Genomic DNA, 143,813 nt, shown 5'->3' on the forward strand with positions numbered 1-143,813 from the left:
AGTCAGATCCACTGAGAACTTCGGAGTAGACATGGTTAGGATTGTGCTGTACTAGTCTCTTGACCCTGAAAAGTGTTATCTGATACCTGAAGGGTGTGTTTTCCACCCTATCCTTGTGATTGTAATCGGTTTCACCTGGTTTTAGTTTTTAATTGTTGCACTCTGCCCAGGGACCTACAGGTGAATGATGTATAGTAAATGCAATGAGGATTATGGAAACCAGGCAGCAATTTAACATTTTTGCAAAGGCCAATGGATTCATACTGGTGTCTTTGGACAAACGTATAAAGAAGGATAGCAAGAAGAAGTGTGCATGCACACGAAAGCTCATACAAATAACAAACTTAGTTGGTCTCTAAGGTGCTACTGGAAGGAATTTTTTTTTAATATTTTGTTTCAAGGATAACAATGTTAGATCTGAAATGTAGAGATAAACACACATCTTTTTATGTTTCAATTCTACAACACCATCCCTCCCCCCCATGTCCATTTACAGGAACAGAGTATGCAAATATTCAAATGCAGCATGCCTCTAAATACAAGATGCTGCAGAGCAAAATCAGAAGAGGTGTCTTGCCTTCCATGTCCTGGTGGACTTCCCAGGTGCATCTAGCTGGTTATTGTGGGAAAGGAGCAGCTGAGCTAGATGGGTCTGTGGTCAGATTCAGCAGGGCTCATCTCCTGTTCCTATCTCAGAATGTCAGTTTAGCATGATATAAACTTCATTAATACATTTTTAATGCCATCAATTCAGTTGGCATTAAAAAATAAATCAGTGTACTCAGGGTTGTGGGCCCAAGCTTGTGGTACTCTCCACCACCTGAAATTAGACAAGCACTCTCCTTGCTGAACATCAGGTGCATGACTAAGGTTTCATTGTTCCAAGATGCATGCTAAGGTAATGTCTGGTTTTATATAAGAACCAAACCACTTGAAGCCAGTCTTACAGATGAAGCCCTTGCAAAATGACTGGGGGAATAATGCTTACATGTTTATGAGTTTTCAAAGGAAGCAAGTTATCAATGTGAGGGGGCAGACCCCCTGCAGGAGCGCTACGCCATGTAGCTGGCGCTATTAAGGGAATGTTCTTGCTTGCAAGCTTCAGTCAAAACAGACAGCAGGTAATGTGGTAGAAGTACCTCCATGCAGAGTACAAGAATATCCAGCCAAAGGCTGGCTCTGCTGGAAACCCTCATCCCATCTGGCTTATTGGGTGTAAGGATTTCTCTCCCCTCGCAATCCTGTGGGTTTGTGCAGTCACTAACTTGCGGTGGCACACTCTGTAGAGATGTGCATTGATTTTCACAGTGAAATAAATGAGCTCTCTTCATTTTTATAATGAAAACGGAAAGGGAAGAAAACAAATTGCAAAGTGTGGAAATGGGTGTGTGAAATCCATTTAGGGCAAGCATCCCCAAACTCAGCCCTCCAGGTGTTTTTGGACTATCATTCCCATCATCCCCAACTACTGGTCTTGTTAGCTAGGGATGATGGGAGTTGTCATCCCAAAACATCTGGAGGACAGAGTTTGAGGATGCCTGACTTAGGGCTTCCCCACTGCCCATTCATTTTCAAGGTGCTTTGTACTGGCTACATAGCCTGAAATGTGATGTATATGTGCATCTCTCTGGGGCATAGAGCGTGTGTGAAATCAAGTAAGATAAACTGTAAAGCTCTACCTTGTATGTTGATAACCCTTATGCTATGTCTGTACTGGGCGCTTTTAAAAATTGGCTGGTTCCTCATCTAGCCTTGGCCACCCTGATGTGCTTCAGATGTTTTGAATTACAGTGGTACCTCAGGTTACATACGCTTCAGGTTACAGACTCCGCTAACCCAGAAATAGTGCTTCAGGCTAAGAACTTTGCTTCAAGATGAGAACAGAAATTGTGCAGCGGCGGCGCAGCAGCAGCAGGAGGCCCGATTAGCTAAAGTGGTGCTTCAGGTTAAGAACAGTTTCAGGTTAAGGACGGACCTCTGGAACGAATTAAGTACTTAACCCGAGGTACCACTGTACAACCCCATCAGAAGCTGCTAGCACAGTTTAAGCCACGGGCAGGCAAACTAAGGCCCGGGGACCAAATCTGGCCCAACTGCCTTCTAAATCCGGCCCACGGACGGTCCGGGAATCAGCGTGTTTTTACATGAGTAGAATGAGTCCTTTTATTTAAAATGCATCTCTGGGTTATTTGTGGGGCATAGGAATTCATTCTCCCCCTCCCCCAAAAAATATAGTCCGGCCCACCACAAGGTCTGAGGGACAGTGGACCACCCCCCTGCTGAAAAAGTTTGCTGACCCCTGTCTAAACTATCTGAAATGTGCAGGTCTGATACTGTTTGTATATATGAACAAAGGCAAATCCTATGCCATTTAAGTGGGGATCACCAAAAGGTTGCAGTCTGCCGAAGATTGGATGGATCTCCCATTGAAATCAATGCAGAGAAAGAAACAAGAATAACCATCAAGAAACAAAAGGAATGCAATTAATATAAATGGAAAATGTAACTTAATATGGAATTAAATGGGAAAACAATGCCCCCCGCCCCGTATAAGCCAGATCCTATAGATGTGATGGAACATGGGGGAAATATATAAACACATTGAAGTCTATAGACAACTTGTTGCCGTTGAGCTGCTTGTTGGACATCAATCCCAGCATATATGGGCAATGGTCAGGTATAATGGGAGTTACAGTTCAGCAACTTCAGAAAGGCAACAGGTTCCCATCACAAAACTAAATGGTATACAGAACCAGCTGAAGTATGCACCTGCTATACTGCAATAACCATTTCCAAAGGGGTTATGTTTAATAAGTACCATAATAGCGTATCTCTGTCTCATTTTCTGCACAGGAAACAGATTTGCAGTAACTACTCAAGCACAAACTACATTGAGATATTACTGTATATTGTAGAATCAGGGTGCTAGAACCTTGAATAGCTAAAGAACTGCTACAAGGACAAAACAGAAATGTCTCTAGAAAGAAGCTGCCATTGGTAATGCATAGACTGGTGTACAGTATTTATCCCAACAGAAATATCCCTTTTTTTAGTCTTCAAGTTCAAGTCTGCTGTATACAAGTCACTTAAAAAGGCACAGTTTTGTTTACAATACATGTGAAAAAACAGTTTAAGCAAAGTTATTGAATCACAATTCAGTACAGCACAAGGCCCCCACTTTTACAAGTTAATACATTTTTTTAAAAAAACCCCACACACTATATAAAAAGTCATACCTACTCACAAAACACATAGCATTAGAAAAGCAAAAAAATTCTAACAGTCCAAGACTTCCAGGCACATTATAGAACTAGTAACATAAATATGCAAGACAATTAAGAGTCAAACATAATGATGTAATGCAATCATTCCTTTCCCAACTGTATTATTTCCAATATTAAGAACCAAAAAGCACATATATTTGTGCAACAAGCTTGTGTGTCTACCTCAAAAAAAGATAAGCTTCCATCACTAGAAAGTTATCCAGTAAAATAATGGTAAGGAATATTTGTATATCTCAACTAGAAAGCCTAACTTCAAACGTTTGCTAACATACACAAATAAGGTGGGCAAGGTAATCTTCATTTTAATATTCCTATAAACAGGAAGGAGAATGGTTTCTGGAGACAAAAGATCAAAGCTAAGAACCTACACAGAGCTATTTGCTAATACTTTATTTCAGTTAGGCAAACCTCTAAACAAGTGTACCTAGGACCACAGTCAAACACTGAAGCGTTCCTGAGTTTATAAATATATCTGTGGTGTTTGTCCATGAAACCAAGAGAAGCTTAACAGTATTGGGTAACCACTGAAATAAGGTAAAACATTTGTGTAACTTAAAAAAATGAACAACTGGCTGAAATTCAGGATATCCTAGTATGGAAGTAAACAGAAAAATGGCTCTGAGGAACTCTAGATGTCAAGCATTAGACTCAAAATATTAATTTGTAGACAGATGAAGACTACCACCACATATTTCTTAAAACTTCTAAGTTATTTGGACTAACTGGTCAAATTAAACCACTTTATAATAGAATGGTTGCTGTTTTTTAACTCGTTAAAAATATATATTAGTTAAGCTGGTAGTATTTCAAGTGAAGGCGAGTATTGGTCAAGTGATCATCTGTCTCTATACTTATATTTTATAGCCTGAGACACTGGAAATGTTTGTCACTGTCTTTTGGGTCTAGAAGGTCCAACATACCACAATGACCCTCACTTGCATGCCTGCTTCAGGCTCTGCTCTGTGGAGGAAGCCGGCTAAACCACACTGAGCAATGGAGGTTAAGCAGAAGTTGATGGGAGGAAGTCAGGTCACACAAGATTCTTCTCCTGCCCCATAGACAATTCGCTCGTCATTCAGAGTTCAACACCATACAGTCTATCACATTTTAATAATCGTGTTCAAATGTTAACATCAAGGGTGGGGGACCTGTGGCCCTCCAGAAGTTGCTAACCTGCAACTCCCATCAGTCCCAGCGAGGTTGGTCAACAGCCAAGAATGATGGGAGGTGTGGCCAAGCAACATCTGGCAGGTCAAAGGTTAGCCACACCCACTAGGTTAAGAGGATATACAGTATACACAGATCGTTGCAAGTGTATGGCTGACCCTGAGTAGTTCTGTAACTGCATTTGGACTACAAAGTGATGTGTCGCCTGCTCTGCCTTGGTTAAAAAGGCCAATATAAAAACAAACCCATCCATCCATCCGTCCGTCATAAAAAGTTTCTAGAAAGTCATGTACAAAAACGAAAAGAGCAAACCCCCAGTCACACAAACACTATTGTACTGATATGTTTCCGAGCCATGAATAAAATGTAGTAAAGTCATTCTGTGAGGCGCACACGGCTACAACAATGTGGTTTACAACCTAAATGTAACACTTAGTGATTGTGTAGAAATAACTGTTGCTCAGCCTAAGATTGATCTCGCCTTCATTGCCTACACATGAAAAATACAAACAGCAAGTCAACCGATAATATTTTTTTGAAGGAGGAAAAAACAACAACGCAAGATGCCCTCAGTAATTATACTGACGCTGGCAAGGCTGGTGAACAAACAATCCGTTGTTCTTGAGTTGCCGAGAGTAGCAATCCCTGGTGAGGTTTTGGCGACGGAGGCAGTTTCTGTTCAGATATTGTCTTTTGTTGTGTTCTTTTATCCACTGGGAAGGACGAAAACTCTTGGTCTGTTCGAGAAAGGTTGAGTGAGCAGTGATTGCTGCAAAATAGCATCGGATGTGTTGACCCCTTTCACTTTGGGCTTCTGATCTAGAATTCAAAGGAGAGAGAGGTTATGGCACAACCACTGATGGTCTGCATGTCAAGACGCTCTGGTGACAGCGACACAAGTCAGTGTGTGCTTGTGGTTGGCACAAAGGTAGCTCTTTGTCATGTGGTAAAGATCTGGTCCTGTGGGTTTAAGAATCCTGTTTAGGGGCAGCATCAAGGGTGGGCATGGCTGGGCAGCTGTCATGCCCCAGTGTGTGTCTCTCGGAGGGTGGTCTCTGCTGATCTCTGGCCCTGCTACTGCGCCTGAGAGCAAGGAGAAGAGACCTCTACATATGCCTTTGCCTTCTCTCCTCGGGAAGGTGCTATGGATTGGGTCCAGAGGGAGAGGCAAATGAAAAGGCCCAGGGGACCTAACATGGAGCCCCCTTCAGAGGTTGCTGGATGACATCTCTCATCTATCGCAGCCTGCATAGCCAATGGTCAGGGAGGGCGGGAGATTTTTAGAAGAAAAGTTGTGATGGTGGATTGGCACTACAAAATGTTTAAAACAAATACACCCTTCCAATATCCTATCCTATCGTATCCTATCGTATCCTATCCTATCCTATCCTATCCTAGTACTGTACATAAAAGAATACAGTTAAACGAATCTTGTTTATATTTTTGGCAGTATTCAGCAAATGAAGTGGGAAATACTTAAGTGTGAGGTGGTCTGTTGCTGCTGGAATTACTGAAGCCTTTGTTGCTTCTATGATATACAGTGGTACCTCGGGTTACAGACACTTCAGGTTACATACACTTCAGGTTACAGACTCCGCTAACCCAGAAATAGTACCTCAGGTTTAGAACTTTGCTTCAGGATGAGAACAGAAATTGTGCTCCGGCGGCGCGGCAGCAGCAGGAGGCCCCATTAGCTAAAGTGGTGATTCAGGATAAGAACAGTTTCAAGTTAAGAACGGACCTCCAGAAGAATTAAGTATCTAACCGGAGGTACCACTGTATTTAATAAAATCACACCATGTTAAATATCTTTTTTGTTATGCCTTTATGTAAACACATGAACTTTGGATTAACTATTCAGATAGGGTCCAGTTCACGGTTCTATCCTACCAATATTCTAAAGTGGAATTTTCCAAATATTTCCAGCATCTTGTAAAAATTAACGAGCTGCTAATAGAATAAAACTGATTAGATCCTTATTCTTGCAGTCCGTATTTTGCCCATCCAAAAGATTTACTAGTGCAAGCTCCCTAGGGTGGATGGGAGATGAAATCCTACAATATATGGAGGACCCTGCACCCTGTTTCTGCTTTAGGCAAAGGGCTTCCACAGATTAATGTTCGCTATTGAGCTCAATGTATGTGAACCCCCTTTGGGCTAGTGCTGGATGCATGTGGCCTGAATGCATTTGATGGTGGACTCCATTATGTGAAGATGTGCTCTTGAGATAGATGGGAAGAAGTATTTTTTGTGTGTGCCTGCAAATGGATGGATAGATGGATGGATGGAAGAATTTATGTATGCATATATGGTCTGGAAGGGAGGGATGTGTGGTCTGAGCGTGCTTGTTAAAGAGAGGGGGACATGCATTGTGTATATGTGTGTCTGTGAAAGGTAGACAAAGTTAAGGAGAGGAAGGCAGGAGAAGAAATGGGGCTCATTCAATTACATTAGAACATTGTAGTAGAAGCATTCATGACGGGGGGGTGAGTAGGAAGGAGGGTGTACCATAAGGAGAAGAGAGGAAAATCCTTGCATGTACCAAGGATAAAAAAATCACGGGGGGAGAGGATGGGCATATACCAAATGGGAAATTTGGTTGGGGAGGGAGTAGTGTCACAAATACAGAGAAATAGTAGAAATGTACCAGTGGGAAGAATCGGGGGTGAGGGGAAGAGAAATAAGAGAAGGAAAATGGAGCATACTAAGGAGATTAGTCATGGGATGATGTGCGGAGTGTTCTGCACATGTTTGAAAAGCTTCTTTTGCACACAGGGAGTTTTGCTAGGTGTCTTGGGCTCACCCCACCACCAACGGAGGATAACTTTTCATACGTCTGATGAAGTTGACTGTATTCCAAAATGTGCTAATTTTAAAGGAATATTTTCTCCCTAGTGAACATTATTTGATGTTCTGTACAAATCAAGGAGCAAATATCTTACCTAGGATTGCTTACATCACGAGGCTCTGTCTCCTCCTCCTCCTCTTCTTCTTCTTCCTCCTCCTCCTCCTCATCACCACCACAGCTCGTCTTGTTGAGGCTGTGGCGGGTATTATGGACTGCATATACAGACATGCTGGGATGCTCGATCAGAAGGTTCTCCAAGGGGCTGGTTTCCACTTTGAGAGCGGTCAGGCCACCCGCAGTGAAACACGGAGGTGGCGTAATGAACCAGCTCTCCTCCATGGGGCACGAGTCAAACTGGATAAAGCAAGATTCACTGGCATCAGCCAAACATTCCAAGGAAGGAGGCACACAAGAGCAGACAGGTGAATTGTCCACAGGCGATGCTTTATGGATATCATCATCTTCTTCTTCTTCTTCTTCCTCCTCCTCCACCTCCTCCTCTTCAATCATTGAGAAGTTAGTACAGGTGTCTATTGGGAGTTACAACAGCCATTGAGATAGATGGGCGAGGTTGATTGACGCAGCCAGAGTTCAGATGGTTTACAGTAGGTGCAAAGAATATGTTCCCCCCTCAAGATATTGTTGGACTACAACTCTGCAAGCATTAGCCGTTCTGGCCGCATCTGAGAGTTGGAATTCAAGAATATCCAGAGAGCCATAGGTTCCCCAGTCTTAGTTTGCAAGGAACAAAATATCCACAATTTTATACCACTAATGGATGCTTGGAAGACCTTTTAGGTAACAAGTGTCTAATAAATGAAATAATCGGTTGTACTCACCTATGATTATTGTTGCCAGTGCAATTTTTTTTAGTAGTACTATGGAATATTTTCCCTTCCTCCCCCCCCACATGCCCCCTAAATGTGTCCTGGGGTTTTTCCCAACCTCTGGAGCAGATTTGGGGATGGCGTGAACATTCATGGGGGCAAAATCCCACTAATTCCTGCTAGCACAAGAATAGGGGCACTAGTGCAATAGGCAGTGTAAAAACACAGGAATGACAAAATCTGTTCAGATCTTTACATGGGATGATGATTCTCCTTCCATGGTAGAGCAGGGCATAAATGCCCACTCCTCCTCTATAGGGATAAGGATAAGGATTTTGCGTGGGGGTTCCAATCCCAGCCCCAATGCATAAGCATGCATTGCCCTGTTACACCCACCATGCTCTTCTTCTGGGTCCAAAAGGACCTGCATGTTGGTGATAGCATGTCAACTGGTCATCAGCCATTTTACGCTAAGGTAAGCATCTGAACCAACCCACAGATCCTTCCAGAGGGTGGGGGTGGCTTACAGTCTACAATAGTTGAACAAGTTGGGGCAAGGGAAGGGGGAAGAGAGGAGAGATCAACCATTTATAATTACTGAGTTGTGGAAATTTGTTGGCAGTATGGAACTTGGCCCAGGAAAATGCCTTGTGATGAGGGCAAAATATTTTCCCAGCTTGAACAAGCTTTTTTATGCCTTTTTTCCCCTTACACAATTTCATGTTTAACTAAAATAAAATAAAACCCCTTTGTAAACAGAAAATAAAACTTGCTTCCTGATGCAGAAATTATAGTGAAACGGAGATCTTACCGATAAAATCCACCAGAATCCACTCCTCCTCTTCTTTCTCGCTGAACTCTGGCTCTTGCCTGGGCAAATTATTGATTTCTCCCACGAACATATTATTCAGCCTCTGGAACATTACTAAGGCAATAACAAGACTCTGGCTGGAACGTCTTCGTATGCAAGAGTTAAGGTACAGGTTCACAATGTACTAGCCAAGGGCACAGGTAGAAGATTAAAGTGCACAAATACTTTTATCTGCTTAGGCACAGAACACGGGGAGGCATGGCTTTCTTTGTAAACGGTTGCTACAAAATCCTGCAAAAAAGAGAAGAAGAAAAAGTCTTAATGCTACATGCACACACAGAAAACATATACTGTTCAGGGGTTATTCCACACATCACATGGCAGCGACCCATATTTGTCACTGAGCCATGTGGAGCTGCAGGCACCATTATCAAGTAGATTCAATGGCACAATAAAAGGGCAGTTTCAAATTTCTATAGAGGGGAGCTGGTTCCAATGGTGTCTTCAAGTACAAAACAACCAGTGGCTTTTCAAAAGCATTACAGTGGTACCTCGGGTTACATACGCTTCAGGTTACAGACTCCACTAACCCAGAAATAGTGCTTCAGGTTAAGAACTTTGCTTCAGGATGAGAACAGAATTCATGCTGCGGCGGCAGCAGAAGGAGGCCCCATTAGCTAAAGTGGTGCTTCAGGTTAAGAACAGTTTCAGGTTAAGTACGGACTTCTGGAATGAATTAAGTACTTAACCCGAGGTACCACTGTAGTTCCATTTTTTAAAAAAGAGAAAACAATACCACTATAGAAAATCTGAGATAATTGCAGGGCAATTAAGATTCCTCATCTCTCTCATCTTTATACTTGCCCATATAGGTGAAACCAGGCTCACGGGGTAATCAGCTCTGCCCATTGAACCATCATATTGTGCTTGCCATCCCCACTGCTCCATAGGTTCCCCCCCTTCCCAGTCCTGCCTGGAGCTGCCAGGATTTGAACCCGGGACATTCTGCATAAATCATGTGCTCTATCACCAAATTAGAATGCTTTCCTTCTCTCTAGTCTCCAACAGTAGTTAGTTTCCTGGAAGCGCTAGGGCTTAAGGTTGTATCTAAAGAACAGCCCGCGTTCTGGAACTCCTGGTTCTTAATCCAAATATTTTCTTCTGAGATGTTTCAACTCAGCTGCAAGGACAAACTTATCAGCCTCCTTCTCATCTCTTATTAAGTGTTCTAGGGATAAATTTTACAGAAATGAAAGTCCATCAGTTCTATAGTACCACATTCACCGTTTCAAAGATCAGCAATATCACTGTTTCCAGCAGGGGGCTCAGAAGCGCAGGTTTTAAGTTAAAAGTAGCATTCCCCCCCCCCTCACTTATCAGGATAGCATTCTGCAGCGAGATTCCAGTTGCACAGGTAGGGAGTCTCATTAGCTTATGGAAATTGTCTTAATGCTAATAATATTGAGACACTGAGAGAGTTCTTGTTTGAGGACATGCGGCAGCCAGATAACGTGAAAGTAATGGCATATTATACAGTTTACATAATCTCAGTAGGCCTGATCTATGTTTCCCAAACTTACTGTAAATGGGCAGTATTAAAATGCTGAGGGAAAACCAAGTAAGAAACACACACAAAGACTGGTAGAAAGCAGAGCAATGGAACAAAGTCCAGGACAGGCTTCTCTAAGGAGGTCTGATCCCTACCCTCTTAAGCCACCCCAATATTTCCCAATCCGCACCGTCCTGTACACAGCATTATCTGATTCCCTATATTAATTTTCATAGCTCCAGTGCTGGGGGCTCTTTTTCTTCAGGGCTTTTGCTACTTAGGAATTCTTTCTCAGATACACCTTGATGCACCCGGTGCGGGGGGAGAGAAGAGAATCACCCCCCATGTTCTAGGCATTTGGGTAAGCTGCCTGGAATTTCCCCCCAGATCTACCTTAAATGATACTTGCGCCTCTTCTCACTACCCCTTGCTTAAATCTACTTCTCCCCAAAGTCACAGGCTGGAGCAGGGGTTGGCAAACTTTTTCAGCAGGGGCCGGTCCACTGTCCCTCAGACCTTGTGGGGGGCCGGACTAGATTTTGAAAAAAAGAATGAACAAATTCCTATGCCCCACAAATAACCCAGAGATGCATTTTAAATAAAAGCACACATTCTACTCGTGTAAAAACACCAGGCAGGCCCCACAAATAACCCAGAGATGCATTTTAAATAAAAGGACACATTCTACTCATGTAAAAACTTGTGGATTCCTGGACCATCCGCGGGCCGGATTTAGAAGGTGATTGGGCCAGACTGGCCCCCCAGGCCTTAGTTTGCCTACCCATGGGCTAGAGTGACTTTTTTTGGCAGGAGAACAATAGATTAAAAGGTACCAACAGAACACCCAGTTAACTCCTCCACCTTTTCCCCATAAGCCCTTCAGTTTTTAACTCTGCAGCCACCCCACTGTCCAAAAGCAAAAGCCTTTCAGAGAGATTCTCAGACATGAGTGGGCAGATTCAGATCACCCATCAGGCCTGTGCTCAGGCTGGCAGATTCTCCAGGGTCTCTCAGGGAGGGGGCACTGTCTTGAGTGGGTTATTTAGTGTAAAGCATTGTTTGCCCTTCACCCGATAGGCCCAGGGCAGAAATATGCACATTCTAAATAAAAATGAAACAGTACTATTAAAACAGCATAAAACCAAATATGCAGCCGCAACATTAATTCAGATGTGCAGTACACCTCAACCCTCCACCAAAGACTGGGCAAAGAGGTATATCTGTGCCTACTGCCAAAATGATACCAGTCTCAAGGCAGTGAGATGCATCATTGCAAAGACCTCATTGCAAAGCCAAGCTCATTCAAAGCTGTGCAGCAGGCAGCTGCCAACAGGTAAATCATTTGATAAAATATTTTTTTGCACCATTCAGGACTTTTCTTCTTGTTGATTTTCACTGCTTTCAAAGGCAGCTCCATGAAAACTGAAAACAGGTTGCAAAAGCTTGAACAATGGCTGGCTCCCTCTAATCCAATCAGCACAACTTTGGTCTGATCGACATATAGAAGAGAATGAAGTTAACAGAAGAGACTGTGATATATCAGGCTGCCATTAGAGGGTGCCATCTTTTTTTTTTTTTTAAAAAAAGTACTGTATTTGTATTTGCATTTGCATTGGTTTTTGTTACCACTGAGACAGAAACAGACACCAATTAAGGGGAGACACAGATATGTTGAAAGACAGGAAAAAGATGGCCATGAAGAATGGACTGCAAATCAAATGATATTTACAATAAACATAGTGAAGGATTAAAAAAAAATGATTCCTGCCCTGTGTGCAGTTTGAAGTGGTATTGTTAATTTTACCATGGAAGAATTCTGCTACCACATTCCACTATATGGGTGGGCAAAAGTCTTAAAGAGAACTTAGAAGTTTGAAACTGCCTACCGTAAGAGCTGAAAAGCAATCATGCAAGCATTCTCCACCCACCCACCCAAAACCATCTCCAAAAGCCCTCGGAAGCCTATCAGAATGCTCAGAGGTTGCATCAGACAAATGCTCGGAGGTTGCATCAAATGTGAAATGTTCTTGCAAAGCAAAACAAATGCAAGTCCAGAACAGTTTGCCAAAGACTAGAGCCTTCTGTGGAAAAATAAATACTTGTGAAATTTTAAAACACGCAGGGGGGGATAACAACTAACTTCCTTGCCCCACAAAGCATCAGGAACTCCTATTGGAAAGTTGCACAGCAGAATGCCCACTATACTCAATTGAGAGGAGCCATGAAGTCTGTGATCAGCAGCTGCATGCAAAAGCAGAAGGTCCCAGCTTTGTTCTGGTGGCATCTCCAGGTAAAGCTGGAAAAGATCTCCATCTAAAAACCCTGGGGAGCTGCTGCCAATCAGTGCAGACACTGGGTGGACCAATGGGCAGGGGTCTCAAACTGCGGTCAATGAACCAGAGCTTCATCCAGGTTGTCCACAGTGTGGATCTGTGGTTGTGCCCATACTGTATTGATTTTTATTGCTGCTTTTACATTTTATTGCATTGCAATCTGAATTCTGTAAATCGTAATACCATACAAAGCAATTAAACTGCAATTAAGAATAATAAGTCTACCACGAAACATCACAATTACTACAGGCAGAGAAATCTTGAGTGGTCTGCCAGTTTTCAAGTGATCTATGGCAGTGTGTGTGCGTAAAATTTGGGAAGCACTGCCAAAGGCAACTTCCTAACTGTAGTTACATAAAGAGTGACTTACACAACTGCTTATCCATGTGTGTGTGTCATAGGAACCAACTCCTAGGAGCTGAGGTCCCTTTGGGGGCCCCATAAAATATTTGAGGGGGTCAGGGCCCCCAAGTTGATAGGCACTGTCATTCAAATGGTGTGTGCGAGCCACATCTTGTGATCAATTATATAGGGCAGGGCTTACCTGCCTCCCCAATATTTTATTTAAGTTAGCACCCCTTGGGGGGATTGTGCGTGTTTACCAGAGCACATAGCTTGCTCTTGTCTGTTCATGTCTATTGGGCTTCAGGATGGGGCCTCGGCAGGAATGACGCCTCGGGGTGCCGACCCGGATTGCCCCCCTCTCCCCTCCCTTGGCGGCCGTGAGTCACCAGTTCCTGGTTTGTTTTGATCGCGCAAGTTGCCTCTTCCCCGGGCGGCGCCGCCTGGCTGCTCCGGCGAGGTTAGTCACACACCTGAACCCGACTCAACTTCGGAGTCCAAGATCCGCCCCGACGGGAAGAGACGGAAGCCTTACACCAAGGGAAGGGCGGTCTCTCGGCACTGTCAACAAAACAGGATATGCGGGAGGCGGGGGGAAAGCAACCCGATCCCTTTCCAGCCCCCTTGGGCGGATCAGGCAACCCCAGCTCCTCCTCGGCCTCAGTCCCCCCACTCCCTCTCCAGGGGGCGGGCAAGGACAGAGACAAAAGGGAGGGGGAGTTGCTCCAACCGCAAGGCCGGGTAGACAGCGGGGAGAGGAAGCGGAGGGCATCCACAAGGCGCGTGGATCGGCTGCACTGCCTGGGCAGTTGGCTTGGAAAGGACATCTCCAAGGCCGGAGAGCTCTCTGTCCACGCCCCACGGCCCTGGCCGCAGGACGACCTTCACCCCCGCCCTTTAGGGGGAAAAGGGAGGTCCCCTGCTCTCCGCCCGCCCAGATCGGCGCCGGACTCCACCCTGCGCCTCCCTCGCCAGCAGTTTGAAACTCCGCTCCGGAGACGGAGCGCGCAGGGCAGGCGGGCAAACGCTCGCGCACTTCTCCTCGGCTACATAAAGTTTGTCCGCGCCGGATTATTATTCCGCAGTATCGCGCGCGGAACGGTGCCGGGATCCACGCGCGCGCCCGCAATTGATATTGAAAAGGGGATCCCGAGCCCCGATCCTACAGATCTGGCGATAGTAAGGTTGAAGGATGCGATCCTATGCGAGCTCGCATCGGGGTAAAATCACTTGGCACTGAGCACTCACAGGAGCCGTTTGCAGTATTTGAAATATAAAGTCGCACCGAAATCGGTGGGGCTCTCCTTTCAAGTTAGTATGTTAGGGATAGTGTTGTATTTATTTATTTTTAACTACTAATTTATATTTAACGGGCTATGGGCTGCACTGCTAGATCTCACGAAAATAAGAGTTAATTCCGCGAATTTTAATAAAACAACCCCACCACCATCACCAAACGAAAACACCCCTTAAGGTACTCGAGAGGACAAGTTGTAAGACGCTTTTTCTTTTCTGATTTTTTTAACGATCTCAGCCTCAGATGAAACCCGCAGCAGTTTCATTAACCAGGAAGTAGGAACAACTGAATTTTGCGGGGCTCGCTTCCAGGGAAGCGGCTTCGCTGGCTGCGAGGCTGGCTGGCAAAACTACGCCACAAGTGGTTTGTGAGCAGCCCAGTCGGAAGGCGCTGCCGAGCGACGGACAAAGCCGGGAGGAGGATCGCGCAGTAATTTACCTTTAAGGAAGTAGGGGGGGGGGAGGAAGAGAAGAGAAGACTTTGAGAGTTAGTTCTCCCTGCATGAACTCCGGTGTTATTCGGCCCCTCCCCGCATCTCTGCATACTTTGCAGAGGGACGAGACGGACCCTTCCCAGAAAGCGGAACGCAGGAAAGGGCCAGTGGGTAAGCGATTCTGCTCAGCAGCCAGATATATAAATATACTAAACTTTGAGATGGTGGGAATCCCCCTTGCCCAGTTCTTAAAATAGACCAGATTTCCTTTTCTCTCCCTCCCCCCCCCCGGCTGCATCCAAACGGAACGCGCACCCAACGCCAAGAATATCGCGCCTAAGGTCACTTGTGGCCAGAAAACACCCACACGCACCCAGTACAAAGGACGCCCGCAGCCCTTCACTCACCGTCCGCAAAGCAGCCGGGCAAATCCGGAGCCTGGACGGCGGCGGAGTGAGGTAGATGGCGGGGAAGCTGCTCCTGCGGGCGCCCCGAGCCCTGTTGCACCGGCCAGTCTGCGCTCCCCGCAGAGCCTTTTGTTGTTATAGAATCCGGCGAACAGCTGATCGGCAGCGCCCGCCCCCTCGCCCCGCCCCGCCCGCCTCTTTTGCCTCGACGTTCCCACCCCGCGGCGCGCTGCTAGCAGGGGGCGCGCGAAGGAAGGGAAAGGGGGAGGGCCGCACAGCCGCGCCTGCACCAATTGGGAGCCCCGCGGTGCTCCGGGACGCGCCGGGACAGGCTGTCACTAACGCACGTGACGCGGCTCTGCGAGCTGCGGAGCCAGACGAGGCGGCCTGCAGCGTCCGGGATAGCGAGCCCGGGCAACAAAAGGAAGGCAGGGAGAAGGAGAAGCAGAGAATAGGAGAGCTGGGGAAGGAAGAGGAGGAGAAGGGGTGCGCGGAACGAAATGTGGAGAGGGGTGGGGGGAGGGAGAGGCATGGCCCAAGTGGAAAAATACAAGAGAAGTTGGGCAAGGTGCGGGGAAAGAGCCTGGAAATGCACAGCCCTCGTTTATTGCTACCCTCTTGTCCTCAGAAGAATACCCAGTTCCCACCCTGGTGACGGGGGAACATGAAGGGAGTCGAGGAGACGTCATTCTGACCAAAGTGCCAGACCACTTTGGAAAGTCCCCTGCACGCAAGTGTCTCCACACAATTTTTCCAGCTGTCTTGACCAAGAGAGAGAGAGGGCATGCTAGGGGCATGCTCAGTTTGGAAGTGAGCAAGGTCTTGAAGGATTGGGCACACACACTTACACCCAGGCATCCTAATTATTCAGGGCCTGATGTTAAGTATGTTTTTCTACAAGCCACTTGCAGCAATACCCAGTGGCGTAGCGTGGGGGGTGCAGGAGGGGCCGGCCGCACCGGGCGCAACATCTGGGGGTTAGGGTTAGGGGGCACAAATCCACGGGTTAGGGGGCGCAAATTACTTGTCTTGCCCCGGGTGCTGACAACCCACGCTACGCCATTGGCAATACCACAGTATGTTTTGATGCCAGGGGCTGAAAATCCAGTGGTTAAAAATAATGGAGTAGGAGTTATTTGGGTGCCCATTAATGAGACCCCCCAGAACTGTCAGCTAAGGCTGGCCCTGAATCTCTTGGCAAACCCTTGCGAAAGGAGTTCTGTAGTGCTAAATCAAAAGCCTGCATTTCCTTCGTGCATGTGTCCTAAATGTGTACACTGGCTGGTGTGGCCCACCATCTCACTCCCGCAGGGATAACACTGTTAGTATTTGAAAGCTCTCTATAACCCAAGAGGGTTGTGGCCAAGGAATGAAACTTATTCATGTCTGTTTCGTTCTGGTTTGGGTTCAGCTGTGACTTAAGGTCTTTCACTTTGGTTCATGCCAACCAAGTTTCTCACACTGGGACTCTGCTGGCCTAAATGGCAAGCTTTTTGTAAAACAACTAACTCCCTCTCAAGTGTATGCTAGTATATAAAAGTGGGGACCTGCAGTAATAGGTTGCAGTGTATTTCCAACTCCTCTAGCAGGAATACTCCTTTTCAGGGCTCTAACTGGTGTGGAACAGGAGCCTTGTAGTCCTGTTTGTGATTTGCAGGGAAGGTGAAGATTAAAGTGGGGGGGGGGGAGAGAAGGGAAAATTACCTTGAAGTATATTCAGAATTAAAAGGAGGCAATTTGAAGATGGGGAATACGATTGGGTAGGAGAGCTATATTTGTGATGCAACAACTTGCAGATGTGATGAGAAAATAAAATAATACTACTTGATACATGTTATTTTGATGCAGTAGGTTTTTTTTGTTTGTTGTTTAAATGTAGAGAAATATTACTGTGTAAGTAGAGTCCACCAAGCAACGTCTGCAGAAGTCCAGTTGACAAGAAAGCAAATGGCAACTTGGGCAGGAGAAAATTATTGTGCTTTGCAGCCAAAGTCTGCAGGGAAGAAAGAGAAAGCAAGAAAGGGGTCATATAAGGACACTCAATATAGGTTTTTGCTTCCTCTTTTATAAAAAAGTGGAAAGTTAAGGGCAATCTTTCTAAAGTTAGTTTCCTGGTTTGCTTTCATGGTGTTTATATATCCTTTGTTCATCCCACAGTTTTTGATGCATTTTCCAATCACTTTTGAAACCACAGAAGAGTGTGTTTATTAAAAAAAATTAAAAAGTGGGTTCTCTCTGTAGCACTAAGTACCACATCCCATCAGTGCAAGGATTTCTGCTTGTGCAGTGGAATGCCTTCCCTCCCTTCTCCCTGCACACCCTTAAATCTGTACTGGGTTTCTCCCCAACCTTTCAGAGCAGATGGGGGGGGGGGAGTACGTGGGGAAAGGAGGGGGGAAGGTTCATTGTGCAAGCAGAGATCCTTGCACTGCCAGAACTCAGTAGTATATTGTCCAGTGGATTTGTTGCAGTTGAGTGAGGGAGTGCTTCAGTCCACTTTAATTTCACAAACCTAGTGCTCTGGTATGTGCTTAACTCTCTGTTGCAGAATATTGGTGGTCTGGTGAGCCCCTCGGATAGATGCCCATGTAATAGCGTCTAAGTCTCCAGCTCTTGTGCTGCTAAGCCTCTTGTCCAGGAAGAGAGAGAACCATGAAGAGACATGTCTGAGATAAGGAGGTTATTCCAGCAGAACAAAGGCAATGATGTGATTTGTGGCTTTTCAGTTTGCATTATATGTGGCTGGTGCAGATGTGGAAATTCATCCCACATCTGCAAAACAACAACATCCAAAGCATGCAAAATCTAGAGCAGCTCCAAAAGGGAATATTTGGGCCCAAACATAACTGCTACCTTTTTTTTCCTCTTCAGGAAACCTTGCATGTTTTATCTGACTGGCCAGAGAAACAGGTTTGGTGGGTCCTGTGAGCTGATGTAGTGACTTAATTAGACCAAATTGCATCTAATCAATCTGTGAACTCCTCCCTGTTCCCTGTGAGCTGTTGTTATACAGTAGAGAGGATGCAGGGCTTAGGAGACATCACACCAAATCCTTGGTTAGCCAAAACCTTGGTTACCCTGAGTGGTAAACCGCCAGGTTTCAGCTCCTCCTACCTCACAGGGGTGCTGTGAGGATAAATATTACAGAACAACTTTTGCAAATAGGTCAGATAACCTGCCGCCCCTGGTCTCTGAGCTGCCTCCCCACCCCAAAGAAAGGTGCCTTCTCACACTGCTCCACGGGGGTCTGGGAAGAGGATTTCCCAGGCTTACTGGGCCAACAGAAACTGGCCAAAGGTGAACATGAGGCCAACACCTTACCTTGGGAGACAGCAGCAGGCGCTGCGGGCCTGCAAGGTGGAAAGACTCTCAGTTTCCAGGCAGGCCTTGAACACAGCAAGCACAAGAAAGGCCAGCACAGCGCCTGCCTGACTCCAAGGCCGCCTCAGCTCCTGGCAACCAGCACCCTCTGGCCAGCCCCAGAGGCTACATTCGCCTGTGGAGCTTGTAGCCAGGGCTGCTGCAGCAAACAGCTGTGCAAGCCTTTGGGAGGCAGAGACACATCAGAGGGAGGGAGGGAATGAAAGAGGGACAGAGGTCAGTGTTGCCTGTGGCACCCCGACCATAATTCAAGGCACCCAGGGTGCCATGGCACACTGGTTGAAAACCACTGTCATAGTAGATGGGCAACCTAATTCTATGCATGCTAAAGGTAAAGGTAAAGGGACCCCTGACCATTAGGTCCACTCATGACCGACTCGGGTTGCAGTGCTCATCTCGCTTTATTGGCCGAGGGAGCCGGCGTACAGCTTCCGGGTCATGTGGCCAGCATGACTAAGCGGCTTCTGGCGAATCAGAGCAGCGCACGGAAACGCCGTTTACCTTCCCGCCAGATTGGTACTATTTATCTACTTACACTTTGACGTGCTTTCGAACTGCTAGGTTGGCAGGAGCAGGGACCGAGCAACGGGAACTCACCCCGTCGCGGGGATTCGAACCGCCGACCTTCTGATCGGAAAGTCCTAGGCTACTCAGACACAAATCAAACTGAATTCAATGGGATATACTCCCAAGTAAGTATTATAGGACAATGCAGCCTTTACTCAGCTGTACAAGCAGTAGTAACTGCTACATCACTTAAGGCTGAATCTCCGTTTCTATTCCAATGTTGTAACAGTGTTCTCTTAACTTTACCTGGTGTCACAGTGACCTACTTGAATGCTAAACTGGAAAATCTTTTTTGAGTACTATTGAAGAAGACTGGAACAAATATAGGACAAAGCATTTAGGAGGTGGCTTTGCAGTTTTGCTGGTAGGAACAAACTAAGATTAAACACCACATTTTAAAAGACAGCTCAGTTTAAGAAATGACCTGACCTGGAAACTTGAGATTTTGCTTTCAGGTCTCTTTGCTCCAGAGCTGCAGTTCTTTCTCCGTATTTGCCTCTGCTATCAACTATCTATACATACATTTATTTCTTGTTTTATTTCATGTTAACACAATGTAAATAAGTGGACGATACTTAACATTGATTGATAAGAGTGTTTATTTTTACTTTTTTTGTTTGTCCTTTTTCTTTCTTCTTTTTCTTTTGCTATATGCCTTTTGTTTTCTGTGGAAAATTTCAATAAAAAGCAAATAAAATATTTCTTCTTTTATTGTATGTCAGGAAATTAGAACCCTTTCCAGTCCCTTTGTTAATAACAGGAGATCATTGACATTGGCTTCAACCATGTTGGCATCCGTCTGTCTCAGGAGACAACAGAGTGCACGTCCAGAGGTGAAGTCAAAGAGCTGCATCATCAGCACTGAAGTGACCTCCCTGGGACGCAAGCCTGGGCAGTGTGTATGGAGGTCCTGGGCTGCCCAGACAATAAGACCCCCCCCCTTGGCCTCACTGATGTGGTCCAGAGGAAAGCAGAGCAATGCATTTGACACCAGCTTGGCCACAGGAGTTGCTGAAAGAAGGTGTACAAGGTGCCACCCAGCTGCCTTAAGGGACTCCACTCCGCTCTTACGGTGGCAATATTAGCAGCCTCTCGACTCACAAGTCTTAGATTCCCAGACGGGTATGAGTCTCAAAATGCAATCCAGGAGACATTTAGCCAGTGTGCATAGTGAGACACACTAGCAGGTACCCCCAAGCAGGCCAGTATTATACATCTAAAGCACATTACTTTCCCCCAGGACTAAACTGTTGGGGCCTAGATTGTTAAGGGTGCTGACATTTGTAGCTCTGTAAACTACAGTTTCCAGGATTCTTTGGCGGAACCCATGTGGTTTCAATGTATGGGTTGTATACCATCTTATACCCTGCGTGTGTGTATCTCTACAGTCTGCTCCAATACAGTGGTGCCCCGCAAGACGAATGCCTCGCAAGACGGAAAACCCGCTAGACGAATGCCTCGCAAGACGGAAAACCCGCTAGACGAAAGGGTTTTCTGTTTTTGAGCTGCTTCGCAAGACGATTTTCCCTATGGGCTTGCTTTGCTCCCCCCCTTTTTCTAAGCTAGTAATCCGCTAAGCCTTTAATAGCCGCTAAGCCTTTAATAGCCGCTAAACCGCTAATAGCGCTAATCCGCTAAGCCGCTAATAGGGTTGCTTCGCAAGACGAAAAAACCGCTAGACGAAGAGACTCGCGGAATGGATTAATTTCGTCTTGCGAGGCACCACTGTCTGTGCATTCTCCAGTTCCTTTCTTCCTGCCTATTTGGGGATGATTACCCTTGAAAAACCAGGGCTGACACACTGATAGTGCGCAATCTCTGGACAACACCACCAGCATCCCCACTTAAAAACCCCCAACAACCTTGGAAGACATGCAAATAAGTGATGACATCCACACCACAAAAATAAAAAAAGCAACTCTGCTCTTGACCACACCTGTCCTTGTCAAAAGAATGCAAAGTAGTTTGCTGTTGATGCAGAAGTAGGCTAGAACGCACAAAGGGAGTGGTCTGAAGTTCAATGAAACATAATAATAAAACAGCAGCTAGCAGAAGGGCAGCATTTTTGGAACGCAGTAAGTGGCCTTATACAAGAGCAGAGTACTTATCCATCTAGCCCAGTATTGTCTGGGCAACTGCTCTTGGGCTGTCTCGGGTTACAGGACTTTCCCATAACCTGCTACCTGATCCTTTGAACTGAAGACACCAGGATAAGACACAGAACCTTCCAAGCACGTGCTCTACAACAGAGATAGGCTCCTCCTCCTTATTTAAAAATATGCATACTACAGGAAATGGTGCGGGGAAAGGGAAAGGAGAGTTCCACAGCATCACATTACTCATTGCAAAGTTTTAATAGCTGCCTAAGAGCAAGAGGCCAAGGCGCTTACCTAAGTTCAGTCAGGAGCTCATTCCCTACTACTGTACATGGACTGCTCCAACAGGGCACACTGTTTAACATGCATTTGTGGTGTTCACTATGTGGTTCTGCTGCCTCTGTGACACAGGAGCTGGTGGTGGCACATGGCCTGCTTCTCTAAGAAGGTGACAATGGCTTGTGCTGTCTGCTCAGCATGGTGCTGCTGTGGCAGCTACCCATAGATATGGACATTGTTGGGACTGGCAGGGGGTGAGCCAGAGGAGACAGTGCGGAGACAGTGCCTCTCTGGCACTGCCCCATAGGTCCATATTGCTGTGGAGATCTTTGGGCTGTGATGCTACTTGCCCCAGTTCTCCCCTGTGGACCATCATGCTGTTTGCGTACTCTGGCCTCAGGCCCATCCAGTACACATGCCACCAGCTGACACCCCCCCCCCAGGCAACACAGAAATCTCTCCTACTGCTTTCTGTCACCTTGGCCTTATGCCCCTACTGTGCCCCACTGCCTAGGTCTGCTCCAGTACCTACTGCTGAGCATGCCCCACATGGCCTGAGTTCTGTCCCACCCTGTGTCCCCCACCCCTTGGCCTCCCACCAGTATTGTGGTTGCAATATCCAGAGAGCATTATTATGGCTGGCAAGTAAAGCAGTTTCCTGGATAAAGCCCAGCCTTCCCAATGTTCCAGCCTTCTGGCTAGTGCAGGTGTAACAGGTAGGTTCACATACAATTCCTCATATTTATGGGCACAAACTGCTGGATAATATTTTCTGATGCTGCTGTCAGCTTTGTCCTTCTAAAGGCAGCATGTTTATCCAAGTCATACAGAAGACACTCTCTATTGGCACATCCTCACTGTGGACATGAATCAGCAGTCCAGACATCTATTTCTCTCTCATTTCATCATATACGTATTGGGAAATAAAGGAGATAATGATCTGAGCTTTCCACTGTGTACATTACATTAAGTTTTTGGCTACAGGGGTATTTGCATATTGCCCTTTAAGTGTGGTAGATTAGACAATTACCAAGGAGTCTACTTGGAAACCAGGATGTCTGGATTTAGTGCAGTTAAACATTTCCTGTGTAATTGTAGCAGGTTGATGCCCCAACTTGCTCAGGAGAAAGGGGACAGTCACCATTACCCAGCTTGATCTGGGCATAGAGGGGATCCAATTCCAATATTGTGGCTTCCTTTCCGTTAAAAGTGGCCATGTGAACAGAATGTGATGTCACTGACATGCAGAGTTTGCTGGAGCTCTTAATCCACAGATTGTAATGATCCGTCCCATTTTTAGCAGGATTACTTCAGCAGACCTCTGGTGCCAATGTTCGAATCATTAGAAATTACCTCAGCAGGCCCTCACTGGGAAAATGTCCAGTGAGACTTAATGGATGACTCAAGAGGGTAAACGGCGCTCTGAGGAACCAGTATGTCCATCAGAATGCAATTGCCTCAGAAAAGTGGTTGTCAGCCTGTGTGCCAATAAATAAATGGTATGTGTCTCCTCAAGGTTAACTAGAGCCAGTCCTACCATTAGGCAAAATGAGGCAGCCATCTTAGACAGCAGATGCTAGGGGCTGGCAGCAGTAATTCCTCATGGGTAAATGGGGTGCCCCCTCCCCAAAAAGAAGGGTGGAACAAAGCATGCTCAAACCCATAGAATATGCAGTACAGATATTGACCTCTGGCTCCACCTCAGTGATTTGGGTTTGGGGGGGCCATATAGGTAGAGAAAACAGGCAGCACGCTAGTGTGGATTATATATGCTCTACCTATTGATCTAGAATAAAATATTATTTTAAGCCCAATTTTGTGCAACTTGACCTGGAAGGGAAAACACACCGTTTCCTACTTGACTTTAGGCAGCAAAATATATTGTAGCCATGCTGAGATAAAAGTGTTTTAGGTCTCTCAGCATGTATCATTTCAAGGTTCTCATTTGAAAATGCCCCATACAGACTCCATGTGTAAATTTGTAATCTCTGAGAGAAGGCGAGAGAAAAACCTGCAACATGTCTGGACATGACTTTTGATGGTGAGAAGGTGGGGCTTTAGAATTCTGCATCTCTTTGACCCCTTTCCAGGATAAACAGAAGCAAACTGAATTATGATAAAGCAAGAAAAATGCAGATGTATTTAATTTGTGTAATATATAAAGACTGCCCAGCTGTGTGTCATTCCCTGATGCAAAATGGGCACAGATTTTGTTCTAAAGTACAGAGACTATTGAGGCTCACGTGAATCCTTATCAAGTCATATTCAAAGAGGCAAAGAGGGGAAGAAGGCATGGCAGAAGCCATTCTGCCCAAGATGGCTGCCTGAAGGTGGATTTTATGACCATACACAATAAGTTGGACTGTTGGTCCAGCAAGCTTAGTGTCATCCACACAGACTGGCAGCAGATCAGCAGTGTTTCAGAGTTTTTCCTACGCTTAATGGAAAATGTCAGGGGTTGAACCTTGGACTTTTTGCATACAAAGGATATACTCTGCCACTGAACTACACCCCTTGTAGCCAATGCCTTTTCTGATCAACTTAAGTTAATATGTGATGACGGAAACCAACATTACTGAGACAGGGAATTTTGCCCTGGCAGACAGGAGTGGATCTATTTTATTTTATGTCTGGCTGGTGTTACTTGATTTCCAGCTGCTGCATAGTAGTTAAGGTCTGCACTATGTCTGGTATTTCAGGGAATGCACCTGGGGAGGTCACAACTTGTACTTCTGGAATGACAAGATCAACTCTCTCTTGTCTGTCTGTCAAAATTTGCCAGTACAGAAGGTGGTTTTTTTGGTCAAACCAAAAATAACTGTTCTGTCCAAACTGAAAATCTATGTAATGCAAAGTTGTGTAGTGGAAAATTTTGAGCTGCCTGCTGGGGCTCGTCATTTCAGCCTTCATAGCCACAATCCCAAGGAAAGTATAAAATGCAGGTAGCTGGGTCCATCAACCCTATCCCAAAAGAGCAGCAGTACATAACATAATGCTAAATCTATAAGGGCTGGCATGACTTCAATCCTGATGCATAGTTTCATATGAACGTAAGACAAGCCAGCTAGATGAGGCCAATAGTCCATCTAGGCCAGCATCCTGTTCTCACAGTGGCTGATCAGATGCCCGAAGGAAGCCCACAAGCAGGACATATGTGCAACAGCACTCTGCCCACCAGAGATACCCAGCAGTGGAGGTAGAACATAGCTATCATGACTAGTAGCCATTTCCTGGGAATACACTCAATTGCATTCAGTGGAGCTTTCTTTTGGCTGCATGCATTTGTCTTGTAAACCACAGTTTTAACAAGGTAGGTGAAATGCAACCCTTGGCTTTATCTTAAGAAATATTCTAAAATTAATGAATGCTAAAATGTTGAGGTTTTAGAAAAAAAGGGGGATTACAGCTGTAAAAGATTAAGTAAAAGAAAAGAACAAGGGAAAATTTGATAAAATTAAGGGGGAGGATTTGCTGAAAAAAAATTGGAAATTAGGATGCAGAAAGGGGAGGTACGGGGAAGTCGGTGAAGTAAGGTTTAAGAAAAAAGGATTTGAAATTATACATGTTTGTTTATGTGTTTGTTTGTTTGTTTGTATTGTGTATTGTCTGTGTTTATAAAAATTGTGAAAAACCAATAATTTTTTTTTAAAAAAGAAGAAATGCAATCCTTGGCTTTTCATTAGATACACAAATAAGTGTTACCATTTAAACTGTGAGCATTAAGGAGGATCTACACCCCCCCAGGCACTTGATTATTTTTCTTAGGCTGCTTGATTGTCACTATTTTTCAGACAGAATGCAATTTCATACCAGCAGATTCAGCTCACACAGTTAAAGTGGGCTTGATGCTTTTTGTGCAACAAGCTTGCTTCCAACCCCCCCCCCCCATATTTCTATTTTTTGCAATATGGAAAGTGATGGGAAAATGCACTGGAAATGGTGGGTAATAATAACAATAATAATTTATTATTTGTACCCCGCCCATCTGGCTGGGTTTCCCCAGCCACTCTGGGCAGCTTCCACAGAGACCAAAAATACACTAAAATGTCACACATTAAAAACTTCCCTGAAGTTTAACAATTGCTTGTGATGTAAATTCCCCACAAATAAATCAGAACAATTGTTCAATAAACAGTTGGACTTCACATAACCTCCCCACAAACTTTGCGCAAACAAATCAGGATGAACGCTCAATAAACAGGTTATCTGGAAGTGACCTTATTCTCAGACTTTCTCCATGCAATTAAAGCAAAACCTGAATGCCTCATTCACTTGTCAGAGCAAGGAGAGTCTATAGATTAACCTGGCACTCCAGCCGATGACATCACCACTCCTTGCTCTAAAAACATCTGAGAGCCACACTCCTCTGCATTCCCTCCCACTATAACCGCTATAACCACTAATGCAGTGAAACTGCGTACTGTACTGTATACGCTTGTGCATCTTGGACATGAATTTGTTCAAGGAATCCGTACTTCTGTACAAGTTCTAGAAGAGCCACATTCCGAGAACTGGAGCCAGCCATAAGATTTTCCTTCTCTGCCTTGAAACCTCTGCAGCTTATATTGAGGTAGCCTTTGGAATTCTGAACAGCCCCATGATTCGGTCAAGAAAGAAATGCATTTACAGAAGGGCACTCTTGACTGTATGGAATATTTGACAATATCTGAGTGCAACCAAATAATAGCAGGTCAATTGGACTGGCATGCTGACCCTAGACGGCTTCCAATCCATTCATTGTCTACGATTGATCTGGGAATGACTTATGGCCCACTACAGTGGAGCTGTCAAGTCTAATAAGCGAGCAAAGCAATCTGACTGCACTGCTGAAGACAAATGGTTTGCACCTATAAATCTCTAGTAGGCAGGCTGTCATTCAAGTTTTTACTGGAGATAATAATGGAACTAAGGTTTGAACCTATAATGCACCAGGGTTATTTTCCATGCCTTTAGTAGGAATCAATACATTGTGACAGAAGCATTTTGCAATTGAAGTCTTGCAGGGTGCTCTGCCACAAATCCTTCCTGGACAGCAGAGGCAGCTGTGCTTAATGCTAGTTTAGCCAGAGAATTCACATAAGCTGAAATAATGCAAAAAGCATTGTGATTTTCCCTGGACTACACAGAATTTCAGCACTCATGAAATTTTCATACACTAAGTTTGGATTCTATTCCCCTAACTGGTCTTAATGTTGACAAAAATGTATCACCTATTGGACCAGTTCCAGCATTGCGCAGGCCCCATGTAAAGTGCTCTCTGGTGGGCCCCATATTACACTGGGCTTATCTGACAGTGGCAACAACAGCAGTACAGTGGTACCTCAGGTTAAGTACTAAATTTGTTCCGGAGGTCCGTTCTTAACCTGAAACTGTTCTTAACCTGAAGCACCACTTTAGCTAATGGGGCCTCCTGCTGCCGCTGCGCCACCAGAGCATGATTTCTGTTCTCATCCTAAAGCAAAGTTCTTAACCTGAAGCACTATTTCTGGGTTAGCGGAGTCTGTAACCTGAAGCATATGTACTCCAAACTGGGGCAGAGGGCTATGAGTTGCTGTTTGAATTTCCCACAATGCCCAGGAACATCAGTAATGCTATTGCAGGGAACTTAAAATAGAGTCTAGCCAACTCAGCAGTGTGAAATGGGGAGCCCTGAGGCAGGCAGGCGTCAGCTCTGGTGGGGCCTGCTACTTTAGGATGGCAGGTGCCCACATCAGGCCTGCATCTATTTTTCTTCTTCATTAACAGAATTCACATGTGGAGCAAACAAAGCTTCTTTGTGTCTCAAGTGAAACATACGTGAATGAAAACAACCACCACATTAGAGTCAGTATTTAGATTTAGATTTAGATTTAGATAAATTTATTGTCATTGTCCGTATATACACAGTATACACAACAACGAAAATCAAACACCCACCCAAAGACCGGGTTCACATATACATTTGCACGTATCTCCGAACTCTCATCCTATTTAGACATAATCTATAAAACATAACATAATCCAGAATATAGCATGACCTATTAAAAACATAACATAACCTAAAACCTATCTCATTCCTTCCACTCCCTACTTACTAAACCTTGCAACTGGCCCTGAGATCATTATTTAGTGCAATCAGAGCTCTTGGATAGAAACTATTCAGAAGGCGTGTGGTTCGTGTTTTCATTGTCCTATATCTTCTGCCCGAAGGCAATAGTTCAAAGAAGTTGTGAGCAGGGTGGGTGGGATCTCTCAGAATATTATGTGACTTCTTCAAGATGCGAGACGTGAAGATCTCATCCAGGGTTGGTAGTCGGAGCCCAATAACGTTCTGGGCAATTTTAATTGTTCGCTGTAAAGCTTTTTTATCCGTTTCAGAGCTGCTCCCATACCACGATAATATACTATAGGTTAGGACACTCTCGATGGTACTATGATAATAGGACAGGAGTAGGTGCTGGGATAGATTCAGTCCCCTGAGCATTCTCAGGAAATACAACCTCCCCTGCACCTTCCTCACAACCATATTAACATTTGCAGTCCATGAGAGGTCCTCCGAGATATAAATGCCCAGGTATTTAAAACTACCAACCCTCTCCAGTATGTTATGGTTGGCTCCCTACTTTCTAGTTTCTTCACCCACCCTTTAGTTTCTACTGTTCATTGGGTAAGTTGTCAAGTTTATTAAACAGATCACTCCACTTTCAGAGAGATAAATTCCAGGGCTCCTTAATAGTTCAGGGAATTTCCATGCAAGCACATTCCACAGCTGGGAGGAGAGAGAGCTGGGCTAGAGAGAGAGAGAGAGCTATCACTGCAAGGAAGGGTACCTTACATGACCACTTTGTGAGTAACTGTACTATCACACCGCTCTTTGCATGCTGCTTTTCAAAACCAAAAAAAGCCAAAGCAGCTCACAGTCAAGAGGTTACATATGAAAAATATCAGAAAACACCGTCAAAATCCTGTTATTAAAATTGCACGTTAAAGAAATTAAAAATCTGAAACTGTCACATACTGGGGTTGTGGTTAGAGTGCTGGACTAGGATGAGGGAGATCTGGGTTCAAATCCCCCATTCAGCCACGTACTTAGAGCCAGGCACTCTCTCTCATCTTAAGCTCCCCTACAGGGTTGTTGGGAGGTTAACATGTGGACAATGTACACCACATTGAGATCCCTGGAGGAAAGGTAGGATATATACAGTGGTGCCCTGCAAGACGAAATTAATTCGTTCCGCGAGTTTTGTCGTCTTGCAATTTTTTTCGTCTTGCGAAGCACGGTGTCGGGAAAGTTTTGGAAAAGCTTCAAATATCACCAAAGTCTTCAAAAACCTCAAAAAAGGCTACCACACCGCGTGCTATGAGTTGCTCCTCGAAGTCAAGTCGCAACTGTATTAACGGTTTTAAGAAAAAGGAAACAAACTCGCAAGACGTTTCTGTCTTGCGAAGCAAGCCCATAGGGAAAATCGTCTTGCGAAGCAGCTCAAAAAACCAAAAACCCTTTCGTCTAGCGAGTTTTCCGTCTTGCGAGGCATTCGTCTTGCGAGGTACCACTGTAAATGTAATAAATAACACAATCAAATCTCAAAAGTGACCCCATTCCCCACTTTCTCCATCACATCAGATCCGTCACACAAATTGGCCTCCAAATCTCCAGCTGTTCTCTGGCCTCAGCTTATAGCAGGAGAGGGTGTGTGTGTGTGTGAGAGAGAGAGAGAGACAGAGACAGAGAGAGAGAGAGAGAGAGAGAGAGAGAGAAACAGACAGACAGACAGACAGACAGACAGATAGACAATCCCCCCTCAGCCCTGTTCTGTTCAGATGCTCACCCCTGTTAGGCGTGGAGTAAAATAGCTGTTCCCAGAGTCACTGCTCAGATGGGAGGGCCAACTCCTCCCAGTTTCTTGCAATGGTCTCCACTAACACAGGCTAGCAGCAACTGGCAAGCCGCTTAGGCACAAACAGGAGGTGCCAAACACTAACAAAAGGTGGTTGGTTGCAATAGAGTTCCTCAGTCAACCCTGCTCCCCACTGCCTAAAATGAGCCAAGAAACTCATATGTCTACTGGTTCAATCAGTTTGGTCTAACTCACTCTAAATAATAACTGAGCATACAGACTCCAGTTGCCGAATGTACCTTAATATGAATGCTTTTGCGATATTGCTCATGTGGATACCAAACACTATTTCCGTGAAATGTGTTTGATATATTTACAGCTGTTTTTCTTTTACCTATACAGTGGTACCTCGGGTTACATACGCTTCAGGTTACACACTCTGCTAACCCAGAAATATTACCTCTGGTTAAGAACTTTGCTTCAGGATGAGAAGAGAAATCGTGCTCCGGTGGCACAGCAGCAGCAGGAGGCCCCATTAGCTAAAGTGGTGCTTCAGGTTAAGAACAGCTTCAGGTTAAGAACGGACCTCCGGAACAAATTAAGTACTTAACCCGAGGTACCACTGTATATTATTGATTGGTTTACGGTTCTTGTGAGCTGCCTTGTGCATCGGTTGGAAAAGTGGCTTATAAATTAACTTGATGATGCTTGGTGACTTCTTAATTCATGTTACTTAAGTTGCCCTTCAGACAAAAACATGTTTGAATTATTTTCTATACAGATGGCTTCCATGCAAGAGCAAAGTAATGTCTGAACAAATCCAAAATCCTCCTGTGGATTCATTCTCTGCATTTATATGCATTCTAAAAACGGGTGAGGGGGAGAAGAAAAGTAGATATGGTCCAAGAGGATTTGAAGACTTTTTAGCTTGGGTGCCCAGAATAAACACTGACAAATTGAAATGGCGGCGTGGCCAGAAAACTCTTATTGTGGATACTAAAAGTTGTGTATGCACAGGTGGGAGTTTCTATTTAGATCCAGCTGTTTCCCCCACACCCAGCCAAGCAGACAAACCACATTTTCGACTTGCATGTTTAAAACAGTTTGCAGTGTTCCAAATCTAAACCAAGATAACCAGCTGCTTAAAGGATTAATTTTTTTCCTGCTGCTGCATCTCTTTTGTGCACAACTGATGTGTTTACAAGTTGACTACAACAGACTTTTAACATTTTGATAAAACAGTTGTTGTTGTTTTAAAAAAAGCAGCAACAATAACCCACAAAATTCTAATCACAGGCTTATGTGCAGTGGGCATGGATCAGTTTCATCCAGAATGGTAGTTCATAGTACACACATTGTAGGCTATTCTTAACACATGCACGTTGTGGCCTTGTTACAAAGAAAGGTAAAAAGTTTGGGATCATAATTTACCATGACGAAAACACAGACTATTCACTGTACATGCTAGGACTGTTGCAAACCCCAGAGATTTCAGTCTTGCACTGCCAACTTCTCTGGATGTGAGGCTACAAAATATCATGCTTTTCCCACACAAAAGAGGTTGCAGAAAAATTCTGTATTTTTTGAGATAGGCCAGAATACATTTTGGGAATGGTGAAGCTTTCCCGTCTTTTCTGGTTCCATAGATGTCCTATATGTTCTTTCTGTAAACTGCTTTGAGGTAGTTTTTTTAAAAAAACAATCATGCAGTAAATTTTATAAAAAATTTTTTTTAAAAAAACACTGAATACCAAATAGTTTTGGCAGATTCCCAGTCAGATTGGGAAATAGTCATTGTATACACACACTCATATAAACATAGCACAGGGAGGCTGATGGGATTTTCTTTTCCTGTGCAGCCCAAGTCAGTGAACTGGAATAAACAATCATTGACAGCCTTGAGTCTCTTTCTTGAACACATGCATTGTGGTGGAAGATTTTTAGAAAACCTTTTTTTGGAAAGAAGTTTCTCTCTACGTGCATATTTTAGGCTTGCAGTCCGTTGTGCTCAATGATGCTTACTTTTGAGTAGATATATATATATATAGTTGCACTGTTAACACATTTTAAAGAAATGTTGTGAAGATTTTTTTGTTTTTGTTTTTGGAAGATCATTTTGGAATGATTTTTGGGAAGATCATTCAGGTTGAACCTACAGAAAAGTAAATAAACACTATTCCTCCTGGATATACTCACAACCTATACTTTGTCTGTTCCAGATGCCAGGATGAAAAGATCCAGCTGCCAATGGTAAGATTCACATTACTCCAGGTGCCTCCAGACCACCGAGGTTTCATTGGTGCTTTAATACTGTATTTATGGTCCTATTTAGCAGTATCTTTTATGATTTTGCTGCTATCATCATGTGAACCACCATTATAATTTCTAAACTGAACTGTGGTACAGTATGTATATTTATAAATCATATTAAAATGTATTTTTAATAGGTTGGGGGCAATCCAGATGATACCCGTTGGTTCTTTCCAGCACTATGATCCTGTGAATGTTAGAATCTACACGAGGAAACCTGGTGAACCAGTCCGACTAGATCCTTTGTTAAGCTAACCAGTTAAGTCCTTCCATTTGCATGTCCAAAGAGGTAGCCCTGTTGCCATAGAGACAAATGGATAGGTCTTTTCCCACTTCACCTGGCTGGTCATCGTAGGCAAGAGAACAATAAGCCAAGGGACTGCATTGCTGCTTCACTGTGATGCCATCTCTCCTCCCTAGGAGAGTTCATTCATTTATTCAAGATTTGGCTGTTGGGGCAAAGAAGGAATAGGAAACTTCCTTTCCATAAACTTCCTTAAGTACACTTATTATAGCACTGAAGCCAGTGTACTTCAGGAAAATGACCTTTATCTTATTGTGCAGGTAAGTTGACTGTGTAGTGCCCTTAAATGCTCAAAATGTCCTACAGGGCTCTCTGAATGGATTTATATACTTTACTGTTTCCCAAACTTGAGTCTCTAGCTGTTTTTGGACTACAGTTCCCAAGATCCCTCACTACTGGTCCTGCTAGCTAGGGATGATGGGAGTTGGAGTTCAAAAACTGACGGGAGACCCAAGTTTGGGAAACACGGGACATGAAAGCACTATTATCTGATTTGGCAGCAAACATATTTATAGTCAGCAAATCTTTTCAAAATGCTTGGTCTCCCTTTGTCCACTTTAATATGAACTATAATATGGACTCATAAATGTATGTCATTTTAAAAGGTAAAGGTAAAGGTACCCCTGCCCATACGGGCCAGTCATATCCGACTCTGGGGTTGCGTGCTCATCTCACTTAAGAGGCCGGGGGCCAGCGCTGTCCAGAGACACTTCCGGGTCACGTGGCCAGCGTGATGAAGCTGCAACTGGCGAGCCTGCACCAGCGCAGCACACAGAAACGCCGTTTACCTTCCCGCTAGAAAGCGGTACCTATTTATCTACTTGCACTTTAGGGGTGCTTTCGAACTGCTAGGTGGGCAGGAGCTGGGACCGAAAGACGGGAGCTCACCCCGCCACGGGGATTCGAACCGCCGACCATGCGATCGGCAAGCCCTAGGCGCTGAGGTTTTACCCACAGCGCCACCTGCGTCCCGTATGTCATTTTACCTTACATTAAAGCAGGGAAGGGAGGGGAGCTGTGGCTCTTTAGATGTTGTTGGAGCTCCACTTTCCACCAGTCTCAGCCAGTAGTCAGGGATGACCAGAATTGTAGCTCAGCATCTTCATGGCCACAGGTTCCCCACCACACACACACACACACACACACACACACACACATATGTGTGTGTGTGTGTGTGTGTGTGTGTGTGTGTGTGTCTTTTTGCATTGACAAAAACACACCTGTTTAATTTCTTTGTGTCAAGCTACTGTTAAAGGCACAGGGCTTTAACAGTTGGCAACCTTATACAAGTTATGCGGAATCACTGCACTGCCTGTTTGCATAAGAGCTCAAATAATGCCTTTAGGGCCTGATGCAGTGGCCATAAAAATCAATGGCAGGAACATCTCAGAATGTCTTTTTCTGAAAATAGCCTTACCTTAACATGAAATCTGGCCTACAGTTAAGGAGAGTTGAGGGTGGAGAAACAAGTAGGTGGAGTCTTTCTGGACAATGGATATAAATCTTTCCCCATCGTTTCCTGTTGAATTTCTGCCAATATATTTGTGCTCTCATCAACATTGCTTTGTGTTTCATCACACTGTTTGTTACGTACATTTAAGGTTTAATGGTCACAATCCCTCCTCTTTGAATTTCATTTCCTACGGACCTCACTGCTTCTCTATTTCCCTCTCCCCCCCAAATATGTGTGTGTGTGTGTGTGTGTGTGTGTGTGTGCGCGCGCACACACACACACACACACACACACACTCACACCTGTCAACTTAGAATAACACCATGCATTTGATGAAGTGGACTCTAGTCTACAAAAGCTTATGCCGTAACACATTTGTCACTCTTTAAGGTGACATTGGATTTTTTGCTGGGTTTTGCTTTTTACGCAGTTAAAGACTCTTTTCTTCTTTATTTTTTTAATGGAAGCATTAACCATGATCCATTTTCAATTGTCCATTAAGCAGTGCCTCCTGACTGTGAAACAATTAACCTTTATTCGAGGCGGACACAGCTGTGTGTGGAATCTGCTTCTCCGTTCCATTGGACACCTGTTTCCATTACATTTATTACCATCCCTGCAGAGTTGCAACAACTAGATTGCTGTGGACAGAACTTCTCTGATTCCCATAAAGGCAACATTAACAGAGGCAAGCTGGCCAGGAAGACAAGCAGCTTATTCTGCTAAAGATTGTACATACATTCCTGTTGGCTGAGGAGCAGACAGCTGTTTTATGGTTTTAAAGGACTGGTATCACCCCGCCTGATCTGTTTTGCTTCACCCTCACACAACCCAACATCCACACCTGTATGAGTTTATTTTGTATTTCCAATATTTTCTAGAATCTTCTCTCCAGCTCATATAAAGGACTTGCCCTTGGCCAGAGTTGGAAACTGAAAGGGGGAAGGGGGATCACTGTGTGTTGTCTAATCCATGGGTAGGCAAACTAAGGCCCAGGGGCCGGATCCAGCCCAATTGCCTTATAAATCCGGCCCGCTGATGGTCCAGGAATCAGCATGTTTTTACATTAGTAGAATGTGTCCTTTTATTTCAAATGCACCTCTGGGTTATTTGTGGGGCCTGCGTGGTGTTTTAACATGAGTAGAATGTGTGCTTTTATCTAAAAGGCATCGCTGGGTTATTTGTGGGGCATAGGAATTCATTCATTCCCCCCAAAAAAAATATAGCTCTGAGGGACAGTGGACTGGCCCCCTGCTGAAAAAGTTTGCTGACTCCTGGTCTAATCCAAGTACAGGAAGCAAAGAGAAACACTTGACTTCTGGACATAGGCGCCAACTTGCGCCAAAGATTGAGGGGCCAGGTGACATCACACATGCATCATATGGCGTCACATGGCATTTTGGAAGGAGCCAGGGGACGAAGCCAAAAGCGGTGGCCATTGGCTCCTTTTCTCTCATGCTCAGCAGTCTTCCATGGCAGAAGAAGCAGCAGCTGGTCACTGAAGCGGTGCTTGGCCTCCTCCACCCCCTGACAGTAGGGGACATTGGGAGGCAGCCCAATAAGCCTGCCTGGAGCAAGTCTATGGGAGGGACATTTATTCTTCCAGAAGTGCCACTGATGGGATGTGCCCACAGTGTGGAAGAGACCTGTGTGTTCCTTCCCTGTTTCCCTGTTCCACTGACATCCCATCCTTTATTCTGTCCTGCTTTAGGCATTCTGCCACTATGACAGCATAGAATTTTGCATTCTGATGTTGTATTTGCTTATTCAGTTCAAAAAAATTCTTTCATAAAATTTATACACCTGAAAGCAGTTTACAAAAGATAAAATCAGTAAGGTCAATTAAAAAATACAACCCTACTTTAAAACATACAATCATTAAAATACCAAAACATTGGTAGCAGCGCACCCACCAAATCCTATTGTCCCTTAGCCAGCACATCACCAGTACACAACTGCTGTTACGCTATGATCCTGTGCACTTACCTGAGAGTAAGCTTGTTCATCAATCATTAGTAGTACAACTGCTGGGTTGCAGTGTTGTTTTATGCTTACGGCACTCTGGTAGCTTCAGCAGAAGAGAGGCCAATAAACGCTTTAAAGAAATAAAACAGAAAGACATTTAATAAGCAAAGGCTCCCTGCAAAAGAAGGAAAGGCCATTTTTAATATTTTCTTTTTCATTCATTAGTATAGCGACACACCAGGTCTATACACACAGAGAGAGACTTTACCTTTAACCCCCCTGGTTAAAACTGGTCCTCAGCCAAAGTTTTAGTGGGCTGATCCAACAATTAAAACTGGCAGTTTTACTTCCAGGGATTTTAGCAAACACCAGTACTGTAGCTGTGGCAAAATCAGGAATGCATTGTTAAGGCAGAAGTGACAGCTTGGGAAAGGTGTTAGGCAAAATGCTCTTCAGCCTCAAGCCTTCCCTTGTGGCTTAATTTAAAGCATTAGCAGTGAAACCTGAAAAAGTGAAAGCAGCAAATATTAAATTGTAAATACCAGGCAGACTGTGGTGTAAGCAGATGTAATTGCCAGACTCGGCAAGGACAGCAAACATCGTCCCGCTATCAGAACAAACTCAGCTGTTAATGGGGCTGCCAGGTCAAAATACACCACAGTATCTGAAATGGAGGGCCTGTGTATAGACTTTGCATGAACGTATTGTACTTGAGCTGGAACAAAGATACCGTTTTCTAGATCTCTGAGTAATAAACAGAAGGTGATGTACACATGCAGCTTCTATGGGTAAAGTAGAACACAAGTTCTATGTAAAGAATCAGAGTTAATGCAAAGCTATAAAGTCCACAGAAGACATTATTAAAAATAACACAGATTGTCATCATCTGAAATTTAAAAAAAAAAATTAAAAAAATACAGTATTACTTTTCCCCTTCCCTTTTCGTTTTTAGTCTGAGAATTCACCAGTTAGTTATAGTAAGAAGAGAGAGAATAGAAAGAAAAATAAAATGAAACATAAAATTAACCTGACTTGCTGCCAACACCCATAGCCCCAACTTCACTCTAAAAATAATGAAAGGTGGGGGAAACCAGGAAGGCTCATCTCACAGAAATGGCTGTGAATAGTACATGTACAGTTTGTTCCATCACTTTATTTCCAAGAGGACTAGACCTACTTTAAAAAGGGGGGGAGCTCAGAGTCTGGGGGTCCAGCTGACTGAAGGCTTGCAGTACATCCATACAGTCTGTGTACCCACTTCTCAGTGGTCCTACTTCATAGACCCAGGTTCAAATCATGTGCATGGCCAGGGGGGCAGCTGCCCCCCTAAATCAATAAAAATAAAAGCCAATACAAATATGAGGCTCTGCCCCCCCCCAACAAAAGCCTACCCCACCAACAAAAATCCTAGCTACATCCATGGTTCAAATCCCTACTTTATTCCTTTATTTCAATATTTATAGGCCACCTTTCAGGGCAAGGCAAAGCAGCTGACACCATAATACAATAATAAAATACAACTTCACACTTCAATAAAAATAAGCAGTTAAAGCAGCACGTGTTGGCATTACAAATTCTGAAACGGTTTCAAAACCGCTGCACAACAAATCCTTCAAGCAAACAATGCAACCTGAAATGATGAGACTTCTAAAACTCATTTAAAAGCCTGGATGGATGGGGCCTGCCTCAACCTGTATTTTTCCTCCAACTGCTTACCCATTTGTAGCATGGAAGAAAAGTTAAGGCAAGAGTGACATGTTCTGGTTGGCTGGGCAGCCTGATTTGGAGCCGTTTCATTAAAGGTTTTGCACAAGTAAATAGCGACATGGTAGGTTGCATTGCAAATAAAAGATAAGCAATATTGTCTGACTAGCACTTGCACTTGATATTGATCCTGAAATGCGTTTCAGTATCTTATACAGTATATGAAAACAAAGCATCTTTCTTCATGCTGAAGGTATTGGGTTTCATTCTGGAAGGGCACCAGTAGAGTTTCCCCAGGACAATCAAGATGAAAGCAAAAATATATCCACAGCTATCCATTTTTTAATGCTGTATTCCAGGGGCAATAGCAGACAGGTTGGCAGCAGTGTTGGTGGAAGAAAATTACCAAATGGCTAGGGTCCTGGGCTCCCTCAGGTTTCACATGTACACAGGACATGTACACAGGACGGCCATACTTAATACAATATTTCACTCACATTTGTGACTTTAAGGATGCTGAGAGTTGTTAGGAGACCCAATTCCCCTCACAGAGCTACAGTTCCCAGAATTCCTTGGGAAGAGGGACTGATTGTTGAACCACTTTGTGAGGGGAAAAGGAGAGGCTAAAAACCCCCACATAAAATAATACCACGTTTTCTCTTTCTGGAGCTTTTGATACTAATTTCAATTCCATGGGAACAATACTGATTTCCTAAAACCCCCATTTAAAAAAAAAAAGTTGAGATCACTAGAAAAGCATATACTGTATCCTGGAACATTATGATTTACACTTGCATTCATTCTCCCTCTCCATCATTTTGGCAGGTGTTAAAAATTATTATGAACTCCTTAATGAGGGTTCATCCTTGTTACAACATGTACAAAGTGCCTAGCTTCTGAAGAGGAGCTTTACAAAAAAAAAGACACAATGCCTTTACATATGATAATGTCTATTATTTTGAGAAGGGTGAAGAGCATTCTGCCTTTCTCCCCCATTACTATAGCAACAGACATCTGTGAGTAATAGCTCTTTTAACTGTGTCAATTAGGCTTACATAAGAGTATTTTAATGACAAAAAGCCTGTGCAAAGTGCAGTCTAAGGTCTGGCAGAAAGAAAACTTCACACTCCAAGTGTTAAAAAAAACCTAAAAAAAACCCTTGCCCCAACTTCCATGTGCAATAATTGCCATGTTCTGCATTCGTTAGCTACGGTTCACTGACGTGTTGTAGCTTTCCGTTGAAATCTGGAAGTCCGTTTGCTTCTCAGGCTCCGGGAGTGCACACTCTGTTAGGTGTCTTCTATAAAAAGACAACAGTATTAGGGGGTGGGGAGGAGAGATGGCAGGCATGCCATGCCAGGTGGCTGTGCTATGCCAGGACTATTACCACCATAACATAAACTCTCTTCAGGAGTTAGGACTCCCCACAGAAGTAGCATCATGTGGAGGAGAGCTGGGGTGAGTTGTGCCAAGAAGCTCTGCCTCCCTATGCCACCCCACATGAGCTGGAGGGCAAAAGTGTGAGCAAGGGAGCCTCCTCTACTTGTATAGAGGCCTACAACACAATTTAAAGTCCTGGAAGGCCATAGCTCTCTTGGTAGGCCATGTTGTAAACAAAAATCTGCCCTTTTCCCCCCTTATGGGGTATCCAAGAGACCATATAGAGTCCTTACGTAGGTTCCCTATTGGCAGGAGAAAATAACAGAGGCCAACCAGAGAATATTGAGAAGCAAAGCAGCTAGTAAGCCTGATCTTTATTGATCTGTTGCAACAGGGTGCTCCCCTCACACACAGGAAAGGAGGAAGAACCCAGAACAATGGGACGCAAGGCCTTATATAGACATTTTAAATTCCCTGCCCTGGAGCTCAAGACCACCCCTCCATACATCATACATACATCACAGAAGGGGTGTAACCTAAGACCACCCCCCCAGATACATCATACCTACATCACAGAAAAGGCGGTCTACAGGTTACCTGTTTAATGGTCACTTGATTGGATTGCCTGGGGAGCCTGGCCAGCCTTTTGTAATGATAAATACTTAGTTCCTGAGCCAGGTCACAGGCTCCCACCCTAGTCATATCTTAAATGTGCCCTTAAGACAGGATTTGTGAAGGAAAAAGACAATGGGGAGGTTTCCCACTTTGACCTTGCAGAGAAATAATTGAGGTCAATTTGTTCAGGACTTTTTTTCTGTGGGGTTTTCAGACATGTGGTTTATATATTTATGTATGTGTTTGCTTGGTACATTTATGAACATTTATTACATATCTAAGACCTTAAAATTCTTATCACAGCCACAAAGATCAATGTGCTAGCTCTATTCCCCACAACCTCCAAATTGTCATTTTCATCACCATCATGAGAACAAGCTGTATGAGGGCCAGTGGTCCATTTAGTCCAGCATCCTGTTCTGACAGTGGCCAGTTGCCGATGGAAAGCCCAAAAGCAGCTAGCTCCTGAGAACAACAGCACTTGCAATTCCCAGCAATTGCCGTTCATACACATACTGCCTCCGATAGCGGAGACAGAACTTAACCACTGTGGCTAGCGGCCATTGATAGCCAAATCCTCCAAGAATCTGTCTAATCCTCTTTTATTTTTTTAAATTAAATTTGTATACCGCCCTCCCTCTGCAGATCTCAGGGCAGATAGCAACGTAAATTTACAATATAAAAACCACAAAATACATAGAACAACAACAAACCCCAATAACCCCGCCCCCTCCCACAGCACATTTTTCATTTTATTTAATAAATGAAGCCATCCACGTAGGTGGCCATCATTGCCTCCTGTGGGAATGAGTTCCACAGTTTAACTATACATTCCATAAGTTGGAGGGCACCTATCTGAAATGGTCAGCTGCCCCTGTATCAGTGGAGACTCCCCATGTGTTTCAGCATCTTGATTTTCCAGGACATGTAAAAAAACAAAACAAAGGCCTATAAGAAAGCAAAGCTGGTCCGAAAGAAAGAAAGAAAGAAAGAAAGAAAGAAAGAAAGAAGACAATGAGTGCTTGCTCATTACTTCATGGCATTTCAATTGGTCATAATAAACGTATTGCTCAACTGTGGAAAATGTCAACTGGTGTGGTGATGGCATGTTCATCGCTGCACACACATGCCACACGTTTACTTAACATGACGGGAGAATGCCTGGGATTTTACTGCTGCCAATTACCCAGAACTGAACAGGAAAGCTGGTTTGAAATGAAAATCAGGCTTGCTCTTTCTGCCTGTTTATCATCAATGGACAGTAAAGCCTTTCACACTTTGTGTGTGCTTCTCCCTTGCTCATGCTATGTCCATGTATGATCATGGCTGCATACATAACATTGGTGTTTTTTTCTGGGGGTACGCATACCCCCTAAACATTTTGTGAATCTAAGTTTGGCCTCATTGTGGGGCAGTATTTCAATATGAGTAGGAAAATGAGAGTACCCCTAAACATTTTTTTTAGAAATAAAGCACTGCATAACATATATTTAAAGGACATACCCACCCACCCCCCAAATTCCTGGGGACTGTAGTTTACCCCTCACAGAGCTACAATTCCTAGCACCTTTAACTAAAGTTCCCAGGATCCTTTGAGAGGAAGGAAATGTGCTTCAAATGTACAGTTGTGTAAGCAGCCCGCAGCCATGATCATTTTACAGCTCTGCTTGCATGGTTGAAACTAGTCTTCATTTACAAGCTTCTCATAAACAGGCAGGCTTCCAAAACAATACGTACAAGCTTCAACCACGCATATCTTGTGTGAGACGCTGCATTGTTTTTACCAAAATATAATTTACCTTTGAAGAATGTCAGACATCAAATTATTGTTTTATGATTGATATATTATATCGTGCTCGAATACCAAAGGATTTAGTTTTAGTTGTTTCAGTTGTTTGGATTACAGTACTTTTTTTTTCTAGATAGAACATCCTGGAACAAAAAGGTCTGTTAACCTTTTAAAGGACTACTGACTCATACTTTTACAGTACATAACAGCTGTATAACCACAATGCTTTGTAACAACACTCTTCGTCCCTGAGGAAATTAAAGTACATCATAGACTAACATATTAATCTGAGAAGTGATATTTAACTGGAATGCTACTGTCTCATCTTGTTTTAACAAAACTAATAGCTTTATTAGGGAGCTGAAGACAATTTAAACCAGAAAGAGGAATGTAGCTGAGGTAAAATATAACTTCCGGGTGCAAGTTTGTTTTGCATTCAGATTCACTGAGATGTCTTCAGAACAATATTATTATTATAACAACATTTATAATATAACAACTTCTTTTTTGAACCTTTTCCAGCTCTACAATATCCTTTTAGAGGTGAGGCAGAACTTTATTTATTTGAAGTATTTACGTATGTTATTAACAATACTAGGGACGTGGGTGGCGCTGTGGGTTAAACCACTGTGCCGTTTGGGCTTGCCGCTTGAAAGGTCGCGGTTCGAATCCCTGTGATGGGGTGAGCTCTTGTTGTTTGGTCCCAGCTCCTGCCAACCTAGCAGTTTGAAAGCGCACAGGGCAAGTAGATAAATAGGTACCACTCTGGCAGGAAGGTAAATGGAGTTTCCGTGTGCTGCTCTGGTTTTGCCAGAAGCGGCTTAGTCATGCTGGCCACATGACCTGGAAAAACTGTCTGCAGAAGCGGACAAACGCCGGCTCCCTTGGCCTTTAAAGCGAGATGAACGCCACAATTGCAGAGTCGTACACGACTGGACTTAATTGTCAGGGGTCCCTTTACCTTTACCTATTAACAATACTAAGCAGTGTACATAAAATTACAAAAAAATTCAAACAATTCAAACAATAAAGGCCAGTAAAAATGCATCATAAAGCCGGAAGCTACCTTAAAATGCCTGCTGAAATAAGAAAATATTGGTCACACACCCAAAGTTTAGCAAGGAGGGTGTCTGTCTAATCTCAACTGGGAGGATGTTCTAGTAGTTACAAGCGGTGCTCCTGAGCCATGAGGTATCACCAAGAGAGACGGTACACAGTATTCCAAGTGCATACCATGGATTTTTATGCTGGCATTATGATTTTGACTGTTTCGTTTTCAATATTTTTCCTAATGATCCCTAGCATGCCAATCTGTCTCTTTCACAGCTGCCAACTACAACCCCAAGCTCTTGTTCCAGGCCCCATTAGTGTGTATGTCAAGTTATCAGATTTTTTTTTGTCCCAATATGCATCAGTTTGCACTTTCTTACACAGTCTGGGAAGATCCTTTTGGGGTTATCTGCAATCCTTTTCTGTTTTAGCCACCCTAAACAATCTGGTATCATAAGCAGAGTTGGCTTCCTCACGGCTCACACCAAATCCCCGTAAATTAACGAACTTCTTAGCAGAATGCTAGTATTACTGACAGAGGAGTCAGCCTCATACACAGTGCAAATACTGCTTAGGTTACTGCAACAGCACACTGCAAGCAACATTATACAGCCTGACTTTAGCTGAGAGGAAGAAAGAAATGGGAAGACTGAGAAGAAGTTGCTTAGCTTGGACAGAGAAACAAGCAAGCTTTAAACAACTGGCAAGATGCCTTATAGCACCTCCTCTGTTGGAGCAGACTAATCACACTTTCAGTAGTTAATGCATGGATCCAATTCCCATGTTCTCATTAGTCTGACATGTTTTCTTACTAGCCTGCTGAGTAGCTAGTAGCCAGCATTTTAATGTTCCTCTGCAACCAGGATGGAAATACAAATAGCCAAATGTGGCCTTCTTCCAAGTAGCAGAAAGGAAGGATGAAGAGATCCATGCTCCACTGGACTGTATAGTTGGCCCATGGTTACTAGGCAAGTTTTTTAATTCAAGGCTGCAAATCCTATACACATTTCCTGAGGCTACATCTCCCCAGGCTCAAATGGGACTTACTTCTGTGTAGACATGTGCAGGAGAGCAGTGTCAAGACAGCTAGTTCAGTTTTCTGGCCTTCTCATCAGGGTACCCTGAAAAGCATCTGAAGAACCCCATCGTTCCTAGGAAAAACAGTTTGAAAAACAATGCCATAGAAATTAAAAGCTAGGTTTCACTGAGTAAGGGTTAATGGTTTTATCTTTACCTTTGTCTATACAATGTTTGTGTTTGGCTCAGAAATCATCCTGTTAAAAATGAAGTGTCTGGTAGCACCTTAAAAAAGAATGCGTTTATTAGATAATACCAATTCAAGGTGATTCAATAGCTGAAGGAGTGCCTCTTCCAATCTTCTTCTATGGCGACCAATAATAGCAAAGTAAGATTGTCTTCCATGAACATGGTCTTAACAGTGAGTCCGTAAGTGACTGTAGGGGACCAATTCTGGATCCACATGTCCTTCCACAGTGGGGACATAGGTTTCCAGGCAGGAGCTGATCACGGTGAGGGTTTGTCAAACATGACTTTCTCTTAGCTCTTTTCTCCTTTTCACCCTGAGTTTATGCTTTTTCCAAGTCCATGACACCTTTGGTAAAGGCTGCTCTCTGACTGGAACGCTCGCAGGCCAGTGTTTCCTAGTTATCAGTGCTTATGTTACATTTTTAAAGATTTGCTTTCAGAGCATTTTTAAACCTCTTTTGTTATCCACTGGTATTTCGCTTTCCACTCCTGAGTTGGGAATAGAGTAGTTGTTTTGGAAGATATAGACCTGCAAGGATGACCCTGCTAGCAGTTCTGACCCTATGCGAAGTTTTGTGAGAGGGCCTTTTCTGTGGTGGCCCCCAAATTGCGGAATGCCCTCCCATCTGAGGCATATTTGGCTTCATCATTGTATATAATCAGTATCAGGTCATAGAACTGTAGAGCTGGAAGGGAACACAAGGCTCACCTAGTCCAACTCCCTGCAATGCAGGAATCCTTTGGCCAGTGTGGGGTTCGAACCCATAACCCTGAGATTAAGAGTGCCATGCTCTACTGACTGAGGTATCCAGGTCAAGATGCACCTTTCCACACAGGATTTTGGGTGTCGACAAAATTTTACACTGAGCTGTATATAACCGGCTTGGGGCCTCACGATGGAAGTGCAAGCTATAAATTGTGGCACAAGCTTTTGTGGAGTCTTACTGTGTAACTGTCCAAACTTAATAACCTCTGTTGGGGGCTCTGCAATACCAAAATAATATCAAACTGGTTTCAGTTGGTTGCCAATGGGGGAGGATCAAGCGAGGGGGTGGGGGGACAACGAAACAAAAGGGGCAGAGGAGTTGCTTGGCTTAATGTTTCCAATTCAAGCATTGACCTATATTGACCTGCTTCCTGGGCCTAAAAGCACACTTTCCCATTCTGGTGAAAAAAGATTTACTTCCCCGTGGCTTTTAATCGTCAATCTCCCAGCAGACCTCTGTTTTTTCCTTTAAGGCGTTCAATAATTTGTCTGTTTCAGCAGCACCCACGGAGTCGCCATAAATCACTGTTTACTTAAATGCTTTCTTCCCCCCACTGGGATGTCTAAGGGTGTTTTGTCATCAGTGCATTTAGGTTATCGAGCCTCCCCTCCCCACCCTTGCGCACAGTTTGGAGGGCCATTCACAATGCTCACTCAGCAGAGCATAATGCTTGGGATCTCATACTAGTATTTTTTTAACAATGCTGAGAAAGGCTTTAAAAACACCAGTTAGTAGAAGTCTATGTTAGGTGGAGAAGGGAGAAGGGAGGGGGGAGAGTGGGTGGGTGGATTAAGTTTCGGATATGAAAAAGAAGGTTCAGTAAGTACCAGGACTGCAGTGCTGAATAAAGAATCTGCTAGAATATTCTCAATAACTGTGTACATTTCCTGCTGCAACATTTTCACACACCCGTCTACTCGAAAGTAAATTCCATCGAGTTCCCAATAACTGGCTTTAGGATTGCAGTGCTAGGCTGTGCCTATATCACAATTTATTCTAGTTCTAGTGTACTCTTACTACTGGTGTTCACGTGACATTAGCCACAATCCATATGTATCCTGTAGTTTCTTGAAAAACACCGCTATTCAGTGCATGTTCCTTTCCATCTGATTTAAAAACATAAGCTGTGGTTAAGCTGAGGTGTGTACATTTGAGACACCTGTAGCGTGTGTGCAGATGACAACAATATGCACAGACGACTGCTTCACTGAATAGTTTTGGGCGCTTGCATGGGGAAATCAAATGACATAATGTGCATTGGGTGAAGACATCCCTGCCCCCTCTCCTGTGTGACTTCAAAGGCAACGTGGGCGAAACGCCCTTGCTACATTTTAATCAGCTAATGCGCACTTAGCCTTAGTTGACTTAAAAAGTGCCCTTAAGGAATCACATTAATAAAAGCTAAAATTTGTAGCCTGTATCGTTTATCTGAATTAAACAAATATGCGTGTATGTGCTTAATTAATCTCTTTCAGTGAGTGGTGCACAAGGCTTTGGAAATCGTGATTGAGCCCCCTCGTCCCAGCTTGCAGCGAACTCCCTCACCTAGCTTTTGAAAGGATACTTATAAACATAAGTAAAGTCCTGCACAATCAGATGAAAGACCTGTCTCATCCAGTTGCTTCTTACAGTGAGCAGCCAGATGGCTCTGGAAAGCCCACAAGCAGGACCTGAGACCAATAGCCCTCATCCGCTGTTGCTCTCCAGCAACTGGTATGCAAAGACAGAATCACAGGACTGTAGACTTGAAAGGGACCAAGAGGGTCAAGCTAGTCCAACCCCCTGCAATGCAGGAATCTTTTGCCCAACAGGGGCTCAAACCCACGACTCTGAGTTGAAGAGTCTCATGCTCTACCGACTGAGCAATCGCCATATAGTCACCATGGACAGGAAGTAGCCTTTGATCGTCTGATCTGCCCTGAATATTGTCCAATCCCCTTTTAAAGCCATCTAAATTGGTAGCAAATCCCGTAGTTGAACCATGAAGTGTGCGAAGATGCTTTACCTTTGGTCAATCCTGAATCTCACACAATTCAGCTTCATCAGATGACATCATCTGGGAGAAAGACACCTCTCTACCCACTTTGGGGAATGGCCGTGGTTCACTGGTAGAGCATCTTTTTTGCATACAAAAGATGCCAGGCTCAATTCCTTGGTATCCCCAGATAGGGCTGGAAGATAACCCTGTTTGAAATCCTGCGGAGCCACTGCCAGTCAGAGCTGACAATACTAAAAAAGGTAAAGGTAAAGGACCCCTGGACAGCTGAGTCCAGTCAAAAGCGACTATGGGGTGCGGTGCTCATCTCGCTTCAGGCCGAGGGAGCCGGCGTTTGTCCACAGACAGCTTTTCGGCTCATGTGGCCAACATGACTAAACATCCACTGGTGCATGGAGGACCGTGATGAGTGCCAGAGCGCACGGAAGCGCCGTTTGCGTTCCCGCCGCAGGGGTACCTATTTATCTACTTGCACCAGTATGCTTTTGAACTGCAAGGTTGGCAGAAGCTGGGACAGAGCAATGGAAACTCACCACCATCAAGGAGATTCAAACCACCAACATTCCGATCGGCAAGCCCAAGAGGCTCAGCGGTTTAGACTACAGAGCCACCTGCGTCCCTTTGACAATACTGAGCTAGATGGACTAATAGTCTGGCTCAGCATAAGGCAGCTTCCAATGTTCACTTTCCCCTTACTATGCATAATTTTATACACCTCTACCATGTCACCCCTTACTCACCCTTTTCCTAATCTAAAACGCCACGTACCCTTTCCTGGTAAGGGAGATGTTTCAGCCTCATGATCACTATGGCAGGCCTTTCCTGCTCCATCTCCATCTCCAAAATATTGCTATAGGCTGGGTGGCTAGCCTGGATGTCATATTTGGGGTTGCATATACAGTATTGTGGTTTTATATTTATAAGATGGGTTTCTGCAGAAGCAGACTACAGTACTACACTGGTAAATCCAGTCTCTGTGTCCCTAGCCAAGATTGTTAAGCATCTCTTTACAAGACTAAACAGTTCAGGGCTAAATGGGGCAGGATTTCAGCCCTCCCTTGGCTGGAGGTCATGTCACTGGCAAGTGAAAGAGGACATCTGGGGTCAGTACTGTCTTGGACTGCCCTGGGAAGAGTCCCTGCCTGGACTTTCTCTCCATGCTTCATCGAAAGATATGACTTTGGGACCAGCTTGGAAACCTAGTAGGAGAGCAAGATCTGTGCTAATGCTGGGGACCATTGCTTCTTATGCTCAGTCTGAATATGTGTCTAAGTAAAACTTGTGTCACAAAGACACCACCCTCTCCAGTGACCTTCATTCTAAGGAAACTGAACCTTTAATATGAGCTGGCGTCCTTGAAATCTCTCACTGCTTCGAGATTAGGAGGCACCTAAAAAAATTGCTTCTGAGATGCAACAACCAGAACTATACACAGTATTCCAAGTGTGATCATGCCATAAATTTATATACAGTTATTAAGATTGTGGTAAGTTTTATATTTTGATCTCCTTACTAATGATTCCTGGCATGGCATTTCCCTTTTTCACATTGCCTGTTGATAGGAATTTTGAGGTCTTAGATATATGTTGAATGTTCATAAGTGTACCAACCAAGCAAGTACATAGATCAGAACAGGAAGACCGACCTGAAATCATTTTGATTCCTAAACTGAGCAAATGTTTTCTCTGCAAGGTCAAAGTGGGAAACCTCCCCATTGTCTCTTTCCTCACAAATCCTGTCTTAAGGGCACATTTAAGATATGAATAGGGTGTGAGCCTGTGACCTGGCCCAGGAACTAAGTATTTATCATTACAAAAGACTGGTCAGGCTCCCCAGGTAATCCAATCAAGTGACCATTAAACAGGTAACCTGGCAGAAGGAGGTAAACAAAGCACTCAGATTTCCTGTAGACCGCCCTTTCTGTGATGTAGGTATGAGGTATGTAGGGGTGGGTCTTGGGTTACACCCCTTCTGTGATGTATGTATGATGTATAGAGGGGTGGTCTTGAGCTCCAGGGCAGGGAATTTAAAATGTCTATATAAGGCAAGGCTGTATATTGTCTCCCTGCTTATTTAACTTATATGCAGAATTCATCATGAGAAAGGCTGGGCTGGATGAATCCCAAGCCAGAATTAAGATCGCTGGAAGAAATATCAACAACCTCAGATATGCAGATGACACAACCTTGATGGCAGAAAGTGAGAAAGAATTAAAGAACCTTTTAATGAGGGCGAAAGAGGAGAGCACAAAATATGGTCTGAAGCTCAACATCAAAAAAACGAAGATCATGGCCACTGGGCCCATCACTTCCTGGCAAATAGAAGGGGAAGAAATGGAGGCAGTGAGAGATTTTACTTTTTTGGGCTCCATGATCACTGCAGATGGTGACAGCAGTCACGAAATTAAAAGACGCCTGCTCCTTGGGAGAAAGGCGATGGCAAACCTAGACAACATCTTAAAAAGCAGAGACATCACCTTGCCAACAACGGTCTGTATAGTAAAAGCCATGGTTTTCCCAGTAGTGATGTATGGAAGTGAGAGCTGGACCATAAAGAAGGCTGATTGCCGAAGAATTTATGCTTTTGAATTATGGTGCTGGAGGAGACTCTTGAGTGTCCCATGGACTGCAATAAGATCAAATGCATCCATTCTTAAGGAAATCAGCCCTGAGTGCTCACTGGAAGGACAGATCGTGAAGCTGAGGCTCCAATACTTTGGCCACCTCATGAGAAGAGAAAAGACCCTGATGTTGGGAAAGATTGAGGGCACAAGAAGAAGGGGACGACAGAGGATGAGATGGTTAGACAGTGTTCTGGAAGCTACAAACATGAGTCTGACCATACTGCAGGAGGCAGTGGAAGACAGGAGTGCCTGGCGTGCTCTGGTCCATGGGGTCACGAAGAGTCGGACACGACTAAACGACTAAACAACAACAACATATAAGGCCTTGTGCGCCATTGTTCTGGGTTCCTCCTCCTTTCCTGTGTGTGAGGGGAGCACCCTGTTGCAACAGATCAATAAAGATCAGGCTTACTAGCTGCTTTGCTTCTCAATATTCTCTGGTTGGCCTCTGTTATTTTCTCCTACTAATAGGGAACCTACATAAGGACTCTATATGGGTTCTTGGATACCCCACAAGGGAAAAAGGGCAGAATTTGTTTACAACACCTGGCATAACTTTTTTCAAGCTAGCCACCATTACCCCAAGATCACTTTCCTGATCAGTCACTGCTGACACTCCACCAGTGATTATGTGTATTTATGGATTTCTGCTCCACTCTCCATCACTTTACACCTGCATAAATCCTTTGGAGTTCTTTACAATCCCCATTTTTTTACCAAATTGTTTGGTGTCATCAACAGCAAACCTGGCCTCATTGCTCAACCCTAAGCCTCAGTCATTCATGAACTAGTTAAAAACCTCTGTGCTGTTTCCAGACTGTCACTATTTTGTAGGTGAGGTTCAATCATTTACCAGCAAATTTACACTGTGCAGTTCAGGTAAATTTGACTCTCTTGTGCAAGAACCACTGCATTCAGCTAACAAATGACACTTTCTGAAATAACACAATACAGTATACTGTTTTGTTGCGCTTTGCAAAACTGCACTGATATATCTTTGTCTAAACAGGACTTTTAAGCTGGAATCCTACAGACACCTGGGGGGAAAGTTCCAGTGAACCTAACAATGCTGACTTGCAAAGGATTGTTCTGTTTTGGTATACACAGCCCTTCCTGTAGAAGCACATAGCCTTGCTTACTTTTCCCTGTTGGAAGAGTTTGTGTTGTTTGGCTAGATCACCTGCAAATATTTATGCAAAACTTTTATAATACATGATACCAGGTGCAAGATAAGCAAGCATTAACAGTATTAACAATGAATACATTTGCATCAAACACAGGCAGAATGACTCTTATCTCATTAGAACCTGTGTAAATGCCACTCATGTGCTCTCTTTAATTCCATCTGCTGTTTATGCCATGTCACCCCAGGCAACAAGAGGGAACAAAACAGCATATCCTTCACTTGCTGCACTCCTGTGGAGAGTGACAGGAAGAAAAATAATGTTAGAAGTCAGATTTATTCATTTATTTTTTAAAAAAACCTCCCCCAAAATGTTTTCATGTGATTCCCATTAGTTGAGGCTGTCACAACAATTAACATTATAGCCATGATTCTCTAACTTTCTCAATTTGCAGAGCACCTGGATAGAATAGTGCTCTCTGCAAAACACCAAAAATATTCTTTAATGCCATCTTTCATACTAGGAACAATGTTAATAGTAGATAATATGATGTCATATTATATTATGGTCATATTATTATATATTAAGATATTGTATGTGGGGAAAATGAGATTTGGGGGAAAAATAAATCTAGCCATTAGCTATTTTTTCTGCTGATTGGGAAAAGCCAACCTCTGCCTGATTTTACTGGTGAAACACCTCAGTGTTCTGTGGGAGCAGAATTTGGGAAACAGTGTGGGATAAAAGAACTTCTCACATCACAATATGTCAGTAAAACATCTCTGCCCTGCCCTCCTGCAGGGTTGTGTCATCCACAGGATGTTTCCCTCAAACAACACCTGTCTCAATGTTTCCCCCCTGTAAATTCTGGTTTACTCCTCTTCCCACGGCCCCTACTTCCTCTATGCTTATACAGTGGTACCTTGGGTTACATACGCTTCAGGTTACATACACTTCAGGTTACAGACTCTGCTAACCCAGAAATATTACATCGGGTTAAGAACTTTGCTTCAGGATGAGAACAGAAATCGTGCAGCGGCAGCAGCAGGAGGCCCCATTAGCTAAAGTGGTGCTTCAGGTTAAGAACAGTTTCAGGTTAAGAACGGACCTCCAGAACGAATTAAGTACTTAACCCGAGGTACCACTGTAATTATTTTCCAGCATTGTTCATATTTCCAGCACGGCCCTGAATGCAGTCTTATTTTATATTCCTAAGATTTGCACAAAACCAGAAAATTGTACAAACAAAGTGCATTAAAAATGTCTGCACCAGCAATTTGAAAAAAAATATTATGTGCTAAAAATTTACAATCGCTAGGAACATAGTCTTGTATTCTTTTGATCCCTTTAATTTTCACAACACTAGAAAAATGCACAATTTTTTTTTACAGTTGCCTGACTATGTGCTTTTGCACACTTCCTGGGTGGGTTTAAAAAACAAAAAACTCAAAGTATGCAAGCAGCTATCCACACTCACATACGCTGCCAGTAGTAATACAACATAACAAAATCAACAAATTAGAAGGCAGAGACAAATACAAAAGAGAAGTATCAGTGGCTCCTCATATACAGGTTCAAATAGGTGCAGGTGAGGACTACTCTGGTCTAATTCTGTGGAGGGTAAATGAATTAACAGCTCAACAATGCTTTAATGTGGACAAGCCCACACACAATCTCAGGTGGTACGGAGTTCATTTTAGGCGCCAGGAAAATATATATATATATATTGTTCTCCCAGGCCTTAATATCTTTTAAATATGTCATCCATGTCACCTGAGGCAGTAGGCAGAATAATTCATTTTATTCTAGTCTCTGCAGAAGAAGGGCAATTTGGGCGTTTCTTAGCTTTTGCAGCTGGACTGAGTTTTCCAGGACTGGTTGCTAAGGTTTGCATTTGTGTCTGGCTACGTGGGATTTTATGGCCGGATTTTATTGTTATATTATTGCCAGGTTGGCTTTTATTGATTTATGGTTTTATGGAGATGTTGCATGGTTTGTTTTAATTTTGTCTGTTTTACTGTGTAGGTCAGGTAGAGAATATTTTCCATGAGGCAACTTATAAGTTGAATACATAAAATAAAATGATGAAGCTTTAAGCTGGAAGAAGTGCTAGCGCAGTCTTCTCAAACCTGGGACCCTTCAGATGGTTTGGACTACAGCTCCACGAGGCCCAGCCAGCATGCTCAAAACATCCGGAGGGCACCAAGTTGGAGAAGGCTGTGCTAAGATATCTGAAAGGGGATGTTTGATTTGAGGTGTCTCAAGGCTTAAATTGAGGTGCACTTTATTTTTATGCATTAGCTTGGGGCCAACATACATTAAATCTAACATGAATCTTTCGACTGTGTTCTGATGGCAGGAATGAACGATTTGGTTGGGTTTGGTCCAAAATTTACTTTGGGCAGTAGTACGTAAATGTCATTCCTTTATCCATGCTGCTCATACACCTTTGCAATATAGCACACATGCCATCCATTGGAATAATTGTTTTCTGGAGCACTGCTGGGAAGTCTTATATCACCCCCTGTGATGTGTGTGGGCAGTTAATATACTTAGAATAAACTGACAGGAACATTCTGTGACATGCAGGAAGCAGCAACTGATGACAAGAGGAATGTTATGCCACTATTATCATTTTACAGCCCTTCTCAATTTATTGAAATAAGGTGAATTTAGGAATAGTTTTACTTTAATATAAAGAAAAATAATTCAGTGTCCATCCTTTGTTTAATAGTGCAGCCCCTATGCATGTCTACACAGGAGTGGAGTATGTCCCATTGAATTCAGTGGAGCTAACTTCCAAAAGACATGCAAAGGATTGCAATGTCTGATGTGTGCATGTTAAATGTAACGTGGAAAATTTAGTATGGAACATGGAAAATAAGATCAGGAGTTCTTAGCAAGCACATTGGCAACTGGATACATTCGGAGATTAGCTAAATTCAGTAGGGAGTTGGGAGAATGCTAACATCTGATTCCACTGCGGATGAGTAGCTCCTGTCTCTGAGAAACTGGTCAGCTGCCAACCCTGGAAGGGGCAGGTTTGCAGTCTAGGGGTGCTTCTGAATCCAGCTCTGTCACTGGAGGCTCAAATAGTGCCTTTGACCAACTGTGGCTGGTTCGACAGCTTACAGCCATTCCTGGGCCAGGAAAACCTTGCCGCACTAGTTCATGCGTTGGTTACTGGATTACTGCAATGAGCTCTATGTGGGGCTTCCCTTGTACTTGATCCGGAAGCTGCAATTGGAACTGACTGCCACAGGACAACCGCTGACAGGAATGAGGCCTTGTCAGTGTATAACACCCATGCTCAGAGATCTGATCTGTTTGCCAATTTGCTACTGGGCCAGGTTCAAGGTGTAACTATTAGTATATAAAGCTCTTAACAACTTGGGACCAGTTTACCCATGCGATAACAATCCTATATGCACCCACACAACTGCAGCAATTGGCAGAACCGGCACTCCTACAGCTGCCACATAATACCTGTTCCACATTTGTAAGAACTTGATCGTTTAATGCACCTGTGACGCAGAATGTGGGACACCCGGTGGGACGCAGGTGGCACTGTGGCCTAAACCACTGAGCCTCTTGGGCTTGCCGATCAGGAGGTCAGCGGTTCAAATCCCTGTGACAGGGTGAGCTCCTGTTGTTCTGCCCCAGCTCCTGCCAACATAGCAGTTCGAAAGCATGCCAGTGCAAGTAGATAAATAGGTACCGCTCCGGTGGGAAGGTAAATGGCGTTTCCATGCACTCTGGCTTCCGTCACGGTGTCCCACTGCACCAGAAGGGGTTTAGTCATGCTGGCCACATGACCCGGAAAGCTGTCTGTGGACAAACGCCGGCTCCCTCGGCCTCAAAGCTAGATGAGTGCCGCACCCCATAGTCGCCTTTGACTGGACTTAACCATGCAGGGGTCCTTTACCTTTACCCTAATGCAGCTGTGCCTACACTTTGGAACTCCCTGCCTATTGAGATCAAACAGGAGTCTCTTCATTGTACTCTTTTAGGCACCTGCTAAAACATTCCTGTTTAGACAAGCCTACCCAGACCCTTAGAAAGTTGAGGTGATTTTAACCTGCTTTTGCATTTTAACTTCTGCATATTTTAAAGTATAACTGTAAGTTTATCTCGATGGTATTGTTTTATCTTTTTGTAAACCACTTTGAGGCTGGTTTCTTTTTTTAACAGTCAAACGGCGCATAAATTTTATGAAATCAACAGAAATGTGACGCCAATCCTTTAGCAGCGCAATCCTATGTTTTGCATGTCTACTCAGAGGTAAGCCCACTGAGTTCAGCGCTCGCAGGTGGGTAGCCTACGGCTGCCACTCTAGATGCATTTACCTGGAATAAGTCCCGTGGGACACAGCACGACAGGAATTAACCTTTGCGGAGTCATGCACAAGAACGCACTGCAGCTTTTCGCGAGGTGGAGGCGGTGGTAGGAATCCGGCCCTTTAAGTACGTAAAGCAGCGAAGGGCGGGACTTAGTCTGGAGAACAGGAGGGGGCGGAGCTGCCCAGCGGAGTGTCGGATTGGTCGGCGCGAGGAGAAGGCCCGGGAGAATCCCGCTCTGATTGACAGGCGGGGCGGGGCCTGAGCAGAATGGCGGCGGCCGTGGCTGCAGTCGCGGCGGCGGCTCTGGGCCGAGGGCTGCGCCCGTCTCCCTCCGCCTGGCAGCTCCGAGGTCCGCTCGCAGGCCGCAGCCGGCTGCTCTGCCCCGCCGCCTGCGGAGGGGGCGCGCCGGCTGTGGCCGCTGCCTCTCACCAGTCGGGGGCAGGGGAAGGCGAGCGCTACTGCATGGAGCTGCTGCGGTGAGTCGCTGCAAAGAGCTTTTCCCCGCCCAGATTCCTCCTACTCGCGGCTCGGATTATTTTTGAGACGCTGCGATGATATGTTGGTGCATGTGTGCTGTTGGTGCATATGATATGTGCAGCGCATTCGGCGCGGCTCGGTGGCCCCGGGAGGGTTTTCGACCTTGGGCTGCGATCGTGTGAAAAGAGGGAGACCCGTGTACATTCCCTCCTTGGGGGTCACCTCTAGTGGAGCACATGGTGTCTACCCCTCCAACCCACCCCAATTTTATCCAGCCTGGTGCCTTCCGGATGTGCTGGCTGGGCCTGGTGGGAGTTAATGTTTATTTTCTATTTTTTCTCTCCCAGGAGCGAAAGGTGGGGGAACATGGTTCTGTCCGCTTCTCCTTTAATCTTCACAACGATTCTGAGAGCCAGTGGCAGGCTCAAGGTCACCCAGCCAGCTTCATGGCAGAGGGGGGATTTGAACCCTGGGCTTCTCCGGGTCGTAGTCTGACACTCTAACCATTAGGCCACACTGTCTGCCCGCCTAAGCTGTGTTAACCTTCCAGTTGGATTAGGCCAACGAATGCACTTTATGCAGGCCTCCTTTTTAAAAGCAGCCAAGAAGCTGTAGCTGGTACAGAATCCTGTCTCTGCCCATGCATTGTGTTGGACAGCAATATGGGGGATCATGTTATGCTCACCTTCGAAAGCAATGTGCTGGCTGTTAGTGAGCTGTTGGGCCCAGTTCAGGGTCAACATCTGGAGGGCAGCAGGTTGGCGATGGCTGCCTTGGAACAACTTTGTGAGTTGGGTTAGCCTGGCAGCTGCTGCTGACTGGCCCAAGCTCACTTACTGAGCTCCATGGCTAAGTGGAGATCTGAAACTGGGTTTCCCCCGTACTTGTATGACACCATAATCCTTACTCCAGAAGTCATTTAATAAAGTTTGTTGCTCTGTGAGGAGCCTTATCAGAAGCTCTTTGCTCTCTGGTGGATCCTGCATCTGAACTAACCTACCAGACAGTGAGATTGATAGAGAAGGGGAGTATCTCAGTGGTAGAGCCATCTGCCTTGCATGCAGAAGGTCCCGAATTCAATCCACAGCGTCTCCAGGTAGGGCTGCAAGACCCTGGAACGAAATCCTGACTCAGAAAGAAACAGCTTCCTATGTTCTTATGAACAAAGGCAGGCACAGCTTTTCTCTAGAATCAAAGTTTTCAAAACACGTACAGCAGAATGAGATTGCAAAAGGCTGGCTTGAGGCTGGCTGATTTAGGGTGAAGCAAGTTGCTACTTACGTAATTGATTGTTATAGTAGTTTTACTCCCTGGGGGAGGTGTTTGTGGAATTTTCCAGCTTGGCTGCCAAAATTACTTGGGCAGCCTTGGATTATTCACCTTGACTTTGGGGTCTAGTGGCCTTGAGCCATTTTGCTGTTCTGTCTCATGTTGCGAAAGTCAGGAGGCTTCAGTGCTGAAGTGGTAGAATGAACTGCCATCACTCCATACTGCAGGTAGAGGAATTGTATATGACAGGCATGTCCAGCTCCCAAGAGACTGTGATCTACTCCCAGTATAAAAAAACTGGCAGTGATCTACCCGTTGTCATTGGAGGAAGGAGGAGCGTGCGTGGGGTGGATGGATTGCCCAGAATTGTTTTTTTTAGGAGGGAAATGCCCAGAATTATTGAGCTTTTGGGGGCGAGGATTGCACAGAGTTTTTTTTAGCTTCCCCCCATAACTTTTTGTACACAATAAGGATCCTGTAATCTACCAGGATCAGCTGGGGATCTACCAGTAGATCACGATCTGCTGGTTGGAGATCCCTGGTATATGACCTCTGCTGCTGCTGTTGCTGCTTTTTAGTGGTTCTCTACAACTAGAAAACCAGTATTGCTAGTTCAGTGGTGCATGATGTGCTTTCAAGTGATTCCCCAAACCATGATGGAAATAATTATGGAGTGAGAGGAAAATGCCCAATCCTGTCACACCGCTGATTTTTTATAGTATTGGGAACCCCTGACGTTGCATAGCACTGCAGCCCAGAGTTAAGCATTCGTAGTGTAAAAGTCTACTACTAGTGTGCACTGCTCCTTTTATAGAGCACAAGAGGTTCCTGCCCTATGGAACTTCCAGTCTGAAAACTGATACAGGGGAGACAGAAAAGGGAGAAGGAAGCAGAGGTAACTGGGAGAAGAATGTTTTTTCAATGCTGAAAGAGCAGGAGCAAAGGTTTTCGGCAGCATTATATTGGGATAGGACTGTACAGTGGTGCCTCGCAAGACGAAATTAATTCGTTCCGCAAGTCTCTTCGTCTTGCGGTTTTTTTGTCTTGCGATGCACGGTTTCCCATAGGAATGCATTGAAAATCAATTAATGCGTTCCTAGGGAAACCGCCTTCAGACCAGGTCCGGGGACAGTCTGTCCCCGGACCTCTTCTGAAGGCTGGGGGGGGGGACAAGGGCTTTTCTTCTCACCCCCAGCATTTTAAAAAACCCTGGGACAGCGGAGGACTTCTCCGCTGTTCGGGCGATCTTAAAATGCTGGCGGGCGGCATTTTAAAATCGCCCCGGACAGCGGAGGACTTCTCCGCTGTCCAGGGCGATTTAAAAGCCCCTGGGAAGGCAGGCGGGGGGGACAAAGACTTTCGCCCCCCGCCCGCCTTCAGAAGGTGTTCCCACCCCCCCGCCCGGCTTCGCAGCAGCGCTACGAAGCCCGGCGGCTGGGGCAGGTCCTCCCGCCCCCCCACCCCGCTTCGGAGCAGCGTTCCGAAGCGGGGTGGCTGGGGCAGGTGTTCCCACCCCCCGCCCGGCTTCGGAGCACGGGGAGATCGCTTCTCCCCACCGCCCCTTGCTTCAAAAGAGGTCCAGAGGCAGCGGGAAGCGCTCCCGCTGCCCCCGGACCTCTTTTGAAGCAAGGCGCGGTGGGGAGAAGCGATCTCCCCGCCGCCCCTTGCTTCAAAAGAGAAGACCCGCTGTCCCCGGGGCAAGCTTCGTTTTGCGAAGCAAGCCCATAGGGAAATTTGTCTTGCGAGGCAACTCGAAAACGAAAAAACCTTTCGTTTTGCGAGTTTTTCATCTTGCGAGGCGTTCGTCTTGCGGGGTACCACTGTATTGAGATACTGTAAGAACAAAGAGTTTCTGCTGGCCCCTGGACTGAAAGGGAAGCCAGTCTAGGGATTGAAAGAGGAGCATATGTTTTTCGTGCAAAAGCTCCCAGGTCCAATTCCCAGCATCTCCAGGTAGGGTTGAAATAGACTCCTCCTTGAAACCGTGGAATGCTGCTGCTGGTCAGTGTAGTCAATAATAAGTTAAATGGACCAGTAGTCTCCTTTGGTATAAAACCTCTTCCCTGTATTCCCAAGGGTTGAGTGAATGGTAGTATTCTAGGCCGGAGTGGTCGGATGAGGAATATAACTGCAAACATCTCCATGGGTTCTAAGTTTAAACCACAAATTCTCCCACAGGGGGTTTGTTTGCTAATGTATGTGTGGGTGGCCTTGACAGGAAGAGTGCTTGAAATTGCATCATGCATTCCCTGAACTGGGGACAGTTTGTATTTACTCCACTTTTGTTTAAATGAGCTTGTGACAGAACATAATGCTTTTATCTATTTTTGTTTTCCTCTCTAGGAAACGTGACTATGAAGGGTTCCTCTGTTCGTTACTGTTGCCTGCAGAGTGCCGTCGCTCTGCTTTTGCTCTGAGGGCCTTCAATGTAGAACTAGCCCAGGCAGGTATTAAATGATACATTAGTAAAATGTTGAATCCTTTTTTTAAAAAGTGACATTTAAATTTGCCTTTTTTCCAGTTCCATGTTACATTGATCTGTTCAGTGAACTTTCCATAATGTACCCCACATCTCTTTGAGTGGCTGCAGCAAGAGTAGCCTACATGATGTCACCCAGATGTTGTGGACCACAATTCCCATTGGCCATTCTGACTGCGAGTCGGAGTTCACAACATCTGGACGGCACCATGTTGACTGTCCCTTTGTAATGTCTAAAATCTTTGTTTTGTGCAGTGCTGATAGCCAGCTTGATTGTACGGTGAATAAATGTAGCAGGTGGCACTCAAGGAATTGGGTATATGCAAAGAAAGAAATGTTGGCTTGATTATTTTAAGATCAATAAATTGCAGCATTATTCACTACCAACATAACGTTGCTGCTGTTCCAGATTAAAGAATCCGTAACTCAGAAGACAATCGGCTTGATGAGAATACAGTTTTGGAGGCAGGCTGTGGAAGACATGTATCATGACAACCCACCACAACAACCAGTTGCCGTAGAGCTGTGGAAGGTAAGAAGTATATATGTGTACTACAATTCACATGTGTTCGCCATTCTTTTAATCTCTTGGGACATGCTGTTGGCAAACCAGCCATGTTTGGTTTTTTTAAAAAAAATATTTATTGAGGTTTTTTAAAATAATACAGTTAAAAAAGAAAAAAAGAAAAAAGAAAAATACAAAATAAAGACAGTTTAAGAAAAAGACACATATTTTCTGTCACTTATTTTCCTTTAACTTATTTCCAGGACCTCCTCATACCTCCCTCCTTTGTATCCCACTTCAAATTATTGGTTCAGCAAATCCTTACCATTAAATTTTAACCCATTTATAACCCTTTTTTCATATTCTCTTAAAGCATTACAGCTGGAAACCCCTTAATTACTATCCAACATCATTCTATCCTTCATTAATTTTACAATATTTCTGTAGATAGTCTTTAAATTTCTTCCAATCTTCTTCCACCGACTCTTCTCCCTGGTCTCGGATTCTGCCGGTCATTTCTGCCAATTCCATGTAGTCCATCACCTTCATCTGCCATTCTGGCAAACCAGCCATTTTTGATGCACTTGGTCTAAGCAGTTTGAATTCAAGGTGATGCAGATGTTTTAAAGAGGAAATACAAGCACAGCTGTGGTTTGCCTCTGAGTGGGAATTTTGGTATTTCCTTGCATTGGAAAGTCATGGGAAGATTAGGCCAGGCATTATAACTGACCTGTCAAGCTCAGCATTCTTCAGTCAGATACCCTGGGCCTGCTTTATTTCAAGCATCTAAATCAAGGGCAGTGAACCACTGGCCCACAAGCCATATCCAGGCCCACCAAGCCAATGGTGGCATTGGCAGTGCTGAATGAAGTCCCCCACCTCACGCCTACCTTCCGTCATTGAGAGCCCTGGGAAACAGCAAGGAATCATTTGCCGCAGGTTGGGGTGCAATTTCTTCTTTCTGGAGCCCTTCAATCTGCTCTCGATGGCAGCAGGTAGAGGAGAGGTGCTTTGTTCAGGGCCAAAATGGTAAATTGGGTCAGGGGCTGGTGGGTAATTCCATGGGGCTTAGCAGGATGGTTTAAAACCTTTCCACCCAGCCCAGGGCTGTGATGTGAAGTAAAATGCTACTACCACCACCACCACACCACCCGTTCCTCTGCTGCTCAGTGAATGCTCTGTTTGGTGTGTGTCTGCTTTGATGTGTGCTTGCATGTGTGAGAGTGCGGTGTGGCCACACTCGCTGCTAGCATCTGCCCCAGAGGGGTTGCAATGGGACAATGATGTTATCAGGCCGAAAAAAGTTAGATACCCCAATTTAGGAAATCTGCAGAGTGCTTCATCTGGTTTAAGCAAAGTAGATTAAAAGTTAAGCAGCTCTCCACGAAATCACCTGCTGATCTTGAGGGGAAATAGCCAAGGAGACAATGTGAATGCATTGCTGTGCTCCATTCTGTTATGAATCAACTCAGGTAGGCACACTTCTGTTGATGTCTAGATGCTCGCAAATCCACTCATCAGTGGTGAATGTCATTGGTGAGCAGAATGCCCTTCCCAAAGGCTGGCTTAGTTTCCCCCCCCAATGTGATTCCCAGAAATTTCAGAGGAACAGCAAAAAAACTGCCTTCTGCCAAGCCAGACCATTGTAACACCATAAAGGTAAAGGTAAAGGTACCCCTGCCCGTACGGGCCAGTCGTGTCCGACTCTAGGGTTGTGCGCTCATCTCACTTAAGAGGCCGGGAGCCGGCGCTGTCCGAAGACACTTCCAGGTCACGTGGCCAGCGTGACGAAGCTGCTCTTGCGAGCCAGCACCAGCGCAGCACACGGAAACGCCGTTTACCTTCCCGCTATAAAGCGGTCCCTATTTATCTACTTGCACTTAGGGGTGCTTTCGAACTGCTAGGTGGGCAGGAGCTGGGACCGAAAGACGGGAGCTCACCCCGCCGCGGGGATTCGAACCGCCGACCATACGATCGGCAAGTCCTAGGCACTGAGGTTTTACCCACAGCGCCACCCTCTGTCACCATAGTGACAGCAATTCATGAGGGTCTTCAGACAGAAATCTTTCCCAGTCCTACCTGGGGATACCAGGATACCTAGGGCCCTGTTGCCTGTGGTTTGCCATAGAGCTATGGCTTTTGCAACCAAATTACAAAACATAGATGTGAATGTATTCCATTGAAATCAATGTGACCTCCACCTAGTGCATTTCAGGAGTAGATTAAGGCTGTATTTCTAAGCATTCTTTATTGACAGTCACCCAGTTGTTGTTGTTTTTAAAGAAGATGAAACTTGCTTCCTAGTAAACTATTTTAGATGTCAATATACAGTGTTTTAAATCCAATGTTGTGCTAGAAATCAATTACTATATAAGCTGGCCGTATTGCTTTTTAAATGTATGTAATGGTATTAAAGTCAAGAATAATAGAAGAATAATCAAATCTGTAAGAGTGATCAAATCTTCAGTGTAGAATGCTTTTATTGGCTAGATATTCAAGTTTCCATACTATTTTGCGGGTAAAGGCAGATGTGGTGTGAAAAAAGATGTTGTATTGTGTCCCTCAACTACAAGGTGAGCTTGGCTCCACAACTGAAATGGCACATATATCTCAGCAAATCAGGCGTTAGTCTTGGGTTTCCCGCAATGCTTCTGGCAGACTTCCTGTCTTTTAGTGTGAATGCTTATCTGTCTGTCCATTAATCTTGATTTTATTTTTAAGTACACCCTTTTGTTTAAAGGGGTGCAAAGGGTCAGTTGTTCATATGAGGAGGGTTTGGCCAATCAGCAGAGTACTCTTGAAAAGTATAAAAGTGTTTCTTCCCTGCTTCCCAGCAAAGGTTGACCCTGGAGAGGAATGTGGATTAATTTTCAGAGAAGGCATTTCCAGAGCAACCACTCCCCCCCCCACCTCTTATTTATCTGTTTATTAAATTTATATATTGCCTGTCATCAGAAGATCTCAGGGCTGTTTGCAAGATAAAAACAAGGTAAAGGCACAAATAAATAGTCAAAACAGAAGCAACAGAACAGTAACCCCAAAGGCCTGGTTGAAGAGGGACACCCCCTCCCTAATTAAACCCCTTCCCTTTCTCTAAAGATCTCCGGTACATAAGTATCCCTCCCCTTTTATGCAGACAAGAACCATATGAGGTAGTAGATTGGGCTGAGATACCCAAACTTATGGATACAGTGGTACCTCAGGTTAAGTACTTAATTTGTTCCAGAAGTCCGTTCTTAACCTGAAACTGTTCTTAACCTGAAGCACCACTTTAGCTAATGGGGCCTCCTGCTGCTGCTGCGCCGCCAGAGCACAATTTCTGTTCTCATCCTGAAGCAAAGTTCTTAACCTGAAGCACTATTTCTGGGTTAGCAGAGTCTGTAACCTGAAGCGTATGTAACCTGAAGCGTATTTAACCTGAGGTACCACAGTATGCAGAAATGGCAAAACTTACCGGAAGAATAAGAAATCAAGATAACAAACTTTTTATAAAAGACTGGAAATGGTTTATTGAATATTTACAGATAATTTTTTAAACATAAAAACACTGGCAGGATTACTGTTATAACCTGCAGTTACATAAGGGTATATATTTAAAGAAGATAAATAAATGAGTAAGAAAAGTTAATTTGGATTATTTGCATTATTTGGATAGAAGATATTAAAAAATAAATTTAAGGAACCACAGAAATAGGGGGAAGGAAGGCAAGTTTTAAAATGTCAAAATGATTCTAAAATCATTGAAATGTACCGGTATATATCTGAAAAATATAAATAATGGTTTTTGGTGTTGTTTTTTGAAAAAATACATTAGGCTGAGAGACGGTGAGTGGCCCATGGTCATGGCCGAGTAGGGACTCAAACCTGGATCTTTCTTGTTCTAATCCAACACTCTAACCACTATACCAGGCTGCTGCATGTGCCATCCCGCCGTGTATTAGTGTACACGTTTCAACAGATGGCAGAGTGCTTATTGTTCTCTCCAGTCCTTGGTGTCTCCCTCCAGGAAGGGACGTGAATAATTTTGCCAAGTTCCTTTTCAGTGGCTTCCTCGTGAGCTTGGCTCTTGTTCCCTGATTCCCTTTCCAAGTCCAGTACAGCTTGTTTACTATACTTTTCTTTTTTCTTTTTTTGCTATGGACTTGTCCAGACTTGTTTTTCTGAGTGCCCCTTATAGATGAGTCATAACTTTATTCTTTTGTGAGTCAGAGAGGGAAGAGAGTCTCTCGGAAGAGTGGTGTTATTCAAGCAATTAACATTTCTTCTGCTGCTGCACAGATTGCGCACCATATTTTTGCTACTCGGCATGTGTTATTGATAAGAATTTTATTGTTTAGTCAAAGTATTTACTGTGCAGTGGGGCCAATTCTTCCTCCAAGCTGGTTGGCGTACCAGACCTCATACACTTCTAAATTGGGTGTAATTCGCGTTTTTCTGGCACATACATGATTTTTAAAAAATAAAAACAATCTATCTGCTTGCCAGTCTTTATTGTGTCATTCCCAGCATTTATTTTCAAGATTTATACTTAGCCTTTTGATCAAATCATCTCCAAGGCATCTTAAAGCAGATTATAATAATACAGCACATAGCAAATTAACTTGCCTTCTAGTGATGGGGTTGTAAAGAGAAACGTGGAGGGGACAGGATACCCTTTCTGCAACTCCCTGGGATTCCTGATTTTCATATGCAACTTGCGGTGAGCCCAAGATAAATGGTTTCTCTCCCTACCCCCAAGTCTGTTTTTTATTTATAAAAGTATCTACTTCCCTCCTTTGCTGGGCATCGCTCATCCAAGGTGGCTTACAATATTAACTACAGAATAAAATAACATCCGTGGGTGATACCCAGCTAAGCAGTTCTGCTAGTGCAAGCAGTTTTCACTACACAGCAGAACTTCCTCTCCCAGCACACCCCCTGAATATGTTTGGGGGTTCGTTCAACCCTCCGGAGCAGATTTAGGGGATGCCATAAAACTATGCAGGATGCGGGTGGCGCTGTGGTCTAAACCACTGAGCCTAGGGCTTGCCGATCGGAAGGTTGGTGGTTCGAATCCCCTCAATGGGGTGAACTCCTGTTGCTCGGTCCCAGCTCCTGCCAACCTAGCAGTTCAAAAGCACGTCAAAGTGCAAGTAGATAAATAGATAAAGGTATTACCCAGCGGGAAGGTAAACGGCGTTTCCGTGTGCTGCTCTGGTTTTGCCAGAAGCGGCTTAGTCATGCTGGCCACATGACCCAGAAAAACTGTCTGTGGGCAGTTGCCAGCGCCCTCGGCCAGTAAAGCGAGATGAGTGCCTCAACCTTACAGTCGTGTGCGACTGACTGGACTTAACTGTCAGGGATCCTTTACCTTTACCTTTTACTCCATAAAATTAAGCTCCAATGGCCACAGCGTAAACAATGATTTTAAAACGTCTTAAAATATATGCCAGTTAAAACAAATAGAAACAACATAACATGACAGCAGTATTATGTTAGAGTCTATCTTCTTTCACAGAGGTGAACATGGATGCTCATAGCATGTGTCTCTTTAATGTCTTAGTTGGCATTCACCAGCAGTTTGTGGTGCAATAATCAATACTTCTGATATTTATCTCTTATTGTCATAATTGATAGTTCACTCAGGTGCTATCACTGATGAGCAAGAGAGTTGTTTCAGCCCATGCTTTCACTCTCCATTCTTTCTCTAAATTAGCTTGGATCTTAATGTTAAAATCCCAACTTAAACTACGCATCTGGCAGAAAACCTGATGAGTTCAAGATGTCTCTCTGGAGTAAATAGGATTATGGGGGAAGGTTTGGCTTTTTCTTCTTTTTTTAAAGAAACAATCCTTTATTTAGTGGCTGATTTATATGATATGATGATGGAAAGGGAACTTTATATAAATCAGTAGTTTTAAGACACATGAGAACAAAACAACATGCAAATAAAATATGACCTTCTAATAAAAGCTGGTATTGTCAATATTGCTCTTTCCCCATGTGCTCTTTGTTCTGACCTAACTATATTCTGGTTTGGCTTTTCCTTGTTCTCAAATAATTACATTGTGTTCCATCATTTCCAGGCAATCAAGAGGCAAAAGTTAACCAAAAGGTGGCTTATGAAGATTATTGATGAAAGGGTAAGGTTTTTCCCCATTTAAAATGTTCATCTATGTGAGCTTTTCTTCTACTTGATTCTCTGCCCAGAAAGCCTGTGGGAAACAAAATACCCCCCTCCATATAGGAATAAAGTTTTCATACAGGATTTTTCATTATACTATGAGCATATTTACACTTGAGTTACAGTCACTGCGTTGTATCCAGCGCTGCTTTTCCACTTGTGCAATGGAACATCCCTTCCCCACACCTCACATCCTCCAAATTTGCTCTGGAGCTCTGGTTCCCAATGTGTGGCACACGCCCCACAGGGGGGCAATTTGATTTTTAAGGGGGGCAATTTGGAAGCTTGTTTAGACCAAGCTAATGTCCTTTTAGGCTTCCTCCACGTGAATAGGAGTTCATTTTTTGAATAATAAAAATTATATGTCATGGGGAGAGCACCAGGATTTTGGAGATGCTTAGGTGGGGCATGGCCAAAAAAAGGTTGGGAACCACTGCTCTAGAGGGTTGGGAGAAGTCCTGTTGTGCAATTGGAACTCTGTTAGGCAACACTGGATACAACCCATTATTTCCCCCCCTCCCCCGGGAGCCCTAAACTGCAGTGAGAGCTATGGTTAGTTTCAAATTAAGCCAGCCTCAAACCATGGCTGTGTTCATACATAACGACAAGCCAAACTTCTTGGCGTATTGTGATGTTTATTGGGAATGAGCAGCACGCTGGGTGCACACTGCCTGTTTGCTCCTGTTCTGCTTCTCTCCTGTAATGAACAGGATAAAACGAACCAGGAAGCCTTGACTTCCCATTTCGTCTGAAGCAGGGATTGTGGTTTGTTGCTCTCTATTTGCTATTTTTCTGTGATGAGAGTTTGCTTTGATACCAGCAATTCATTCAATCAACTTAGCCCCGTGTTAGGAGACAGGTTTTGCTTTCTGTTTTCAAACTCCTAGGAAAAAAATATGGATGATAGAGCCTATCGGGATATCGGTGAGCTTGAAGCATATGCTGAAAACACCCAAAGCGCTATCCTTTATCTGACGTTGGAAATGCTTGGTAAGCGCCTCTTTAGTTACCTTGTCTGTCAATAGCCTTTTATCAATGGGTGCAGAATCCTGGGGACTGTAGCTTACAAGTCCCAGCACCCTAACAAACTACAGTTCCCAGCATTCTCTGGGGCAAGCCATGTGCTTTAGATATATGGTGCGGATATAAGGCTTGTGAGGCATTTCAGCATTGTTTGAAAAATTGGCTTATATATAGACTTGGTGTTGACGCTTGCAATTTCACACAGCACTATAATCACAACAGTTGCAGTTAGCACGAGAGAAATATGGTACAGCGAATTCAGCCTCTGCTTTTGGAGCCACCTCACTCATAATTTTTCAGTTGTCTCGTAGGCACTCATATTTCTCATTGCTTACACAGAGAACCCAATTCCTGCTGTTTTGTGTAGAAAAAAATTAGCAAAGGAAGGGGTTGAGCTCTTGGCTTATGAGCCTACCATTGTCCTAGGCATTGCCCAGTACAGTGGTAAATCAAGCATTGGGTTAAAACGTTTAGTCTTTACTATCAGGTCTTAAGGGCAGTCTTTGGAGACTAGCCCTAGTATTTACTATCAATACAAAATGAGATTCTTTCTTTGTGTTGAAAATATTCTAATATTAATGCTGAAATGAGATTTGCCCATCTGACTCAGTATTGTCTATTCCAGGGTTTCCCAAATTTGAGTCTCCAGCTGTTGTTGAACTACAACTCCTGTCATCCCTGGCTAGCAGGACCAGTGGTCAAGGATGATGGGAGGTGCTCCAACAACAGCTGGAGACCCAAGTTTCTATTCTGATGGGCAGCAGCTGTCCAGGGCCTTGGGCAAAGGCCTCTCCCATCATCTGCCATCTGATCTTTTTAGTCTGAGCTACCAGAAATTAATCCTGGGACCTCCTGCATACAAAGCATGTGATCTGTCCCCAAGCCGTGCTACTTTGCCAGTAGTGGGATTGCACGCCACCTTGGTAAACACAATTTTCCAAACCTGCATTTGCTTAGATCTTGCAAAGGGTGCATCCTTTGTATGGCAGAATTGCTGGGTGAGGGAACAGCTGAACATTGCTCCCCACTGAACTTCCTAATAAATGATCCCCAGCTCCCACTAAACAAACGTAGAATGGGAAACCTTGTGTTTGCCCTATAACGTGCAGTTCTGTCCTCGGACAGCTACTGTTTTAAAATTGCTTGTGGCTTGAGTTGTGCTTTGCAGCTAATCGTGTGTAAGTCCCCACTGGGTGAGGTGGAATACAGAATCACAAAATGGTAGAGTTTTAAGGGATCCCGGGGGTCATCTGGTCCAACCGCCTGCAATGCAGGAATCTCAACCTGTGGTCTCTCATCCTGGTTCAAACCATATTGGACCCTGCTTAGCTTTGCAACTGGGCTGAATGTGCATGCCTTCCAGTAGCTCTGCTCAGGATTTCATTCACAGGGTGGTTTTGATCTTCTGTTTCTGCAAGGACAGGTGTGAAGGACCTACATGCCGACCACGCTGCCAGTCACATCGGGAAAGCGCAAGGCATTGTAACCTGCTTAAGAGCCACTCCCTTCAATGCCAGCAGAGGGAAGGTGTTTCTGCCCATGGACATATGTATGCTGGTAAGGCGATACAGCTGGGATCCAAACTCATAGCAGTAATCACAACTGCATTTCCCCCCTCCAGACTCTAACAGTAGGGCTTCTTGAATTTTTCAGCTTTCACATTCCAACAATGAGAGGTGTTAGAAAGTTTGTAACATCACTTGGGAATCCAAAATATATTTTGGTTACATTAATATAATTCAGTTTTGCTTGGTAAATAAAATGCACATAAAATTGCATTAAAAATAATTAAAAATGATTGCCAAGTACTTGCAGTTATAGTAATAATAATAAAAAAAATTATTTATACCCCGCCCTCCCCAACCGAGACCGGGCTCAGGGCGGCTAGCATCAGGTATAAAAACAATTGATTAAAATACAACTTAAAAACAGGATTAAAATACAACTTAAAATGCAGCCTCATTTCAGTGGAAGTATAGATTAATATTATTTTTTGTTTCTATATTATATTTTACATTACCTGCCACTTTCAGAAGATAAAATTAATTTTTTTTGGCTTTCTGAGAGCAGTTTATTTGCTTCTTAATCAAACATAGACTTAACACACTAAATGCTGTCCAGTCACAAAGATAATAGATTTGAATTCCCGACAACCAAAAGCATATTTTTAAGACCCCTCACTGAAGAAATTTGCAAAAATTAAGTTTCACCCTTAAGATGACATGTGCTACTGTAACAGCGTCTATATTTGATCAGGGCATTCCTGTATCACTCCTTTCTTGAAAGGGCTTCTCTCAGGCATGTGGCTCGACTCTGTTCTGATAATGAGCAGGAAATAACTGAAAGCCCTTTTACCTAATCTTTGGAACAAATTGCTTCTTGATACGTTGCTGATTCCTGTGGAGTGCAGTGTTACCTGTTGAGAGGGAAGAAATTCTGTGTGGAATAGGTAGTACTCCCTCCAGCAATGGGAAGCTGCTTTATACTGAGTCAGGCCAATGGTCCATCTAGTTTGATATTGCCTACACTGACTGGCAGCGACTCTCCAGAGTTATGGACGGGTATCCCCAAGCCCTACCTAGGCCAGAAGCTGAAACTGGATCCTTCCACATGGGAATCAAATACTCTACTCCTAAGCTATAACCTGTTCCCATAATTGAACCTCTCTACCAACGTACCTATTCTTGAGGAGCTTACAACCTAAAATTTGACACAGGAAAACTACAGAGGAAGGGAAAGCAGGGGGAAACAGGGTGGCAATATGTGCCACTTTCAGTTAAATATGTGGTTTGGCTTGCCTAGTAAAATGGTGTGTACTGTGGCACCATTCACATAACAAGAAACTACCTTGGAGATATTGACATTTTCAAAAGGGAGGGTCTGTGGCTTGGCCTTTGAAAAACAGGGAGTCCACAGCAATGGGGAACCACTGGCCTAGTACAATGAAGAGCCCACAGTTGCCTGCAGTTCCCACCCCCTAGTTTGCTAAAAGGCCATGGAGGAAGGGGAGCTGCTGTCTCTGCAGTCCAGCCAGGAATGTGGGCTGGTAGCCTCTTAGTAGGCTAGATTTCAAAGCGACTTGTACCCAAAGGGCTTGTGGAAGAGAGATGGATCATGCACCCTACCCTGCCAGTTTCCATGCTGGCCATGCAGGAGGGATAGAATAGTCTGTCCCTTCTCTGTCAACCCACTCACTTGCCTGAATGGAATTCCTTAGTTTCCTGCAGCAGCCAGGTGCTTTGTTAAATACACAACTGGCCTCCGTCACAGTGAGACACGGGGTAACAGGAAGCCTCTCTTGTAACTTACACTTGAGGGTGGGGAGGTTTGGCTTGTTTCTTGGAGTGACTGGCTCATGTTTATTATTAATAATAATTCAATTTATATCCCACCCTTCTTCCCAAACAGCCCAAACACACCACTGAAACAGTACCATTAAAAATGTTCCAAGAACAGTTTTAAAACAATCACATTCTCTCAGCCAGCGGCTGTCAGGAACCATGCCTTTCAGCCATCAGATACCTGAGTAAATGAATATGTTTTTAAATTCCCCCTGAAAGTCAACAATGGGTAAGACAGATGGGCCTCACCAGGGTAGGCAATGCCGCAAGTGAGGAACCACTACAGTGGTACCTTGGGTTACAGATGCTTCAGGTTACAGACTCCGCTAACCCAGAAATAGTACCTCGGGTTAAGAACTTTGCTTCAGGATGAGAACAGAAATCGCGCAGCAACGGTGCGGTGCGGTGGCAGCAGGAGGCCCCATTAGCTAAAGTGGTACCTCGGGTTAAGAACAGTTTCAGGTTAAGAACGGACCTCCGGAACAAATTAAGTTCTTAACCTCAGGTACCACTGTACTGAGAAGTTCCTGTCATGGGACAACAGCAGCAGGGCAACCCCAGAAGGCCTCACCTGTTGATCCAAGATGGTTAATACTGGGGAAGGCACTCTGTTCCCAAGCTGTTTAGGGTGTTATATGTTAGTGCTAATGCTTTGAATTGGGCCCACTAGGCCAGGGATGTCCAATCGGTCGACCATGATCGACTGGTTGATCCCCGGGAGGTTTGAGTCGATCGTGGTCAATCGCAGGCTCTTTTTCCTTTTCGGGGGAAAAAGAGGATCTGGCCCTGCCCCCCCCCCATCCTCGATTCACACCTGATGCTAGATGGAGTTTTCACTGTGAGGCTGTTTGCTTCCTGATCAATATTTTGGTGAGCAACTTTTCCCTTTTTCCTCCTAAAAGCTCAACATTTTAGACCTGCCCCTCTAAAAAAAGGTCAGCAACTTTGACCTGAACCCCCCAAAAAGCGGCAGATCACTGCCAGGATTTTTTCTGTGAGTAAATCGCAGTCTTTTGGAAGTTGGACGTCCCTGCACTAGGCCACACAGCCATCAGGCTGCCCCACTTCCTCTGTCAAATGCCCCCTCTCTTTAAACAATGGTGGCTGACTAGTGCCTTGAAGCATTTATTTATCCTTTGCTGTTTTTGCCTGACCAGAAGCAGGTAGAATGATATTTCTGTACAGGGTATGCAAAGCCTAGGGATGTTTCATGAGGGAGGAAGAATATGGGATCATGTGCTGACATGATGTGATTTAAAGTGCCAAATTAAAAATGATAATTGTGCTGCAATTGTGTAGGCTGGCCATTCCTAATTTATTTACCAGAAATGTTTCTAACTTGTGATGTTTTCTCCTCCTCACCCCCTTCCTGGTGTATTAGCATGGTGTTTCGCAAGAGGATTTCATCAGGCGTAATCAGGAGAAGAAAATGAGGGATGTAATATATGACATTGCCAGTCAGGCACACGTACATCTGGAGCACGTGAGTTTCTGCCCTTTTCCCTGATATCTCTGTAAGAATATTATTGTAAACAATGACTGTGCAAAACAATTCCTCCCTTTAGACTTTCGTAGCATCCAGCATTTTGATGGTCGACGGTATAGCCTTTGGTTGTTGGTGGCTCCCACCCTGTTTGCCTAGGATGGGACTGGAAAATGAGCTTTGAATGTGATCAGAAGTCTTATATGAATATTTTATGATATTCTATATTTTATGATAGGGCGCCATGGAAATATTTTCATAAATAAATGTTCATGCTTTTAAAAAAGTGTGATGGAATCCACACACATATAAAAACGCTCTGAAAAACTGCTTTTCTCGTTGAATTTGGCGTAGCTCACTGTCGCCATCTAGGGTCACATTTGTATATTGCACTTTACAGCACATTTTAAATGTTTTATTTGCATCCGTATAGCTGAGTCCCAGTGTTTAAGTGAGCCACTTCCATCTGAAGAAAAAACAGCCTTCGAGCCCCAATTCAGAGTATTCAAGTAACCTGGGGGAAATAGTCCCCTCCCTGACTGCTGTTTGTTCCCAGAGGTGCTGTTTTGCTGGAAACAACCCCTTTAGGGGCAAATAGCAGTTGGGTTGGGGGTGTGTGGCTCAAGAGATTTTTGATGGATGGCTTTGTTCCAGATCAGGGCCCCCATGGATGCTTTCCCTTCAAAATTATAAATGCCCAGTATAATTACATGTTTTTAAAAGCACGAGCAAGACGGCCTGTAACTTGGCCCCTGCAGAAGTGACATCTGCTCAGATACTTTTCCCGGGGATGCCTCCGAAAACCTCCTTCTGCTAGCAGCTGGTGCTGTCTTGCAGTTCAGCCCAGGTGGTCTCCCTGATTAGTGCTGTCACTTTCAGGTTTTGTGAAGCCAAAGGAAAGAGGCATGGGCTTTCTCGAGCCCCTCTTGGTGCCTGCGCTGTCATTAACACTCGATATAACGAGTGGCAAACTGAGCGAGGCAAAACACAGCAAAAGGGAAGGAGCAGCATAGCCCAAACCACGAGGCCCATTTCTTTTTGTTCTGCGGTCTCTGCTTGTCCTGTTTGACAGTAATGCGATGCGCTGTGGACAGGGCCTTTTGTTGAAGAATCAGCTGGCACTTTTGTTGGATGCCCCCGTCTCCACTTGCAAGCTGCTCTGCTGCCGATTCCGCAGTTGGACGAAGGCTCTTTTCTCAGCAAACCATTAAATAAATTGGCATCCTCTCTCGTCCCAGCCCTGTTCCCCACCCACCAACACAGACAAAGGCGATAGCTAGGTATAATCCATAATACATAAAGGATATTTATTAATTCTGTTGGGAATGGATGAAAAAAATGATTTACAGTGAGTGAGCTTTGAAGGGTCAGTTCATGTTTCTGGTAACACAGGCAAGATTGGACTGTATTTTCAGGGAATATACTGAGCTGTAACCGGGATGAAATTATTGACTGTTGTAAATGCAAATTGAACTAAATTGATGGGTGCCAGCAAAGCTTGATGAAAGTTGCTGTTCTAGTGAATCTTCATTTATGGCCAGCAGAGGGCAAAATGAACCTTCTGTCTAAGATGATTTGGATTTTCTTTCAGTTTGATGTCCTCAGAATTGCAGACTTAACCCTGGGAAATGTTGTAACTCCTGTTAGCATCCTGATTTAGTTCTGTGTGTCTCTTGATTGATTAACACCCATCTATGTTTGCAAAGTGAAATAATGTGCTCTCTGCCAGACCTTCAAATTCAGTTAACTACCATACTTTTCTGTGTACAGTGGTACCTCGGGTTAAGAACTTAATTCGTTCTGGAGGTCTGTTCTTAACCTGAAACTGTTCTTAACCTGAGGTATCACTTTAGCTAATGGGGCTTCCTGCTGCCGCCGCGTCGCTGGTTTGCAATTTCTGTTCCTGAGGTAAAGTTCTTAACCCGAGGTACTATTTCTGGGTTAGCAGAGTCTGGAACCTGAAATGTCGGTAACCTGAAGCATCTGTAACCCGAGATACCACTGTATAACACGCCCCGTGTATTTTTGGAGGGCAGAGTTGTTGAGCATTTTTTAGGGGGAAATCATTCACCTGCCAGACCGACAATGCTGCTCGCGAGCATCGACAAAGCAACCTATCCTCCGTCCTAATGCCGAAAAAGCAGCAAAAGGCCCACTCATTTGACACAGCAACAGCCAATCAACAACAGCCCTTGCAGCAGCCACCAATAACAATCTCCAACTCGCAGCAGCAGCCAATCCCACAGCCCCACAATGCACTACCCATGTATAAGACGACCCCTAATTTTGAACATGATTTTTGATTAAAAAACATAGTCTTATACATGGAAAAGTATGGTATTAATTTCATTTGATCTCTTTACACTAGTTTTTCCTCAAAAAATATATTTAAAAAATGGGGTGGGGGGGGGAGGCCAAAGCAGTTAACAATACTTTATCCCAAACAAATATAACAATATTGGAAATGGCAAATTGACTAGGGATGCTTGAGCAGTTTGATTTCTGTGAATTCCTTGGGGCTCGGACGTAGTCTTTTTGATGGCGCTTTATCAATGACAGTAATGATTGGCCGTCTTTTAGCTTTGACATGTTAAATATTCCTGTTGTTGGAGAACTTGGCCTATAAAGGGATTCTTAGAAACCAATCAAGTCATTGCTATTTGATATTAAGATTTTGTTTAAGGGATTGGTGGAAATATATATATATGCACTTGCAATCCAAATGACACTGAAATATTTACTACAGCCATGCAAATAATCTATGGTGTCCATTGCTCTGCCAGTTGCTTCCCACTCTTTCTTGTTGTTTGTTGCATATCTTGTTGCCTGTAGCATATCCTTCCTGCCCACACACCACAACCTAGTCATTCATGCTTCTTCAGCTGCCTGGACAGCTGAAATAGTCTTCTTCTGTGTTCCAGCACAGAAATAGCAATGCAGTGCTGTGAAGCCTCTGTATGCTCTCCTGTCCAGCATCCATTGGAGCATGGGAGAGAGCATGCAGTATTATGGCTATGCTCTTTTGCCCTGACATTTGGCTGCTTCTGTCAGTCTTGCAAGATGGGCACTTAAGGAGAAAATGCCGTGCTCTTTTCAGCTTGGCCTAGTGGGTGTGTTGGAGTTGGTTACTTACCTGAGCCACTGAGTTGGGGGCAAATGGTACCTCTGTCTTATTGCATTACTTAATGTGCTCGTCTTACACCTGGGTTGCAGCTGATGTGTGAAACATATACTTGTTTTGGTTGTAAACCTTCAAGGCAACTCCAAATAAAGCAAAAGTGTTTGGTGGTTGGTCCTCAGTTAGAGCTTGAGAGTACAGTAGTACCTCTAGCTAAATACGCTTCAGGTTACATACGCTTCAGGTTACATACACTTCAGGTTACATGCGCTTCAGGTTAAAGACTCCGCTAACTCAGAAATAGTGCTTCAGGTTAAGAACTTTGCTTCAGGATGAGAACACTGAGTTGGGGGCTCCGGCGGCGCGGCAGCAGCAGGAGGCCCCATTAGCTAAAGTGGTGCTTCAGGTTAAGAACAGTTTCAGGTTAAGAACGGACCTCCGGAACGAATTAAGTACTTAACCTGAGGTACCACTGTAGTGCAGTTCTTGGTCATGTTTTTTTGTGATGACCATTGCATTAATACAATATAAAACTTCCTTTTACATCCAGCAACAGTTAAGACTGTGAGTCAACAACTTTGATCATGCATGGATCAGACATTGGTCTGTTTCATTGTTCAAAGCTTGGATTGTCACCACAGCACTAATAGAAATAAACTGTTGTTGTTAGATGAGCGGGATGTAGCTCAGAGCATCCGCTTTGCATACAGGAGGTCCCAGGTTCAGTTCCTGATATTCCCAGCTACTGCTGTGAAGGACCCCTGCCTGAAATAATAAAAAAAATATTATCTATATGCTGCCCATCTGACTGGGATGCCTCAGCCATTCTGGGCAGCTTCCTGCAAAAATTTAAAATACATTAAAAACTTCCCTTTACAGGGCTGCCTTCTGATGTCTTCTAAAAGTCGTATTGTTGTTTATCTGACATCTGATGGGAGTGTGTTCCACAGGGTGGGCGCCACTACCAAGAAGGCCCTCTGCCTGGTTCCCTGTAACCTCACCTCTCGCCATCAGAAGGCCCTAGGCGCTGGACCTCAGTGTCTGGGCTGAAAGCCTGGAGAACTGTTTTCAGTGTAAACAATACTGAGCTCGATGTTCTAATGGTGTGCAACAACTTCCTGTGTTTCTATAGTGATGGCATAGCCCAGAGAAGAGGGAAAATCTACAGGATCATGTTTCTGGCAGTCAAAAGGTTACAGAGAGTGTAAAGAAGCACAGTTAGATTTTGCAGGGACTGTGGCGTGTTTTCCCAGGTCTGCTGTTACATTTTGATGTACATGATAAACCTGATTGTGCGTGGCATGACAGTGCCCAGTTCATGAAAAATCTTGCGGTATGCTCAGTATTTTGAATTGCCTCTTGAAATCTAACGTGCTTTTTCTGTCTGTCTGCAGGCTAGGTCCTTCAGGAAGAATGTTCCTGTTAAAGCATTTCCTGCCTTTCTCTATACCGTAAGTGGGGCTACTGCATTTTTACCCCCTTGAAAATAGCTTGGATCAGCAATGGGCAATATGGATCTCTCCCTGAATACTTCAAGAAAGGGTGGGCTGCTGCTTGTAATCTGGGTGGCTCTGTTCCCTCCCAAGTGTTCCCAAGGCGTTCTTTGAAATTCAGAGCTCCTGTTTCTTAGATGCACATAGGAGTTTGATGTGTTCTGCAGTGCTGCTTCTGATAGCGTCATTCTCTCCATAGCCAATGCTCGGGCTGTGGGTGCTGTTGGTTTTGTAACAAGAATGGCACCACTTTTGCACAAGAGGGAGGAAACCACAGGCTTTGTGTATCCCAGAGTTTGCAAAAGTACAAAATCTCTTTGGGGTGTGGGGAAACTAAAGAAGGCGGAACGGAGACAAAAAAAATCCCCATGAAGACTGAGCATACTCAGTGGATGCCCAGCAAAACATATTGGGTAGGACAGAAAACCAGGAGGGGTGGTGGAGGAAGAAAAGTATTTGGTTCTGATCACTATGTGGGTGGCACTGTGGGTTAAACCACAGAGCCTAGGAGTTGCCGATCAGAAGGTTGGCAGTTCGAATTCCTGCGACGGGGTGAGCTCCCATTGCCTGGTCCCTGCTCCTGCCAACCTAGCAGTTCGAAAGCACGTCAAAGTGCAAGTAGATAAATAGCTCCGGCGGGAAGGTAAATGCCGTTTCCGTGTGCTGCTCTGGTTCGCCAGAAGTGGCTTAGTCATGCTGGCCACATGACCCGGAAGCTGTATGCCGGCTCCCTCGGCCAGTAAAGCAAGATGAGCGCTGCAACCCCAGAGTCAGTCACGACTGGACCTAATGGTCAGGGGTCCCTTTACCTTTACCTTTTACTGATCACTATAAATGGACATTTAATCTGTTGCTGCTGTTAATCTCTTGTCCTTTCACTTTAGTAATAATAATAATAATAATAATAATAATAATAATATCCCTTTCTTTTCCAGGCTGCTCTTGAGGATTATTTGAATAAAATACAGAAAGTTGACTTTGATATATTTCATCCAAGTTTGCACAGGAAGAGCACTTTACTACCTTTGCATTTGTATATTAGATCCTGGAAAAAAACATATTAAAGTGTATTCGCCATGAGATCCGAGTCTTTCTGATTATTGAGTTTTAGCCTCACTCACCTTGCAGGTTGCTCCAAGTGACATACATAATGGTTTTTCACCCTCTTCTCTTTCCCTGCCCACTGTTAACGCGCACAACAACCATGTTAGGAGAGTTAGACTGATCTTGTATCACAGAGTAAACTTATTGGCTAAACCAGGATTTGAACCCAAGTCTCCCCATTGATGTCCATCACTCTTCACTGCACCACACTGGCTGGGCTTCTGATCGCTGGCAGGGGAGCAAATTCCTAGGGCTCTTTTCCCTGGCATATGTGCTGCTTTTGTTGAACACCCTGGCTAGCTATTTGTTTATTTAAATCGTGTCTTGCCTTTCCTTTTGTGGCTAGCAACAGATAAAAACAAAATCACAAAAATGACAAAAAACAAGATTTTAAAAAGGAGACAACTTCTGGAGAAGCTGCCAAAACGTTGGGATGTACCACTTATGTGCATTGGACCTGTCCTGAGGTAGCTGCTTTCACAGACAGGGCATTTGGAAGTAATGCAAAACGTTCCAATCAGACAGTGGATAAAAGTCCCCCAAATGGGATTGCTAAATTTATTTAATAGTGAAAACAAATATCTTAAAAGTAAACCCTTAATTGAGCATTTGCTGATGGCTGTGCAACCATCTGTCAGAAGGTTGTTAAAGAGGAGGACAAGAGGGGAGCCTTCTCAAACATTTTACTTGAACAATATGTCGGTCACATTCTTCAATTGACTCTTAACAGCCACATTATGCCTTTTAACTGTTTCCTCAGTGCAAACAATGCAAGAGTTCATGAGCACTGATAGTCATATGACTCCTCTTTAAAGACGTTACTCTTGACATCTACGGGGTTTGTTCTTCTGAGTGTTACAGCAATATATAATCTCTTATTTTTCTCTACCCAGGGTGTGTCTGCTGAGTATGGCTTACATGTATGTAGAAACCAGAGCTAAATGAGTGCTTGGATATTCATATATGACTAACCTAATGCGATCTTCCTAATGGTGAAACAATGTTTTGCATCATTCTTTGCAATGTAACAGTACAGAAGTAAGGAAAGTACTTTTGGATGTAAATGCCTAGGTATTTGTTGGCGTAAGGGTGGAAGAATGAAACACTGCAACATCACATTTTCTAACCGTGTTGTCCTTTGCATAGGCAGTGTGAGTCACAATGCTGAAGTTCCAGTCCTGCAATTTGATTCACTAGTCTTAATTAGAAGTTGGGGTGATATTTTTTAGAAACCAAAATAATCTCAATAAAACACCATTGGCAGCCACTGGTCAAGATAATTGTGTCATAGTAACCTGGTTTGCTTGACAAAGTAAGCCAAACAAATGGAAATAAATATTTATTTTTTTGAAAGCCCTCTGGCTTATTGGGACTGCATGAATCTTTGGGCTCCCGGAGAGGGGCTCACAGATGCATGTCTCTTTTATTCTAATGCCATGCTGAGCTAAGACAGGGTTTGACTTAGCTTGCTGTCCAAATCCAGGCTTGTGGTTAAGCTCTGTCCTCACTAACCATGAGCTGAAGCCAAGGGGAGGGGGAAAACTTGCTCTCCTGGTTCAGGAGTAAAAAAAAGACTGGGAAAAGGAACAAAGCAGCTGTGAGCTCCTCTCTAGCAGCTTGCATGTGGCCTACTATGTTGAGCGAACCAGGCCAATATGCCTCTAACTTGTATTGCAGTGTTTGGGAATCTCCACTGCCTTGTGCATCAGCTTGAACATATCCATTCATTTAAAAAAGTTACCCTGCTGTTTGCAACTCCCAGGTGGTCTTAATATAGGAAGCTGCCTGATACTGAATCAAACCATTGGTCCTTCTAGCGAAGAGCTTGAGGCAGGAGTCTCTCCCGAGTCTACATGGAGATGCCAGGGACCTTTCGCATGCCAAGCATGTGTTCTGCCAATTAAGCACATCCCTCTCCAATCCAGGCATTCACCAGAGCCAGGCCTGCAGAGCTTTGCCACCTGTTCCATCATGTGTGTTTAGGCCAAACTTCTTCAGAAGTTGTGGGATTCCAAGTCCCACCAGCTCTGGCCAGAATAGCAAATGGTTCAAGCAAGGTATTGGGAATTGTAGTTCAACAACTTCTGGCACACCACAGGCTCGCCAGCACTTGACTACACCATAACCTGGCCCATGGTCCATATGTTATTTACAAAAATATATAAGGAAAGTAATTTCTTTCTTTCTCCTAAATGGGCTGGAAGCTTCCTGGGACCAAGCGCACTTGCTCCTGCAGCAAGGCTGCCCCTTCTTCATATGTAAGCTACCCATAGTGATTTGAAGGTAGTGTCACAATAGGAGGGGTGGAGGGAAGAATTGGTGCCCTTGCATCTTGCAAATGAGCAGTAGTACACAGTTTGTAGCAAAGCCCCAGATGCACAAAATATCTCAGTTCTGTATAACACAATTCACCCAGTCATCTATCTGTTTCTCCACGTTACTTCTTTGTAGCTATCGTTGAGTTGTTGAATGAAATTCTGCATGTAATCCCCCTCTCGCCTCCCCCCCCCCCACTTTAATCAGGATTAATCCCCACAGCTGCTTTGTTGTGTAACAGCATCCAGTGCTTTTAGTGAACAACGTGCCACATAATGAATTTGTCTAAGCGGAAGATCCTACTGCAGTTTCAATCAGAGGGCCTATTGCACTGAAGGAAACTTGGAAAATCCCAAAATAACAACTTAATGTGAAGGCCATTACAAGCTGCGCTTTGCGGACCAGTGCTTTAATGCATTGTTGCATAATGATTTGTATCTCATTGAAATGGCTAATTGCAGGAGATATTTGACTGCTTATTCTACGTTGTTTGGAATGTGCTAATCCTGGTCGATTTGAGAGGAAGAGCTTTCCTGACATTATGGAATAGCGAGGGCCTCAGCTGGATTGGTTTCCCACTCTTCAAGTGTCTATAGTGAAAAGAAAAGAAATGTACACTTGCAGTGCGATCCTATGCATATTTATTGTACTCATTTATTTGGGAGCAAGTTTCTTTGAACTCAGTGGGATGTACAGCAGTATCCCCTGTGCATCCTCTAGGCAAGTCTCACTGGGGCTCATAGGTGCATAGGGATGTGTTTCTTTCATGTGGCACACCGCTAGTTTGAAAGAGGATGTATTCTGAAGGATGCCATTGACACCCTGCCCTCAAGCCATGTGTGCATTTGGTCTCCCTGAAGGACTGTTTTTTAATGTTGTTGATCTCTTCAATATCATTAACAATATTGCCAGCAGAAGCAAGTACTTCCGTAGCTGTTATTTTAACTTCAGAACTGTTTAAAACTTTTTTGGCTGGTCTACGTTGTTGAACTTTTTATTATTATTTAAGTATAGTTGTTGTTTTTGTCCAAAATCGCTTTCAAAATGCTTTTAGATGAGAAAACGCATTGGGCTAGAAATTAACCCTGTATCATTTTCTTTCCCCCTAATGCAGGCTCACAAATAGGTGGGTCATATTATAATCCTTGCAGATTGGTTGGGTAAAGGTAAAGGACCCCTGACAGTTAAGTCCAGTCGCGAACGACTCTGGGGTTGCGGCGCTCATCTCGCTTTACTGGCTGAGGAAGCCGGCATTTGTCTGCAGACAGCTTCCGGGTCATGTGACCAGCATGACTAAGCCATTTCTGGTGAAACCAGAGCAGCGCACAGAAACACCGCTTTCCTTCCTGCTGGAGTGGTACCTATTTATCTACTTGCACTTTGATATGCTTTCGAACTGCTAGGTTGGCAGGAGCTGGGACCCAGCAACGGGAGCTCACCCCGTTACGGGGATTTGAACCGCCAACCTTCTGAATGGCAAGCCCTAGGCTCAGTGGTTTAACCCACAGCGCCACCCGCGTCCCTTAGATTGGTTGGGATTGTAGCCTAAATATTAAAATTCCTTCAAAAGATGACATCAGTGCATGTTACAGGTCTACTGGTAGCTAAATCTGGAAAGGTGTTCCATAGAGGTTTTTTTAAAATACTCCAAACAGGAAACTACAGGTGTCCAAATGTTTTGACTGCACCAGGTATGATTTAGGCCCCTTCACTTTGCTTTCAGTATGCTCTTCCTGCTGGCTTGGGAAGTGGTGTACACATGACTATTAGCCACAATCCATGCCTATCTTGTTTCTAATGAAATACTCTTTCCCTCAAAACCAACATTGTTCCAAATTGAGAAAAGGAATGACCTACCTGCATTCTAAACTTGTAATGTGTACACAGCTTGCAAAACACAAGCTGGCATGCATTTTATTGGTGTAGAGTGAGAATTTTACAGAACAGCAAATGAAGCATTTAGATTACACTCCTACTCAGTGTAACAATAACCTTCAACCTTTCTCTTACAATGTGGAGATCTAGTTTTTAACCCAGAAGTGGAACATGGGCTCCATCTTATCCCCCCCCCCCCCCATATATGCTCACCCTTCCTTGTGGTTCGCTACCACTGTTTTCATGGTAGAGGCCAAAACACAGTAGCAATAGTAAAGCGTGTTGTATGCATGCAGGAAAAGTTTCTTCACTGGCATCTCTAGTTAACAAAAAAATCTGAAAGACCTGTACCACAGACTGTGTGGTACACTAGAATCATAGAATCATAGAGTTGGAAGAGACCACAAGGGCCATCGAGTCCAACCCCCTGCCAAGCAGGAAACACCATCAGAGCACTCCTGACATATGGTTGTCAAGCCTCTGCTTAAAGACCTCCAAAGAAGGAGACTCCACCACACTCCTTGGCAGCAAATTCCACTGTCGAACAGCTCTTACTGTCAGGAAGTTCTTCCTCATGTTTAGGTGGAATCTTCTTTCTTGTAGTTTGGCTCCATTGCTCCGTGTCCGCTTCTCTGGAGCAGCAGAAAACAACCTTTCTCCCTCCTCTATGTGACATCCTTTTATATATTTGAACATGGCTATCATATCACCCCTTAACCTCCTCTTCTCCAGGCTAAACATGCCCAGCTCCCTTAGCCGTTCCTCATAAGGCATTGTTTCCAGGCCTTTGACCATTTTGGTTGCCCTCCTCTGGACACGTTCCAGTTTGTCAGTGTCCTTCTTGAACTGTGGTGCCCAGAACTGGACACAGTACTAAGTCAGACACTAAGTACATATTAGAGATAGCAAAGTGTCTGAGATGTATAAGGTAGCTTTTTAGACTTTTGCTTGTCCTTCTGTTAAACTTTAACAACTTTTAACAAGGCAATGATGTGATGGGTGTTGTGCTACTGGTGTAACACAGCTGAGATCAAGTTGAGACCGAGCGGCTGTTCAAAACCCACCAGTGACCAATGCTGGGAGAGATAAGTCTGATGAATTACTAGCATGCTGTGCTGGTCATCAGGGAGGCAGCTTTGACTGTCTTTGATAAAGCATGGGGTAGTTATTTTATTGGAGAGGCAAATGTCCAAGATGCTGGGTGCAAGTTTTTCAGTGATGCAGGCCTCTTCCTCTTCCATTTGTGCTCCAAGCAAAAATAAAAAGTATGATATGGCCAGCCTGCTTTTTAAAATCACGGGGGGGGGGGGGGGTAGGAAATTTAACCAGGGGCAATGATAAGTGGATGCTGCCCTTCCAGTTACTGTACATGATCACTCATAAATGAAGCATAACAAATTGCAACAGGGCAAGGTGGTGAGAAAATTAAGCCAGGAAGTATGCACTTACTTTTAGAAAAGGCTCGGCCTTACTGGGATAGCATTGGGCTGTGCATGTGAAATCAAATACGTTGCTTTGACAGCTGATGCCTGACAGCTAATTTTGTATAACTCAAAAGCCCACTTCCAACATTGTGGAAACACTAGCTGATGCAAGAGAATAATCGTATCACTTGTTCTGTGAAACTACACACACCGACTACCTCACTCGGGAACAATGTGAGCTGCAAACCAACAATACAGTGGTACCTCGGGTTAAGTACTTAATTCGTTCCAGAGGTCCGTTCTTAACCTGAAACTGTTCTTAACCTGAAGCACCACTTTAGCTAATGGGGCCTCCTGCTGCTGCTGCGCCGCCCGAGCACGATTTCTGTTCTTATCCTGGAGCAAAGTTCTTAACCCGAGGTACTATTTCTGGGTTAGCGGAGTCTGTAACCTGAAGTGTATGTAACCTGAAGCGTATGTAACCCGAGGTACCACTGTATCTGGAGGGCCAGAGGCTAGATGCTGCTGCTTTAGCCAATACTGAGCTGCAAGCACAAACAGCCTGACTGTAGAATTGCAGCTCTCTGTGTGCTCCGACCCTCCACAAAACTAGCTTGGCTTGAGAAATAAATGGTGGAAGGTATGTGGATCCTATATAATACTGAGGGAAAGCAGACAAAACATTCCAGTGCTAATGGAGAACATTTAGCACGTGTGTAAAATCCAGCTATAGGAAGATATGTAGCTGCAAAAGACAAAAGGATGTCATCTGTTGTGATGTCAGGAAGCAAATGTGGTGTGGTAAGCAGAGGAGAGGGAGAGAGAGAATGCTGAGAAATAAGTAAACAGGATGTAAGCAGTTACAACAGCTTGCAATCACCATGTGCAATTATATGGTCATAGAGGTCATATGGTAATATGCTAAAACCCAATAGCGTACTCAGGCATTGCCTCTCATTTTGCATACAGTATGCTGGGGGGGGGGGGGAGAGGAAATGCCACGACAATCTTATCATATTCAACAACAGAGCTGTGAGATTGGAAGGTGTGCTGCTCTACCCGTAAATAAAACATTCTGCTTCTTTTCTGAGAGTGATGTATAGAACTCCCATTAGATTAGATTGCATTGTAGGCAGCATGTGACAGGTGAGGATGTACCTCCTTAGTTCATTCATTAACTCATCAGCCCCTTCTGTTGGAGTGAGTCAGCCTGCCCACTTCACTTCCTCTGGCAACGCTGTCATCGTTCATCTCTTTCCCCCCCCGGAGCCACATATGTAAAAGCCTCTGTGCTTTCTCTGCTAGCAGTGTTTAATTAAAACATGCATTTGGAAAGTAAAAACATTTGATTATCTTCAGCACAATACTATCCTTTTCTTAAAAAATATATACCGTATTTTTCGCTCTATAGGATGCACCCAACCATAAGAAGCACCTAGTTTTAGAGGGGGAGAACAAGGAAAAAAAACCTATCCCTCTCTGCGCAGCGCCCCTTCAGGGAAGCGGCAGGAGAAACTGAGCCCCTGCCATTTCTCTTCCCGCTTCGCTGAAGGGGCACTGCGTGAGAGGGAAAGCTGCACAGCTCCTCTCCAGCGAAGCCAAGCCAGGAGAGCAAGAGGGATCAGTGCGCAATGATCCCTCTTGCTCTCCTGGCTTCAGCGAAAGGTTGGTGCACTCCAACCCCTCTCACTCTCCAGGCTTCAGGGATAGCTGCCTGAAGCCTCCCAAGCATGGCGGGAGCGCTCTCACTGCGCTTCGGAGGCTTTGTGTTGCTTTTGCTGAAGCCATGGAGCCTGCATTCGCTCCATAAGACGCACACACATTTCCCCTTAATTTTTGGAGGGGAAAAAGTGTGTCTTATAAAGCGAAAAATACGGTGTATTATGGTTTTGATCTTCATTACAGTCATCATAGTATAATAATATGCTCAACCATCCATCTTCATTCAGCTGAGTCTGTCATCCTTCAACAAGCATGTGAGGAATGCAAGAATACAGGGGTAGGGGAGTAATTAAGACATAATTGCTCATTTTCTAGTGACTAAAAGATGCCAATGCTACTTGGCATATTTGTTTACAGAACCAGTCAAGACAATTCATACTGTTAAAAGGGCTCCATTCTCAGATTTAAATGTCTGGCTGCTTCCCTGGAAACATAATTCAAGACGTTTCCTCAACAGATGTTCTCTGTGCTAAAACTTAGGTAAATATGCTTTTGTATATCTTATGTCCCACTGCACAATTTAACAAAAGCACAATTTCGGCTGCATGCATCTGAAGAAAAAGACAAATATGTTTCTGAACCAGCTAAATTGTTCGGTGTTGTGTGCCTTACACTAGGGATGGAGAACATGTGGTCCTCCAGATGTTGTAGGTCTACTCTTATATTGGGGGAGTCCATGCCATCAATGGCATGGAAGATCTTTGGTTCAGTACAGTACAGTAGCTCACAAACTGTTGTCTTGTTGCCTGTTGCAGGAGAGAGGACAGGTATTTTTCTCAGACTGGGCCTCTGGATTTTGAAATGAGAGGGAAGGATGGATAAATGGCCACTATTCAAGCTATGCTAGAATGGCCTATAGTGTGAATAATATACAGAGTTAGATACATACAGTGATAAGTTCTTTGGAGCTCATCAGTTGCAGCGACACAAAGCGAAGTTTATTTTTCAAATTCACGTTTCAAAGAAAGCTTTGCTTTTATATCTCATTCTTGCCGTTTGAAGTTGTTTTCCATGGGGTTAGGTGCATCTATGCTGAGCTTTCCATAGCCCTTTGTACAGGTTGGATTAAGTTTTTTAATGCTTGGGGTTTTCCTTTTAACTTCTCTGAACGGCTTGTGATTTTTTTTTCTGGGCTTTGGCCTACAGGCAGCTTTGAATAAGTTTAATTTTTATGTTGCTTTCCCCTTCTCCTTACTTAATTTATTCCCTGTAAAGATTTCACCCCTCTATTTTTAAATATTCTCATTTCCACTGAATTTTTTTTTCTTGGGTCTTATATTGGGCTGATTTATACAAAATTTCACATGGGGATCAACCTGTCTTCCTTAACCTTTATTTCTATCTGCTATGCAGCGTGCAGTGTATAAACCTTAACTAGAAGGTTGTTGGAGTTTAGGTGGGTTCGTGGCTAGAGTGCATTGAATTTTAATCATGCATGCTGCAATCTTACATAAACGCTACTTTACCTGATTGCTTCACATTTTCTCCCGCAATCACTGTGTTCCAATTTTTGCCTCTTGTATACACAGCTTCTTATATTTTCTTTTATCCCAAAATTAATTCATGTAAAGTGTTATTTTGATTTTCCTTTGACATTATTTGTGGACTATGCTTACATCCTTCACATACTAAATTGCATTCACCGGTCTTCTGTTGCTAACTGAAATCCATTTAGACAGTTTATCTTTGTACATAACTCCCTTGTTTACTAGGGCAAATTATGAACTTCACATTCAAACTCCCAACTCCCATTACCCCTGATTACTGACCATACTGGCTGTGGTAGCTGGAGTCCACAACATCTGACAGGGCAGAGTTTCCCTTTTAATCTTAGTCTATCCTGTCTGGATGCAGATCTGAGGTAGGTGTATGGGAGTTATCACCACGCCAATCCCGAGATGTAAATTAGGCTAAAAGATTGGGATTGGCACAAGGCTATCTGGTGAACTGTATGAACCAAGGAATGGGATTTCCTCAATCTGTCTGTCTTTCATGAAGGGGGGAAATCATACAAGCAACGAGGCAGTGTGCATAGAATGTATAGCCTACCATAATGAGCATTTTAGCTATACTACAATTGGAAAAACCAATATATGGAGAATATGTCAGCATAGGAAACGAGTGCATCCTGTGTACAGTCTCATATTACACACATACATTTACATACATTTGTTTTTAGATTTACACTCACATGTGGGTTGCATCTTATTCATATCAAAGTACTTTCCCTGTAAGATTTTTTTTTGGGTTTTTTGGTGCACCTTTAGACAAATGCCAGCAGTTGGAAGTATGGACGTTTGAGAAGCTTATACTAATTGGATTGTTCTAAATTCAGACCTGTTTGTCTTTCCTTCTTCTAACCAAACACCATATGTGTGCCTGCTGAACATATTCTTCCTGAGAGACTATGCTCATTTTTCTTGGATGTTATGAAAATATTTCTAAGGAAACAGAAGGCATACAGAATCAGTTACCCACCACACTCTTTTCGCCAATAATTTCCCCTTCTGTCCAAAGGCCCTTTATATCGTTATCAGTGATGGGCAACCTGTGGCTTTGCAGATGTGGGTGGAATCCAAGTCCTATCAGCCTCAACCAGCATGGCCATTGGTCAGGGTTGAGGACCAGGGCAGGAGATACATTAGCTGAAGCCTTCTCACAGATTTAGAGCATTGAAATACATTAGGAGCAGTAACATGTATGGGCGAGGAAGTTCTACTGACAATGTTATTGATATAGGCTGAGTTTGGAAATGTGACATAAATTGTTGATTGGGATAATTCGTGTGACTTCTTGAGCTCATTTCTGAGATAGTTCCTTGTTCCAGCAAATGAGCAAGTCAGTTGTGCTTGCAAACACAATTTCTGGCACAAATAGTAGATGTAAGTACATTGGACCTTGGCCACAGTCCCAAGTCCCTTGCATACACAAGGGCTCGCTGTTCTCTCCCTTGAAGGGAAGCAGTCTGTGTGAAATGCAGCAGCAGTTCTCTATGAACAGAAATGAGTGAGGAAGTCTCAATGTAGCTGTATATATGCTGATAAGACCTGCTGGATGATTGATCACAGCCTTACTTTTTCAAATCCAACACAATCTGAGTTAAGCCAGTACTGGTCACACTCTGACCTATGATTTATAGTTCACCACACATATACAACCACCTTGGTTATTTGTTACAGGATGCAAATGATTAACTTTAGAAGAGCCCTGCTGAGATCTGACCAAAGATCTTGCTGCCAGTAAGTCAAAACTTTTAGGATTCCCTTAATTCATCAGACATAGCTTCAGTTTCTGATGTAGGCATTGAACCTAAAAAGGCTGCCCCAAATACAGGAGGCGAAAAGGAACTTGATAATATGGCAGAAATTCCAAGCTAGATTCTAAGGCAATCAATGAGAGTGTGACGGCTGAAATGGTGATGCAGTTAATTTCTCTGGACAAAAACAACAAATGACTGTGCTCACTGAGAAAATGTAGGCGGGGTAGTGGTACAGGAAAGTGGATTTAAAAAAGTGAGTGTGTTCTTAAGAATAACATTAATAACTTGAAGAACTGCACCTGAGGGAATAATCTAAGATCATACAGGATGCTAGACTATTATGAGGTGCTAAACCAGACCATTTTGCAAGGGTGCTTGGTTGAACTCACAGATATATCAGAAGATAAACTGCTTACCTAGCATGTTCTTAGTTTGTGTTAGCCTCCATTGAGGAAAGCTACAAAACCAAAATACTTCATGTTATCTAGAACAAGAGCTCTCATACCTGGGTCTTGCTGTACTCTTGGAGGCATATTGAGAGGGCTTCCTCATGCGGTAGATGCTGAAGGACATGGTGGCTGTCCCTAGTCATTTCTCTATGGGTTCCTCCTTACAGGTATTGCCATTTTCCTGAACTGGTATCTTAGTGGCAGTGATGCTTTCCTGTTACAGGCTGGGCTTTCTGTTTTGCCTGGTCACATTTCCCAAACCACCTCACAGTAAGGTGTGTTGAATTTTTCAACTTTCAAACTGCAAAAAATGAGGGGTGCTAAAAAGTTTGCAACATGACTTGGGCATTCAAAGATATTTTGGTTACATTAATATAATGGTAGTTTTGCTTGGTAAATAATATGTATGTAAAATTGCATAGAAATAATTATAAATGATTGCCAAGTACAGTGGTACCTCGGGTTACAGACGCTTCAGGTTACAGACTCCACTAACCCAGAAATAGTACCTTGGGTTAAGAACAGAAATTGTGCGGCGGCGGCAGCAGGAAGCCCTATTAGCTAAAGTGGTACCTCAGGTTAAGAACAGTTTCAGGTTAAGAACGGCCTCCAGAACGAATTGAGTTCTTAACCTTAGGTACCACTGTACTTGCAGTCATATTATATATTAATATTTTTTCATTTACGGTATATATTATACATATTTTATATTACCTGACACTTTCAAAAGGTAAAATTAAAATTCTTTGTTTCTCCATGAATAGTTTATGTGCTTCTTCATCAAATGTCGACTTACCAAGCTAAATGTTGTCTATTCACAAAAAAAGCAGATTTGAATTCCTTACCCCCCCCAACATATTTTTAATACCTCTCACTGAAGATATTTGCAAAAAATAAGACCCACCCCCTAAAATGACATGCTCTGACCTCACACTGTTAGGAAAGTTGCCTATGCAAGCAAGCAGTCAGGCAGACAGAGGCAACCAGCCCAGGTCATGTGCTCCTCCATTCATGTGTTGCACAATGGTGCTGCACTGCAGCATTGGAGCAGGCAGTGAGCAGGAAGCAGGAAGCAGAGAAGCCAGTGAGTAAAGTTAGAAGGGAGATCTACATATACCACGTGGCCTGCCCTGCACCCTCTTAAGCTAGCCTGCTACTCTCAAATCCTGTGGAGGACTCTCTCTTGTCAGCAGTGCTGAAATAAGACCAAATTGCCTCGATGGCAGATGGGAGGTGGAACACCTTTGCTCCAAGTGGCAAAATATATTGGGCCAGCTCAGATCATATTCTGTTAAGTAACAGAAATGATGGAGATGAAATTTGGGATTCAACCACCTTTTACTGTATGGCTTTATGCCAGTTTACTAATGACATTTGCATCTCACTGCCATTCAGCTCCCACAGTACAATTTTCTCCTTTATGCACTTGCCAACTTAGATTTCACTTCACTTCACTCACCTGGCAAAGTGGGCTTGTCCATGAAAGCATAAGCAATTTGCTTTATTGTTTTTATTTATTTCATAAAAATTATACACCGGTTGATTGTAAATAACCTCATTAGTCTTTATTTGCTTGTACAAATTGTTAAGTCTCCAAAGTGCTACAAAACTTTGTGCTGCTTTGGCTGCAAGATAGTAATAAGATAGTAACACCTTTAGAATTTGTTTTACCTAAGAAAGCTTAATGAAACTGGAGTGTTAGGGATACTTTACTTTACTTACGTGGTTTAAATGGGAGAAACAGATGGCTATTTATAAAATAGTGTTATTTTCTGAAATGTATTATGAAGAAATGATTCAAGGATTTTCAGCAAAATTACGCAAAATGTTACATCATCTTTCTGCTTTCAGTGCCATGGAGTTTGATAAGTTCAAACACTTGTCTCAAATAGTGAATCTTCCTCTTTATCAGTATCTTGAATTGAGGCACATTTTGTTCATTTCTACAGAAGTTTATTGTTCACTGGACTCTTCTGCAATATTGGTTAGAAGTGCACAATGTTGCCACTAAATTAGTATTGTAATATAGTACATCAGTACTGATGGGGAAACTTCTATAAAATTACAATGAAACAATTGCTTTTAAATGAATGAAGCCACTGATTATGCAAAATGCAACCACCACCACCACCACCTCAATGTGGGTGGTGACACATAAAACAATGAAATTGGAGTTTCTGCAGATATTTCATCCTGTGATAAATATCCAGGTTGAAGTTTGAAAAATACATTTTTTTGTGGGGGTGCACACAAACACAAAGTTTAAATCATAAAACAAATAACTGCTGAATATTTCCATTCTGATTTTATTTGATCCTCTTTTATATTGTTCTATTTTTCTATTTTCTGGATCAGTGGAAATAATAATTTATAATAATTTATTATTTATACCCCACCCATCCCCAGCCACTCTGGGTGGCTTCCAACAAAAGATTAAAAATACATTAAAACATCAACATTAAAAACTTCCTTAAACAGGGCTGCCTTCAGATGTCTTCTAAATGTCGGATAGTTGTTTATTTCTTTGACATCTGATGGGAGGGCGTTCCACAGGGTGGGCGCCACTACCGTGAAGGCCCTCTGCCTAGTTCCCTGTGATTTCGCTTCTCACAATGAGGGAACCGCCAGAAGGCCCTTGGCGCTGCACCTCAGTGTCCAGGTTGAACGACGGGGGTGGAGACGCTCCTTCAGGTATACTGGGCAGAGTCCTTTTAGGGCTTTAAAGGTCAGCACCAACACTTTGAATTGTGCTCGGAAACATACTGGGAGCCAATGTAGGTCTTTCAAGACAGGTGTTATGTGGTCTTGGCGGCCACTCCCAGTCACCAGTCTAGCTGCCGCAATCTGAATTAGTTGTAGTTTCCGGGTCACCTTCAAAGGTAGCCCCACGTAGAGCGTGTTGCAGTAATCCAAGCTGGAGATAACTAGAACATGCACCACTCTGGCGAGACAGTCCGCGGGCAGGTAGGGTCTCAGCCTGTGTACCAGATGGAGCTGGTAGACAGCTGCCCTGGACACAGAATTGACCTGCGCCTCTATGGACAGCTGTGAGTCCAAACTGACTCCCAGGCTGCACACCTGCTCCTTCAGGGGAACAGTTGCCCCATTCAGGGCCAAGGAGTCCCCCAAACCCACCCACCCTCTGTCCCCCCAAAACAGTACTTCTGTCTTGTCAGGATTCAACCTCAATCCGTTAGCCGCCATCCATCCTTCAACCGCCTCCAGGCACTCACACAGGACCTTCACCACCTTCACTGGTTCTGATTTGAAAGAGAGGTAGAGCTGGGTATCATCTGCATACTGATGAACACCCAGCCCAAACCCCCTTATGATCTCTCCCAGCGGCTTCATATAGATGTTAAAAAGCATGGTAAAGAGTATGCTGTTGCCAAAAGCTGTGTAATTGATATGCTATGATGTGATTTTTTTGGCTTGACTTTTAAAGCTGAATTTATGTTTTGCATATCTTCTGTTGTATCCAATAAACTACTTTGATAAACATAGTTAAAAAGGTGTGGTGGTGGTGGTGGAAGGAAACATAATAGGAGATGAAGTGCGTGAAACAACTATATCCCAGTCTCAAGAAGGCTGATCTCTAAATCACCGACATAAAAATAACCATATTCATGGCACCATGCTCTTATGAGCTTTGTAAAATTTAAGGCACAGTCAACTAAGTGGTGTGCTGGTGGAAGTGTTTATATAAGGCTGAAAGAGCGTTTTATCTTGCCGATTGAGAGCTTTCAAAAGGAAACCATCAAAGGAAGTTGGAAGAGAAGTGAAACGGAAGAGAGCATAAGATCAGAAAAAAGCAAAACTGTGAGGCATCTAATATAAGGCTTTTGAATTTCTGCGCTTTATGAGAAAGAAGTTCTTATACAAACTGAAGTTATGTGAATATGTAATTAATTGTAAACTGTTACAAGTGGGAACTGCAAACAGCTTGCAAAGTCATACATGACTTAGGACTCAAGGAGAACCCAGCCTAGAACTAGCCAGCCTAAGTTATGCAGGGGATGCTTCACTTGTGTTGTCCTCAGGCAATATGGCTCAGGGGGACATTGCAAGGCTATGGAACTCCTTCCCTGAAGAGATCACATTGTCTTCCACGCTACCATATGTTCAGTAAGACTTAGCTGTTGCAGCAGGCCACTAGAACATAATAGAAGTGACATCATTTGCACAATGTAATGTTGATTAATTTTGTATGTTTTATTGTAGTTCTACTCTTGCTTTTAATGCTTTTTAATAATGTTAACAATTATTAATAATAATTAATGTTGCTACATGGACTGCTTCTGTTCAAAACTCTCCATTCCATTCCATTTCCCCCAAACAGGTTTCCATATTTCTCCCCAATGTACAGTGAGCATTCCATGACTACTGAGCATACATCATTCTTTCTCATTGAACTGTACTCTGGGTTCCTCTGAGCCTGCTGATACCCCACTTCTTGTATGTAGGTGGTGTCCTTTTGGCTACATAAGAGTGATACTCACAGCCTGAAGCTTGAAAATAGAAGTAACTATGAGAACATCTGGTTTAGGCAGCCCAGCCACCACTTTCTGCTGGAGGATTAAGCAGAACAAAAATTGATCGCTCATTAGATTTGTCTTGCATTTGATATGCAGTTTGGATTTGAAGTTCAAGCACTTAGTTTCCCAGAAATAAAAAGTGTAGCTGTATGAGCAGTGAAAGAACCCAGTGCAAAGAGCAGTGTTAAATTCCATAACAAGAATATATTACAATCATAAAAACAAAGTAAACTTGAACCACCAACATCAAGATGCATATCCCCCCACCCCCCCAGAAAAAAGAACGTTTAACTCATTCCTTTAGATTCTGCTTGAGGAAATGAAAATGAAAAGAAAATGAACAGGGAAAATGAAAATGAAATTACCAGAGTCACGACGAGCACAAGGGGAAATATTATAAAGCAAACTTTTATGAATCATTTTAGGGAAAAGGTTGAAAGGCAGATTTTTTGGGGGGGTGGAGGCATGAAAACTCAACTGAGCGACATAAAGGCACTGAAAGGCCAGGACAAAATCAGTTAGTGGGAACAAGGGGATACAGGAAGCCCTGCTTAGGCTCAATAATACTGAGGCTAGGTAGATAAATTAGTAGAGAAAGAAAGGTTGCATTTTCCTAGAGTGTCAGAATCAAGCACTGATCACAATCATCAAAAAGATGTTCTATTTATTAAAATTATTATTATTATTCTGTTAAGAATTTTGCTTTATGAGTGGTGAATAATGGGTATATGTGTTGTGGATCTGGTGGTGTGAGGGTTGCCTGTGGTTTGAGACTGGAGGCACAGTGTGTGTGTGGCTTGTCACTGTGGTTGTAGACCACAGTGTCATGTGTCTGCGGTTGCCACAACATGCACTGAAATGAATAATTTGAATATTAAATGTTTGTAAGTGGGACCTGCAACAAAATATTAAAGTATGGAGGGTTCCTGTTCAGTATTCCAGTAAGCCATGCTTTCCTCCACGATACTCTACCCCATTATCACTCCATTTTCCATTCCTTCCCCAGTTAGTCAACATTTTGTGGCCACTGAGCATTTTCAATTCTTATTGGACTGGGGTGCCTTTTGGGGGCGGGGAGGGTCCCTGTAGGGTTTTGCCCCTTAAATATTTTTTGTATTTATGTACAGCCTTCTTTTGTACATAGATGTGACAGTGGCTCCTCCTTTATGTCAAATGCAAGAGGACCACCAAGACAACTGACTTGGTAATCAAATTATTGTCATATACCATGAACCAGGTTGAACTCAGACTTTTTTTGGAGGAAAGGGACTATCATTGTACCAATTCCACGACATAACACTATAAATATTAAGATCAATATATTCGAACTTATTAGACTTCTTAATTTCAGAAAGGTCTGAATTAGGTCTGAATCCAGATATATCCCAACTATTAACAACCCCAGTATTACTACTTTTGGAAGAGTAGTATTATGGGATACAGCACAATCTATCCCTTCATGAGAAGGCTATAATTCAGATACAGTAAGTAAACCAGCAAATAAGTGTGGAACAGCAGTCATTTTGAATGGAACCCACTTCAGAAATAACAGTATGTGGATATATGTATGTGAAATACTGTAGATGCTTGTCTTGGCTGCAAAAGGAGAGACAGAATGAGGTCTTAACTCACATCAAATTCTGCACAGGTCTTAGAGAAGATTTCACACACACACACACACACACACACACGGCGAAAGTAGAGAAAGTTCTCTGTACATTCAACCTCTCCTACTTTACCTGGTAAGCTATTGTTATCTTCACTTTTAAGACGAAGTGTGGAAGCCCTTAGTGTCCAGCAGTCTGTTATTACTCAGGTCCACCAGTTGAGCCTGCAGAAAACAAACAAACAAACAAACAAATGCTACAAACTGGGACGGCAATTCAAACCCTGGCCAGGCTTAATGGAGTGGATGGGTGGGTCACTGCTGCATCTGCAGCCCTGCGTCTTACACCGCTCAGTGCAAGAGGACAGGAAAATTGTTTTGCCAACTTGGAGTTAGTGTAGCAATGGACCCAATGTTGGGGATTCAGTGGACTGTGGATAGCTCAACCCCTCAGTGTTTCGGGGCTTTCTGTGGCCTACCTACCAGTGCGGATTCTCCCGGCTGCACTTCCTAGGAGGATGGAGCGAAATATTTTGCAGTACTAGTGCCAGGGGCTTAGCCAAGAGGGGGGCAGGGAGGGGCAGCTGCCCCCGTTAATAAAAAGAATAACTGAGGTTTTGTCCCCCCAAAAAACAAAAATCCTGGCTATGTCCATGACTAGTGCAGTAATGCTGGTGCGGAGGAAATTTTACTTGCAGCCTAAAACCCAAGTGCTAAAAAACACTTCCAAACACATTCTAAGCAAGACCTACCCAAAGATATCCAGGTGCTACAGCAGTCAAGCCTTTGTGGAGGCGAATTCCCATCAGGAAAAGTATTGCACTGAAGACTTAATAGGCAAGGTGTTTCATGTTCATCCCCATCCTCAGTGCTAATAATAGATGTGTGGGCACAAGCGGCTCCAACAAGCACAGAAAAAGCCTTATTATCTTCTTCCTCATCAAAATGTTGATTGCACTCATCAAAGGCCATAACAACATTCGTAACATCAACGGACACAGCAATCAAAACCCAATCTGGTGAAAACGTTTTTGTTACGCAAGGCGAGTTAAAATAGAGGGGAGTCACATATGGTTTGTGCGTGTTAGATCCTCCGAATCTCTTTTACAATGAACGGATAATATATCCAAATTATTCCCCTTATACTACTCTAGGGCAAAGTGAAGTGGCAAGTGCTGGGGAGCAGCACAGGTGATGCAGGACCTTGCTGCCTACGTATGCCAGGTAACCAAAGACAATCCTGCTGCTGCCTCAGGTGCAGTGGGAGAAATCCCTTTTCCAGGCTCGAAGCGAAGCCCACTCCGTGTCAGTGCACGGAAATGCGAGGTGTGCTGCATCCACACTGCCCTTCACCTCAGGCAGAAGAAAGGTTTTGAACCGCTCGGATTGCGCGGGTAGAGGCCAGAGAGCTTCAGGGGAGAATGACCCAAGGCTTTGCTCGAAGGGCGTCCCGTGTGAACCCCAGCACATTCCCGTGCGCCCCTTCTCCAGCAGCGAGGGCTTCGACCCTTACTCCCCCTTCAGCAGCGCATCGACCCCCCCGGCTTCGACGGGCGCCTCTCCCAAGATGGCGCCGGCCCCTCCCCTCGGCTCTCTCTTGGGAAATCGAGCTGGGGCGGGATGCCGCCGAGGCTCGTCCTCCTCGCCGCTTGGAGGCCGGCCCAGGGTGTTGTGTGTGAGAGAGCGTGTGTGTGTGTGTGTGAACGCGCACGAGCGGCGGGCGGGGCAGCGGCGGCGGCAGTAGCCCGACTAGCAACGGCGGCTGAAGGAAACCGAGGGAGAGAAGCAACAAGCTGCGGACCTGGGAAGCGGAGCGAAGGGAGGGCGCGCTTCGGTTTCTCAGTAAGCGGCGCGCTCGGGTCAGGGGGGCGCGGGGAGAGAGCAGCCCGCCGTCCCCCTTCGGGGCGAAGCCGAGAGCCGGCGGAGGTGGTGCGGAGGAAACTTTCTCCTCCCGGTCCCTGGCGGATCCGCGGCCATGTTGGGATCCCGTCTGTCTTGGGGAGCGAGGACGGCGGCGGTGCGGGGAAGAGGGAAGAAGGAGGCGCCCCACAAAGATCCGGACGGCGTCCCTTGACTTAGGGGCGGCCCCGCGGAACCTCCCGCCGGAGGAAAGGCGGCTCCAGCTTTGCCCATTGGGAGCCGGCGTCCCAGGCGCCGTCGGGGCCGTGTGTTTGTGCTTGCGGTGGGTTTCGGGCGCGCCCTGACTCCCTCGCGCACAAGCGGCGGCACACGACTTGGCACGGATGGGGGGACCCCTGCCTGGCAGCAGCAAAGGGCGGCTGCGTGAAAGGAGAGAGGAGGGGACGTGGCGGCCTCCCAGAGTCGTAAAATTTAAACCGGTTCCCCTTTTAAGTGACACTTTCCGAAAGTAGTGGTAGCCGAAGCTCCTTTCCCCCTCAAACTCTGGCAAAAGTGAGAAGCGGCCGCCCCCCTTCTGCGTTCAGTGTGGGGCTGAGATCAAGCGGCTGCAGCCTAATTGGCACCCCGTGGATGCCTGTGTGTGCAGGGGGGAGTGTGCGCACCTCCCACTCTTCAGCGTGCCATTGATTTGGGGTAAAATGAGGCGTATGTGGTCGCCCCCCCTTCCCCTCCCTCAGTAAACAAAACGGAAATCATTTCCCACTTCTCCAGAGAAAATAGGCTTCCCGCTCAGTTCTTCTCTTTTATTCTCGCACTGGAATAAGTGTTTTGTTTTTTGTTTTTTTAAAAATACACTATTTATGAGATTTATTTTTTATTGGGTTGCGGCGGGTCTTTTTGCTTTTAAAGGCTGCCTGTCAAAAGTTGCGTGTGTTGCGTTTCCCCTCTTTCCCGGGCGAGTTTCGTGATGGTGCGTGATTGTTTTGCATCAGAAGGCAGGGAACTTCCTGTGACTGTCAACAAGGGTTAGCAAAGCAAGTGGATTCCGGTTGGAAGGAAGTTAGCTCTCCTAAGTTTTCTTCTGATAGGCTGGGCTTGGCTGAGATCTTGTTCATGCCAGTGGTTTTTTGTTTTAAGTTTCTAATGCCATGGCATCCTGGAGAGGGTGCCAACTTTCTGTTAGCTGCTACAGAAATAAGAAGGGCTGGTTCTTTTTTTGTGTTACCTGTCTGCATTTGGGATTTCATTTGCTTATTTATTTAGCAAACCCATACCTGCTTTCCCCTTAAAATAGCACTCAGTGCAGCTTGTGAAAATTGCTATTGACAACACAGACAAGTCTAACACTTAAAAATGAGGCAAACAGTTTTATAGGTGTAAAGTCACACAGTGCTAAACATGGCGTTTAAACAATAATGATTGTGATAAGTCTATTGAAGTGGTAAGTCAATTGAAGTGATTAAAGCCTTTCACCCCACATTATTCAGATTTTATTAAAAATTGCTTTCTGTTATCAGGTGAGATAAATATGTTACCTGAAAATATAATTTTTTTCCTGCTGTTGTAACTTACATTGGAATATATTGGTCCAGTCAGCTACTGATTCTTATATTGATGGCCATGAGACCTAACAGTTTCAAACTAGCCAGTACATTTTCTTTTTCCATATTTACATTCAGATGACCTTGTTTTTTTATTTGTGTAAATATTTTGCAGTGCAGTCTTACACCTCCTCCCAGATCAGCTGATTAGAGAGGGTTAGGAAGGAGGGGAGGCACCTCCACTGGTGGAGAAGAACCTGGCTGATAGAGGACTGTTGAGATCCCTCCTATGCATGCAGATGGCTCCATGTGCATAGAACTTCAGTTGGTGGTTCTTTTCTCTTTTTTTGCCAGTGGTGGTTCTTTTGCCAACAGTAGCTGGCATTAAGCCCTAAAGTGGGATGACCTGGGGCAGGGGTGGGACAGGGGCAGCCCTGGATCTGATAGATTCAAGGTCCCCTTTTTCCAGGTCAGAATGCTCCATTCTCCCTGAAATTGGCTTAACTAATTCCTTCCATGTAGGAATATAGAAGGGGGAATTTAAAGAGAAAAGCTGTGTGAAGCAAAAGAAGCAGCAGCAAGTTCCTTTCACCTTCTGGACTGGCCAGCACAAGCAGAAGTGATAGTAGGTGCAGCCCTCAGTGATGTGGGGGCAGTGATGTGCTTTATTTTTCTGCAGAAAACTGTTTCATCCACTCTTCAGTAACAGTGACCATCAGTGTCCCTTCCAGCTCTACAATTCTATGGTTCTATGCATTAGTTAGCTGTGACTTACGTATATTTCTCCAGGGTTGGTTTCATATAGCATTGGGTGATTGTCTTTTGGCCCCCTAGCAGTTGTGCAGTTTGGGTGCCGCAGGGTATCATATTGTCCGTAGTGTCGTGTAACATATATATGAAGTCATGGGAATGGTTATTAGGAGATTTGGGGTGAGCTGTCATCAGTATGCTAATGATCCCCAGCTCTCTAACATCTGGACCAGGAGAGGGCATGTAAGCCCGGGAGTGGTGCCTGGACTTGGTGGTGAGCTGGATGAAGGCCAACAAACTGACTGAATCCTGGCAAGACATAAGTGCTGTGGATGGGTGATTCCTGAATCCATATAATTTGTCTTCCCTAAATGGAGTCGTATTCCCCCTGAAAGAGTGGTTTTATAGTATGGGACTGTTACTGGATGCATCTTTGCTGCAAGAGGTGACCTAGGTGGCTAGGAGTTCCTTTCACCAGCTTCAGCCATTCCTGAATCAGGATAGTCTGAGCACTGTCATCCATGTACTTGTAACCTCCAGGTTGGATTACTGCAAAGTACTGCAGGTGGGACTGCCCTTGAGGTTGATCTGAAAGCTTCAACTAATGCAAAATATGACAGCTACAGGGTATCTCCACCATGCTACACCACTGCTGAATTAATTGCAATGACTGCCAGTTAGCTACTGGACTACTTTCAAGGTGTTGATTTTGGTGTATAAAGCTATATACCATATTGGCCTGAATATAAGCCTCACTTTTTCCCCAAATTCCAACCGTGAAAAGTTATAAAGTGTGGCTTATATTCCCAACCTTACGGTATTGCAGCCAGGAGCGCAGGGCAAACAGCGCCAGGAGTGCGGCCTCTCCCCCAAGGCCGGGAAGGGAGAGAGCAAAGAAGGGGAAAGGCCACTGGCAACACAGTGCGGTCCCCGTCCCCGTCCCCCAGTATGTAGCCAGGAGCAGCGAGGAATGGAGCGACTTATATTCGGGTATTTTTTCTTTTTTTTCCTCCCTCCCTTCCAGTTTTAAAGGTGCGGCTTATATTCGGGCCAATACTGTACAGCTTGGGACCAGGATTGTCTCACTCCTTATATAGTCACTGTGCTCTTTTGTTGAGGGCCTCCTGCAAATACCATGTTATCAGGAGGTCCATTCCACACTTTATAGGAATTGGGCCTCTAGAACTGTGGCACCTGCCTCTTGGGATGTCCTCCCATTAAATAATAGGTGGCACTTTGGTTGGCTTTTTGGCACCTCCTGAATTCCTTCCTCTTCCAACAAGCCTTTTAAGCAGGCCTTTCCCCCAGTCTGCATCTGTATTGAAATTGTTTTTAGATGTTTTTATTGCTGGTGTACTTGCCGCTCTCAGCTCCTTTGGTAGGACAGGCAGGATATAAATTTAATACAGTAAATACTTCTGTTCATAGTTCAGCAGTGAAATGCCGAATGCTTGCCAATGTATCTGTGGAGGGAAATATATCCAGTTCACTTCATAACCTACCCATATATTGGTAGGCTGCTGCCCAAAGAGGCTTTTTCGATCCCTGTTTAACAATGGATGTGTTTTCTCTACTACCTATGTATCTTGAACATAATACATTTGACATTTCCTTTTCAGGAAATGAATGCTGGCATGTACGGAGGTGTAACTGGCTTTCTCACCAGCTGAGATCTTAGGCCAGTCCTGCATAGACGCCGACTCCATGGGGCCTGAGGGGGCCCGAGCCCCCTCAAAAATTCGTTTGGGGGGGCTCTGCCCCCCCCAATAATCTCGGGCGCCCCTCCAGCAGAGCGCCACCGCCGCCCCTCCCCCAGCCCAAAATGCACAGGGTCGGGCTGCATGCCTCCTGCCCTCCCTCCCGAGCAAAAGCTCCACCCAATTTCCTTCGGAGCTGATTAATAGGCGCAGCACGCTCTCCCCTATTCGCTCACGAGGAGGCGGCGCCACTTTATCTGCATATTCATGAGCTTTCCCGGGCCCCCCCAATATTTTTTATAAGTCCGCGCCCCTGCAGTCCTGGTTATTAATTTTTCGTCCCAGCATTCAGAGCCATGAGTTTTGATCTTGTTCATGTAGGTGGCCTTGAATCTGTAGTGTAAGATTCTTCATCTGTGTTTTGATAGGAGCTCCTGTCATATTTATGTTTTCCTTATTTCTAAAAAAGACTTAAGTGCAAAATCAGTATGTGAAGTACTTCATATTCCTCCCACAAAAGTTTCTTTGCTTGTTAGCCCACAAAATCTTGGAAGGATGTAGGTCAGCATTTCCTAACCTAGTGCCCTCCAGTCGTTTTGGACTGTAACCACCATTAGCCTCAGCCAACACAACTGTGGCAGCTGGACCTGATGGAAGTTGTAGTCCAGAGCATTTGGAGGGCACCAGGCCGGCAAGGCTGCTGTGACTACACGTAGAAGTATTGGTTCAGATGAAGTTTTTGAACTCTTTTACGTAAGCCCCCCCTATAAGTTTTTCCCTTATAAAACAAAAAAGGGGAAAGTCTTATGTAAAAGATGAAAAGCCACAACTAAGAGTGTTCATATGTTCATACAATATACAAAAAGCAAGAAAATTAGAGAAAGGAGGCATGAAATAGTAAAAGCATGTCCTATAAATGTTGTCTTGCCAGATCTAGTGCCAAACAAGCCAATGGTTGCAGTCTTTACACAGCCACACAGGAAGCATAGAGGGAGTGGATGATTTTAAGGCTCATGCATTCCAGTTGGGCATATGTTAACAATAGAACTAAAGATTTGTTCTTGAATTGTCACAAACCTGAAATGATGTCTTGAATTCCATGAGAGCATGCATTAGTTGGTTAATCTTCCTGGAGGAATACAGGAAGGAATTCTTATACTTGCATTTTGACTTTTGTGTTAGCTGTTTACTTGAACATGTTTGTACACTTATGATTTGTTTGTTCTGGCAGCTAAAATCCTGTTCGTAGAGATAAAAAAATTATGTGCTTCCTCCTATTATGTGATTTTTTAAATTATGCAATGACTGCAGAAATCACTGCACACATTTACAAACCTGTTTGGGACTATCATATATTGGCTTAATAAGCTACAAACATTTTGCCAAAGCATACAACCCCTTCCATTCTTCCTTCTCTGAGTGCAGCAATCAAACCTGGAAGTCTACAGTTATCTGTAGTTTACCACATAATCCGAAATGGAAAATTATGGTTACCTGGTTCAGAACAAGTTGGGATCTCAAATAAATATCTAACTTATCTGTGAGCTATTGACTTGTTCTGAACGTGGTGGGCATACTTTCCCAGTTAATGATTAATTTGAGGCTTAATTTCAATGAGGAGGGAAGGGGCTGCATGTGAAGGTTAAAAGGCTTGAACATATTTGTTAATTAAGCAGAGATATAATAATCTGAATATGACCAGTTGTCAGGAGAAGTTTTTAAAAGACAAAACAGAGCCAACATCGCTCTGATTTATCTGAAACAAACCCGTGTTGTTAAAATGGGTCCTGTGCTGCCATAAGATTCCAGAAATACATTTTTGTATGTAATGAACTTGTTGAGAAGTGAAAGAGCTTTGTTAGGGCCGTTAACATCAGAGCTGAAAAAGCAAAATCTGTTGCGGCCGCCGCATCAAAGATTTGGGGGCCCCAGCCCTAAGAGCACCAAATTTAGTTTCATTGGGGAGCAAAGACTTGCCTTTTTAAGGACATAAAGAGTCTGCTGAACCAGGTCACTGGCCCACCCTCTTCTAGACCAGCATCCTGTTCTCACAGTGAGCGACCAAATGCCTGGGGAAAACCAGCAAGCAGAAGATGAGCCCAAGAGCAGCCTCCCCTTCCCTCCTGCAGTTTCCAGCACCTGGTATTCAGAAGCATTACTACTACTACAACTGTGGAGGTATTATGTAGCCATCACGGCTAAGTAACCATTGGTAGCGCTTTCCTCCATGAATTTGTCTATTAATAAAACAGATCCTCTTGCGTTTCTAATATAAATACATACCGTACTTTTCTGTGTATAAGACTAGGGTTTTTTTAAAACTAAAAAACAATGTTAAAAAGGGGGGGTAGTCTTGTACACGGGGGCAATTTCCCCCCATTTTCTTAATTTTGAGTTTCCCAAAATAGGGAGCGTCTTATACATGGGGGCGTGTTATACACGGAAAAATACGGTGCGTTTTCATTTTAGACAGTGACCCAAAGGCTCAGAGGGTTAAGCCTTTAAGGCAGCAAAAAGAAAACACCTCTCTTCCCAATACTAGGTGACATCCATTAATGGCTGATGCCTCTTATGTCTGGTAGGGTGGAAGGCAGAGAGCCCAAACAGGAGCTGGAGCCGGAGTCAATGACAGGCAGAGCCAGCTGTTTGAGTTTTGTCCCCAACCTCTTCCCTGTTGAGTTCTACAAAGGCATCAGCTAAAGGCAAGGAAGCTGAAAGGCATTGCCGTCCCCTGTGCTGCTTGTAAGTAGCAAAGCGCAGACAGGGCGAGGGCAGGCTGAGGTTAGTGGGCCAGAGCCCCATTTGCCCTGATATACCAGCCTCCACTCTGACATCCACTTGTGTCTGGTCTGTGAGCTGAACAGACACCTTCCTCGCCTCCCTCCTGCAACTCCCACATGCGCCCACAAAACGTCACCAGAGGGTTGGTGGACCCTGCCAGAGGGGAGGAATGAACTACAAAGGGAGAAGAGGAAGGGGAAGTTTCATTACACAAGTAGCAGTCGCTCACACAGCATTGCATTTTGCCAACTGTGTAAGTTGTTTTAATGCTGATAATTTCTAAAGTGATACGGCTTGCCTTTCTGTTCCCTTTGGCCACTATGTAAAGTAAATATTATTAAGAAAAGTGGCTACATTCCAAATACTGACTAAAACCCTGACTTTCTAAATATGTTTGGCAAGATAAGCTTCTGTGTTCTTGCCTCGAACCTCAGATTAAGAATTTCATCAGTATTCATTGACTACATTCCAGAAGCTTTCAGTAGACTCATTCCATTAAGTTTATTTGGTTGCTGTGAGGATTAAAGCATGCTTGTCACATTTGTGTGTGCTTTTTCTGCACCTGATTTAGCACTATGGGAAAATGGAGACTAGAAGCCAAAACTTACAAAATTATCAAGGCTTTTGAGAGCATGCTGCCACTTTCTTTATAACTAGATACAGTGGTACCTCGCAAGACGAATGCTTCGCAAGACAAAAAACTCGCTAGACAAAAGGGGTTTTTGTTTTTTGAGCTGCTTCGCAAGACGATTTTCCCTATGGGCTTGCTTCGCAAGACGGAAACGTCTTGCAAGTTTGTTTCCTTTTTCTTAACACCGTTAATACAGTTGTGACTTGACTTTGAGGAGCAACTCATAGAACGCGATGTGGTAGCCTTTTTTGAGGTTTTTAAAGACTTTGGTGATTTTTGAAGCTTTTCCAAAACTTTCCCGACACCGTGCTTCGCAAGATGAAAAAAATCGCAAGACGACAAAACTTGCGGAACGAATTAATTTCGTCTTGCGAGGCACCACTGTACCTCCTTTCCTGAGTTAGTAATATACTTCAAAGAGGAATGAAAGCTGTTAGATCATGCAACAATTTCTGTTATATTAGTTATTCAAGTGGCAGCTTAAAAGGTATTTCCAGTGGCACATTTTTCTTTTTAAAATGTGGTGTTAGTTTCTCACAGTGGTAGTGTAGGGGAAATTAGGAAGTTATTTTACTGGATGTAAATAAGAAGATAATGAATTCAAAAACATTTATTGATTGCACGTGCTACTTTGCATGTGCAATCAATAAATGTTATCAAATTCATTTTCGTGTTATTTACCTCCAGTAAGGGAACCTCCTATTCTCTGCCATTTAATTAATGGACACCTCCATGGGTAGGGCTCATATTTGGATAGAAAGAAGGCAATAAATTACTTATTAGTAAAAATACAACAAAAACTTTTTGCTTGTAGATTTGCTGTAGAGGACTATGAGTCACCTTTTTCTGTCTCTCTTGCCTGTGCAATTAAGAGTGAACCACATTTTCTGAAGCGATTCCTGGTTGGATAGAGAAATTTGCACTTGGTGTTGGAGACACAGGTATTTAAAATATGGAGAATGCTGACTTGCATTTTGAGTTATGGACCGTGTGCAGAAGTATGCTGCAAAAAAGTTTTAGCCCATAGGGCACTGGCAAGGAGAGGGCAAGAACTCTGTGCTGGGTGCAGCTGAGGGGCTTCTCTCCTGTAACAGCCTGCTTGCTTTCTCTGCTGGGTGCAGAGATGGAGCAAAGTACTCCATCCACCTGGGCTGCTTACTCAATACTCGCTTACATGCAATCTGTTGTTGCCTATGGCCACAAAGCTGAAAATAGGGGCCATACTGCACCTATTTTTAATAAGCATTTCTCTATATTCAGTTGCTACTGGCATCATTTTCCAAAGGATTAAATCCTTTGATGTAGTTTTACCTATTTCTTTCACTTTCTTTTGTTGCACATTTGTCTTTTGCAGCTTAGGACTTTCTTGCTGACAGTGGCTGCTTCAGATTTCATCTCCTTTCCGTATAACCTCTCAGACTGATAATTGTTAATGAGTACACTCCCGATTTAATGCTCCAGAGTAACTCAAGAGTGGCTTAACCTTCTTATCTATTTTGAGTTGCCTAGAGATTCATGAATCAGTCGCTGGCTAGCTAATCTTCCGAATGCATGCACTTTTGTGATGATTAGTAATCCAAATTTAAGTTTAGATCATGGCCAGTTCAGTTAGCTGTGTCTCTTATACAAACAAGGTGTGCTCTTGAAGTGGTCATTGAACAATAACAAAGCACCCTGAGTCAGGCTGTAGTATCTACTTATCAAAGGAGGAAGAGTGACATTGTCATTCCTAGTGGGCTGCAACTGTTGTGAGATGCGGCACAATTTAGATAGGTTTAGTTTACTTTGGTCCTGTTGGGCAGAGGAGATCGTGTGTTGAAACCTTGCTAATTAATTACAGCTGTGTCTGGCGGGAAAGTTTGGACTTAATTTAAACGTAAAGCAAGAAAAGTTTGGTCTTTCTTATTTTCTTTAGGAATAAGGATAGCATAATCTAGAGAAAACTATTTGGTATCCTGTGGATATTTATACAAAAACATCTCAACTCCTCCTCCCAGTTTAGCTTGTTCTACCTTTTGTGCCCCCCAACTCCACCAATCCAGACCCATCTGTGTTGCTTGTGTATAGTATGCCGCTGGTCTTTGGGCTAGGGCATTCCTCTGAAATTGACATTGCATGAAAGAAAGCACAAGAAACAGTGGTGCCTTCCTAAAACTGACAATAAACCAACATTAGGATAAAGCAGCAACTCTTTTTTCCAAAGAACTGGACCTTTAACTTTATCCAAGAGTGCTGTGGAGGTTTCTTCATTGGAAGTGGCTGCAGTGATTGTTAAATGCCAAACCTCAGCTGCACTGAGGCAGGATTCATCTCCTTCAGGATCTTTTTGTACTAAATGTCTCCTTGGCAGGACGATTGATTCCATGCTTGGAGACGCTAGTTTCGTAATAAAGGTAAACACAATATGCAGTAAACAGCTTTATACTTTCCTGATACTCTTTTGATTCAGAGGATCACCATGCCAGTTCAAAATCTTCCCCTCTTTTATGTTATGGATATTGTTTTGAAGTAGCATGATTTGTTTTATATAAAGTCAAGAAACCAGTGTACCGTAATTCTATTGGTCCGATGTCAAGCAGATCTTTAATTAATAACATATGTTATTAATTAAATCCTTGATGTGTGTCTATGTGTTCTGCATCTGTCCAATAACTCATGCTGCCTGTATTATGCATTTTCAGTTGCTCATTGTTTTTATATTGTTAGAGAGAACACCATCTTTTTAAAGTGTTGGTGAGCTATCTTACACCTTTCACAGACAGGGCACAACTTTAAGAAAATTGTGCAACCAGTTTTAACTAGCTTTGCAAACAGAGAGTTTGAAACATCCTAGGGTTTGTGTAAGTATGGTTAGTGCTGGTTCAGATGTAAGGAAACCGGGGTTATCTGGGGCATACAGGCTGATGATTTGGCAACACTCTTCTTATATACTGACTTTGGAAGCAGTATGCATGCACCTGATTATTAGATTCACCTTGCATCTCTAAAGTTTTCCATGAAGCACAGTGAAAGATGCAGTGTCAACTGTGAGAAGTAAAGGGTGAGGGCTGTGAGACAGAACTGAAACACTTTACAGTAAAAGCTTTACTATGCGGTGGGATCACCGAGTAAAACAGAATAGTGTAACAGTTGGATAAATTTAGCAGTATAGTGAATCTAACTCGAGTTCTTGTGGTTAAATACGTGGACTTCCTCCACATGCAGTGTGCTGCATTCGTAGCTTGAATTCTGTTCTTCACGGTACAGTTAGTTCATTTCCAGAACATTTTAACTAGTTATTTACATATTCTATTTTCATTTATTTGGGTGGCTCCAGCCTCCGGTTTTAGTTTACAAAAAGTGAAAATTACAACAAAACATATTGGAGCAAAAGCATTAGATGCCATGTCAATTTGAATTTTTTCAAATCCAAATAACAAACGTTTGGGGGATGCCACTGTTTATTTTCATATATGCATTAAACTTGTTGCATGCTTTACCAATTAATTTATTTGTATGGGAAGTATGATCTAACCTTATTCTGAGAGATGTATAGTTATTGGGTGAGACAGAGAAAATATGTGGGATGCCTATCCAGGCTCTCAGCATTGAGAGTAACCAATATATCCTGTCATGGATGGATTGGTTGGTTCAGTAGGATAAGAATTTACGCTAGAATGACCATCTTCTATGTTTTCAAAGACTACCCTGTTTCTCCGTCTGGTGAGGACTAGATCATTTCACTTGAGCTAGTGAGTTGTTGGACTGCATGTATGTCATTTGGCAGTGTATGTCATTTGGCAGTAAAGGAGTTAGAGGTACAGAAAAAGGGCTGTGATGCCATTGATTAGATGGGGCGCATATCTGATGAATGTGCTTTCCTGAAAGATCCTCTTAAGGAGAAGTTTAGTAATGGGCCTTGCCATTCCAGAATGCAAACAATGTACAGTAAAACTGATATGAAATTCACATGTAGTCTCATTGCTCTGCATGTGAAACAGTAAAAGGTCTTGCTGTACCTTGTTTTAAAACATGGTATGGCAACTGGGGGCAAAATATAATTGCTTCATGTGCCGATCTAGTTAGCATCATGCCTTGGCTCTGCACCATACAGAATAATTTTATGTTTAAATCATGATTGGGTAAAATTATTTAAGAAAAGGCTGTTTCTTGCACGGAAGATTAAGTCAGCTGAGAATCATGAGCTTGTTATAGCATAGTGTTTGTACTGTTGCAAAGTCTTCAATGAATAGCAATCTTCTTGTGGGTAATGCTGAGGGAATCTTCCCAGGAAATCCCGCAGGTCTTACGACAGCAATAGCAGATTATGTAAAGCTGGTTATTGTTGAAGACCTAATTGATGTAACATAAAAACGTAAGAGTCATGCTGGATCAGACCAAAGGCTTTGCTTTCCACCACCAAGTCAGGTGCATTTAGCAGGGATGACTTTTCATGGGCAACTCAATGACTGTTGAACTCTCTTCCAAAGAAGGCTAGACTGGCCCTGCCTCTGCCAACCTTTAGGTGGGAGGTTGAGAAATTTTTGTTGCACCAGGCTTTTAAATGTTTTGATTTATCTAGTTTAATGTGCTTTTTAGTTGCATTGATGTTTTGTTATAAACTGCCTTTCTTTTTAAGGATGAAAGGTAGTATAAAATGTTTTATGAAATAAAATAGCCCACAAAGAATTCTAAATTTATAATTTAGCATAGATTATTCCATTCCATTATTCCATAAGGAACACGGGTGGCGCTGTGGGTTAAACCACAGAGCCTAGGACTTGCCGATCAGAAGGTTGGTGGTTCGAATCCCCGTAACGGGGTGAGCTCCCGTTGCTCCATCCCTGCTCCTGCCAACCTAGCAGTTTGAAAGCATGAAGTGCAAGTAGATAAATAGGTACGGCTCCAGCGGGAAGGTAAATGGCATTTCCGTGCACTGCTCTGGTTCACCAGAAGCGGCTTAGTTATGCTGGCCACATAACCCAGAAGCTGTATGCCGGCTCCCTCAGCCAGTAAAGCGAGATGAGCGCCGCAACCCCAGTCGTCCGTGACTGGACCTAACGGTCAGGGGCCCCTTTACCTTTATTCCATAAGGTTAGAGGGCACATATTTAGTCTAACAGAGTTTCTGACAGATTCACATCTACTTTTAATTTAATTTATTATACTGTTCCATCTTTCCAAGAGCTCAAGGCAGTATATATAGTTCATTTTCATTCTCTCCCCCCCCCCGCCCCCTCACAATCACCTTGGCAGGTAGGTTAGGCTGAGAGGAAGTGGGAGGACCAAGTTCACTTGCTGAACTTCATGGCTGAGCAGCATTTTTACTGATTCCTGTAGCTTCATGGGACTACATAGTCACATTTTGTGGAAATGGAATTAATATAATTATAACTTAGTATTAAAGTAACCCTACTGTTACATTCATGTAAAATTCTTACTGCAGTCTAGCCATATACAGATACATGCACAAACTGCGCTTTTTAATTATTTAAAAGAGGCAGAGTTGACTGCCATAGCTGATAGTGGATGTCCACCTCAAGGGCTGATTTTATGCACTTATTTGGCTATGTGTATTTCTTTAGGAAGTGATACTTGGATTCAGGTCACTGTTCCTGTTTTGTTTTCCCATTTCTTATTCCCGCAACAAGTAAGTGTAAAAGTTTTAATTTCTGACATGAAGTTTGATTCTGTAGCCCTGATGGCTAAATTCAGTGACTCAATTAACTAAGTCCTTTTAAACGTGAATGATAGTGAATCTGATCCAGCACTTTCAAGTAACATTTTAAAAGCCAATTTGTGACATTTGTTTGCTGTAATAAGCCTTCTTTATAACACTGGTGTATCTTAGAACAAGATTTGCATGATAAGTTGAGCATTGATATAAGAACACAAGGTAAATTTCCAGACTTTCCGTAAATGTTCATGAATTATGATTGCAAAGCGAAGGAATGCAACTGGATACCTGGATTGCACTTTCATTGACAGGCCCAGGCACCTTTCATGGAATTCATTGTAAACTTCTTTGGAGTCCATTTGAAGGAATGGTTGGAATCCAAGCCACACATATAAATGAACTTCAGAAGAGCTCACTGTAACTGCCAATCAGCTGACTGGCAGTTACAGCAACTCTTTTTTGACAGGTGGGCATAATTATCATGTTAATTGATTGACAGGTGGCAGCCTTCCCTGCTGTCAAAGTTGACCTATGGAGAGTGGAGGAACTCAGGATCCAGACTTCCAGCCACTTCCAGCTCCCTACCATGGTGCTGACTGTCATTTTAGTGCAATGGGAACATTCTGCAGCAAGCCCTGTGCTTGTGCACTCTCCTCCACTTCTCCTGCATGTTGACTAGGTCAGGCTTCCTCAACCTCAGCCCTCCAGATGTTATTGGCCTACAACTCCCATGATCCCTAGCTAGCAGGACCAGTGGGCAGGGATGATGGGAATTGTAGTCTCAAAAACATCTGGAGGGGTCGAGTTTGAGGAAGCTTGGACTAGCTACTAACCTGCTAAAGAATGGATTAGGCATGCCTCTTGTTTTCATGTAGGTACTTATTTTTAATGTATAGATATAGCTGTATAGCAGAGAGTTTTGTCATGATAATGGATTTCACCCACCCCTTAGGAGCTATTTTTGGCAGGTGCATAGTTAGAAACCTAGAAACTCGGGCCCTGGGCTGTCATCTGTATATTTTAAATGTAATAGTATACAAGGGACTTCACATATCTGCTCTGGAAGGAGAATTTTCTGTAGCTTCTTTTTTTCCTTGAGCAAAGGTCAGTTTGGGTGCATGCTTTTAATTTTTAAATGCAAGTTGGTTTATTATTGCCTAGGGGTATTAGCTTAGCTCTGCACATGTGAAGATGACTTGTTTGCATTTGCTTTTTAAATAACAGACATTAGGTTAAACTGAATTTACTTCATTCGTGAATCTGAACTAATGCCATGTCATTATAGGATGCAGAACGATATGTCAAGGTGGCTGTGTGTGTGAGAGAGAGAGAGAGGGAGAGAGGGAGAGAGTTAGGCTAGTCTTGTTCTGTGCTGAACCTAAAGCTATGACTTGGGGCTTCACTGGAAACCTAAAGGGGAAGCAAGATCTGCTGGAGTGTTAATGCTGTGAGCCTCCTTCAAAGAAAAACAAACAAACCCTGTGCTCAGGTTGTATATATGTATATATAATATACATCCTAAAAACAACACAGTCTCAATTGATCCTCATTCTAAGGAAGCCAAACCCTGGGTGAGCACTGGAACCCCTGGAGTCCCTTGCCACTCAGAGATTGGGGTGTGCACAACAGTATTTAAAGTAGTGGCCTTCAGAAAGCTGGTGCTGCCTACTGCTGAAAATATCATAAAGTTGTAAGGTGGCTAGATTAGCACAACAATATTAGAAATCTAAACTTGGAACAATGTGGTGGTTTTCATAGTTTCCATTTGGCATTCTGCCTTTCTAGTACATTTCTAGGAAAAGGGTATCATGACAAAAGGTTAAAAGACTTTCCACTCAGTGTGCAATGCTGATGAGTTAACTTCCCTAAAATGAGCAGTATTGGCTTATGGTTTGTTTTTTTGCTGTTTTTGTACACAGTAGCTTTCACCCTCAAGTAATCTCACCACATATCTCTAAACTGGGACTTAGAAAAACTAATAATTGGATATGACAAAGATCAAAAGTTATAGTCAATGGAATAAAGCAGTGTTATTATGGAGACCCTACAATTTTAAAATGGTATGGAAGAAATCTGAAGACAATCAAGTTGCCTTGTGTTGCTCAAATCCTGTTAAGTTTTATAAAGCAGCCTAATAGCCCCCCCTTTTTTTACTGTCTTGTTATTCCTTGGTAGGAAAGCAAAATAAGAGGGGGGAGGTACTGGCTCATTCTTGTGTTTAGTCTTCTTGCTTAAGCTGTTGATTAGTTGAAAAATGCAAACCACAGCTGTGGAGGCTGTCAGATAGCAACAGCCACTATGGAAATCCTTTAATGACAGGCAAGAGGGTGGCAAAAACTGGGAAGGAAGGGTTTCCCCACTCTTTTCTAGTGATGCTCACCAAATTCCCCCTGTCATTTAAAATAACTCTCTACGCTTGGGGGGGGGGGTTAGGGAAACAGCTTAATGGTTTGGTGTGGGACCTGCTGCTAGAGGAGAAGCTGACAGAAAAATGCATGCTGATAACATCTTGCTTGATATTCAGCAATTGGCTGAATAGCTGCAACAACCTAACGTTATTCCTTTTTGTTTTAGGATACTAGTGAAAGATGGTGGATCGCTTGGCAAACAGTGAAGCAAATACTAGGCGAATAAGCATCGTGGAAAACTGTTTTGGAGCCGCTGGTCAGCCTCTGACTATTCCAGGCCGTGTCCTGATTGGTGAAGGAGTACTAACAAAGCTGTGTCGGAAGAAACCAAAAGCGAGGCAGTTCTTCTTATTCAATGATATCCTTGTGTATGGTAACATTGTCATCCAGAAGAAGAAATATAACAAACAGCACATCATTCCACTGGAAAACGTGACTATTGAGTCCATCCAGGATGAGGGGGATCTACGGAATGGGTGGCTTATCAAGACCCCGACTAAATCTTTTGCAGTGTATGCTGCTACTGCCACGGAGAAATCTGAATGGATGAACCACATAAATAAATGTGTTTCTGATTTGCTTTCCAAAAGCGGGAAGACTCCCAGTAATGAACACGCGGCTGTTTGGGTACCTGATTCTGAAGCCACTGTATGCATGCGCTGCCAGAAAGCAAAGTTCACCCCCGTCAATCGTCGACACCACTGCCGGAAATGTGGATTTGTTGTATGTGGGCCCTGCTCTGAAAAGAGGTTTCTTATTCCCAGTCAGTCCTCCAAGCCTGTGCGAATCTGCGACTTCTGCTATGACCTCCTTTCCACAGGAGAGATGCCTACATGTCAGCCTACAAGATCGGACTCCTACAGTCACCCACCGAAGCTTCCTTTAAATGATATGTCAGATGATGACGACGACGATGACAGCAGTGACTAAGTAATGAAAGCGAATGTCTTAATATTACAATTGGTATTTGAACCTGAGTTGCTGGATGAGGAAACCTCTAGTTGCAGACTCTTCCGAGAGGCCTGACCTAGCCATAAAATCTGCCTGAAAAACCTTCAGCTCAAATGTGCCTCAGTATCTGAATCTCTTAGATATATCATTGCTCTCTTTTCTGCAGGGATAGACTGTTGCAAATATATCCTTTTTTTCCAGCTTTGTATACTTGATTTCCTATTTAGGGGTGAGCTGATGATCATCCTTTCCTTCCCCTTCTTTCCCAGCGGAAGAATAGAGAATGAACAGTTTTTGTTCTTTCCTTTTGCTACCGAGAAGCATCCCACAGTGTGTTTGGTAGTGATATCCTACCACTTCTTTTTAATATTGGGGAGGGGGCAATTAAACCAGCACTGGTATTTTTGGTTAGCGGATTGAATAGAACATCTAACCAGGCTTTGAAATTGATGCTGTGCTATGACCCCTTTTAACATAAATGCATTCTGTAACATTATTAACTTCTAAAACTTTATGCAAGAAGTCATATACCAAGCTGTGCCTTTTAATGACTGCACTGTTGCAGGAAGAAACTAATCCAATGTACCCTCTGTTGTGCAACAAACTAAGAAAAAGTTGGTGCTATTGACAATAATTGCTGTTGTGTAACTTGGATCTGAGTAGTGAGGACTGTTACGGCAATTTGAGTTGTGCCCCAGCCCCCAGTACCTCTAATAGGATGCATGAGGGTAGATTAAACATTATTGTGGAGTCTGATGAATACAGCTTGAGCTCCCACACCATGTATACAACTACTCAACTTGGGGACCGCTAATAAATTAGATATTCTTCAAATGGACTTAATATCTTGCTATTTTCAAAACTGTGTGAGATTTTTTAATGTTTATAGCTATCAGGTATTTATAATTGAGAACTGTTTTTTTTTGTCTCAGATCATGGTATTTGCTGTAATGTTTTTGATTTGATATTTATAAAATTAATTCCTTAGAACTTACGCTAACCATTTTAAATTTTAGCAATGGGTTTTAAAAAAATAATTAGAATGTCTTTTAAAAGCACAACACCATGGGAAAACATCCCAATCAGCCACCCGAAGAGAACTTGCAAAAAATATCCATCCTTTGTACACAGCTGACCTCGAGATAGAAAAGAAATGCAGATGACTTCATTTTAAATATATAAATCCAGGAAGCAGGGCAGTTAGGGCAAAAAGTGTTTCCAATAGAGTATTTTCTTTTTACCTTTAACAATACTATTTTCTATGATGGTGTCGTTTTTAGAGACGTGTCAGATTTAGCTCTGTGAAGTTTTGTAAAACCCCAATACATATCTCTATTTTTATATAACGGTAGCGTGTTTAATCAGTTTATGTAAAACTCCCCTGATGGAATTGTGTTGGGAATTCAGTAGCATCTGAGAGTTTATAAAAAGTGTTGAATATTGTTTGTACAAAAAAAGTTATAGTATCTAGAATTTCATTTATTAAGTGACAGTTTCTGCACTGTTTGCCTCATCTGGCACTAACCAGGCTATATTTATTGAATAAACAATCAATTCTGCATCTTGTTCTAGTCTCCTAGTCTGTAATCTGGCCACTGTAGCACAGAAGTCAGTGTTGGCAAAATGAGATGGGGAGTGCACTCCATCAGGGCAGGATGGTGAACTTGTGACCACCCAGTGTTCTACTCCAGCTCCCATCTGTGATTATTGGCCCTGCAGTCAGGGGCTGATGAAAGCAGGTTCCCCATCCCAGCATTAGCTGATGTGGAGCAGCTACCATTCACTTGGGGGTTGCTTGGGAATTTGTTGGAGAATGTGCAGCAGCAGTGCCTTCCTCGTTGGTTATGCCAATTTACAGCTATGGTTTCTATCTTCTATACAGATAACTGAATAGTGCTAACAGGGAAGGAAGGAGCCATGGCGTTAATTCAGGTGGCAGCCCAGAATAAGGCACATAATTACTGAGAACTTCTCTTAAGAAATGCTCCCCAAGTGTAGCCAATTGCTCCTCGAATTCCCAAGTTGTAAAGCAGTTTGGGGGATTTGGGAAGAAGGCACTTGAAGGTTAAAATGTTTTCATTTTGTAAACCATAGTTTAGTGTTACAAGTTTCAATGAGCATCGGTCTCTGCATTCCCTCCTCCCCTCTCCTGCTTTGCCAGTTTCAGGTTAACCACAGTTTAGCACAAAATGTGGTTAAACTTAACTATGGTGTGTTAGAGCAAGCCAGCTTCAAGCCATGATCACTATGGTCTGAAGATGGCTTGTTTTTCTAATAATAATAATAATAATAATTACCCATGGTTGTTCTGGGTTGGGATAACACAGCAAAATATTATTAAAATGGAAATGACAGTTTCTGAACTTCTTAGCAGTGCTGGAAGGTGGCTGGGAGAGCACACAAGCCCCATGTTTGTTGAGACTCATGCTTGTAATGCTAAAACATGGTTTAGCAGTGTGTCCAAACGAGGCGTTTGACTTGCTGTTAAAGCTATAGATCATTAAAACACTAAAAATCAGATGAGCAATAACGTGCAGTTGATGTCAGGAAATGGATGGCCCTGAAACGCTGAGATGTGATCTCAAGGAAGGAATCCTATGTGCATTTACTTGAGAGAAAGTCATACTGAAATCAGACTTTCTTCTAAGCAGACCTTTGTAGGAGCTTGCTGTAAATGGAATTCGTCTGTTTCTTCCACTGAAAGCATAATTTGAAGATTGTTTCTTTTTCATGGCACAGATTTGAACTACAAGGTACATCTTGATATAGTTCATCTTCATTCTTATCCTACATTGTGCAAAAGATTTTGCATAGTCAATATTGAATGTCATACATGTATTTACCCAATTATTTTTGAATGTTGCACAAACGCTTCAGCACTTTCTACCTGCAAGAAAATTTATCCTCCCATTTGGCAATGTGTTCTGCCTACCTACCTTAACCCCATCATTATCTGTGAATGAAATTCACATTATGCTGCAATTGATCCCTGAAGCTGTTACCAAATTCACATTGTAGGAGAAAATAATTGTAGGACTAGGAGTGTGAAAATAGGTTGCCACTTTGTGGTTCCGTTCAGGATGTTTATTGTGTAAAATAAACTTTTGTCTTGTGTGTTAGTCGAACTTTAAAAGGGCTTAATAAATGGTTTTGTAACTTTGTCAGTCTGGGCTGCTTTCATTTTGTAAATATGCGAATAGTTTTGAATAAGCAAGTCTTTATACTTTTCTTGTAAGGTATCTAAAAAGGAAAGCGTTTTAAAGTGTCGTGTCCAAAAGATGAGCGTGGTCAGATAAGCAACAATTAAGCTGCAACTCTGTATGCACTTAACCTGGGAATAAAGCCCACTGAACACAGTAGGATTTATTTCTGAGACGGTATAAGAATGAACTGTAGGGTTATATTTATTTTTAGTAAATGTGCTAATTTCCATTTTCAGACAATAAGCTAATTCCCTTTTCGTTACAGTTGATTTATTCCTGATTTATCTCTTTTGTCTGTGTTAATGATTATTGGGGTGCCAAAAGCTGGTGTGTGCCCGCGACTTGCCATCAACTGAACCCTATAATTGAGTGTCAGATTGCATGCAAGCCTGCAATTCTCACATGCAAACTGCACACCTCATAACACTGGAAAGATGGGTGGGAATTAGTATATGGCAAGGGAGGAGGGAAGCAAGGCAAAGGGGGGAATTTTTTGTGTAGGCCAGCAAGACAGTTTTTTAAACCACACTCCGTGGAATGGACCTGAAGGTTTGTTTAATGTACACCAAAATCTGTGGCACTGCTAAGGAAACGTATCATCCCTAGGAAATAGTCATATGAGCACTGTGTAGTCTAGTTGAGGTTTCTATCCCTATTTATCAATGCTGCTATTTAAAACAAGGTGGGCTGGAGACATCCAGTGTCTTGTTAATAGCATTATTGCTAAGCCTGCACCTGTCCTGACCTTAATGTTATATTGGCACTAGGATTCAAAATGACAAAGGTCAGGGACGAAGCGTACAGTGTCTGTGAGTATCAAGTGGCTGAACTGGCAGAAATGAATGGAAAGATGTTTGCTTCCTCTACCACTACGTTCAGTAAGATCAGCATTGTTTTTTAATACTGCGTGGTTCTTCAGGTATTAATGATCTGTGCGAAAGTCTGCTGTTCATATCAGTAGTGTAATGTGAAGTGATCACACACTGAATTTTCACCAGCAGTAAAGGGCAGGAAGCATTCACTTCAATCTGAACTACTGTCACAGAGAAGAGAAAGAGTTTGTATGTTGTGCCTCTCAACTTAAAAATGCCCCAAAGTGACTTTAAATGGCTCAACATTTGATTTGGCAATAACATAAAGAACTGAAACTCACCATATATATCCAACAGGTTCCAGGAAGCAAACTACATGCAACAATAAATCATTTTGTCATTTTGTTGTGAAATACCAAAATGGAAAGAAAAACTTGGGGAGGTATGAAATTTGGTTTGTTGTACATTACATCATAGCAGTGCTTTTTTCCCTTAAAAAATGTGTTTGGGGGTACTCTCATTTTCCTACTCATATTGAAATACTGCCCCTCAATGAGGCCAAACTTAGATTCACAAAATATTTAGGGGTATGCGTACCCCTGCATCCCCCCAGGAAAAAGCACTGCATCATAGTAAATTGGGTAATGTGCTCACTTCATTGATTTTTTAAAAAAACCAGGAGCCAGGAGCGAGCTCAGCTGTAAATTGGTGTGTGTTTTCCAAGAGAAAGTGAGAATGCAACTTGGTAGTATTTTCCACAGCGTTTGGGTTATCTTTTAGCTATTTACAAATAAACCACTCATTGGGTAATTGTGTGATAGGTGAAAAGATCTGGACATCAGATCAGTCACTTGGGTGCTAACCATTCCTTCAGTTGAACTTTCTGGGAAGACTTGTGTTCCTGTGTATGTGGGGTGTATGTGCTGGTAATGTGGGGTGGCCGCATTTGGTGGAGAGTAGGTTGGTTGAGGCCACCCCATAAGTATAATGGCTGAAGAGGTCTGAAGCCCATTTTTGCCCAGCTAAGACCATAGGCGCCGACTCCATGGGGCTTGAGGGGGCTCGAGCCCCCTCAAAAAATTTTTTTGGGGGGCTCAGCCCCCCCAATAATCTCGGGCGGGCGCCCTTCCAGCAGAGCGCCGCCGCCGTCCCCTGCCTACTCCTCACCTGCTCCTTCGCCAGCCAGCCAGCCGCGCGCCCTAATCGGAGAGCCCCGGCCGGAAATCCCGCGAGAACAGGGGAATCCCGACTGGCCACACCTCCCAGCCAGCCAATCGGCTGGCTGGGGGGGCGTGGCTTGCCCTATTTAGGGCCGGAGCCACTTCATTTGCATATTCATGAGCTTATTTATTATTCATGAGCTTTCCCGGGCCCCCCCCCAATATTTTTTCTAAGTCCGCGTCCCTGGCTAAGACCAGTGCTCTAGCTATAACCCCAACGGCACTTTACATTTTAAGCTGCATGAAACCAGCTTAAATAGTCATGGTTATCACCAAAGAACATTGGGAACTAACTAGTTAAGGGTGATGGGAGTTGTTAGGAGACCCCTGTTCCCCTCCCAGAACTGCAGTTCCCAGAGTGGTTTAAGAATTCATCTGCCAGGGAACTCTGGGATTTGTAGCTATGTAAGAGAAATCGGGGTCTCCCAACACCCTTTACAAACCACAGTTCCCAGGATCAGTGGCGTAGCGTAGGTTGTCAGCACCTGGGGCAAGGCAAGTAATTTGCGCCCCCTAACCCGTGGATTTGCGCCCCCTAACCCTAACCCCCAGATGTTGTGCCCGGTGCGGCCGGCCCCCCCTGCACCCCCCACGCTACGCCACTGCCCAGGATTCTTTGAGGGAAGCCATAGCAGTTTGAAGTGGTGTGGTATTTGCTTTAAATGTATAGGGCAGATGGGGCCTATGTCTCATTTGCTCTACTCTTTGATACGGGAATGTGATCCAGCCAAAATTTAGCACTTATTAACTCTTGCAGATTTAAGCACAAGTTTAAATCTTTCCCTTTGGAATCCACAAGTCTTTGAATTTCCTGTCTTAGGGTAAGAACGAGCCGAACACATGAAAGAGATGAGCCTTGCCATCTAGGACATGCTCAGACCTGATAGACGTAAACTTGGGTACTGTAAAGGAAAAAAACCAGTTTCCCCACAGAGGCTTTGAAGGAAAGGAAAGAGATTTGGGTTCATACTCAGTCACAGGTGTGTCTTAACTCTGTAGAAGCAGAGGAGGGCAGAGGACAGTTAAATTAGGATTGGGTGTGCTCTACTTCCACTCTTGGCAGAGGGCACCTGTCTTGTGCAACTGGAGTTCAGTCTGCTTTACTGGAAAGGTGTTAATCATCATGTTGGGAGGAAATACCTTTGCCGTGTGAGAAATCATTCCTATAACCCCTACTCAGCTGAAGGGAAAGAGTTATCAGATTAGCAATGATTATTTCATATTCGGTCCTCCATCTGAAACAGTGATGTTACTTGTCTGGATTTGCATTTTCCTTGGCTCACAGACGATGCACAAGATGCGCTATGGCCAACGTCTTATGGTAGGCAATGCAGACGTGACTCTTGTCTCTTTCTGCATAATAGAGGATGCTCAAATGTGTTCACTCTGGTTTAAAACTAAAATAAGGGAAAGAAGATAAACATATCCTTCAACAATGAAGGGGTTCCCCCCCAACACCCTTCCTCCTAAAAAATTATGTTTTTAAAACAGTGGTGCAAATATCTGGAGAACCCCTATTGGGAAAGAAAGCGATACTTTCCGTTTTGTGTTTTCTGTATCTAAAATCCAGCAATCTCCCCTCATGCCTGAATGAATGTTTTCATTTTTTCCTAGGCAAGCAAGCACTCGTTTACTGAAATACTCCTCTTACTCCAGACCTTTTGTGCAGCTTGAATTTGGACCCTCTTTGTGAAAAGCACTGGCATTGCTTCAGTTAGGATGATAAGAACCAAGGAAGTAACTGTAAGCATCAGACAGGCGAGGGTAAGGCTATCGATAGCTAACAGCCTCCGCGGCTCTTTTTCTACCTCCACTGTCAGAGGCAATGCTAGTGGTTGGGAATTGTTAAGTGCAGGGAGGACTATTACACTTGGATTCTGCTTGCGAGCTTCCCTGTTGCATCATACCACCGTGAGAAAAACATGTCAGACTCGATGGGCCTGTGGCCTGATTCAGCAGGACTCCTATGCAGCGGTGGAGCAAGCCGATCGAGTGACTTGGGCGGCCTGTGTGCCCTAGACCCAGGGGCAGGGCCAGCTGCCTGTGGGGCAGGGCCAGCTGGGGCAGGGCGCTCCGCAGGGCCTCTGAGGAGTCTGCCTGCCTCCTCCCCCTCAGCTGCTCTACAGCTGTGGGGGAGGCGGCGGGCAGACCATTTGGGGCAGAGCATAGCCTGCAGGCACCCAAGCCGTCACGTCACTCCCAGGAGAGACGTGTGGCTCGGGCACGCTGCAAGCCCCACAGTGAGTGCCGCCCAGCATTCTGTCTCCCCCCTCAGTGGTGACACACGGGGCTGCCCGCCCCTACTGTCCGCCCCTTCCTCTGCCCCTGCTCTTATGTGAGGGGATTTTGGCAGGGACCACTTGCCATGTTTGGAAGGTGAAAGCCAACTCTCTGAAAGACTGTTTCCCTGCAGACCCTTTCAGGTGTTCAGATAAACAGAAGGAACCCTCTTGGCAGTTCCACTGCCCTTGGAAGTTCAGGTGATGCCATTATGGGAGAGCTGTCTCCCCACAGAGATACCTCTGGCACCTTCGTTGTACAGTTTTTTATCAGGTGCTAAAGACACCTGATAGGTGTTTATCTTTCGGGCCTGCCCTGTTCTGACTGTTAACTATTTTTGTATTTTGTATTGTGGCCACCTACCAGCTCATAGTGAATTGTGTTAAGAACTCCAGTTAACAACAACAATAATCTATAATTATGCTTGCTAAAATGCCTTCTGTAACAATTAAGGCAAATGCATCCTGACAAGCTTTGTTTTTGGTTATTCTAGGTGCGATAGTCTAATAAATCTCACTAGTTTCCTAAATGGAATAAGAAACCCTGAGTCATCCAGCACCACCTTGTGTTAAAATGGGATGCCTTGCACCTGACTAAAATAATGTAAGAGTAGCAGAGATTTCTTCTATTTCTTCTTTATTATTAAGCGTGCTACAAACACGCGCACAAACTAAATCTGTCTTCCACTCCTGTAGTTCCGAGAGGTTTCTAGCACCATTGAAGGACTGTGCTGTCTTCTGGTCTGTTCATATGTCTCGTGCTGCGTACCAGGCACGGCTCCAGCTACTGATGGAAAATCCTGTTAGGGTTTTCCTTATTAAAGCCATATGCTTCTTTCTTCACTGTGCAGCTAAGTGGCTAGTATTAGGATCCCTTCCCCTTCCTTGCAGACTGTAATTTCCAGTTAATTGCAGTGTAGCATTTGCCTTCTTGTTTTCCCAAAGTTTCCATCTGAAAGTGAAGTGGTTAATAGAGTAGTAATTTGCATCAGACTTTGCTAAGATAAAAATGAGAACAGGGGCAGGACTGGTGCTGAGAATCATAGCCTTTCGAAGATAGGGATAGGGCAGCTTTCCCTGTGTGGATTTTAATACACATCTCAAGTTTCGTGGCTTTTATTTATTTAAAAACACCCACAATTACTGGAAACATCCTTTTGAAATGAAAATCCTTCCCAGAGCACAAAATGCAGGAATGAGTGCTGGCTTGTTGCACACTTGGTACCATTTAAGCTCATCCACTGGCCGCTCGTTATTTTTGCATTAGTATTATTTTACTGATTGCTCTTTTTAATAAACCATCGTTTAGCATTATATGCAAATCATGCCATGCTACAAGGCTGTGTTCATCTGTGTATAAATTCAGGGATATAGATAGGGAGCTCTGGTCTGTATTTACTATAAAAGAGAATTTTCCTAAGAGACAGAAGGCAACATGAAAGGGAGCAAATCATTTTGGAGATTGGAAGTCGGAATGTTCCATTCTATCCAGGGGGTGGTCACAAGCTGCTTCTTTCTGGCCCATTGAATTCAAAGTTGTTTTTCTTTGTGGGTCTGAAGCACTTTGAGACATTAGCCACATTCCTGAATGCCACGGAACCATAGCAATAAATTTTCAGTTATCTGCGTCAATGTTTAATGCGATTTGCAAACTGGGCTTGTTTTTGTTTTGTTTTGTTTTGCATTGCTGTAAGAATGACAAATTGGGGTCCCACTGTTTCCTAGCCGAAAACTGAGATGATGAGAGGAGGGTGGGTGGATTTGTTTTCTTGGTTTAACATCCTCAAGTATCTTGGGAGGATTTCTGGTTGACTTACAGCCACAGGACGAAAGGGTTCCTCCTGTTCTCAGCTGTTTCATTTTCAGATTTTCCTTGAAGAGGAAAATCTCAAAACAGCCCAGACTGCAAAAAATACTAGCACAAGCTGACATATGTTTCATTTCCCTGCAGTTAGCAAATATGAAAAAGGAAGTGTGTGCTACTTGCTTTGTATAGTTCCTCAGCAATCAATATAGTTTCTGCCTCCTTCTGGAAAAAATAAATGTGGTTGGGATTTCAAGCCAGGAGCAAGCCTAGAAGTTCTTGAATATGCTCTGCCACTTTCCAACTTGTTTGAGTTTCTACCATTCTGGAATTCTGCCTCCTGCAGCTTTTGTACATGGGCTTTGACTTGAGAGGCTCAGGATACAAGCGTACAAATGTTACCTTTTGCAACATTATAATATGATGCAGCACAATCTGTGCAGGTTATTTTATTTTATTTTTTACCTTAAAGCATTTTTAGTCACACTTCAGTAGTAATCATCCCCTCAGTTTCTTTTTGCTTTAGTTTTTTTAAAATAAAAAATATATGATGTCTCCCTCATCTCTCTGGCACTCTTCTCACTCACCAATTAGCTCTTGTGCTGCTCTTTGCAGTGTTGACTATATATATATATATGTGTGTGCGCGCGCGCTCATTTGCATTAGATTTAATTGACAGCATCTCCAGTTAAAAGATCTTGGGTACAAGAGGAATACCTGCTGAGCCTCTGACAGTCAGAGTAGACAGAGTAGGACCAAATGGTTCAGATTCACCTAAAGCAGCTTCATATGTTCAACACAACAGATTTCAAAAGCAAACTTTGCAAATTCAAGACGAGAGCTTTGAATTATAAAACGTTGCTGAATTTTAGTAAAGGTAAAGGGATCCCTGACCATTAATTAGGTCCAGTTGTGGCCGACTCTGGGGTTGCGGCGCTCATCTCGCTTTATTGGCTGAGGGAGCTGGCATACAGCTTCCGGGTCATGTGGCCAGCATGACTAAGCCACTTCTGGCGAACCAGAGCAGCACACAGAAATGCCATTTACCTTCCCGCTGGGAAGGTCTACTTGCACTTTGACGTGTTTTCGAACTGCTAGGTTGGCAGGAGCAGGGACCGAGCAACATGAGCTCACCCCGTCGCGGGGATTCGAAGCACCAACCTTCTGATCAGCAAGTCCTAGGCTCTGTGGTTTAACCCACAGCGCCACCCGCGTCCCACTGAATTTTAAATGTGTGCAAAAATTACATTCTGCTCTACTGTCATCATATTGTGGCTGCTGTACACCATTCAGTCTGAATCTCTAACCATGGCCCCAAAAGTCATTGTTTCCTATTTATGGAGACAAAATAGACCCACCAAAATTTCTGTGCTGCCTGTTACGCTTAATTTGGTTAGTATTCTTTTCTTGATCCAGCAAGGGATATCTGCACATATAGGGGAATGTGTTCAGGTCCGATGCATGTCATTATATTGGCTTAGTTTCTGTTGGATGATAATCTTGATAACAGACTGGAAAGAACATCCTCAACTCAGGGTTGGTGTTCATATATACCACAAAATACAACTGGATCAAGACCAGCTTGTTTAATGGAACTGTTGTGGCCAGATAGGAACCAGGCATCTCTCTGTTAATCTCTTCAACCATAAAATTACAGGGGAGGGCTGGAAAACAGCTGACATTTTGTAATGAAAGGTTAGCACTGGATCTCCTATATAAAGGACAGCTATGGGAGAGGTGGCATTTGCTTGCTGGGGACTGCCATAAATTAATCTTTGACATCCATGAGGGATTGAATCTCTTTTTTTTTATAATAGTTTTTTTATTTGCTTTTTTCCAGGGTAAAAAATACAACATCAGTAACACAACAAAAGTGGTTTTACAGAAAAGAAAAGAAAAGAAGTTATAAAGAAAAAGAAAAAATTCACTTTTTCAGATCAATTTTCATAATCAACCAGACTTCCCCACGTCCTCCATCCCCTGCTTTCTTTACAATGAAAAATAAACAGCAAATTAATACCTTATTTCAGTTGTTTCTGTGTTTTCATTTAGTTATATAGTCTATATTTTATACGTTTCAAAATCTTAAAACTTAGTTTCTATCATTTACCAATTTCAATACTGAAGCATGTTTTTCCAAAGCACTTAGCAAACTCTCAACATTCATATAACTTATAATGTTTTTGTAAATAGTCCTTAAATTTTTTCCAGTCTTCTTCCACTGCATCATCTCCCAGGTCTCGGATTCTGCCTGTCATTTCGCCTAATTCCATATAGTCGATCAGCTGCGAATGCCATTCTTCCAGCGTGGGTAGTTCCTGTGCTTTCCAGTATTTAGCTATAAGGATTCTTGCTGCTGTGGTTGCATATAGGAAGAAGGTTCTATCTTTTTTTAACACTCTCTGGCCCACAATGCCCAGGAGGAAGGCCTCTGGTTTCTTGTGAAAGGTGTATTTAAACACCTTTTTCAACTCATTATAAATCATTTCCCAAAAAGCCTTCACCCTCGGGCATGTCCACCAGAGGTGAAAAAAAGTTCCTTCAGCCTCCTTGCATTTCCAACATTTATTATCAGACAAATGATATATCTTTGCAAGTTTAACTGGGGTCATGTACCACCTGTATACCATTTTCATAATGTTTTCCTTTAAGGCACTACATGCCGTAAATTTCATACCGGTGGTCCACAACCTTTCCCAGTCTTCAGACATAATGTTGTACCCAATGTCTTGTGCCCATTTTATCATTGCTGATTTAACTATCTCGTCTTGGGTATTCCATTCAAGCAACAAGTTATACATTCTTGAAAGCACTTTCGTCTTAGGTTCAAGTAGTTCTGTCTCCAATTTTGATTTCTCCACCTGGAAACCAATTTTTTTGTCCTTTTTAAAAATCTCTAGAATTTGGGCATAATGAAACCAGTCTCGCACCTTTCCTTTCAATTTTTCAAAACTCTGCAACCTCCAAGTATCACCATCTCTCTCAATTATATCACAGTATCTCAACCAGCCACTCCCCATATTACGTAGTTTTATGGCCTTGGCCTCCGTCGGTGATAGCCACCTCGGGGTCTTGCTTTCAAGTAAGTCCTTGTATTTAGTCCAGACAATAAGTAAGGCTTTCCTGACGATATGGCTTTTAAACAATTTATGAGACTTTGCCTTGTCGTACCACAGATATGCATGCCACCCATACACATTGCTGTGCCCTTCTAGATCTAGGACATCAGTGTTTTCCAACAGAAACCAATCTTTCATCCAGCAGAGAGATGCAGCTTCATAGTACAATCTTAAGTCCGGCAGGGCAAACCCCCCTCTTTCCTTTGCGTCTGTTAATATCTTAAATTTTATTCGGGGCTTTTTGCCCTGCCAGACAAATTTCGTAATATCTCTCTGCCACTTTCCAAAACATTCCACTCTGTCCACGATCTGAAGGGTTTGAAACAAGAACAACATTCTTGGCAATACGTTCATCTTTACCGCAGCAATTCTTCCCGACAAGGTAAGTTTCAATCTTGACCAAGTTTCCAAGTCCTTTTTAATTTCTGACCAGCATTTTTCATAGTTGTCCTTAAATAAATTCAGATTTCTCCCAGTCAAATTAACCCCTAGGTATTTCACTTTTGTAACCACATTTAATTCTGTTTCCTTCTGAAACCCATCTATTTCTGCAGATGTCAAGTTTTTTGCCAGAACCTTAGTTTTTTGTTTGTTCAACTTGAATCCCGCCACCCGACCAAACTCAGAAATTAGTTCAAGAGCTCTTTTTGTACTGATTTCTGGCTCCTGTAATGTCAAGACCAAATCGTCTGCAAAGGCCTTAAGTTTGTATTGCTTTTCTCCGACCTGTATTCCCTCCACCTGCTGATCCCTCCTAATCCAGTTCAGTAAAACCTCCAGGACAGAAATAAATAACAAGGGTGATAGGGGGCACCCCTGTCGTGTCCCTTTTTCAATTTTAAACTCCTCCGTCACCACACTGTTTACTATCAATTTAGCCTTTTGTTCTGAATAGATTGCTTCTATACTATTTTGAAACGCCCTTCCCACTCCCATCCCTTCCAAATTTTTCTTCATAAATTTCCAAGATATATTGTCGAAGGCCTTCTCCGCATCTATAAAAATTAAAACTGCTTTTGTATTCATATTTGTCTGAAGTAGCTCCAAAACATCAATAATATTCCTAGTATTATCAGACAGATGCCTACCAGGGAGAAAGCCTGCTTGGTCCTTATGAATTACTTCATTCAAAACTTTTTTCAGTCTGTTTGCTAAAATATCAGCAAAGATTTTGTAATCCACGTTTAGGAGTGAGATGGGACGATAATTTCTGAGTTGAGTCTTTTCAGATTCCAATTTTGGTATCAGAGTGATGAATGCTTCTTTCCACGATTCTGGTGCCCCCTTCCCTTCCATGATCTGATTGCATACCTCCATTAATGGTTGTGTCAAATATTCCATCAAAGTCTTGTAATATTTGGAGGTAAGCCCATCTGGGCCCGGGGATTTGCCTATTTGCAGATTCTGAATGGCTCTTTCAATTTCCTGTTGTGTTATTCTACAGTTCAGGGTTGTTTGTTTGTCTTGTGTTAGCTTTTGCAGGCCATAACTTTTTAAGAAATTATTTATTTCAATCTCTGCTTGTGGTCCTTGGGTGTACAGCTTTTTAAAGTATCTCTGGAAACACTTTCTAATTTCTTCTGGTTTCTGAATACATTCTCCTTCAACCTCCAGATTGGTAACAAAATTCAATTTTTGTCTCTTTTTCAGCTGCCATGCCAGCAGCTTCCCACATTTATTCGCCGACTCAAATGATCTTTGTTTCATCTGTTTAATTTTCCATTCGATTTCTTGGTTTATCAACTTTGTATATTGTACTTGATAAAATTTTATTTCTCTTAAGACCTCTTTTGATTTTGGATTTAATCTCAATTTTCTTTCTCCCTCTCTTATTCTTTCCAAAATCTTGTCCTTTTTACCATTCCAGAGCTTCTTTTTTATAGTGTTCTGTTGTATCAGGAACCCTCTCATAACGGCTTTACTCGCGTCCCAGATTATCTTCTTTTCCACCGAAGTATTCAAGTTTATTTCAAAATAGTCTTTCAGCGTTTTTTGGGCCTTTTTCACAATCTCCTGATCTCTAAACAAGTAGTCATTCATTCTCCATCTGAAGGATCCAGCTGGTGTAAGTCTCAAGTCCATTTTCAAAGCATTGTGGTCGGAGCAGGTTTTAGGGCAGGTCTCTATTTTTTTTGTCTTAGGTGCCAGTCCTCTTGATATCCAGATTTGGTCGATTCTTGTCCATGATAGATGGGCCTCAGAGAAGAAAGTTCCCTCCATGCCTAGAGGGTTCTTTGTCCTCCAAATGTCAATCAGATCCATATTGTCTGTAAGTTCAAAGAAGGTCTTTGGAAGTCTGCCATCCTTGTTCAAGTTTTGGTTTTGTGACTTATCCATGTAGGTAGAAACTACCCCATTCATATCTCCCATCAAAATGATGTTGGTATAGTCAATATGATCCAGCATTGTCTCGTGCAGTCTCTTGTAAAATTCTGAATTCCCATCATTTGGTGCATATATTCCAACTATCAGAAATTTTTCTCCTTGTGATTGTATTTCAATCGCCAAAATTCTTCCTTGTTCATCTTTAAATACCAATTTTGGTGCCAGGTTCTCCTTTGCATAAATCACTACTCCTCTTTTTTTAACCTTGTCTGATGAAATAAACTCTTGGCCTAGTTTCTTATTAATTAACACTCTCCTGTGGAGCCTGGTCACATGCGTTTCTTGAAGACAAATAACGTCCAATTGCTCTTTTCTTAAAATGTGAAAAATCTTCTTCCTTTTTTCGGGAGAATTTGCGCCATTTATGTTCCAACTAAGTAACTGCAGAGACATCCTGGATCAATTTATTTGTCAGTAGGGGTGTCTCCTTTGTCTTCTTCACCTGGAGGTGGAACCGGGTTGACACCAAAAGGAGGAGGTGGCCAGGCTCCTGCTACTCCTTTCCGAAGGTCTTCCCCGTGATCGTTTAGAAACTTTTCTTGCTCCTCCGCTGTTCTGATTCTTACCTTCCTCTCTTTCAAGGTAAAAGATAGTCCTTGCGGGAATTCCCACCTATAAGGGATTTTATTGTTTCTCAATAGGCTTGCTAGGTCTTTATACGTGGTTCTTAAATCCAAAAGCTGTTTTGGTATATCTCTGCCGTCTTTCCCTGTATCACCAAAGAATTTTTAAAATGTAGGCCGAGTATGTTGTCTTTTTCTTGCTTTGATCTCAAAATGATCAAGCAGTCTCTTGGTTTATCCTTCTTGACCACTCTTCCTAGTCTAAAAGCGGTGACTATTTTAAAGTCCTTCTCTTCTGTCAATCCCCAAAATTTGGAGATTTCTGTTGTCAAAAAGCCAATCAAGTCCTCTTTCTCGGATTCTGGAATATTTCTCAATCTGAGATTATTTTCCCTGTTTTTCAATTCTGCCAGGGACAGGTACGCTTGCTGTTCAGTTACCTGTCTACTCAGTGGCCTCACCTCCCCTCTTAATTCCTCTATCCTCTTTTTGTTTTCGTCTGTTTTTATATTTACTTCATCAACTAATTTTCGGTTTTCTGTTGTGGCCTTTTCAATATTGCTTATTGCCTGTGTATTTTTAGTGACCTGGTCTGTCAATTTATTAATGGAAGCTGTCACCTGATCAAATTTAGCAGATTGTTCATCAAATCTAGCTGCCTGTTCGTCAGCTTTCTTATTCAGTGCTGCCAGTTGTTCCAATATTTCTTTAGAAACAGGATCTATCCCTCCAGCAGCCATCTCCCCTAAGGGTGGTTGAATAATTTGTCCTTCTTGCAGACCTGTCACAATTGGAACAGACGATCTGCGTAGCTGTCCAGGCAAAGTTGTTTGCACAAGTTCAGATTGTTTTGCTTTCTTTGCAGCCCTTGTTTTTGGTGCGCCACTCATTCCACAGCTGTCCCAGGATCAAGGTCAAATTGTAAATCCCATGGGAAACAATCCAGAGAGAGTAAACATCCAGGAAAAAAAAAACCGGCAGTTCTCAGAGACTATTAGTTCTATAATCCAGTAGGGGGAGCTCCCAAAAACAAATTTAGGAGAGAAGGATAAAGAGTTTCCACCATTAAATTCCCACAAAGAAGGAGAAAGAAAAAATAAAAGTTAAATAACATCCAAAACAGGGGGATCTTCCATTCAATTTTAACTGCAGAGAATAGTAGTTCTTAACGAAGGTGCATGCAACAGTTCCCTTTTCTTTTCCAGATACAAAGTAGCCCAATCTAGTTTTGTGTTTTATATACAGTTACCGCAGTCCGATACAACTTATATCCAGGCAGATCGGGAGCCGGGTTTCGAAACTTTGTAATCCACAGGTAGGGAAGAAGAGAGACCACAGTTTTAAACCACTTACAAAGCTGTTATAACTTTTTTTTTTAAGATTTGAACAGTCTAGATCAAGTTTGCAAAGTAAATTCCAACTTCTTTTAAACTCCTTTCGATGCTTCCGCTTTAGAAAAGTCTTTGCTTGACACTTTAAGCAGAGCCGGAAGACTGACTTCCTTTTTAGCGTCTCCCGCTTTCAGCCGAATTTCGCCAAATTAATTCCAAATAAAGCTTTAGATTTCTTACTCACGAGTAAGTTGTTTCAATTCAGTTGTTGAAGGAAGAAAGGTCAGCGCTAATCAGCAGCAGCCGCGCGGCTTCGCTTCCGCGGAAAGAGCGATGGATTCACAGCACCGCTACCCCCTCCACGTTCCGATACCCCTTACGGGGTCTCTTCTGCGTATCCGAGGTCGCTTCTGGTGCCCGCCGAACCCCACGGCCACGAGCTCACTCTACCCGTGGTTTATCTGGATGGGTCGTCGCTGTGCCGCAGCGCACGACCCTTTTCCGCGGAGCCCCTCTTCAGCAGCTGAAGAGGACCGCCATTGCTGAGCGCGCCGCCTCCGGAAGTCCCCATGAGGGATTGAATCTCAAAGGAGAAAGATAGTAGTGGGTTAAAGCACTTTATTTAAAGCCTGGAATGATGTTGCATGGATTTTTCCACCATCAAACCATAGAACAAACCACTTTTGGCCCAACCGCTAGGCTGGTGCGATCCACCAAAAGTCCCATTGAAAGCAGCAGATCAGCAAACCTTATTCCATTTCCACAGAACGTAGTTACTGCTAAATTGGGCTGGTTTGTGCCTCTTGTCTCTAGGGATCTAACACACCTGGTTTTTTTTTGCTATGTAGATTTCCAACATGTACAGACATCAGTCTGGTTTTAAGAGAGCCCAAAGCCTAGCCATTAAGTGTGCTTTCAGAGTGTAATTATGACTGTTGCAGAGTTCCAATTGAAAGGCGTAATTTTGAGCTCCTCCTGCAGTAGAATCACCTCTCTCCTCCGGTAAAGAAACAAACAAAAAATAGCAGCGGTTTGTATACACAGAGGGCAGAGGGGGGTGGGGGGAGAAGGAAAATTAGAAGGATGATCTGAAAAACCTCATTGAAACACCCCAAGTCAACATTTCACAGTGCTGGAGATCCAATGTGGGTTTGTTTCTTGCCCCAGCTGAATGTCTTCCAGATGTTTTGGAGTATAACTTCCATAAGCTCCAAGCAGGAGACCAAAACATCTGGAGAGCACTCAACTTGGAAACACTGGCCTAAATCAGTGAACTGACTTAACTTTGGTCATGTGTTTATAAGCTCATTTTGCACAGCTTAGCTTGGGTGTGTTCAGAGTCAAGTGTTCTGTGTGTAAACAGCAAAGTCGCAAGAACGTGTTCCTACATGCACTGGCCGAGGCCAAATTCCATTCCCTTTAATCAGAGAATAATGGCAAAGGAGACTATCTGGGCAAGGAAGGTCATGCTGCAAGATGGGAAGAGGATGGTTTTCCTTTGTTAAGCTAAGTGCTTACTGATGGTGAGGAATTGATTGCTTCCTCAGTAGGATATGGTGGCAAGGAGATGAATGAGAAATCTACTTGCGGCTGAGATCTGAGACTGAGATCTTGTGTGCCTGTGTGAAAGAGAGAGAAAAATGGAGGGAGCTGGCTGTGTGATTGTTGGGGTGAGAGACAAGACGTTCATTTTTTAGATGGAGTTGGTTCTGCTGAAGCATCTTTGAGGTTCAGGTGCTCTGTGGGACCCTCATGCAGGATTAGTGATTGCGCTGCCTGCCTTAGGAGTCTGCTTGCTCCCAATAGGCTCTGATTATTTATTTGAAAACAACCGATTTAGGAAGCTAACAACGCGCTCTATCATCCAAGAGAAAAGAAACCCTGCAATGCTGCTCCTAAACACCTCATATTTGGGGAAGTGGGAATAAATACCAATGCTACAGTATGATGCAACGTGATTTAAATTGCAGAGGGAAGAGAAACCTGAATGGCTCAGTTGGTTTGAGCGTAGTGCTGATAACGCCAAGGTTGCAGGTTTGATCCCCATAAGGGACAGCTGCATATTTGTGCATTGTAGGGGGTTGGACTAGATCGGGCTTCCTCAACCTCGGCCCTCCAGAGGCTTTGAGACTACAATTCCCAGCATCCCTGACCACTGGTCCTGTTAGTTGATCATGGGAGTTGTAGGCCAAAAATATCTGGAGAGCCGAGGTTAAGGAAGCCAAGACTAGATGATCCTCAGGTTCCCTCCCAACTCTACAATTCTCTGATTCTATGAAATGTGAACACAGGGGGTCTCTAGTCAATTAGTGAATACATATTTTTAACCTCTGTATTATGGCCCCACAAGCCTCCATTCAAAGTCAGTAGCATAACAGAAGGGAGGGGAATAATTTTGCCGACAGAAAGGGGTTTTTTATCCATATTGTTCTGTCCCTCTGAAGAACAACAGTAGCAATTATATGTATGCTGCAGCTCTGTGAATAGGGAATCCATAGGCTCAACTTACATACTTAACCCTGTTTATGGTCCTCTTCTTTCTCTGGCTAAGTGCAGGTGAAGATTGTAGGATCAAATGTTAGCAATGCAGCCACAGCACTGTAAGGTTCTATTAACATGCACTTTATCCTGTGCCACGTTATGGCTTCAATTGGGAGATGCTATCCTGCGCTGTTCATGGGCTGGGAACAGAGTGCAGGAAACAGAAGACCACAGATGCAGTGATTGTAAGAAGTGCAAAGCACCATGCAGGTAAGACCTCAACCTAGCACCTCAATTTGTTTACAGTGTCCTGGGACCATAAAGTCCTGTTGGCAACCCATAACTCAGAGCAGGGGTCGCCAACATGATGCCCGTTGGTGTACATACACCTACAGAGGCATTCACTGTCACTCACCTTGCCTCTTCTAGTTAAATTAGACTGAAAGAAGCATTCTGCTGTAGCCAATAGGTTGTGGTGTGCGAGAGACTGCATGTGTGTTGTGTCCACAAATGTGCCTCTGGCCCCAAAAGTTTGGCACCCCCAGAGCAAAAGCAAGAACTGTTGTTTTGCTCCTCTGAAAGTTGCCATATATTTGCATCTGTAAACAAGCACAAGCAAATTTTATGCAAAGTTGTGTCATGGACTATGCCTTGAGTCTTTTAAATACTTAGCATGCAGCTGTAGTCTGCAGAACGAGATCTCCTTTGTTAAACTTCCCAAGTCTAACAGGTATCATAGCCTAACCGGGATTTTTGCTGAGGTTAATAGGATTTGTCATGGGATTTTAAGTGAAATTCTGTGCTCAGTTACACTCATGTAAACTAAAACTAATTCCATGGGATTATATTGGGCTTATTTCAGTATGCAGCCCTGAGCTCTCTCACACGTACTAGCACCACTGCAGCTCTCCTTGTTTTTGACCAAGTGGCAGCTTCTCTCTGGCTTGATGCCCAAATTTCACAAAATGGCTCTGGTGGAATACAAGTGATTTCATCAGTCCTTTGGATACTTTAACAAACGTACTCTCTGCCCCAATGGTGGTCTAGCAATAGTCTACATACCATGCTATTTTTTAAACAGATCACTGCAGAGATTATTTTAAACACGCTCTAATCCATTCTGTATTCTCCTCTCATTGTGCACAGAGATTTATGGATGTAACTTCCTGCACATCTGGATTATGACAGACCTCACAGTTGTTCCCCGCACCCACCCTTACAGCAAAAACACCAATGCCTTCTACAATTTCTGCCCCTGGAAAGTGCCGTGCTCTTAAAACAGAGAAATAGTGTAGAATTAGGGAAGGCAGCAAAGATGGAGAGGATCTAACAAATATGAACAAGTGTTTCCTTTGATGCAAGAGGAGTCCTGCATTCACTGAAAATGATCATGTTAGTGTGTGTGTGGCCTCCAGAATGTCAGTATTTTGCAGGAGGGACCAAAGCACTAGCCTGAAATTTAGGCTTGCACAGTTGAAATGGATTTAAGTGCTCTTTTGCCCTGGCACATCAAAACCATTTTTCTTTTTAAAAAGGGGACTTTTGCAGTTGGGAAAGTGACAGGAAAATACATTCAAAAGTGTAGGATGAACAAATGGGAAGCTGTGTAAACAGCTCCCAAGCAGATCAGGATGAAGGCTAATTGTCATATAACTACCCCATGAGCAAGTGAGAATTAATGATCACTGAAGACAGGACACAACACCATGTAAGCTTTTTTTCAAGCAAATCAAATTAACAGGAGGAACCCAGAGAGAAGAAACACAAGTAGTGAAGACAAATGCCACAGTCCTACAGTTATATTCCTGGTGCTTCCTTATTCCCTTTATTCCAAACAATTCTGTAGTATGACACCAGAGAAAGTTGCATTACAGGTTTCTCCTGTAACTATGTTTTTAGGAGAAATAGAATGGCACAAGGAAATGCTTCAGTGCTTATTCTACACTTGCAGTACAATTCTATGCAAGTCTTCTCAGAAGTCCCATTTAATCCAATGGGCTGTACTCCAAGTAAGTGTGTCTAGGATTGCAGTCTTCAGTATGCCTCTGCTGGATTGTGTCCAAATGCTCCATATAAATGAATCCCCCATATGATTCAATGTGCAGATGAAGATCCTCTCACTCATCTCTGTGCAAACTTCTCAGCTTGATTCTATGTAGGGATGTAAGTTTTCAAATTTCCCTAAAATTGGCTGAGCTCTGATTTAGCAGGTGTTGGTGACACGCAATTTCGTTTTTAATTTACCTCCTTATTTATATCCACCCTCCTTTTAAAAAAAAAAGCGGGGGAGCAATCCTATGCACAAAAAAGCGGGGGAGCAATCCTATGCACTGTTAAGTTTAGCCACCATAAAGCTACACCAGATCGTAAACCCCCTTCTGCATCTGAGCTACTGCTGCTGCTCTGCCTGAGCCTGACAGAGGGAAAACAAGCCTTAAATAATGTTCTAATGCAGGTTTGCCAGGTTGCATGACTGAGCTGGGTTTAGGATCCAGACTAAGTTCTGTCTCTCTGGTCCTGCCCTCACCACATTCCTGGAACACCCCTTTTTGGTAATTTGCACTGGCCAGCTTTGGCTCAGCCAGGATGTGCAAGTTACAATGGCATCTCTTTGGCTAAGCCAGGGTTGGGAACTTAATGCCAACCAAGACAGAGATCTCCTGCATCCTAAGGTGCTTAGCCCAGTCGATTTTACCACAGGATCGCACCCCCCCTCCTGTTATGAGATTGAAAACACTGTAATCTGTAAGTTTCCTGGAGGTTGTCGCTTGCAAACTCTTAATTACAACTACCACCAGTTAATTGTATGAAAACAACCTGTTTTTTTTTAAAAGAAATGGATAGTTTAGCAAAGGAAAATAAGAATAGTGATTCCCCACCCACCTCATATTGCCCTTTTGTGTTTGATCTTAATGTTCTTTTTAATTTATGCCTACCCTGCTGTTTTAAAGTCATCCAGTTTGATGACATCTTGTGGTGCTGAGTTCCAGAGATAAACAATGTGCTGTGTGAAGATGTACTTTCTTTTGTCTTTCCTGACAACATTCAGCTTCAGTAACTGATAAATTACTCAATGGAAAGATGGGGGTGGTGGTGGGAACCCCTATCTGAGGTCAAAAAGTGAAGGGGGGAGGGGAGAACTATTGTTTGACATATTTTTATCAGGCATTATGCAACATACAGAAAACTAGGTTTTGATATCTTGGGTTCATATTATTCAGTTTATAGCCAGAGGAGTGGCTTGAAGGAGCTCTGGGTCAGCTTTTAAGAAGTGCTTAAGACTTCCTGTGCAAATAAACACAAATGCAAGAGACCTACCTTGGTGTAAGTCTGCCCTCTGCAGTTTTGAATAGGAATACTATGCTTACTTTAACTACATGGACAAGCAATCCTCCTTTTTGTGATCTGAGAACATTAAAAAAAAAACCTTCTAAGACCTTAAAATAGTGGACTGGAATGTAGAATCTAGTATGTGTGCTTTTAGCCAAATGAAAGGCAGAATGGGCTGTTACATACTAGAAGAACCAAAGTACAGTGGTACCTCAGGTTAAGAACTTAATTCGTTCTGGAGGTCCCTTCTTAACCTGAAACTGTTCTTAACCTGAGGTACCACTTTAGCCAATGGGGCCTCCCACTGCCGCTGTGTGATTTCTGTTCTCATCCTGAAGCAAAGTTCCTAACCCGAGGTACTATTTCTGGATTAGTGGGGTCTGTAACCTGAAGCGTCTGTAACCCGAGGTACCACTGTAGACATAACAGGGGAAATTTTTACTTCTGAAGGAGGGGTGCAGAACTTTTTTGCCCCACTGAGACAGCTTTTTATCCCCCCTCCTGCAAGCAGGTGTAGATGTGACCTTTATAAGCTCCTCAGAGCAAACACCCATCCTCTTGTACTCTGTAAAAGTACCAGACTCGCAGATGGCATTAAAATTATAAAAACACTCTAAGGTTCCCATTTTGAATAGGACTTTCTTATACATTTTCGGTACGTTGGAAACTCCCCTGTGATCCTCAGGTGAAAGGTGGTATAGAAATTTAATAAATAAAAATAAGAAATAAAAGTCAGGAGTGGACACAGACCAACGTTGCTAGCAATGTGTTAGATCAATTTCTAAGTGTGATCGGGGTCTCTTAGTATGAATGTTGATTTGAAGCATCCAGCAAACCAACTTGTACAGGTCAAAGTGCGCTGGGAAAAACATGGAAAAGGATGATATTTTTATGAATCATCCTGGGGCTAGTTCATATACTTGGCCTGCTGGCAGTTGGATGCTCTTACACCTGAATAGTCGCTGGAGGGTTTTGCAATCCCATTCATGGAGTTTTTTCATGGCAAACAGTTCAGGTATCTCATTCGCCATGAGCAAAGGGTTCATGTAAATAAGCCCCCCTTTCAGCAACTCTGAGGGGGGAAAGAATCCTATTTGGCTTCAAACATGGCATTGTGAAGCCCTCCCTTCAGACTGCCTATGTAGGTCAACTGCTTTCCCAACAGATGGCTCAGAACCAAATAATCAACTCTGTCCATGCCCACTTAGCCCCTAAATCCTGCAGGTTTCAGAGACCTGAGCTGCCAACATTATCGAGAGAATGAAAACTACAGGACTGCAGGGGATAATACTGTGCTTTGCATTTATAGCGTGTGTTTTAATTTAAAAAACAAACAAACAAAACATCAAGTACAACTTCCATTATCAGATAGTTATACAGGTAGGAAAGAATAATACGTCAGTGACCCCCACACAGCGTGTAACAGAAGATCAACCAGGTAAGTCAAATGAAAAGCAAATAATATCCTACTCTGAATACCACCCCTCCCAGATTCAGTTCTCAAAGTGTATTAGCTTTGCTTTCTTTTATGTTCTTGCTCATTTGTTATGACACTCAACATTTTTGTATTCTTACGAAGGGTTTCAGCTAATGGTTCTAATGAAGGAACCAATAACAAAGGGAAAAGGGGACACCCCTGTTCAGTTCCCCTATGTATTTTCAAACACATTGGTTGACGTGGACTCTTGTCATTATTAAACAATACAGAGCTCTGATTACCTGTGTAGAATATTTACCAAAATTTATTCTTTACAAGACACAAAATGAAAAGGACCAATGAAGATGATCGAACACTTTATGGGCACCTAAATACATCATACTTGATGTCTTGTGCTCTGTAAAATGTGTAATATTTAAAATCTTTCAGATATAGTCTGCAGCATTTTAAATTGCCAATTACTGTTTCTATTTCATCTACAATCCATATTTGGATCAGATCCTTTTTTTTTTAATCCCCTCCCACCCCCACCCCCCAAGTTGAAGTCTTGTTTAAGAAGTCAAATTGCTGTACTTGTTTGTAACACACTGAGGCACAGGTCAACAGTGTATATAGCATCTTTTAGGCTTTTGAAGTTCTTCAAGCACAATAGTTCAGTAATTCCAACAGTAACCTGATAAAACTGGTCTGTGCTGTTCTCCACATACTGCAGATGGTGTGCGTGTAGGACCAGTGCTTTGTCTAAGGTCACCTAGTGAATTTGTATCTGAGGAACCTCCTGGCTTACACTGCACAGAACTAGCTCTTAAAGATGATAGAATCTAGTGGTGTTTGCTGTGTCAACCACTGTCTAAGTCAGGGATGCCCTCTAGATGTTGTTGGACTACAACTCCTAACTTTCCTGACTGTGGGCTAGGCTGATGGGAGTTGGGAGTCCAACATTTGGACTCCTCATTCCTGGTCTAAAAACACCTTAGGTCCAGCCAGCTATATCTGGCTAGGATCAGTCACACCAAACCCTGCCAACCATCAGTAACCAATATTTATAGTCACTCCCAACCCCATCTCTCAATAATAATGATAATAATAATCAGTATTTATATAGTGCTCTTTACTAATTATTCAGTGGGTTTCACATTCCTTATTTTATAAATACAAAACTATGCATGTATTTAACATTTCAGGCATGTGTTAGCTATCAAGATACCATGGGGGCCAAAAAGAACAAATACAACAGGCAATTAATATATGAAATTTAACCAACTTATTCAGATATGCCAAGAATACAACTTTTAATGACTAGCATTACAGAGAAATTAGAGGGAACGATTTCTGCCTTGCGGACTTTTAGATTTCATATTTTGGTTTAAAAGAAAGTATATCCAAGTTATTTATTCTAAACAGATTACATGGTCTTAAAAGCAACTGAAAATCCTTGCATAGGATGATGTGTTTTGAGATCGTATGAGCAACATTTTTTTCCAAAATGTGCTATTGTTTCCCACATTCTGAGTACTACTTGCTTGCTACAATTGTTTATGCTTCAATGCGCTTTTAAACTTTCAGTGCTACAGAAAAAACTCCTGGAATAGTGCTACATGTGTTGGTTGAGAAAATAATTCAGGATCAGCTAAATCATACAACTCAAAATCATACAACCCTGCTAAGTCATCCTCTGAGCAGACCCACTGAAATCAAGGGAATTCAGTTATACAAGTCCAGTTCATTTCAATGTGGCCACTCTGGGCCTGACTAACACTGGGCATCACCCATCGGCTCAATTCTTTTTTTAAGATGGAAATGGGGATGTAAGAGTTCTGAACTGCTTTGATTATATTTGGTATTCCGATACAAAGATTAAAACATAGAATGTGGATGCACTGACAGTCTCAAAAGACAACTGAAATAGACATCTAGCAACAGTTTTCTGATAACTTAAAACTTGCAGAGTGTGAGTGAAGGTGGAATAACCCTACCCCTAATAGGACGTTTACCCTTGTCCCCCGCAAAAAAATACATTGATTTTGAATATCATTGCAAAAAAAAAAAAAGTTTAGGCTCCGTCGCAATATCATTTACACGAACAGCTTTGAGTGGCTCAATCCAATGCATTCTACTCAGAAGTAAGTCCTACTGAATTCAGTGGGACTTTGTTCCAAGTGAGTGTGCACAGGATTGCAGACTTAAGGGAGCGGAAAGAGCTCCACCCTAGCTCAACTCTAGTTATGTTTACTTAGAAGCAAGTACCACCATGTCCAGTGGGGCTGATTCCTGGGATGACGTGCATGAAGACTGCAGCCTAAGAACCTGCCTCACAACTAGAAATGAGCTTATTAAAATGCTGGAGCTGTCGTGTCATTTTTCTTCCCATTTCTGGACTGTCCAAGCTATTTGCTCTTGCTCTGAAAGCAAGCTTCAGCATCTTGCTAAAACAACTCCGAAATGATATTAATTTGAAGATTGGCTCCCTACATACACATCTGCAGGTAAAAAGCCAAAGCCAAAATATCCCACATGCATATTCAAAAAGTGTTCTAACCCAGGTATTAGCTTAGACAGATTTCTCTTTCTTTTCAGGTGTATCTCTCACTTCTACATTTGTGGGATGGCTTCTAGGACCCAGACCTTGTGTCCTTTCAGCTTCACTTCCTGCTACACTGGAAGTACTCAACAGTTCTGCCAGCCTGGTCCTCTAGGCCGAGGAAGGTCTCCAGCTTACTATGCCCCCCCAGTTCCATTAGTTCACAAGGGAATTGCAGACAAGGCAAAGTCCAGAGTTTGTATTTGGATTATCAAGATCTAAGTGTACATGGAACACACTCAATTCATCACTCGTGATGCCGAGCGATGAACAGATGGTCTTCATACAGAAATGAGCATGTGGATGACAAAGACAACTTCATTCGACGTGTTTGCTGCAAACCCAGCGGAGCTGTCGATCCACAGTGAGGTCTGTTAATTCATCTATTGATCTCCAAGTGCACTGACAAGCATAGGCCCTCGATCCTTTCTTGGTTAGCATCTTCATCCTCAACTTGCGGAATTCAGGCATGTTATTCCTACCAATCAAAAATATTCTATTTCAACAGCGTTCTTGTTTTATTATGCTTTTACGTTTGTTGGAAGCCGCCTGGACTGGCTGGGGCAACCCAGTCAGATGGATGGGATAACAACAACAACAACAACAACAAAAAACACACAACTCCCTCAGAACCACACAGCCAATCGTTGCCCAATTAGCCACAGAGTGGAACAAAGACAAAGACACTCTACCCTTGTCACTGAAATGAAAGCCTTTGGGTCTTTCTGCTATAGGCTTTCCCCCAATCTATGTACTGAAATATCCACATCTGCAATTCTGTAAAGTTGATATCAGAACATTTACGGACCACAGCATTTATATGATACCCCACTGCCATATAGTAAAGGAGTAAAGGGACCCCTGACCATTAGATCCAGTTGTGGCCAACTCTGGGGTTGCGGCGTTCATCCCGCTCTATAGGCCGAGGGAGCCAGTGTACAGCTTCTGGGTCATGTGGCCAGCATGACTAAGCTGCTTCTGGCGAACCAGAGCAGCGCACAGAAACACCATTTACCTTCCTGCCAGAGCGGTACGTATTTATCTACTTGCACTTTGAGGTGCTTTTGAACTGCTAGGTTGGCAGGAGCAGGGACCGAGCAATGGGAGCTCAACCCGTCACGGGGATTCGAACCGCCGACCTTCTGATCGGCAAGTCCTAGGCTCTGTGGTTTAACCCACAGCACCACCCGCGTCTCTCCACTACCATATAGGTCACATCAAATATTCCTATCAATATTATCCGCAAAGCATACCTGAAAAAGAGGTAATCACATGACTGATCCCACTGAAAGTCATCGTATTGCAAAACGCGGAAGTCACATGCAGTACACCGCAGCTGATCACAGGTTCTGTCCAAAAAAGATTACAAACATTATAGATTAAGCACATGGAACAGTTCAATGAACTAATTTCTTAACTTATTAAACTTGTTCATATTATCCAATCTCATAATAGGTGCATTTCTTAAATCTTGACAGAAGTGTGAAAAAACTCACAATTTAATAAACAGCTGTTAAAAGGAAAGGAATACTCTGTTTCACATTTCCTATCCTAACACACCAGAACTAGACTAACCTTTAAACAGAATGGTTACACTCTAAGCTTTCAGTGCCACTGTTTAAAATTAACCTCCACTAAATAAAATCGATTCTTACCATTCAATAAGATAAAACCTCAGTTGATTAAAGGCTGCAACTCTGGTATTTACTAATTCAATTTTCACCCTTTTTTCTATGTATGGGTAAAAGCTTGGGTGCCTCCATTTTACAGGAATAAGTTAGCCTAGGAAAAATCCTTATGGCAACTGACCTTTATGGCACATCACAGCTGATCTCTCACCACTTCCCTCCTCGCAAGAGGATCATGTCTGTGAAACTATGTGAACATATATCCAAGATCCTCTGTGTTTCTGATTCATATGCTTTTTTAACATGGGTAAGCATGATCTGTACACACGAATGCTAGTGGTATACAGAAATCTAAACAAACATGGGCTGAATCTTGCATGTGCTGGGGGTTTTTCTCACCTGCCTTGCCACTGGCTGATGCAGCTGAATAGTGAACTCAGACTGACTCCTTGTGGCTACCAGACCACAGGCTGAGATAACTGTGTGCAGCAGCTTGGGTGGGGGTGGAGAGGGTCACAGATGGTGCAAAAGCTCCCAGGTTCAGTCCCAGCCATCTCCAAGGAGGACTGAGAAATGCCTCTGCCTGAAACGTCAGAGGGTTGCTGCCAGTCCGTGTAGACAATACTATGCCAGATGGACCAACAGTCTGATTCAGTATAAAGTAGCAGATTACAGTATGCTCCTTCCTAATATAGCAGTAAGAGAAACATGAAGGTCTCATAATGCAATTGCCAGTATTTATTTATTTTTAAATGCCTACCTCTGAGAAATATTTGTTCCTATACCATGCGGCGCGCTGCTTCCACCAAGATATACAGGGCAACATCTACAAGAATTAAATTGGAAAGCCTTGAAATAGTTGTGAAGAAGAAAAACCCCCACCCCAAACCATTTGCCTGAAAGTTTGTATCATTTGATTTCTCAGGTGTCATTATGCTAGTGAGCATGTGTACCTTTTCAACAAACCTTTTGTTTGTAGAACTATAAGGCAGGACAATTCAGAAGAAATGGCAATATTGTTATCTGCATGATATATGTATCTTGGGGGCAAAAAACCCAACTGGAAGGGAAATACTCCAGAACCTGCAGGGTTTCTACAAAACACAACAGGGGCTAGAAATCAAGCAAACAGCATCATCAACATGGAGCATTAAGTTCTGAAAAGCTATTAAAATTCCCCTGCCCTCATTTCATGGCATATTCTATATGGTTAAAAGAAGAACTGATGCTACCATTTCTTCATAAACATCAACTGGTGCTCCCACATACTCACAAAACTGTCAGCATTAGGGAGACCAGAAGCTAAAGAGTAGAGCATAGCTTGCCAAACACACATGCTGAAATTCCATCTTCCGCACAGCTATTAAAGATGTAGGAGCCCTGTTCTCTTTTGCATCTGGCTGCCCTAACCAGCAATAATGCAACAAGCAATAACATTCTGTCCACTGAAGACATAGGGTTTGATCCATTCTATGCTAGTTACACTTAGGTCCCATTGAAATCAAAGTGAAAAGTTAGCAATGATTCAAATGAATCTGCCCTTTCTTCCTTGCTGTCCAGCACAGTGGTACCTCAGGTTAAGAACTTAATTTGTTCCAGAGGTCTGTTCTTAACCTGAAACTGTTCTTAACCTGATGTACCACTTTAGCTAATGGGGCCTCCCGCTGCCGCCGCGCTGCCGGAGCACAAATTCTGTTCTTATCCTGAAGCAAAGTTCTTAATTGGAGGTACTATTTCTGGGTTAGTGGAGTCTGTAACCTGAAGTGTCTGTAACCTGAAGCGTCTGTAACCCAGGGTACCACTGCAGTTTGCAACTGCGTCCCAGGTAAGACTCTTCCTTCTAATCCACCCTCAAAATACACATACCCTATATGGATCTTTTGGCAGAACTTTCTCGTTCCCATGTTGAACATAGACAAATTTACTTCTGAGAAAACATACATAGCTTCTGACGAACAGTGATATCCTAGAAATAGCTATATGGAAGTACCCTTCCATGTGTTCGATGGTGTTTAGTCTCCGATAACCTGGCATTAGATTGCAGCCTAAACCTATGCACACATAAATGAAATAGCCATACCATTCTTCCAATTTGCCCCTGCCTTCACTTCCACTGTTGTTTTGCTTATCCTGAACTTTAGATTGTAAGCTCTTTGGGGCAATGACCTACCCAAGGGTGCGATGCAAATAACTCAAGTCCCAGTCCCACTGATTTCAATGAGAACAGCAAAAAGTAAATGCACTGAGTTCAATAGGACTTACTCTCAGGTAAGTGTGTACAGGCTTGCAGTCTTAGTGCAACTAAGTCACTCTTGCTCCAACCCATGCATTCTTTTGTTTACCGACTGTCAATACAGTAAAGTTCAAAGCATTTACTCACTCATGTGATTTTTACTTACCTCTTACCATGAGCTTGAACGGAGGTAGTTCTATTTTCAGATGCAGGGCTACGTGACGTAGATTTATGTTTCTAATAGAGAGAGAGAGAGATGGGGACCTCTTAACACAAACTAGCAACATGGTAAAGCTTTCCTGCTTTTGTTTCCAAATAACAAGGACCAGAAGTCTACTCGAAGAGGAGGAAGACAGAGGGTAGAAAAACAGCAAACAACATGAGGGCTTCACAAATGGCTCCCATTTCTGCAGTCAGCTGCAGTAAGGATACATGGGGAACCATACTGCTCCATCAGTCAGGCAGCATTTTCCTTCCTCCAGTACCCATTCTCTTAATGTGAACTTTGGGTTCTGGCCTGGAGTAAATGGCTCTGGCTGATGCATAGGACTAGAAATTCTAATCTGATGTGACAACTGAAGCACTGTTAGCTTTATTCCACATTAGGGAACCCAGAACACTTTTTCTCTGCTTCCTTGGCTTTCGTTCTACCCACCACCACCATGCGGTCCTGACTGATTACTCCTGAGGGAACCCCGTCCTTGACTGCGGGGGAAGGTTGTCTATTCTTACTCTAGACTTTCACCACTTTCCTTTTTCATCTGGCTTTCTTCTTCAAAGGTTCTGACTGACACTCCCCCCCCCCCGCAACTTTCCCTTTCCTCAGAGGTTGCTTTGTCTTGACCTACCACAAGATTTTTGGCATAGCTGTTTTCGTCGATGATATCTTTAATTATGTCATCTATGTCTTCTTCTTCACTAGCACCTTTTGTCAATACTTTGGAAAATCTGGAAAGAAATGGAAGAGGAGCATCCTTTGGTAAGTTTATTTAGAAGACGCTGGCCAGTATGGGGATAGCTGCTTCAGACACTTAAAACCCCAGTGGCAATTGCCACACGTGAAAACGACATGTTTTGTCTCCAAGTATCCGCAGTGTGCACAGTGGCCAAACACAGTTTCCCACAAAGGTGAGAGGAAGCAATGATTGTTCATCCATGATACTTGCTGCTTATGCAAGCCTGCCCAGATGCTTAGAAAGCTGAGGTAATTTTAAGCTGTTTTAGTATTTTAACTTTTGCATGTTTTAAAGCAGGGTTGTGATTTTTTATATTTTATTTTACTGTTTTATCTTCTGTAAACTTCTTTGTTAGTTAGTTAGTTAGTTTGCAGTGCCTAAGTTTTATGAAATTAAATAAATAAATAAATA

At 43.4% G+C, this 143,813-nt stretch overlaps 4 protein-coding genes and 3 long non-coding RNA genes across 14 annotated transcripts in view; 3 read left to right on the forward strand and 4 right to left on the reverse strand.

The window, feature by feature from the left end:
* Positions 1–2,785: 2,785 nt before the first annotated feature.
* On the reverse strand, positions 2,786–15,456 carry TP53INP1 (tumor protein p53 inducible nuclear protein 1). Of its 5 annotated transcripts, none has more exons than XM_081205151.1 (4): positions 15,299–15,456; positions 8,938–9,228; positions 7,394–7,829; positions 2,786–5,270 (listed from the first exon to the last, which is right to left on the reverse strand). In XM_081205151.1, exons 2-4 carry the CDS (start codon positions 9,047–9,049, stop codon positions 5,021–5,023), a joined length of 798 nt encoding a protein of 265 aa, XP_081061277.1. In that variant the 5' UTR covers positions 9,050–9,228; positions 15,299–15,456; the 3' UTR covers positions 2,786–5,020. The 5 variants fall into 5 exon arrangements, with proteins under 5 accessions (XP_081061277.1, XP_081061278.1, XP_081061279.1 ...); XM_081205152.1 differs by having other exon boundaries at positions 15,265–15,435; XM_081205153.1 differs by lacking the exon at positions 15,299–15,456 and adding an exon at positions 13,635–14,057.
* A 913-nt stretch (positions 15,457–16,369) lies between these two features.
* Positions 16,370–54,233, reverse strand: LOC308593133. Its single transcript, XR_014010766.1, has 5 exons — positions 54,131–54,233; positions 43,056–43,159; positions 35,492–35,600; positions 28,690–28,778; positions 16,370–17,291 (listed from the first exon to the last, which is right to left on the reverse strand). It is a non-coding gene; the product is annotated as an uncharacterized lncRNA (long non-coding RNA).
* Positions 54,234–54,381: 148 nt separating this feature from the next.
* On the forward strand, positions 54,382–76,555 carry NDUFAF6 (NADH:ubiquinone oxidoreductase complex assembly factor 6). 2 transcript variants are annotated; one of them, XM_081204988.1, is made up of 9 exons: positions 54,382–54,600; positions 58,214–58,313; positions 58,759–58,881; positions 64,920–64,976; positions 65,905–66,007; positions 67,464–67,597; positions 70,763–70,864; positions 75,377–75,433; positions 76,411–76,555. In XM_081204988.1, the coding sequence occupies exons 1-9, from the start codon at positions 54,392–54,394 to the stop codon at positions 76,537–76,539; spliced, it is 1,014 nt and encodes a 337-aa protein (XP_081061114.1). In that variant the 5' UTR covers positions 54,382–54,391; the 3' UTR covers positions 76,540–76,555. The 2 variants fall into 2 exon arrangements, with proteins under 2 accessions (XP_081061114.1, XP_081061115.1); XM_081204989.1 differs by having other exon boundaries at positions 54,572–54,600; positions 58,214–58,317.
* LOC308593218 lies at positions 70,872–74,830 on the forward strand. The gene is made up of 2 exons (XR_014010861.1): positions 70,872–74,185; positions 74,466–74,830. It is a non-coding gene; the product is annotated as an uncharacterized lncRNA (long non-coding RNA).
* Positions 76,556–91,458: 14,903 nt separating the features above from the next.
* On the reverse strand, positions 91,459–94,811 carry LOC308593121. The gene is made up of 2 exons (XR_014010748.1): positions 94,518–94,811; positions 91,459–93,990 (listed from the first exon to the last, which is right to left on the reverse strand). It is a non-coding gene; the product is annotated as an uncharacterized lncRNA (long non-coding RNA).
* A 649-nt stretch (positions 94,812–95,460) lies between these two features.
* Positions 95,461–115,203, forward strand: PLEKHF2 (pleckstrin homology and FYVE domain containing 2). 3 transcript variants are annotated; one of them, XM_081205184.1, is made up of 2 exons: positions 95,461–95,607; positions 111,255–115,203. In XM_081205184.1, the coding sequence occupies exon 2, from the start codon at positions 111,269–111,271 to the stop codon at positions 112,016–112,018; it is 750 nt and encodes a 249-aa protein (XP_081061310.1). In that variant the 5' UTR covers positions 95,461–95,607; positions 111,255–111,268; the 3' UTR covers positions 112,019–115,203. The 3 variants fall into 3 exon arrangements, with proteins under 3 accessions (XP_081061310.1, XP_081061312.1, XP_081061311.1); XM_081205186.1 differs by lacking the exon at positions 95,461–95,607 and adding an exon at positions 95,647–95,947; XM_081205185.1 differs by lacking the exon at positions 95,461–95,607 and adding an exon at positions 108,832–109,146.
* Positions 115,204–135,851: 20,648 nt separating this feature from the next.
* CFAP418 (cilia and flagella associated protein 418) overlaps positions 135,852–143,813 on the reverse strand; it is a 9,001-nt gene continuing 1,039 nt past the window's right edge. The window contains exons 2-6 of the mRNA XM_081205700.1: positions 143,295–143,394; positions 142,613–142,683; positions 140,974–141,039; positions 139,839–139,934; positions 135,852–139,063 (exon numbers count right to left, since the gene is read on the reverse strand). Of these exons, the coding sequence (XP_081061826.1) occupies positions 138,904–139,063; positions 139,839–139,934; positions 140,974–141,039; positions 142,613–142,683; positions 143,295–143,394 (493 nt within the window). The 3' untranslated portion in view covers positions 135,852–138,903. The remainder of the gene's footprint in view (positions 139,064–139,838; positions 139,935–140,973; positions 141,040–142,612; positions 142,684–143,294; positions 143,395–143,813) is intronic.

This window comes from Podarcis bocagei (assembly GCF_964188305.1).
Source record: "Podarcis bocagei genome assembly, chromosome: 8".
NCBI classification, from domain to species: Eukaryota; Metazoa; Chordata; class Lepidosauria; order Squamata; family Lacertidae; genus Podarcis; species Podarcis bocagei.

Bases quoted from the DNA above. Each gene is read 5' to 3' on its own strand.
- NDUFAF6 (XM_081204988.1), top strand. From the start codon at position 54,392: ATGGCGGCGGCCGTGGCTGCAGTCGCGGCGGCGGCTCTGGGCCGAGGG. The intron at 54,601-58,213 runs GTGAGTCGCTGC...TTTCCTCTCTAG, and splicing joins TACTGCATGGAGCTGCTGCG to GAAACGTGACTATGAAGGGT. The intron at 58,882-64,919 runs GTAAGAAGTATA...CATCATTTCCAG, and splicing joins TTGCCGTAGAGCTGTGGAAG to GCAATCAAGAGGCAAAAGTT.
- PLEKHF2 (XM_081205184.1), top strand. From the start codon at position 111,269: ATGGTGGATCGCTTGGCAAACAGTGAAGCAAATACTAGGCGAATAAGC.
- TP53INP1 (XM_081205151.1), bottom strand. From the start codon at position 9,049: ATGTTCCAGAGGCTGAATAATATGTTCGTGGGAGAAATCAATAATTTG. The intron at 7,830-8,937 runs GTAAGATCTCCG...AACTCCCAATAG, and splicing joins GATTCTGGTGGATTTTATCG to ACACCTGTACTAACTTCTCA. The intron at 5,271-7,393 runs GTAAGATATTTG...TTTGAATTCTAG, and splicing joins CGTGATGTAAGCAATCCTAG to ATCAGAAGCCCAAAGTGAAA.